General features: G+C 37.8%; 3 protein-coding genes across 5 annotated transcripts; 2 read left to right on the top strand and 1 right to left on the bottom strand.

The window, feature by feature from the left end:
* Positions 1-210: 210 nt before the first annotated feature.
* Ift74 (intraflagellar transport 74) lies at positions 211-85,812 on the bottom strand. Of its 2 annotated transcripts, none has more exons than XM_036177666.1 (20): positions 85,738-85,812; positions 73,674-73,808; positions 69,707-69,842; positions 66,981-67,029; positions 64,454-64,552; positions 64,222-64,282; positions 61,350-61,409; positions 59,778-59,839; positions 42,444-42,582; positions 40,989-41,051; positions 39,156-39,299; positions 37,139-37,179; positions 35,676-35,755; positions 19,477-19,530; positions 18,033-18,130; positions 17,237-17,363; positions 12,170-12,333; positions 10,468-10,593; positions 1,677-1,737; positions 211-480 (listed from the first exon to the last, which is right to left on the bottom strand). In XM_036177666.1, exons 2-20 carry the CDS (start codon positions 73,791-73,793, stop codon positions 362-364), a joined length of 1,803 nt encoding a protein of 600 aa, XP_036033559.1. In that variant the 5' UTR covers positions 73,794-73,808; positions 85,738-85,812; the 3' UTR covers positions 211-361. The 2 variants fall into 2 exon arrangements, with proteins under 2 accessions (XP_036033559.1, XP_036033558.1); XM_036177665.1 differs by lacking the exon at positions 85,738-85,812 and adding an exon at positions 76,235-76,395.
* Lrrc19 (leucine rich repeat containing 19) lies at positions 50,669-55,196 on the top strand. The gene is made up of 4 exons (XM_036177667.1): positions 50,669-50,749; positions 52,466-52,979; positions 54,003-54,191; positions 54,868-55,196. Exons 1-4 carry the CDS (start codon positions 50,669-50,671, stop codon positions 55,194-55,196), a joined length of 1,113 nt encoding a protein of 370 aa, XP_036033560.1.
* A 35-nt stretch (positions 85,813-85,847) lies between the features above and the next one.
* Positions 85,848-120,446, top strand: Plaa (phospholipase A2 activating protein). 2 transcript variants are annotated; one of them, XM_036177664.1, is made up of 14 exons: positions 85,848-86,216; positions 97,577-97,689; positions 100,903-101,003; positions 101,090-101,210; positions 101,930-102,097; positions 102,426-102,561; positions 105,275-105,444; positions 105,884-106,041; positions 106,804-107,023; positions 110,846-110,914; positions 114,093-114,164; positions 115,357-115,458; positions 117,811-117,975; positions 119,696-120,446. In XM_036177664.1, the coding sequence occupies exons 1-14, from the start codon at positions 86,068-86,070 to the stop codon at positions 120,259-120,261; spliced, it is 2,310 nt and encodes a 769-aa protein (XP_036033557.1). In that variant the 5' UTR covers positions 85,848-86,067; the 3' UTR covers positions 120,262-120,446. The 2 variants fall into 2 exon arrangements, with proteins under 2 accessions (XP_036033557.1, XP_036033556.1); XM_036177663.1 differs by having other exon boundaries at positions 97,496-97,689.
* The last annotated feature ends 1,450 nt before the right edge of the window (positions 120,447-121,896 follow it).

Below are 121,896 nucleotides of genomic sequence, written 5' to 3'. Positions count from 1 at the left end.
GCAGAGACATCAGGACACAGAGAAAGCAGCAAGGGCATTACAAGTAAAGGTAACTGAGCCACATAAAAGAATGTAGATTGGAAGAAATGGGTTAATTTAAGTTATAAGAGCTAGTTAGAAACAAGCCTAAGCTATTGGTCAAGCTTTCATAATAAGTCTCTGTGTCATGATTTGGGAGCTGGCTGGGAGGACAGAAAAACACTCAAAACAGCAAACCTTTTATTGAACTATTTACTATGCAAGGTGTCTCTCCTTCAAGGAGATTACAAAACCATGGCATTCACAAATCTGGGTCTAACTCTTCAAGGAGAAGCTAGTTTACTTTTAGCATGCTTGAGGACGCTTCTAGATGCAATCAGTCTCAGCTTCTGCTGGCATTGTGTAGAGCATCCATGATGGTTTTATTGTACTCTGCAATCTGCTTCATCACATTTTTAATAACTGGCTGGTAATCACTCTCTTGACTCTTGGTTGCTATGACTAATTACATAGTTAAGGAGGAACAATGTCAGTGAAAACAGTAGTCTGTGACTCAGAAAGGAACTGAAGCAGACTGGGTATTTGTCACAGTGAATGTAGACAGTACAGAAAAAGTAAAACTAGAATAATTTTAAGATATAATCTTATTTTAACAAAGCATAAATTGAAACAAAAAGGCCAAATAAAACTTGTTTCAAAAAAATTCACTTGCGGTATAAAAACTTCTGATTTTTTAATGTCAGGTTGCTCAATCTAATTCTACTCTTAGAATAATGAAGCATTTGGAAAAACTATTCTCTGTAATATTACACAGAATTTCAGACAAGTCTCTTAGACTTCACTGTTTTAGTCATATGGATTTATGTTGCATAAAACTGGAATGCTAGGCTTTTAAATATCCCAGAAATACCAAAGTCTGCCTTTTAAGCTGAGTTGTTTGAAATAGTATGAATAGTTTCTATGGCATCCTAACTGGAAGTAAGCTGAGGTGCTTGCTGTCCCTGAGGTAAAGTGCAGTAATTACCCTAAAAGAATGCCTATGGTACCACTGAGTCAGGATTTTGTTTTGAAGGCAGATGCTCTTGAATAAGTCAAAGGTAACAGGAAATACATTCTGGAGAGATGTTTGTTGTGATTTCACAATGCATGCCCTCAGCAATTGCTGCCTCTTAGAATGACATGAAAGATAGGAAAATATAAGTATCATCTTGGCAGAAATAAGACGCAGTTGAATCAAATATAACACGAATATACTCAGACATCAAATTTCTTATCCTGACTGGTTACCCTCTGCTGTTCATACAGCCAAGTTTTAAGCATTATAAACAACTAACACCTATAACTGTACCTAAATTCTATGAGTCCAAACGTTTTAAAGATGATAAATTTAAGGCTTAAAACAGATCAAGAAATCTGTCTAAAGACTGAAGCTTACTAATGACAGAATCAACATTCAAAATTTGATCAATTGACTCTATAATGTATGTCCTTAACCACTATCCTATATGATGACTTCATACTTCTCTTTGGGTAATCACCAAAATAAGTTTTCTCATAAATACTCTGAGTAAACACCTTCTAACTACTGTAGAGCAGAAAGTGATGCTAGTCTTTATGACCACCCCCCAAATAATTAGTTCAGAGTTTTGTACATATCAAGTATTTGTAAGGAGATATTAAACCAGTTTAAAGGATACACTCTTTCATCACGAAATTATTTTGCTCAAGATGCTGCCACTTCCTCTCCAAATTTGTAAGCTGGAAATACAAAAGGTGAATGTTAACTGATTCTCATATTCAAAATCATTACACATCCTTTTGAGAGGGTATGAAAAATAATACTTGATTTTAAATCATACCAATTCCTTCCATTCTATTAAATAAAGTGAGAGTTGCCAGAGAAGAAACTTAGATTAGATCATACAATAGCTATATTTAGGACAATGCTAAATCCTACAAAAGGTTTTGCTACATTTATTTCAATTAAAAACAGTAAAATGTTTATTATGCCAATAAACACTGAAAGTTAGTTTATGATTTTTTGTAAAATAACTTAGAAAAATGTGACATGATGGTAATCTCCTTAAATTCTGGAAGTCTATTGCTATGAAGGTAATATATATTCTAATATTGTCAAAGGTTTAGCCATATAGGAAAAACTTCCTTATTTCCAGAACTAAGTTTCCTGTCTCGTTTCACAGGCTCCGATAAGAGCAGAGCTGCAGTGAGAAGATTGTAAGTAAGTCTGTGAAAAGCTGGCACTGCTACAGTAATTTCTGCATCAACAGGAAACGAATGTGGATATTATATTGATGGTTGCTTCCTCAGAAGACAATTTCACTGTTATAGAATAAATTGTTTTTCTGATTTAATTAACCTTGTAACTTCTAGGTTATAGTTTTTCTTTTTTAGGATACACATCGTTTTCCCTAAGCAAAGGACTGCCTGAAAACTGAAACACTAAAATAATATTCTCCCTGGACATTTCAAAGAAGTAATGGACATTTCAAAGAATATGGTATTTGAAGAAACAAACAAAAAAAAGTTTCTTCTAATTCTCGTGTAAAAATTATTTTCAGGACACACATATCTATCCTATTATTTCCTCCAGAGAGATAAATTTAGATATCAGGACAAAATCATGGTTAACTGTGTAAAATATGTGGTCCTTGAGCTAGGACTTATTAAATCAGGTCTAGCTGTCATAAATAAGACCTGAAAATTAGGATGGCCCTTAAGGAAGCAGTCAGCACATTCTGGCAATAAATCTTTAATAACCTTTTAAAAAGTCAAGTACCAGACATGTTCCTTTTTGTTCTTACATGGCAAAAGACCTTCTAAGTGCTATACAAGTGATATAAAAGACCACACCATATCAAATTCCTTTTACCTCCACATTACTGACTTGCCTTGACACTTACCATTAAAGTAAATGCCAATCTTGTTTTCTCTCTATAACTTATTCAAATAATATATAATAAGAAATTACTTATAAATCTTAAAACACTTTTAAAAAAGTTATAAAAGATTTAGAGACAAGGATTGTATTTAATTAGTCAAGATTGCCAAAATACAAAACTATAGAGATATATTTAGAATTGTGGCTCATGTCATGATTTGGGAAAAAAGCAACTAACTAACTGTGTCTGCCCAGTGCCTTATATCATCTATGTAATGGAAGAGGAACACCAACAGTTTAAAAAAAAACAAAAAAAAAGAGGGCAGTCTTTTTCTCAATGAACCATTTCAGACAACATAATGTACTTACAAAACTTTTTCTCTAGCACTCATCCCCACTCAGCAAATTTTTATATAGTCAATTACAAATCCATCTTTAGGCTTTTTTATTATGAAGTAGAAACAGACTGACAGGGAAACCAGATACATAAATTAGTGATTTCTAAACTTTAATAGTTACTGCAAACTCTTATAAGATTTTATTTCTTTCAGTAGAAATGTAAAGTATCTATTTAAATAGTACATCCACATACTGTGATAGCTAAGAGAAACATTTTAAAAGAGGTTAAATTTTTAAAGAAAATGTTTAAATACTGTTTTTAATTATTTCATTTTTATAAGAATATGATGTGATGATTTGCCTGGCGGTGGTGGCACACGCCTTTAATCCCAGAACTCGGGAGGCAGAGGCAGGTGGATCTCTGTGAGTTTGAGGCCAGCCTGGGCTACCCAGTGAGTCCCAGGAAAGGCGCAAAGCTACACAGGGAAACCCTATCTTGAAAAACCAAAAAAAAAAAATTATGATGTGGTGATGAATTGATGCAAAAAGGAATATGTCTCCAAGCCTACATATACCAATGTGTCAGAAATGGTCATTTCTGGGTTAAAGGGAATAACATGACCTAATTTTGTCTTTTGTATCTTGATCATACTACTACATAAATCAGGAAATTTCAAGAATTTAGAATTGTAACTCACAGCCTGATTAGACAGAACTGTTGTTCTAATTTTCTTTAGGCTGACAACCAGCTTCCAAATAAACCCACAGAGACTTATTATTAATTATGAATGCTGAGCCTTAACTTAGGCTTCTCCCACTAGCTCTTTTAACTTAATTTAATCTGTTTCTATTCATCTATGTTTTGCCTCAGGAATTTTTATGTTTTTTCTCATTCTGTGTATCCTACTTTCCTGATTCCTCCTTGTCTGGCTGGCTGGCCCCTGGCATCTCCCAGGCATCTCTTTTCTTTCTCCCCGCCCCAGCCTAAATCCCTCCTCCTTACTCTCCCTGCCCTGAAGTCCCACCTATATGGCCATTCAGCTTTTTATTAGACCAATCAGGTACCTTAGGCAGGCAAGGTAAAACAGCAACACATCTTTACATAATTAAAAAATGCGGCTGGGCGGTGGTGGTGCACGCCTGTAATCCCAGCACTCGGGAGGCAGAGGCAGGCGGATCTCTGTGAGTTCGAGGCCAGCCTGGTCTACAAAATGAGTTCCAGGACAGCCTCCAAAGCTACAGAGAAACCCTGACTCGGAAAAAAAAAAAAAAAAAAAAAAAAAAAAAAAAAAAAAAGAAGCAACACATGTTTACATAGTGAAATATATATTCCACAATGCATGACCATAACCAATCCTTTCCTGACTGTAACTACTCAATTTGAATACATCACATAATGTTTCATTTGGTAATCAGAAAATACTTACTATATGCCTACCACATTCAAACTAGTAACATGGTGCCAGAGACAAAGTAAACTAGATGGATAGTGTACCCTCTGGGAATCCATAATCTTATAAGAGTTTAAAAAGTGTTCAGATATGGACCATGAGGATGAGTGATATTAAAAGTGTAGTTATATGGCTATAGGGATATGAATCAAGAGCTTCAAGAATAGGACTGCTCTTCATAGTATGTGGAGACCCAGATTACTCAGGGTCAGAGAATCTGAGCTTGCTTTATCCATAAGGGGATGCATAAGGGGATGACTTGACCACACGCATGGTTACCAGGTGTTTGAAATGGTCTACACTTGGCTGTACAGTGTGCTTTGATCTAGTAAGGGGGAGGTCTTTTGCCCTGCCCCTTGGCACTGTTATAAAAAGCCCTTTTGGGGCTGGAGAGATGGCTCAGAGGTTAAGGGCACTGACTGTTCTTCCAGAGGTCCTGAGTTTAATTCCCAGCAACCACATGGTGGCTTACAACCATCTATAATAAGGTCTGGTGCCCTCTTCTGGTCATACATGCTGTATACATAATAAATAAATAAATCTTAAAACAAACAAACCAAAAAAAAACCAAAAAACCAAAAACAAAACCTCGAGTTTATCTTTAACAACAACAACAAAAGCCCTTTTGAATAAATGGAAAAGGTCATTGGGTATTGACCCAGGTCCTTCTGAAGGTCCCACAGATGGTGCCAGAACTTGGGACTTGGGTACAGAGGAAATAAGAGAGAGTAGGGGGCACCATGGAAGCAGTTGGATATGTCCGGTTATTAATCAAGGTTAAGGCGATGGTGTTCTATTCTTCAGGAGTAAAACTGTAAATATAATGCAAGTAGTAAAAGGCTGAAGCAAGTATCTCGATCTGTATCTGTCTATGTTTCTCTGTTTCTCTATCTCTAAGTTGTATAAACATTTGGTGAAGTTTAGTTTGAGAAGTGTAGGCTTAGGTATATTAGGGTAGAATAAGCTTTAGATCTAGGGATATGGTGAAGGTTTAATAAGAAAGCCACTTAGGGTAAGAGTAGTCCCTTCTCCCCACCCCCAGCACAGCAGGACTTCGGGCACACAGGGCAGCCTCCAGGATCTAGCAGCCACTGCAAACTTAGCAGTCTGAGTTGCTTCAGAGGCTCTGAGATTGAAAAGCCACTTCAGAGACTGTCAGCTTCAAAAAGCAGAAGCAGCAGAATGTGAGCAACTGCCCAGCCAGGCACCAGCAGCTGAGATCTGAGGGGCATCACCACAGTGCAGGCAGCAGTCAGCCAGAGTGCTTGTAAGAGCCGGACTGACATAACTTGAGGCTATGCTCAGCTTTGACAAGCTGAGCAGCAGAAACGCTGTGCCACAAGAGAGGCAACCAGCAGGCAGAGGCAGAGGCTTGGAATGCAACATAAAGAGCAGACCCTGGAGGCCAGTGCCCAGCAGAGACACCATGGAAGAAGCAGCCAGATGCATAGCTGAGATGCACTGGAGCCCAAGGAGCTGTGGAGGTAAGGCAGAGCTATGTTCCAGGTTGAATGGTGGAGACATGCTGGAACCTAGGCCAGCCCAAGGCCCAGTGGCAGGCCTGTGGCAGACCAGAAAATAGGCACTCTGAGTCTGAGTGCATTCTGGGACACCAGGGAGCCTGAGGCAGTGTTTAGCCATGCAAGCAGGAGCAGGTAATGGAGCTGGAGGTGCAGTGGCCATAACTGGTTGCAGCTGGGTTTCCTCTTGGACTGGGAAGGGATGCTTGAGAGCCACAGCTAGTAGCAGCAGGGGTGGCCCCTTGAGCCCGGGGGAGTATGAAGCAATTGAGAGTCCTAGGGCAAGGTGGGCCGGTTGCAAGAGGCACAGACAGACCAGGACTGTGAAAGCTGTGAAAGCCAGCAGCCAAAGGTACAGTTTCTGTTTGCTGGCTGTAAGTCTCTTTTGAAAGGACTCTATACCACCCAGCTTTTATAGAGCTAACAGCTTTTCCCTAGGGCAGGGTTCCTAGGGGAAGACTATCATAAAATGCTGCTGTAACTGAGAACGAGTTTCAGAGACGCTTGTTTGAACTGAGTTGAGTTGTTGCATTCAGGGGAGCTGCAATAAATCTGGGTAATGGGACTCCCCATATATGGAACTGTTTGCCTAAGAGTTATTATGACTTGGACTATTATACAAAGACTTCAGGGCAGCTGACAAGCCAGGCCTTGATCTTGGGCTGTGAGCTGAACTTTAAGACTGTTATTAGAACTGACTTTTTGGACTTTTGCAAACCTCAGAAATGGGACAATTTTGATTTCACCTATATACTCTATCAATTATAATGACTTATGGATTGTTTTGTGTATGCATATATGCTTTATTAACTATGATGACTCATGAACTGTTTTGTGTTAAAAATGGAACTATTTAAATAAAGAAGTTTGGGTTTTTTTCTAACCAGGCTCGCAGCCTAAAAAATTATAAAGAAACTGGGCAGTGGTGGCACACACCTTTAATCCCAGCACTTGGGAGGCAGAGCCAGGTGGATCTCTGTGAGTTCAAGGCCAGCCTGGGCTACCAAGTGAGTTCCAGGAAAAAGGCACAAAGCTACACAGAGAAACCCTGTCTCGAAAGGAAAAAAAAAATTATAAAGAAAAGGGGGAGTCCTCAGTCTCTTTAATTTAAAACAAAAAATATTTTCTTGTCCTTTGAGTGGACTGATGTTAATTTGTGTTAATATACCCTATGTTTTATTAGCAAAAAGTATAAATAGTTCTATTCAGAGATTGCTTTTAGATGTTTGCTAAAGCTTGTAAAGTGTAAATAGTCTTATTGAGAGTTGGCTTTTGGATGTAAGTTTGTAAGAATTGTAAATGTGTATGGTAATATTCATGCTAGAATGATGTTACCCTGTTGATATTAATGAATTGTGGTTTGGTGAAGCTAAGGAGTCTTTAGGTTGGATGCAGTTGCATCAGGAATTACTGATTTATCTGATGCGGTTGCTTTAAAAAGGGGGCTTGAACAGCTAAGACTGCTATAGACATCTTAGTCCCATTCAAAAAAGCCATTCCATCTTTATCATCCTCTACTCCTTTAGTAGGAGGCATAGCAGCTATAAGAAGCAGGAGTATTGCTATAATTATTCCAGCTATTTGCAAGCTCTTAGTGGAAAAGCTGATTCAGAGCTGAATAGAATTAAGTTCTGTACTCCCAGTTGAGATTTATATTAAGAAGGGGGAATTTGTGGAGGCCCAAATTACTCAGGGTCAGAGAATCTGAGCTTGCTTTATCCAGCAGGGCTGCATAAGGGAATGATTTGACCATGGGCAAGGTTACCAGGTGTTTGGAAGGGTCTACACTTGGCTGTGCAGTGTGATTTGATCTAACAAGGAGGAGGTCTTTTGCCCCACCCCTTGGCATTTTTATAAAAAGCCCTTTTGAATACACGGAAAAGGCCATTGAGTATTGACCCAGGTCCTCACAAAGCTATCCAGTGTTTCTGTCTTTCTCCTCTTCACTATCTTCCTATCTAATATTTTCTTATCCCTCTCTCCTCCTCTAGGAACCCTTGAATAGGTAGGAGCTGGCCTCCCACAATTGTATTATTAGAACAGTTTAAGACTAGAAATTACCTAAATGTCCAATAAGAGACTGGTTCTGTAACCTATGCTTTATCATGTAGTAGTATATTATATACAATTTCCAAACACACATAGTGACATGCATATACACATACACATACAAAGTAGCTAGACAGATAGACAAACAGATGCCAGTTGCACTCTGAGTTTAGTGCTGTTTTCAGTTTTTATCAGAAAGGCTTCTTTTTGCACTGGGGCTGCAGTTAATGAAAGACTTACCAACGGACAAAGTAAGGAGCATAAGTGACCGGAGCATGCTCAGCCCTAAGAGGACACCTAATCACAAGCCTCAATCCATCCCCCTCAGGGCTCAGGGGATATTGTGGAAAGAGTGGAAAGAATGTTAATGTAGAGGCTGTGGATAAGTACTGAAAAACAATGTTTTCTGGAAATGACACAGCAATTGACTCATGGACTCACTACAGCTGTGTGCACAAAACTGGTCCCATCAACATGGGGTCACCAGGCCCCACCCCAGCTGAGGGAATACAGGCACAGTTAGTAGGTACTGCAGGAAGGAGTGTCATTTTCCTCAGTGGTGGAGCCACTAATAAGATGCCCAAGTCTCAGAGAGCTACAAGAGGAAGCATAAAGATTGTAAGAGCCAGTGGAAATGAAAGACACCAAAGCAACAGTACTTCCAGATATAACAGGACTGATGCTAATATGAACTCACAAAGACTGTGGCAGCATGTACAGGTCCAAAACAGACGAAGAAGTCTCAGCACAGAGAGAGAAAGTAGACTTGAGCCCCCATTCCTGACCCAGAAGCTATTTCCAAATGTCAACAGCTTGCCAAGAAAAATTAGTTTTTTTTCCAAAACAGTCTTGCTGGGTATACAAACCACACTTAATGGCAGGTCCAAAGTAGATGGCCCAAACCAAACAAACTCAGTATTTTTGGAGAGTTTTTGTCTCATAATGCTTTGTTTGGATATTTTCTATCTTACTGGTCTTTTGTTTATATGTAACAGTTTCCAATTTTGTGATTTATGGGTGTGCAGGCAAATATGTGTTTCCCATGCTTTTTCTTTGTTGTTTGGTTTTTTAAAACTCTGGTTTGTTTGTTTGTTTGTTTGACTTGCCTGCTTGTTTTCTAAACAGAAAGTGAGTGGGGATGTAGCAGGGATCTGGGAGGAGATGACAGGGGAAATCATAATCAGAATTTACTGTCTGAAAACAATTTATCTTCAATAAAAAAATAAGTTGCCCATGCTGAGTAAATAACACCCACAACACCCTGACACAAGCAATCTTAAGGTCAGTGTGTATAAAAAGGAACCATAGTAGGACAGGGATTGTTATGTTAGGGAGAAGGGTTTTAGCAGGGCAGGAGGAAGAGTGGATCTGTGTAAGCTCCAGACAGACATGCAGGAAAGCATCAAAAAACAAAAATAAATGGAAACAACAAACAGTCCCAGCTAAACACAGGCAATGTGTGTATATACATATATGTGTGTACACATAAAAGTGTGTATGGGGGTGCCTTGTATGTGTGTTTTACTCATTTCAAAATGACAAGAAAGTTGGACGTGGTGGTGCATGCCTTTAATCCCAGCACTTGGGAGGCAGAGGCAGGTGGATTTCTGTGAGTTCAAGGCCATCCTAGCCTACAGAGCAAGATTCAGGATAGCTAGAGAAACCCTATCTTGGAAAAAAAAAAGAGACCAAAAAAAAAAAAAAAAATCTGCCATTGGTCTTTATGTTGTTATTTGTAGTTTTTGTGGCATTTCAATAGCAATTTCTGTTTACTTTTGATAATTTTTTTTTTGGGGGGGGGGTTCGAGACAGGGTTTTCTTTGTGTAGCTTTGTGCCTTTCCTGGAACTCACTTGGTAGCCCAGGCTGGCCTCGAACTCACAGAGATCTGCCTGCCTCTGCCTCCCGAGTGCTGGGATTAAAGGTGTGCGCCACCACCGCCTGGCTCTTTTGATAAATTTTAAAGCACTCACCCAGAGTGATGAAATGGCCATGTTCTGGAGAGCACATGTTGTAAAACTGGCCTTTCATGTAGGCTTACAGAAGGAATAAGGCAGACATTAATTCATACTAAAGAGAGAATACTACAGAATCTCACTGTTTCAAAGTAAAAAAATCTGGAAGGTTTATCAGGCAAGTCTAAACCCAAAATGAAACAAGAACAGGAGCAAAGCAGTTTGGAATGAAAACACAGATTAAGAACGAGAAAGAACAGCTTGGAGTGTTCTCACCTGAGCGTGCGTCTCATTTTCCTGTAGCTGTGTTTTCAGTGTCTCATAATCTGTTGTCAGCTTCTCCATGGTCTTCTTAAAGGCATTTCTGTGGGTTGATAAGACTGTTCTTTCTTGATGCAGTTTCTAGAGAGACCCAAACAGTAACACATAGAAGCTATAGCAAATGTCTAGAAAGCCAACATAGAAATCACATTTGGAACTTGGCTGCGATGGTGCACACCTTTAATCCCAGCACTCAGGAGGCAGAGGCAGGCGGATCTCTGTGAGTTTGAGGCCAGCCTGGGCTACCAAGTGAGTTCCAGGACAGGCTCCAAAGCTACAGAGAGAAACTTTGTCTCAAAAAAAAAAAAAAAAAAAAAAAAAAAGACAAAACAAAACAAAAATACAACAACAACAACAAAAAATCACATTTGGGGGTTGGGGATTTAGCCTAGTGGTAGAGCGCTTGCCTAACAAGCACAAGGCCCTGGGCTCGATCCTCAGCTGAAAAAAAAAAAAAAAAAAAAATCACATTTGGCTTAGAAATGCAATAGTTTATTCTGTAAAATTCCACCAGTTATAATTACTTTAAGACTTATTTACAAAAATGCCTTTTGAATAATAAGCTATGTGAATAGTAACTGCATTAGTAACTCAATAAAGGCTTTCATATATATCCTGACCCCCAAAGATTTACTTTAAATTAAGGCAAATGGCAATGAAGAGACACTGATGAGTCTAAAGTGGAGACCTATAATCCAAATATAGTCTAAATCTGCACTCAGCAAAGGCCATAGGTTGGAATGCTCTGTAGTAGGGAGTAACTTATACTTTGTTTTTTAATTTTTACCTTCTTTTAAAATCTCTAGGTATCTTTAGATTATATAGCAAATTTTATTACTTCTTCTTAGTTTTATGTCAAATAATATACTAAAAGTAGTAAATCCTATAAAGCACATATGAATTAATGTCAATCAAGGAAAAACCGCTAGGGGCTGGGACTGAAGCTCACTTGGCAGAGGGCTTACCTAGCATGTGAAGCCCTGGTTTTTGTCCCAAATAAACCATGCATAGTTACAGTGATAATTTATTTGTATTGAAATGTGATTTTATTTGTATGTTAATAAAGTTGCCTTGAGGTCAGAGCAAGCCAGAGCAGAAGCTGGGTGGTGGTGGTGCACGCCTTTAATCCCAGCACTTGGGAGGCAGAGCTAGGTAGATCTCTGTGTGTTCAAGAACACAGCCAGCATGGCAGACACATGCCTTTAAGACCTGGAGGTCTGTACAGACAGGCAGTGACGAGGAGGCCATGTGGCTGGGTTTACAAACAATGAGAAAGCAGAACAGAAAGTCTATAAAAAAGACAGGACACACAGAAGTAGCTCTCTGGCGGAGAGGAAAGACAGCAGAAGCAGTGAAGGGTAAGGCTCTCAGCTATTGCTCTGACCTCCTGGTTTTTAACTCTGCAACTGGCTCTGTGTTTCCTTTTTAACAAGACGGTTACATCTACACATAGTAGCACACTCTTATAATCCTAGGATTTAGAGGAGGCAGAAAGATCAGAAAGTTCAAGGCCACATTACTACAGAGCACGTCTGAGGCCCACCTGAGATACTTGAGAGCCTGTCTTAAGAAAGAAAGAGAGGAGGGGGAGAAAGAAAGAAAAGAAGGAAAAGACATTATTGGATAATAATCTTCAAAGATTCTGTGGCACAGCTACCTTCTTCTTTTCTTCGGCTGACGATTTTAACGCTGCCAGGTCACTGTATGTCTCCAGGTCAGCAGTCATTTGCTTAATTTTACTTTTCAGAGACTGTTGCTCCTCTGTCATCTTACTTTCCAGAAGTTCCATTTTCTGTAGATCCAGCTGCAGGCGCTGACTGTCTAAAGCATAAGAATTTAAGGTAACAATTAAAATCTACTCCTTTTACATGACTACCCTTAGGATTCTAGAGCCTCTGCGCACATTTCAGTCACCTGACCAAAATACAATTTTACAGCATCGGTTTCTTTTTAAGGACATTTAATTTAATATATATTCATGAGTGTTAATAATTAACCCACAGCAAACAGCACTACACCTTATTTATGAATGGTTCATATTTAATGTACATTTTCTTCTTAAGATATGTAATAAACTTCTTGTCCTTAGGAACACACTAGACATCACATTAGCACTTTGAACGCAGAACATTTGAAGCAGCATGATTAGGGAGAGGGGACAGGGAAGGAACAGAAGGGATGGGGAGAGGGCATGGTACTAAATACCTAGAAAAATACTTATCTTTGCAATATAACTGAACAATTGAGAAGATCAGTGCTCCAAAGGAAGTAATGTATAACTTTAGAGACAAGAAGCCATGGCAGCCCAGAACAAGAACAGAAACTCAGTATAATGGATATTAAATTTTACTTGGTATTCATTTAAAATGATTATGAGTAAGAAAAAGAGTGCTTTAAAAAGTCACTGATTTTAAAAGGGGGTTGTGGGTTATGGAGACGCTCAGTGGGCAAAGTGCTTACAGCATAAGAATGGGGGCCAGAGTCTGGATCCCCCGACCCACAAAAATGGTGGGCAGGCAATGGCCGCTGCCTCTAACCCCAGCACTCAGGAGGCAGCGAGACAGGGAACCCCAAAACAAATTGGCTACCACAACTGGCAAGTTCAGGGTTTGTTGAGAGACTTTGTCTCAATAAAGTGGAAAGTGATTGAGGGAGATCCCTACCATCAGCTTTGGGCCTCTCTATGCACACACATGCACCCACACATACAAACACACAGCAGTCATTTTTAAAAAGTTTGTTACACAACCAAATATTTTGAAATTGGTATAATTAAGCTAGTATTCCTTGAATGTTTCATTTCTCCCCTTCAGAGTTTTAAACTTAACTATATTGAAATACATATATGTACAACAAGATTTAAATGTTATTATAGTTTCAATTTCAAGCTAGGCACATACTTGTTATCCTGGCATTCGGAAACTGAGGCAGGAGGACTCTGAGTTCAAGGCCAGCCTAGGCAACATAAGATTATCTCAGAAATCCCAAACCATAAAAGTCTTAATTTCGAGTCACATCTTGGCTAAGGTTACAAACAGTTATAATAAGAATAAAGTGCTGAACAAGTTACCAAGGCCTACTACAGGACTTTAGTAACATAGAGAAGAAATGTGCTAACTGAAGCAAGCGGGTGCACAAACTGAACTGAAGTACAGTTTGAATACATACTCAGGAGATACATTAGGAACTACACAAACTGAGAAAAGGAACAAATGTCTGGTTGGTATAGAGTAAAGTTTATCTCCTTTTTGCATCAGGTCCCTATGAAAAGCTGAAAGCTTCTGCAAGGGAAGAGACAGGAAGAGGAAGCAGTCTAGTTCCTTCTGATAATGCTATGAAGTTGCAGAGTTTACCAACCAGTGTGTACTGAGCAGCAAAATCTCAGGAGGAGCCACTTTGACCTGGGGAAATGTTTCTGAAATACTCTGCCATCAGCACATCTGTTTACTCCCCAGAGTTTCCTTTCTAAAAGTATAAATAAAAACTACTGCTAGCAAGATTCCTTGCCTCTACCCTGCAGTGTAAGTGCTTCTCAAGTTGTTTAAGTTGTTTGTATTAATAATCCCCATAAGAACCTTTTGTTGGCTTGTTTTTCCTTTTACTCAATCACAATCATCTCACTCGCCTGATAGGGTTTCTTTCGCCCTTTCTCTAAGAAGTGATGTTGCCCCTTGAGAGTAAGAGTACTCTATTAAGAGACATGGGGGAGGGGGGGCACATGGGTTCCAGTAATAATCTCAAGGACAGAAAGGGAGGCAATTCACAGAAGAGCACTATTAACATACATTATCTCAAAACAGTTAAGAAGATTATCATAAACCTGGTGATTTTCAGATAAAAGAAAATTCTTAAGTGTGGGCAATGATATAAAGAAAAGAAAGAAATAGTAGGTGAAATAAATTACAACATCAAAATTCAAATCTTACTAAAGAAAATTTTCAGAAAAAGGAAAACTTTACCATAGTGACAAACTGTATTTTTCATCTCTATTAAAGTCAGTTCTCATTCTTTTTCAACTGTACAACTGAAGAAAACACAGAGACTAGTTTTTCAAAGGAAATGTAAACACAAAGCATAAAGGTTTGTAAAAAATACAGTCCTAATCACTGACTTTGTTTCCTGGTATTTATATTTGCCTTTAAGAAATGTTTTTCACTGTCTGTTGCACTGAGATAACTTAAAGGAGGAAAAAGCTTGTTGAATTAATATCAACCTTAGATAAGTAAGTATACAGACAAATTAATATAATTTCTTAGTTTATAAAGAAGAATACAGGTTTTAAAATACTCAAGAACCTAAAAATAAGAGAGAAGCAATCTAAATATTGATGAGGGGATAAAGCATATATATGTGCAATGAAATATTACTCCGCAGCCATATAAAAAGGAAATTCTGTCCTATGATACAACATGGAGGACACTTGAGTCTACTATGCTAAACAAAACAAGCCAGTCACAACACAACATATGACTGTACTCATATGAGGCACTCTTAAGAGGCAAATTCAGAGAAACAGAAGTAGAACTGTGATTGCCATGAGTTAGAACAGAGGGAACAGGGGTTGTTCAATGATAAAATTTCAGTTTCACAAGATGAAAAAGTTCTGGAGCTCTGCTGTATAATCTTGTGCATATAGTAAACACTACAAGACTATACACATGTAAAACTGGTTCAGATGGATTGCTGGAGGGAATATAAACCATTGAAGATAGGACAGAAATCAGTGTGGAGGCTCCTCAAAAAACTAAAATGATACTAAAGGACTCTGAGTCAACAATCACAGAGGTATTTGCACATCCATGTTTATTGCTGTACCATTTCTAACAACAAAGCAATAGAACCAGCCTGGTGTCCATCAACAAGTGAAGAAATATGGAAAATGTGGTGCATATACACAATGGAATTGTAATTAGCCATTAAGAATGAGATCATACATCTGCAGGAAAATTGGTGCTACTAGAGTAATTATGTTGCATACAATAAGCCAGATTCATAGAGAGCCAAATACCATGTTTGCTCTCATGAATGCTAAACTTGAATTAGTGTGTGTGTATCTATGTCTTATTAGTATAAAGAGAACCATGGCAAGGGAGGAAGAGGTGAGAGGATGGGGAGGGAAGAGGGGAAAATGGAAGTGGTGTTGGAAGGAGGAAGGGAACCAACGAAGTGGGACAGAGGGCATGAGAGATTCGTAAAAACCAAGCACATTGACAAACATGCACACATGTATGAACACACCACTGTGACACTCATTTACTTTATATACAAACTTAAAAAATAAAGTGAACAGCAACTGAGATACTAAGTTTGGTGTATTTCTAACATGCCAAAAAAATAAAACGTATTTGCAGATGTAAGTCAACACTGGAATGTACCTCTTCTAGTTCTTTGGCATGTAATTCACCAGAACTAGTAATCCTATGGCAAACAAACTACACAAATCTAGGCACAAAATATTTTTTAAACATAGAATAACAGAAATTGTCTATTTTTAGTGTAACTCTTAATTAACTAGCATCTTATTATCATCATTAATAATTTTAAAAGTAGGAAAGGGTAACTGAGTCAGTATGCAATATAGGCCCAGAATTCCCTGTCAAACTCCTGGACAACCAAGCTGGATGTCAGAAGGCTAACATAATACATACACTAACTGTGTAACTCCCACAGCAAGATCTGAGATAGTACTGGGCTATCAAGTACAATGAATATTTCTACAATAAAAAGCATGAATAGTCAGTTCAAGTCAGAGTAAGTTTTATTGCCAACAACATTTTAGAATTTGGGAATCCCCATAAAGTATAGTCATTCCATTTCTAGTATACTTAAACATTGTGTGTGCACATGTGCATACGCACTGGGTATACATGTGTGTGCACATACATGTGGAGGCCAGATGTTGACCATGATTATCCTTCTCAGTCACTCTCCACCTTATTTTTGAGACAGGGTTTCTAACTGAACCCGGAGCTCAACATTTGGCAAGGCTAGCTGGCTTATCAATAACTCCAGAGAACTGCTTGTCTCCACCACCCAGCACTGAGATTACACACATGTTACCATACCCAGGTTCAGAGTGAACAGTAGGGATCCAAACTCAGGTTCCCCTTGCTTGTAAGCACTTTACTGACTTACCCATCTCCCCAGCTTGGACCCTTAAATACACAAATAAAAAAATACACAAATAAGCAAACATTAAGTCTTCATTTTCTCTAAACTCATTACCTGCCAGCATATATCCAAATAGACAAAAACAGCTAATTCAGTCACTACACCATAATAAACACTCAGAACCTGCCAGTACAGAAACTCAAGATTCCATATGAATTTTTAATAACTTTATTCTCTGTATCTGATCTCGACCTATGTCACTTGACACATAAAGTTTTTTGATCACTTAAAATAGGTTTAATCTAAATTCAAATATTGTAGGTCAGCAGGAGAGCAGATATCTAGCACCACACACACATACATACACAAATGGTACATCAAAGCCTTCGGAAGCTGGCAATAGTGTGTAATCAGCAAATACTCGTAAATGAACGAGATGATGCCATGTCCTACTAGTAAGTTCCTGAGTAATAGCACATAGAATTCTCAGAGTGCAAGTAGACCTTCCTTATGGGACTTCCAAAAGAACTCAAAAAGAATGAAGATGAGTTTTGAAGTTCCAATTTGCTACAGAAAAAAACAGAGACTATGGACTCTTAGCTACTATTCTTACCTGAGGTCAAATTCCTAGCTGTTGTCTGTGACTTCTGCATTTCGGTTGATTTAAAGCTGAGGTCATCCTGCATCATCTTGAGCTCTTGGTTAGTGATGGAGGATATTTGTTTCATACGATTTATGTTCTGTATGTGCAGAGAAATAAACAAAAGATTTAGCTTTCCTATAAAACTACCAAAACCACAGGGAGGAGATGCTTTGAATATTATTTTTAAATATATATTCAATTTTGATGTTTTATAGACTGCAGTAGGATTCGGTCATGTTTTCACATAAGTTCACTTGCTTTATTAAAAACAAAAAAATTTGCTACAGTATGAAGAACTAAATGCAGATTTGATACACTAAAAATATTAAAGAAGGGTCATATATTTTCCTCCTTTAGCATGATACATAAATCCTCAATAATTTCTGAACTTTGGTATTCATTGGGTATGTCTGTAAGAAAATACTTACAATACAAATTACAGTGTAAAACATATTAACATTTTCTAAAATAATGTCTAGGTTTTGGAATTTTCTTAGTAAATTCAGATAAATTAGCAATGGAAGGAAATTTTAAAATTTATTCTAATCACAGTTCATGTACTGCTTAACACCTATCATGTAATGTCATCACTTCCCACATTACGCTAATTAGCTAAGATTTTTGCTACAGAGATAAACATTAGTAGCCTGAAGAAACAAGAGAACTTAAAGGAAATGGTTTAGAGGACAAATGTAATCGAGAATCTTCCACGTTCTGTGTTGTTATTTAGAAAGTTAGAAGCCTGAGCTAGGCACCCAGCACTTACCCGACTGCAATGCTCTAAAAGTGCGACAATGCTGGCTTCTATCTGTGCCTTCCGTTCCTGTTCCTGATTCTTGGTTTCCTCAAAAGTCTCTATAAAAGCTGCAGATTGGAAACATAGTAATACAGACTACTGTTGACAGACTTAGTACTAAATAAACTCAGAGTTTTAGAACTTCAGACTATTTTCCAGAAATTCCAAGTAAATAGAAATTTTAAACTATTAACTACATACTTTCAAATATTTAAAGACTGTTGTGACTTTGATATAAGTAAACTAGAAAGTTATACTGGCTCAAAAGAAATAGCTGATACCTCAAAAATCAGAAAAACTTTATTTTTATATATGACTTCCTTCATACAGCTATAATTATTAACATTTACTGTTGGCTACTGGCTTTATTTCTGAAATTAATATTACTAAATACCTATTTCATCTGAAAGTAACTTTTCATTAAATTAATCAAATGCTGGTTTAATCACAAATACTATCATTTATTCAGATTACTAATAAAAATTTGAAGAAATTATTCATTTGTCAAATCTAGAACTCATACATAGTTTTGCTTTGCTCTAATTTGCATTTCTTCAATTATTCCAATGGAACTTCCAAAATTAAAAATAAGTAGTTAAAATTTTAACTATTAGAGCTGGGTGGTGGTGGTGCACGCCTTTAATCCCAGAACTTGGGTGGTAAAGGCAGGCAGATCTCTGAGTTCAAGGCCAGCCTGGTCTACAGAGTGAGTTCCAGGACAGCCATAGCTACACACAGAGAAACCTTGCCTTAAAAAGCAAAAAAAAAAAAAAAAAAAAATACTATTAGTAAGCTAATAACATCATTCTCTAATGCATTTCCATTATAATTTTTCTACTTATTTGTTTTGGGAGCTCAATGCTATAGTTTATATTTAAAATTTTTTAAAAGCCGTATTTTATGTATAGCAATCCAATTTGCATGTTAAATGACACTCTGGTATATAATTTGATGAAGTTTTAAATGGAAGAAAAAAAGAGAAAAATTCCAGGTTATAGAACTCATCCACTCAGAACCAACCTTTTTTTTTTTTTTTTTAAATAAATCTTTCCTTTTTTTTTTTTTTCCAGAGATTTTCTTTCTTTCTTTCTTTTTTTTTTTTTAACTCATGGTTGCACTCAAGGCCATATCCAAAGATTTTTATTTATTTATTATGCATACACCGTTTCTGCCTGCATGCCAGAAGAGGGCACCAGATCTCATTAAAATGGTTGTGAGCCACCATGTAGTTGCTGGGAATTGAACTCAGGACCTCTGGAAGAACATCCAGTGTTCTTAACTTCTGAGCCATCTCTCTAACACCAAATTTTTTTTCTAAAAAAAATCACTTTTTCTAAGTGGGTCAATGTGGCAAATGTCTTCAGTGTCTGGTACAAATAAATAGTAATCTGAATTATATAAGATCATCACTTACCATCCATATTTTCCTCCCTTTTTTTAAGCTCCTTGTATTTTTGATTCATTTCACCTATAAGAAACGCAAAACATTAATTTTTAAAATTCTAATCATTATATTCTAAATTTGAAGTAATTTTTGGGTTTTCTTTATGCCATTAATCACTGAATATTTGATAGTCAAAGTCTAATTGAATTTTAATTTGGAGGAAATTGGTTATATTGCTTATATTTTGTTAGAAAGTCTTTTAAAGCAGCTAATTGTGCCTTTACAATCAGAAAAAACACTCTCCTGACTGGAAGGAAGTTATAGGCTTTGCATTCCAAATTTGAAGGTGGTGACAGGAAAGAGACGTTCCTATGCCATCTCTGATTAGTTTGCATCAAGCATGAGAGCAGTATTTCTTACCTCACAGACTTAGCATCTAGAAATTTAACATGTTAAACACTGTCATATGAAAAAAGATACTACAGAAATTTATAACAACTAAGTTAATTCAGGTACTGCGGAAAATCCCTAAATAATATTCATGCTACACTATAAAGAATGAACAGGAGTTACTTGGTCAGATATGCGAAAGTCAATGTCAAGAAATGTGAGCAAGCAATACATAAATTTGATGTGATGGAAGTGATGATGACTATGGTAGTGTAACCAGAGGATCAGTGGCCAAACTTGGCTTCTTGGGATACAGACTGTGACCTCCAAAGTTTGGTAACAACAGCGCAAGGAATTGAGAGTGGCGTGGCTAAGGCAGAGATTATGAACTAGAAAAGTAACAAAGACGAGAGGCAGACTGCGAATACCTCTAAAAGCCTTGTCTCAGAATTTGGCCTTAGCTAAAGCACAACTGTTGAAAAACAATTTTAATTGTGTGTGTGTGTGTGTGTGTGTGTGTGTGTGTGTGTGTCCGTGAGTCCATGTGTGTCCCTGTGTGTCCGTGAGTCCGTGTGTGTCCGTGAGTGCAGATGCCCCCTAAAGTAGAAGGCCTGGAGCTGAATTTACAGGTGACTGTTAACCAACCACCCTGGGCACTGGGACTGGAAGTCAGGCCTTCTGCGAAGCAGTACACACTCTTAACCACTGAGCCATCTCTCCAGCCACTTGCTAAAGAATTTTAAGCAGGAGAGCAAAATGAAAACTACTAAGACATCTTTTAGCCCAGAGAACAAGAGACTGGAAGTTGTAAGGGCAGTTACGTCTTGGAAATCTGGGTAGACCAAAGCTGCTTGAAGTATGGTGGTAATTAGGACAGAAGTTAGTGACTTTTATTTCAGGTATCAAGAGCCAGAGTGAATGGATTATAAGAGAGAAACTGGAACCAAGGATGACTCTCAAGATTCCACTTAGGCAACTTGGAAAGATAGCTGCATTTACTGCAAAAGGGAACAGGTTGATGAAGAAGCTGCATACAGAAGCGTTGAACATACTGAGTCTAATAAATATGAAAGTCTAAAGGGGCAAAAATCCAATGCTAGAAAGGACATCTCTGACACAGTAGTCTCACAAAGGAACCATTAGTGAGTGTGTGTGTGTGTGGGGGGGGTGTATTTTAATAATAGAGTTTCAGTTTAACAAAGACTGAGCTATGGAAGTACAGATCTAGTCTCGGAGTAAGATGCTGCAACTCCATGCAGCTAGGACATCAAATAAAGAAAAGAGAAATGTGAGCTTGCTTCAAACCAGTTTCTTCATGCCAGTCAATCAGTCCCTAGCTTCCTGGGAAATAACTAAGGAAGCCCAGTGACACCAAAAAGGATGGAAAGAATAGCACGCTGTTACTAAGGGGATTCCTAGGTAAAAGCTGGCACTGGAAAGGACCTTCTGAGACCAGAGCTAAAGGGGTGGAAGCAGGAGAGGATGCCATTCCAGACACTAAAACTCCAGTAATCTATGTTCTGTATCTTCCTATCTGATACAGAAAATCTCACAGATCTGATTAAAGCATTTTTTCTTTGAAAAGATTATTGACTTCTTGTGGGCTTCTCCTCATTTAAACCTGAGTCTTTTCAATTGATTTTTTACATGTATATTTTGTGTATATGCACTCATATGTGCCACAAACACATGTGAAGGTCATTTTGAAAAAGATTTGTGGGAACTGGCTCTCTCCTTCTACCATGTGGGATCTAGGATCAATCTTAGGTTGCCATGCGTGGGGCAAGTGCCTTTATCTTCTGAGCCAACTCTCTAGCCTTGAACTGACTTCCGTAACTGTACTATATTGATGACAATTTCATTTAGTCCTGTGATTTTAACTGTTTCCCAATTATCAAATTCTTTAATCTAATTCCGTACTATATTAGTATTTAGATGTCTCCTGGGAACCTAAAACACAGTATATATATATTAAACTTATCAGCAGTTTCCCTCAAAATGTGTACCCCTTTATTTTTAATTATTTTGGCTGTCTTTCCATCTACGATTATGTAAGTCAGGAACCTAGGAGTCCTCTCTTCCATTCCACACAAACCCACCCTTCTTGTTGCCAATATACTCAATAGGAAGGCACATCTGGCCAACATCTTGATTTACACACCTGGCCAGTGGGATTAGATGACACGGAGCTTCTGCAAATCTCAGAAGATTCCCAAGCTTCAAAACAAAAATTCCTGATCACTCTTGAGACAGAGACAAGTCAGAACATTAGTGAACTGGTCTATGCTGTTTTCTCAGTAGAAAATCAGTATCTAGAGCTGGACAGATGTTTTGGTGGTTAAGATGCTGCTCTTCAGGAAGAACAGATTTCAGTTCCTAGTATTCATTACTGGATGGCTCACAACTACCTCTAACTCCAGCTCCAGGAGTTTCAGTGCTCTCTTCTGGACTCCAGAGGCACTTACACAGGTGTGTATACACACACACACACACACACACACACACACACTCATGCACATACAAAATCTTTTAAAAATTATATTAATGGGGTTGGAGAGATGGCTCAGTGATTAAAGAGCCCTGGCTGCTTTTCCAGAAGATGTGTTTGATTTCCAGCACCTACATGGCAGCTCACAACTGTCTTGTGACTCGAGTTCCAGGGAATCCAATGACCTCTTCTGGCCTCCACAAGCACTGCACCCAAATGGTGTACAGATACACATGCAGGGAGAACACAGTCCAGACTGTCATTTAGTGGCACTACCATTTGGGGAGGATTTGGGGTTTGAGAACTAACACAGTCTAGGCTTAGCTCAGCCTGGTCATTTCCCAGAAACCTGTGTTTCTGTCTTCCAGGAAGAACTATTTCCCTTATTTCCCCTTACCTCTAGTGAATAGGGCATCTGGTTCCCTACTGGCAAATACCTGTGGTATATATGAAAGCCCATGCTATCCTTCAGGCTACTTTTGGTCCCTATTAACATGTACTGGTGGTTCATATCCAAGCAACCCAGGCTCTTCTGGTCCCCTAGTTCCCAGGCTGTTCTGGCTTGCATACCTGCCTCCCTGCATCTTCTGTCCCTTTATAACATGCAAGGCTTCCCCTACCCTCTCACTTCTCTCTGCTCCCAAGAGGTAGCCATGGCAGCTTTGGACTCCCCCAAACACCTCTAGCTATGCTCTACCACCTGAGAAATAGCCATGAGGCAGTTCCATATTTACAATAAACCTTTCTTCTTTATACCCACACAGCAGTCTAGTTCAGTGGTTTCACTGCTCTCTCACTTACGATATCAGCAGCCAGATCAATTTCTTTCGGTACCTGGGTTCTCTGAGGCAAACTATCTCCTACTCATCTCACTTCTACTGTTCCTCCCGTGGAATAGCTTCTCTATTACCATTCTGATCTCCATGAATGAGTTCTTGTTCATTATCTTTCAAGAAGACTACTACTTCCTACAGTCTAAATAACCAATTTTTGTTAATGCAAACTATGATTTTAGCTGCTTGACACCACATTAATTAATACTGAGCTATTATTTCAGATCTCCTCTAACATTGTCACGCATTAGTGAGCCATGACAATTTCTCCTAGTTCAATTTCAGTTAGCCTGGATATCCTACTAAATTCCATATTTTTATATTTAATCTCCCCTTCACCTACTTCTTTCCTGTCAATGTAGCAGTAAGCAATAAATGCCTATTTCGAATATTTTTAAATTGCTATGTTAAAATGAGCACATAAAAATTGATGATTTATGGTGGCACATGCCTTTAATCCCAGCACTCAGGAGGCAGAGCCAGGCGGATCTTTGTGAGTTCAAGGCCAGCCTGGGCTACCAAGTGAGTTCCAGGAAAGGCACAAAGCTACACAGAGAAACCCTGTCTCGAAAAACCATAATAATAATAATGATGATGATGATGATGATGATGATGATTTAAACTAACTTTTCACTTTAGGCATCATCTAACCTGCAAAATAGTTTAGATTTTGCCAAAGATGTTTGTTTTCAGTTAGAGAAACAACAATACTCCTAAGCTACAAGTTACACTTTAAAATACACAGTAAGAATTGGCAGCTTCTGAGAGGTTAAGGCAGGGGGATTTTGCATATACTAATTACTTATCTTAGGGCTACAATATATATATTGCATTAGTGAGGGACAATGTCTACATACTGCTTGATGGTTTGCAGGAAGGGTACAGTCCATGAGGCAAAGAAGTCATGGCAACTGGTCTCATCAGGTTTACACTTTATAAGCAAACACAGGTGAATGCTAGTGTGTGGCTTGATTTCTCCTTTTTATTCAGTGTAGGCGACACCCCATGTAATGGCCCTGCCCTTAGGTAATGTGGGTTTTCCCACCTCAACCTAATCCCTCACAGCCATGCCTAGAAAGCTTGTTGGGTAGTTCTAGATAGTCAACCATTATATTAACCATCACAGTGAGTGTCAGACCACCATGGGTTTGGTGAGGCTACTTCAAATACAAACAAAACAAAACAAACAAGTCCAAATTCTCAAAATAGGGAAGTACGAAGTTACAGTTAAAAGCCTCTATCTCCAAGGAAAGCAAACAACTATGTAGAAGTTTGTTTCCACAGAGTAAGTATTTTAGATTCCATCTTAGTAGTGGCATGTACCAAGTACAACATGAGGGCCTCAATTATTTTCCAAAGCAGTGGTTATCAAACTTTAGTATGAATTCAAGTTATTAGGAGGGTGGCTCATACACAAAATATTGAGCCCTATCCTCATGGTTTCAAACTGAAGTCTCAGGTAGGGTCTTAGACTCTGCATTCCTAATCTGTTTCAGATGGTGTTAAGATAACACAACTCCAATGAAAACCAGATAGTGTTACTAAGCCGATGTCCATATTCAATGAGTTGTTCTTCCTTGAATATATACTGAGAATCCACAAGCTAGTAATGGTAGGTGCTATCTGAACAAATTACAAATAGGAAAATGCTTTTCTAAGATATGCTTGTGAAAATAACCAGACAAAGTACTCAAGTTTCAGTGTACAAGGTAATAGCATTCATGATAACAATGCTAACAACTAATATGTGAGAACTTTTTTTATTGCTACTCTTAGTCACACACACATTCATTTTTTTACCACAAAAATCTTAAGTGGTAAGCACTCATGTTATGCCCCCTCTCCACCTCATGCCTTTTAAATAAGGTTTTGCTTCTGTAACTCAGGCTGACCTGGAACTGGCCTTAAGCACTATGTAGAAATTGTACCTCATCGCTGTAGTTTTATATATATATGTATATGTCTTAGTTTTTGTTAGTTAAAGTGATATACCCATCCCTTGGCAGTTCCATGGTTGGCCTCGAACTCACAATCCTTCTGCCTCAGTCTTCTAAGTGCTGAGATTATAGGCATGTAGTCCCATGAACAACTCTTACTTCCCTTTTAAAGGTGAGGAAAGGAAAGTGGGCTAGGAGATGGCACTGAGGTCTTATAAAAGCATTTGTCTTGCAAGCTGGATAGTCTTAGTGAAATCCCTAAAACTCATGACAGAAGGAGAAAATCAACTCCTGAGAGTTGTCTTCTGATCTCCATACACACCTCATGGCATACACACACCTGAATTCACAACACTTCTCTCTCCACCCTCCCCCCAATTATGCACATACCAATAGCAACAATAAACTGAAAAAAATTTTAAAATGAAGAAAGTGAGGTTGGATTGGGTGCACCTAAAGAACATGTCCAAGATCAAACAGTTAAAAGTAGCACTGTGTGGACTCAAGTCAAGACATGTTTAGTTGTAGGATTTACAAATACTTTGCCTTAATTTTTTATTTTACCTGTATACCACTACTAATAAAAGACTCCTAAAACAAGCTTTATGAACAATCTATATAAGCAGTATCTTATGCAAGTTACAGGATAGACAGGGCTACACAGATACCTTATATAAAAAAAATGAGCTGGGCAGTGGTGGCGCACGCCTGTAATCCCAGCACTCGGGAGGCAGAGGCAGATGGATCTCTGTGAGTTCAAGGCCAGCATGGTCTACAAAGTGAGTTCAAGGACAGCCTCCAAAGCTACAGAGAAACCCTGTCTCAAAAAACAAAAAAACTAAAACAAACAAAAAAAAAAGTAGTATCCTACAGGCAAAGTAAGTATATTTTGATTATTCAAAGCTGCATATACATTATGGAATAAGTTATAAGTAATTATCTCATGTTAGGACAGTGATTTGGAGGCCCTACATACTTCATGTGTATGTCTATTGTATCTACCACACTGCCATATCAGATATTTATGTCTGTGATAGATTAATAATCAGGACATTTATCATGCTATCTATCCAAATTTGGGGTAATAGTGGATTCTACAAATGAAAGCATAAATTTTAGGAACAATGATCAAACATTCTTGCAAAAGTGTGTGAATGTGACTGTACCTTGTTAACAGTATGTTAAGTCTAATCTACATAAGCAGATTCTCAGAAAATTAGCCCCACCTTATGGATCTTGATAAAACTGCATATTGAGGCCCTTGGCAATAGTCACAGAAGTTTGGAATTGTCATGGAGTGGGTATATTACTTTAACTAACAAAACCTAGGACATTTATATAACTTGTATTGGTGAATAACAATGTCCACATAAAACTTCCTAGTTGTAGTAAATGGCTCAATTTTTGGAGAAATTAACAAAATTAAAATAACTCTATTTATTCTGGTTAAAATTTCACTTGTTGAAATTTATTCTGTAGAATACACATGCTAATAAACATGATGTACAAGAATATCTGTGGCATGACTATTTGTTCTGAGTTAGGGTCTGACTATATAGCCCTTGTACACAAACTCACTACATAGAACAGGCTGGCCTTGAACTTGAACTTACCTGTCTCTGCTTCCCAAATACTGAGATTAAGGGCATATGGCCATCATGCATTTTTTTTTTTTTTTTTGGTTTTTCGAGACAGGGTTTCTCTGTAGCTTTAGAGACTGTCCTGGAACTCGCTTTGTAGACCAGGCTGTCCTCGAACCACAGAGATCCACCTGCCTCTGCCTCCCGAGTGCTGGGATTACAGGCGTGCGCCACCACCGCCAGGCCCCATTGTGGTGGGTATTGTGTTCCCTGAAATATTGTGTGTTCCCTGAAATAAACACATCTGGGGTCAGAGACAGACAGCCACTAGAACAAAGCCAAAAATGGTGGCTAGAAAATAGGAAGAGTAAGCCTTAACAGAAGTTGGGCGGTGGTGGTGGTGCACTTTTAATCCCAGCACTTGGGAGGCAGAGCTAGCCGGATCTCTGAGTTCAAGGCCACTTTAGAAACAGCTAGGCATGGTGACCCACGCCTTTAATCCCAGAAACCCAACCTTTAATCCCAGGGAGTGGGGACAGAGAGAGAAAGGTATATAAGGCGTGAGGACCAGGAACTAAAGGAGTAAAGCATATAGTTAGTTAAGCATTTGGTTGGTTAAGCGTTCAGGCTTTGGAGCAACACAGTTCAGCTAAGATTCATGTGGAGGAGAACTCAGAAGCTTCCAACCTGAGGAAAAAGGATCACCTGAGGAAAAAGGATCACCTGAGGAACTGGCATGGTGAGGTAGCTGTGGCTTGTTCTGTGTTTCTGATCTTCCAGCAATCACCCCAATAACTGACCTCGGGTTTAAGTTTCATTAATAAGAACACTTAAGATTCATGCTACACCCTATCATGCATTTTTTATAATGAAAAATTAGAAATAGCTGTAATGTCAACGTTGAGACAGTAAATACTATACAACCACAAGTGTGATGGCAGCTAATGGTTGTCACAGTGCTTAATATGCAACAGCATCATTCTTGAGCCTTTAGTTCCTAAGGGTAAATGAAATATGCATCTTCATATGGAATGATGTACATTATATAGTTTTTGTGGTCTGAGTATGAAATATCCCCATAAGCTCATATTTTTGAACATTCGGTCCCCAGGTAGCAGCACTGTTTGGGAGTTGTGGAACCTTTGGAACGTAAAGCTGTGCTAGAGGGAAGTAAGAGCATTGGAGCAGGCTTTGGGGTTTTATAGCCTGGTCCTAGTTCATCATGGCTCTCAACTTCCCCTGTGAGGATGCAATGTGATTTCTCGGCTTCCTGACTGCTGGGCTAGCCCCATGTTCCTACTACCATGATGGACTCTATCTCCTCTCAAACTTAAAGCCACAATCAACCCTTTCTTCCTTAGGTTGCTCTTCTGGGGGTAATTTATCACAGCAACAGAAAGGAAACCAATGTAATAGTTAATAGGAAATACTCAAGCTTAAAAAACTACATAGTTATACTTCATTTTAAAATGTTTATAACTTTAGAATAAATCTAATTACAGACTAAACATAAACAATGATTACCTCTGAAGACTTAGATGAGTTTAAAGACAACTTTTTACCACATATGCTTTTTTATTGTTTGAATTCATTACATCAAATATATATCAGATAGATATATCAAGGTCTCACTACATTGCTCAGGTTCCCCTCTGACTCCTGGTCTCAAGTTACCCTCTAGCCTAGCCTCTTCTGACCTAGCCTTCTGAGACCACAGGAGCATACCCAGCTTGGGCACTGTTTTGTTTCTGGCAGGGTTTCACTTTGTAGCATGTCCTTTGAACCTGAAATCTTTTTTAATTGTATTTTTTTAATTTTATAATTTAATTTAATTTCACATATCAGCCATGGATTCCCCTGTCCTCCCTCCTTCACCCCCGCCCCTAGCCCATCCCCTATTCCCATCTCCTCCAGGACAAGGACTCCCCTGGGGATTCAGCTCAACCTGATAGATTCAGTAGAGGCAGGTCCAGTCCCCTCCTCCCAGGCTGAGCAAAGTGTCCCTGCATAGGCCCCAGCCAGCTCATGCACTAAGGACAGGTCCCAGTCCCACTGCCTGGGGGGGCTTCACAAACAGTTCAAGCTAATCAACTGTCTCACTTATCCAGAGGGCCTGATCCAGCTGGGGGCTCCTCAGCTATTGGTTCATAGTTGATGTGTTTCCACTAGTTTGGCTACTGTCCCTGTGCTTTTTCCAATCATGGTCTCAACATTTCTCACTCATACAATCCCTCCTCTCTCTCACCGATTGGACTTCTGGAGCTCCACCTGGGGCCTGGCTGAGGATCTCTGCATCCACTTCCATAAGTCATTGGATGAGAGTTCTAGCATGACAGTTAGGGTGTTTGGTCATCCAATCACCAGACGAGGTCAGTTCGGGCTTTCTCTCGACCACTGCCAGTAGTCTATTGTGGAGGTATCTTTGTGGATTTCTGGGGACCTCTCTAGCACTTTGCTTCTTCCTACTCCCATGGATCTTTATATATCATGATCTCTTTTTCCCTGTTCTCCCTCTCTGTTCAAAGGGGAACTCTCCTCCACTGTTGGTGGGAATGCAAGCTTGTATAGCCACTTTGGAAATCAATATGGTGCTTTCTTAGAAAATTAGGAATCAAACTCCTCCAAGACACAGCTATACCACTCTTGGGCATATACCCAAGGAATGCTCAATCATACCACAAGGGCACATGCTCAGCTATGTTCGTATCAGCATTGTTTGTAATAACCAGAACCTGGAAACAACTTAGGTGCCCTTCAACTGAAGAATGGATAAAGAAAACGTGGTACATATACACAATGGAGTACTACTCAGCAGAGAAAAATAATGACATCATGAGGATGGAAAGAGAAAAAGTCAACCTGAGTGAGGTAACCCAGACTCAGAAAGACAAACATGGTATATACTCACTCATAGGAAGATACTAGATGTAAAACAAAGGATGACTAAACTGCTACTCATAACTCCAGGGAGGCTACCTAGAAAATAGGACCCTAAGAAAGACACAGGGATCCCCCAACAACAGAGAAATGGATGAGATCTACATGAGCAAACTGGACATGGGGGTAGGGGGTAATGAAGGGCAAGGATAGAGGGAAAGAGAGCTTAGGGGAGCAGGAGATACCAGCTGGATCAAGAACCTGAAATCTTGATTCCCCCTCACAACTGTTATGATTACAGAAGTTTGCTACCATATTATGATTAAAAAATAGTAGTTTTAAGAGCAGGAAAGGATGACTGAGGCAAACTGAAAGTCAATGAAAGTGTATGAGAATGGTCATCTGCATTCAAACACACAAACACACACCCACAAAACACTAAAAACCAGAAAAATGAAGCACATTCAAGGTAATGAACTCTTAAAGATTCTAAGTTAATTTTCTAATTAGGGACTTCCAGTAAAGTCAGTAGCTTGCACACACACTTCTGTCCTGGAACTCACTATGTAAACCAGGCTGGCCTCCCACTCAAGAGATCTGCCTGCCTCCTGAGTGCTGGGGTTAAAAAAGTGCACCGCTACGGCCAACTGAACACCCACTTCCAATAAGCCCTCTTAAAGCTACAATAAAAAGCTGATTTTTTTTGTTGTTGTTGTTGGTTTGTTTGCTTTTTAAAATATAAACTCCCAAGAATGGGGAATAGAAAAGAAAGTAGAAATAAAAGTTTGGAAAATAGAAACAGATGAACAACTGATAACTAATTTAGCAGACCTGAAAAAGCTTCAGCCTAACCTAGCAATGGGTAAAGCTGAAAACCACATGATTTCAAAAACCCCAGCAATTCTGCACAGAAAGTTACTTACTTGTCTTCAGCACCTATCCCACAAAAGGTTTGGACATGCATGAATAATGGAAATACTGTTATTATCAGAATTTATTTAATGTAAAAGAGTAAAGAGAAAAACAAAGGTCTAGCTTGAGGTTAAATGGACCAAGCAATGTTACAGTGGGGGACTAAAGCATGAAATGTAAACTCTCAAGTATTAATTTAGAATGAAAATAAAATATTTCCTAGCAATTGTTTTCCCAAAAGCAAGTGGCTATCATACAAGAGGCCCTGGTTTCCTCCTTAGCTCCAGGTGAAGAAGAGGCGAGAAAGACTATGAGAAATAAGCCTTGAGAGAAAAGGTTCTAGAAATACCCTGTTTTGTCTATTTTATTATAGTCTTACTGATTGTCTTACTCGAGACAACAATGATTTTTCCATACTTTCCTTTGCTCATACAAAAGTAACACTTTAAAAAGTAATTTGGTTCACACCTGGGAGGCTGAGTCAGCAACATCACCAAGGTTTTGAGGCCAGTGTGTAGCAAGCACTTAATTAAAAGCAAAAAAGGAGCAATTAAAGATATATTTACTTGGTGGCTCAGGCTGCTGTAATCTTTTCAAGGGCCACACTTTCCTTGGTCCTAACTTTACATGCATTCTCAAGACAGGGCAAGTTTTCAGATCTTTCCACTCTGCTTTTTGCTCACAATTCTCACTGTCAATCTGGCAAAAAGCAGCTAGCATAAGCTATACAATCGCCGGAATGCTGAGTTCCCCTGAAATTTCCTCTCCCCAATTACCTAGTCGGTCCTTAAAATTTCAGCATAATCTCAGGACACAGACAAATCACAAACAAGTTCATTGCCAGAATAAAATATGCATGATCTAGTTCTTGTTCCCATTTAAAACCTCATGAGCATACTCTTTACTGTTTGTATTACTATTGGTATCCTGCTCTTCTTAATTCCTACCAGAATTAAAGTATTCCTGGTGTTCTTTAAATCATGTCTTCAAACTTTTCTAAATCCCTCCTATAAATCAATTCCAAAGACTCAAAGATCATATACCAAATTTAGTCATAGCCACAACACACTCCTATTTTAGAAATTTTCTTTTGTGAGAGGCGAGTAAAAAGGAACTTCAGATAGTATAGCCCAGGCCATCCTTCAACTCAGTATGTAGCCCAAGTTATCCTTGAACTTAAAGCAATCCTCCTTCCTCAGCTTTCTGGGCACTGGGGTTATCAAGTTGTATCAACACACCCAGCTGGGTGTGGGAGACCTGCTCCCACTTTTTCTCCCCCTAGGGTACTACTCTTGAGGTATGAGGGATAAGAGATTTAGAGAGAAATATAGAGGAGAAAGACAGAAACACAGGATAGCCTCAGGAGGGCCTGGGTCAAAACCCACCAGCCCCTTCTATCTCTGCTAAAGGACTATTTATAGAAATGGCAAGGGGTGGAGCAAAAGACCTCCCCCTAGCACAGCCAAGTGCAGACCCTTCCAAACACTTAGTAACTATACATGTGGTCAATCTATCCCCTTATGCAGCCCTGCTGGGTAAAGCAAGCTCAGATCTCACTAGAAAACCTCTGTGGACCCCAACAACTTGGTACCCATTTTCTATAATAGTTTTTCTTTTCATTTTTATTATTAATTTAAGAGAGAAAAAATTTGTTTTGGCTTATTTTCAGAGGTTTCAACCATTATGGCAAGGAGTGTATGGTGGAGTAGAACAAAACAAATCATGTAAGCTGAGAAGCAGAGAGAGAAAACGTCTATGCCATTTGGAGTCCCCATCCTATGCAATGGTACTGTCAACATTTCAGTTGATCTTACCCCCTAAGGTAGTCATCACAGAAAATACTCTCATAGATACACTAACTTAACTGCTTTTAATTAAATCAGGTTGACAATCAAATTAACCATCCCAGGTGGAAATGAAGATATAGACAAAAATCTATACTTCCCTGGAAAACATGAATTCAAATAGGGATCCTCTGGAAAAGTAATAAAATCTCTGTAGTCAAGCTTTCTATGGAGAGTGCAAAACTAAAATCTAAAATGAGAGGACCCAAAGAACACATCAGAGCTCAATTTTCACCTTTAGTCCATTGTACAGTTCCCTCTCTCTTAAATTCTGGATTGTTTAGGTTATTCCACAAGCATTTATTTACCAGATATAGTGCTGATGAACTAGATTACTGAAGAGAGTTAATAAGTGTCCCTGCCCTTGAGGGCTTACAATCTAAGAAGGAGGACAAACACATAAGTAAGCTACTGTGATACACTGTGGTCGAGTAACAAGGAGAAAAGTTACTCAGCTAAGCCTAGAAACTAGTTAGGGAAGGAAGTTCAGAGTAATGTTCAGTAAGAGGATGCCTGAGTTAAATCCTTTTTTTTTTTTTTAAAGATTTATTTATTATGTATAATACATAATTATTATACATAACAATTTATTTATTATGTATACAGTGCTCTGTCTGCATGTATGCCTGCTGGCCAGAAGAGGGTGCCAGATCTCATTACAGATGGTTGTGAGCCACCATGTGGGTGCTGGGAATTGAACTCAGGACCTTTGGAAGAGCAGCCAGTGCCCTTATCCACTGAGCCATCTCTCCGGCCTGCCCGAGTTAAATCTTATTGGATAAGAAGTTAGTCAGGTGAACAGAAAAACAATTAAAAAGAAAGCAATGAAAGTCAAAAGTTAGAGCATAATATAGTTGAATGAATGGTAATAAGGAGAAACATAATGGAACAGAAGTAGACTGTTATTAATAAATTGCTACAGAGTTGGGCCTGATGGTTCATATCTGTAATCCCTGCTTTGGGAAGCTGAGGCCAGCCTGCAGTATACTGTGAATTCTAGGCAAGCCTGAACTACACCTGGTTTAACAAGACCTGGTTTAAAAGAGGGACAGAGCAGAGATGACTATGGGATGATCAGGAGGCTGATAGATCAGACTACAGAAGAACTAATTTGACATACAAAAATTCTGTTACCTTATGCATCAAGGTGAACCACATTTAAACAAAACAATGACACTGAGCCACATTTTACATAAATCATTCTAGCAGAATTATATTGGAAAAACTGAGAAGGGGCAAGAATGTAGGTGGAGTAACCAGTTAGGAGGCTACTGCAATAGTTCAGGCAGAAAGTAAATAGGTCCTGAACTAACAAGTAACCTTCTAACAAGTCACCTTCTACAAACCCCTGAGTTGTTGCAATAACCAAGGAGGATCACAGCAGAGTAGTAGCAACAAAAATCCCTGATACATCAATTCACTTACCTGTGAATTTACACATGTACATCTGTTTCCATATTATACATTTACATATACTTATATGTGCTTTTATCACTATTACACAATTATGGATTGTTTTAGTCTACATTAATAAAAAAGACAAATGTTTTAAAGAAAAAAGGAAAACAAAGGAAAAAAGCAAAGCATTACATATTCTATTTATCTTACAAGTTCAATTAATAATATATTTTACTTCCCAAATGTATCATTTTAGTAGAAATAAAACTATAAATTATAGTTTAGGAAGAAAAACACTTAGGATGCAATCTGTAAAGTTTCTAAAATTGAAAACATTGAATTTCTCAGAATACATATATTCTGCATATATAAAAAACAACAGTAATGAAATAACATAGACAAAAGATACAAAAAGTTGTAAGATAAGAATCAATTGAAGAGATCCACTGTACAACAATAGTATGAATATATTCTTTTTTCCCCCTTGGTTCTTTTGAGACACGATTTCTCTGTTATGTAGACTTTGCTGTCCTAGAAACTCATTATGTAGACCAGGCTGACCTCAAACTCATAGAGACACACCTGCCTCTGCCTCCCAAGTGTTAGGATTTAAGGTGTGTACTGCCATGCGAGGCAACAATGTAGTATATTCTTAAAGATCATGAAGAGTGGATTTTGAATTGCTCTCATTACATAAATAATGTGTGAAGTAAATGAATATGCTAGCTGGACTGCGCAATTCTAATGTATCCATACTTCAGAACATGCTAGAAACAATAAATACACATAATCTTGTTAATGAAAACAATGAGTAAATACATTTTTAAGTTAACATGACCTTAGTATTAGTGTATTATAAGCCTATCTTTGTTACAAATGCCACCTAATACATAAACCTTAGTGAGACATTACCATTATACTCATTTCCCAGATCAGAACACTAAAGTACAGGCAACTTTACTTACCTAAACTAATGTCTTCCTGACCTTAGAAGCTTTATTAAGACCATTAGTAACCACAAGTGGATACAACTATGTGTTTCTAAGAACATTTTAATTTCACAAATGAAGTACTTTGAATAAGAAAATCAAACTTATGATTAGGCAATGGAATTAAGATTTAGAGTCAGTAAAACTCTGGTTTAAGTCTAGTCTACTCCTCACTAACTTGGAGAAGTTAGCAAATTACTAATTCTCAGAGCTTTCATAGGTTTAAAATGGATTAGCTAGGACTCAAAGGTTTCTTATAGAGTGCTCTGTCAGGTAAGCAATGGATCAGCAGAAACAAATATCCTTTACATAACAACAAAAAGGCATAAATACCATCTTTAAAATCAAAGTGAAAACAAAGTTTAAGAAAAGGAACTCTTTTCCCTACTGTGAATGTCTACTATCATTCAGTGGTAAACTATCCTGACTTCCCCCACTAACTGATAAGAATATATAGATATTCCTTGTTAATCCAGGAGCAAATTTACTAGTTTGCAGTTAAGACATTTACTCATTTGCAGTTAAGGGAACTGTTTAAAGCAAGGGTAAGCTGGTTAGGAATTACAGCACCCACACCTTTTCTCCCATACACACATACCCCACCACAGAACTTCTACTATTAAGGCCTCAGCTGGGGAAAATATGGACAATCAGAGCTTGTTCCCTCATAACTGAGCCCAACCAGAAAAATCAAGTCTCTCTGGGCTGCTTGTGGGATTTGTTACATGACTGTCACCCCCTCCATTTCCTTTAGAAAACTACTTACCTTACATAATCACCGGGTTACTTAAAATTTTAGTCATTCAAGTAGTTGTTTTAATACTACTTATAATATTGGTAGATATATTTCAGTACCTAAGGTTAGGAGTCTCACAGAGAAATAATAAATTCTAAAAAGCCTCTGAGATCATAATTAATATGTCTGTACAGATATATGTTAATTACATTTTTAAAAACTCAAAAATACACCACAAACATTACCTTGGTGTTCCTCTAAATCCATGTCAAGTTGTCTAATTTCTTCACTAAACTGATTAATTTTTTCCTTTATATCTGTTAACCTGTTAAAAAATATTAATGAACTTTAGAAGCAACAAAAGAAAATACATAAATGAGCATCATCAAGTTGAAAACTTTACTACTACCAGAACATCATCAAAGATTAAATACATCTGACAGAATGTGAGCATTTTTGTTATGTATCTGGTGAGTGAATTATATTTTGAATATATGCAAACTCATTTTACTCAATACTATCAAAAATAAATTCACATGAGAACGTTGCAAAGGACATTAATAAACACTTCTCCAAAGAAGATATATTTTCATGGCCAACAGCACGTGAAAAAAAAAATTCAACACCCGAAGCCATCAAGGAATTGCAAGTAAAAGCCATAGAAAGATAGTAATTCACATTCATTGGCGTGGCTATAATGAGATGACAGCTAATAAAAAAAGACAATACTAAGTGATAAATATGTATAGAAACCTGGACTCTCATATACTGCAGGCAGAAATGTAAAATGTCTATTTGTATAGGATTTACAATGCTTTTGATGTAGTCATTTGATCTAGACTGGACTCCAAATGCATAAAGTAACCAACCACATGAGCCAGCAATCCTATTCCTGAACATTTACATAAGAGAGGCAAAAAATAAATAAATAAATGCTCACACAGAACCAGCTCATAGGTGTTCATGTAAGTATGATTCCTAATAGCCTCAAAACAGAAATAAGTCAAAGCCTATCAACTGATGAATAAATAAAACATATCATATACATACAATAAACTATTAAATGGAATTAAGCCACAGACCATCCTTGAAAATGTTAGGCTAAATGAAAGCATGTAGCCACAGAGGACCAAAAGCTGTGTGATTACACATATGAAACATCCAGAACAGGCAAATACACAGGGACACAGAGTAGGGAGGGTAAGGACAGCAATGGCTAAAAACTATGGGATTTTGTTAGGAAGACTCAGTTGCAGTGCTTGTTGTTTAACTGTAAATATAACAAAAAGCTCCGAATTGTATGCTTTAAATATATAATGTACATAAGCCATTTCCTTCGTAAAGCTATTTTTTCAAAGCAATATTAGGCAATGACTCAGAATTAAAAGCTGGAGACTGGCCGGGCGGTGGTGGTGCACGCCTTTAATCCCAGCACTCGGGAGGCAGAGGCAGGCGGATCTCTGTGAGTTCGAGGCCAGCCTGGGCTACCAAGTGAATTCCAGGAAAAAGGTGCAAAGCTACACAGAGAAACTTTGTCTAGAAAAACAAAACAAAACAAACAAAACAAAAAAAAAAAAAGCTGGAGACTGAAAGTTCAATAAATCATTAATGTGAACTATAGGAAAAATGCCTATAAAGCATATTAAAACTTTAGGATGTAATATCAAAGATGAATGAATATGAAATTTCCTGTTTCAAAGGTACTTACTGTCTCTCCATGCTGGCTATTTCCTGATTATCTTCTTTAACCTATATAGACATAAAAAGAAAACAGTGGGCAGAGAAAAACTCACTATTAGACTATCTGAAAGAGAACATCACTAAGAAACTATTCACAGATTCCTTCCTTCTTCCTCAAATATACTTTTACTTACTGTCCTGGATAGTTTCATGACAGCTGGACACAAGCTAGAGTCATCTCAGAGGAGGGAGCCTAAATTAGGAAAATGTCTTCACAAGATCAGGATGTAAAGACAGGTGTGACCATACACACCTTTAATACCAGCTATCAGAAGGCAGAGGCAAGTGGATATCTGTGAGTTCAAAACCAACCTGGTCTACATAGTGAGTTCCAGGACAGTAAAGGTTACAGAGAGACCAGTCTCTAAATTAATAAATGAATGAATACTTTTTTAAAAATCAGGCTGTAGGCAAGCCTATTTGACATTTTCTTAATTTGTGATTGATATAGAATGTGTTCCTCAAAATACTGTGCACCCTAATAAACTTATCTGGGGTCAGAGAACAGAACAGCCACTAGATACAAAGGCTAGAAAATGGTGGCACTCACACCTTTAATCCTAGCATTCCAGAGAGAGAAATCCCTCGGGATCTCTCTGAGTTAAAGGCCACATTGGAAACAGCCAGGCATAGTGACACATGCCTTTAATCTCAAGAAGTGAGTCTTTAATCCCAGGGAGTGATGGCAGAAAACAGAAAGATATATAAGGCATGAAGACCAGAAACTAGAAGCTTTTGGCTAGTTAAGCATTCAGGCTTTCGAGCATCAGTTCAGCTGAGAGCCATTGGGGTGAGGACACAGAAGCTTCCAGTCTGAGGAAACAGATCAGCTGAGGAACTGTCGAAAAGTGAGGAAGCTGTGGCTTGTTCTGCTTCTCTGATCTTCCAGCGTTCACCCCAATACCTGGTTCAGGTTTGATTTTATTAATAAGAACTGTTAAGATTTCTGCTACAATAGAAGGGTTCAGCTCATTGTGGTAGGCACATTCATGGTTCTGGGTTCTATAAGAATGCACACTGAGCAAGCCATGGGGAACAAGCCAGTAAGCAGCAACTGTTCATGACCTCTGCATCAGCTCCTGCCTCCAGATTTCCTGCCCTGTTCATCATAGCTATATAAACTCTAACTTGGACACTTACCTACCATGCACTGTCAAGTTACCATATTTTCCAACGTGAGTCAGTTAACAGTAAGAATCCTGAATTCCTCAGACTCTCCCACATATGTAATTTCATATGATGGTAAAATTCTGTTGTCTTCATGAAGGCATTGATACTAACCACCAAAGTCATCAGACTTGGAATACTTTTTGTAGAGATAAATATAAATAATAGAACTTATTTTCTGTGAGATTATCTAACCACTTAAATTATCAATTAACAAGTATCCATGAAATAATGACTAAAATATTCACCAAAAAATTAGTATTTACTCCAAAACCAAGTTATTTAAGAAAGTTAAGATTTTTCCTTTTTTTTTTTCTTTATTTTTTTTGGTGGAGCTGAGGATCGAACCCAGAGCCTTGCACTTGCTAGGCAAGCACTCTACCACTGAGTTAAATCCCCAACCCCGAAAGTTAAGATTTTTCTACATTTTCTTGGCTCTGTATTTCATATTGAGGTGAAGCTAACTATTGTCTTTGGATAACAATCACACTGGTTTTCTTCTTAATTCAAAGTTCTTAAAACAAATGAATGGCTGGGAAGTGGGGTACATGCCCAGCACTCAGGAGGCAGAAACAGATGGATCTCTGAGTTTGAGGCCAGCATGGTCTACGAACAAGTTTCAGGGAAGCCAGGACTAACTACACAGAGAAACCCTGTCTCAAAAGCAAAAACAAAAACAAACAAAAAACCAAAAGAGCAAAAAAAAAAAAAAAAAAAAAAAAAAAACACCCAAAAACAAAAAAAGCAAACAAAAATTAAAAAACAAACAAAAAAACACAACAACAAAACAAACAAAAAAGAAGACTTTCTTGCCCTACCTGCTTAAGCAACCTTTCCCTCTCCTCCATCGGTGACCCCATGCTTTTGTCTTCTGCAATCATTTGATCTCGATGGGACTCTAACTCATAAAGCTTTTCATGTAGCAATACAGCCTCTTGTTTTACCTGGGAGTGTGCTATTTCCTGAGGACAAAAAAGAAAACTGTAGTTGGTCTTTTGTAGAGACAGAAAATTAGGAGAAAGCCACGAGGCTGTCTAATCTACCCTGACTGATGTCCTCAGACAGACAGGGAGCCCACCCGGAGAGTTCTAACTGAGCACAGGTAGCAGCTGCAGGAAGAAGCTGCCTTAGGGAATACTGTCAGTGAACGGTGACCAGGAAGAAACTAGGACCTTGCAGAGGCTCAGAGAGAGCAAACCGTGCTGACACACGTGTCTTCGAACCTCCACAAGCCCGAGAAAGTAAGTGTTTACTGCTTTACTAGCCCAGGTTATGACCGTTTGTTTCAGGAACACTGGGAACTAATGCAGGGAGAGCAATTGTGTATTTACCACAGCTCCACTTTCACAAAAATAATCTCAAAAATGGAACAGATGTGATCAAATTCTTGTAGATAAAAAGAGCTAGAAGTGACTGCAGTGATAACAATGAACATATTGACATCTGACCCAGTTGTTGATTGTACAATTGATCTGTGGAACTATATACTCCTTTCCTGGCCTCTGTAGGCACCAGGCATGCACGTTGTACACATACATGCAGGCAGACAAAACACTCGTAGACATAAACTAAAACTAAATCTTTCTTAAAAATGTACATTTTCAATGGAGATTATTAATAACCCCAGTAAACAACTAGCCTCTCCATTTGCAAGGATGTTATAATCATAAACATTTCACAATGCACTAATTTAAAGTATTGAAGGGTAGCTCAAAGACAGTCAAAAAGATGGTATTAATACATGTGTAGGAGGGAAGGAAGCCAGGGGTGTGCTACAGGTGCCATATCACAATTCCAAACATGAATCTCATTTCTACTATTTTAACAACAAGACAGGAGTACAGGATTGCTATGGAGATTAAATGAACATACCAGTGACACGTACAAACAGCTCATGAAACTGGGTAAGGAAGAAGTAAATGTCAAATTAGTTCTATCCAAAAGGGGTAAAAAACAAACATTTTATGCCTTTTTTTTTTTTTTTTTTTTTTAGTTTTAAAACCATATGCATGCCTTTATTTTGTGAACTAAAACTGTTTTTAAAAAAATGATGAAGGGGCTGGAGAGATGGTTCAAAGGTTAAGAGCACTGTTTGCTTTTCCAAAGGTCCTGAGTTCAATTCCCAGCAACCACATGGTGGCTCACAACCACCTGTAATGAGATCTGGTGCCCTCTTCTGGACTGTAGGGATATGTGCAGACAGAACACTGTATATGTAATAAATAAATCTTTTTTAAAAAAATGTGGAAACAGGAAGATAAGTGGGATCAGAATGCATATATGACTTGAAATCCACAAAGAATCAATAAAAGTTTAAAAAAAAGTAAAGAAAAACACAAGTGTTATACCCTCAAATCCACCTGCCCCCCTCTGTTTTTAGTCTTCTTTAGTGTATCTAAACCGCTGTTACAGTTTTGCACAGCACTGTGGGGCAATGATTTGCTTTGTATGCAGTAGTTACTAAAGAAAAAAATAAAACAACAACAATAAAAACCCAATATACTTCTTACCCATCTGAGACCTTCGTGGTTCAGAATGGGAAGAAAATGCACTGAACTCCGGCAAGTAAACTCCTGAGCGCATGAGTCAATGTTCCCCAAATTATCTCTCAGAGCTTAGTGACAGCAAAGCAATCCATGACTTGTACTCACAGTTTCTAGGCTCTCCTTTTTTATGTTTAATGAATCTAGTTGTTGCTGAAGTGTATCTAATTCCTAAAGGAGAGAAAGGCAAATGTAAAGTAATAATGTTTTCTTCATTTTTTTAATATCTCACCTCTGAGTGTAATACACTTTGCAAATATCAATTTCTGTCTTTTCATATCGACTACAACTTACCAAGGTTTTATTCTATTTGGGATAGTTCCTTCCATTAGTTCTAAACTCCTTCCCACATACCATCAAAAACTTCAGATTTTGTTACAATTATCCTACCAATGTCCTGATCATAGTAATTATCAGAAACCTTCAAACTAATGATGTCATTGTTCAAAATCAAGATTTAAAATTCTAATCTTCAGCCACATTTTCACAGCTTTTGCCTAATTGTTTTTAGGGCCAAGACTTATATATACATGGGAGGAGGACAAAGGGAGGAAGATGGATGGAGGGAGAGAGGGAGGGAGGGAGGGAAGGAAGGAAAGAGGGAGGCACAGACAACTGACAGAGGGAAAAGGGAAGAGGAGGCGGAAGGAGGAGAGAAGAGGGATAAATGAAAGAGAAAGAACCATTAATTAGTCGTTCATAACCCCTGTATAAAATTTAATATACTTTGGTAGTAGTTGGGCATTTCTACAATATTTCTTCAATGACTCATTTTATACAATAAATTTTGTCTAAGAGAAAAAAGTTCTACTAAAATTAAATGAAGGAGTATCTGGGAAATAAACAATATTCATTATTAGTTGGTTATTGGCCCAATATTTTGCTAATCCTTCAGGGAAGTGTCATCTGGGGTTGAATAAGCATGGTGATGGTTAACTCCTACAGGATTATCAGTAGGCGCATAAACTGTTCCTTTAAAAAAATCAGGGGCCTAAGAGGTAAAAAGGTTTGTTGCTTACCAAACAGGGAGAAAAATGAAAGAAAACTAATGTCCTTGTGCCTCTGGCCTATGAGTCCCTTTAAGGTTTCCATTAAAAGGCCATAAAAATCCAAGATTTTAGGCCATGTGTGGTGGTGCATTACTTTAAACCCAACACTTGGAAACAGAGGCAGAGGCAGGTGGATCTCTGTAAGTTCAATACCAGCCTGGTCTAAAGAACAAGTTTTCAAGGCAGCCATGGCTAAATAGTGAGACCTTGTCTTAAATAAGTTCATCCAAGTGTTTTCATATACCTTTATGACATATAAAGCTGAAAGATGCAGAAAACTAAATTATTATGTATGTTTTAAAAGCTAGAAGAACATCATGCAACATAAAAAATCCTATATCAGTGCTTCTTACGATTCTAAGATCATGGGAATTAGCTGAGGACGTTGTTACAATGAGATTCTGATGAGTGGTCTAGTTCAGCTCTCAGGCACACTGATGTTGATTTGCAAACTGACTTGGAGTACATGTAGCATTGTGCTACATGCCTAGCACAGAGTCTAAGGTAATATTACCTGCAACAGTTTCTCATTTGTGGTTTTCATTTCTATGTACTTGACTTGTTTTTCAGGAGACATATTTTTGATAATACCATCTGCTGCTTGCTTTTCTTGTTCAACTTCTTCTTCTACATTTCTGATCTGTTTCTCCTTCCTGAAATCAAAAGCATGCAATGTTCTTGTTAGTATACTGAGGGAAGAAATCAAATAATTTTATTTAAAGGTACTTAAAAGAGAAAGATTATCTCAGGCCTTGTACATATGAGGGTTCATTTTATCTTTTGGTGATCATACTCCAAAAATAAGTTTTAGTTTTAAAACAGTGATTTTCAAACATCATTTAGTCACATCATTCTTTGATCAAATTAAACTCTGTATAGAAAGTTACAATGTAAATCATTTAAGGCAAGGCAGCTCTGACTGAACTGGCTAAGAAGGAGAGCTACATTGCAATATGAATACTTTCTTAGGATTTATTTATCCTATGTAAATGAGTGTTTTGATGCATGTATGTATGTGCTCCATGCATGTGCCTGGTGCCCATGGAAGTCAGAAGAGGTTCTCAGACCCCTGGAACTAGAGCTACAGAGGGTTGTGAATCACCATGTGGGTGCTGAAACCAAACCCTGGTCCTCTACAAGAACAAGTGCTCTTAAGCACTGAGCCACTGTGCCAGCCCCAGTTTGATTTTTTTAAAAAGAAAATCATAGGTTGGGTGAGATGGCTCAGTGAGTCAAAGTGCTTGCTGCACATGCCTGATAATCTTTTAATCCGTGGAACCCAAAGCAGGACAAACCAAACCCACACACTTAGCATGTGTGCTCATGTGCTCATATGCACATAGCTTTTACCTACAGCTTTAAATACAATAGTGTAGTAGTTTGAAAGAAAATGGCTCCTGAAGGGAGTGGCCCAATTAGGAGGTGTGGCCATGTTGGAGGAAGTGTGCCACTGTGGGGGTAGCTTTTGAGGTCTCTTTTGCTCAAGTTTCCCTCAGTGTAACAGTCAATCGACTTCCTATTGCCTGCAAGATGTAGCACTCTCAGCTTCCAGTGCCACATCTGCCTGCATGCTACCATGCTCCCCACCATGATGACAGTGGACTGAACTTCTGAAACTGTAAGTGAGCCACCCATTAAATGTTTTCTTTATAAGAGTTGCCATGGTCATAGTGTCTCTTCACAGCAATAAAAACCCTAACTAAGACAAATGGGTATTTACCAAACATATTTTAGCACCATAATACATTAATTTCCTAATAATAGTAATGATTATCCTAATCATTCAATCACAATATAATCACAAGAAATACCACTAAGTGTGCCCTGTATTTTATTTTCTACACAGTCAATTACTGATAGGGTACAGAAACTTTCTTTTTAAAAATAATATTTTTATTAATTATTTGAGAATCATATAATTTTGATCCCTACCCTATTCCTCCATATCTGCCCTATCTGCCCTCACATAGCTCCCTCTCCTCAACTTGTGAGTTCTCTCTCCTGCCCCAGTCCAGTGCAGTTTGTGTTATGCAATTATCTTGGGAGTGGAGCCTGTCCTGGAGTATGGTTGACCTACCAGGGGTCATTTCATTAAAGAAAGCAGAGAGAATTTATTTGCTAGGTATGGTGGATCACGCCTTTATGCAGTACTAGAGCAGCAGAGGCAGCAGATCTCTATGAGTTCCGGACCAGCCTGGTCTACACAGAGAGTTCTGGGCTAGCCAGGACTGCATAGTGAGAGCCTGTTACAAAAAGAAGGAAGAAAAATGGAAAGAGTGAGTTTGATTAACATAGATTTTTAGTATCCAGATCATGAATTTCGCACTGCTTTTCAAAGTCTGATTAACCTACCATTATTCACTCATAGATAACAATTTCTACTGTCCTCAATCAATTAGTAGGTAAGTCCATTAGATCCACATACCTTCTATACATTCATATCCTACAACTAGCAAAAGGAACCTAAACTTAGAACATTTCCTACAAACATCTCAGAATAACCAAATAAAATGTGAAGGTAATATAACAGACATCTGGGAATTTTGATGTATGTTTTTGGCTCACAATGATATTTTCCCTCTGACCATCAACAATTACAATGGAACAATGTGCTCTCTACTGCCAAAATTTAGGTGAGTACACAGACATATGAAGCACAAAATGCACTTATTTCAATCTTAGTTTTGTCAAGTTTACTAACAAACCAAGGAACTATTTTTTGGAGAAAAAAATCATTCTACATTTCATTATTCAACAAACACTGTTTCTTCCTATGTCCATTGTAATTAGATGGGAACTAATATTATATAATACTACATTTACAGAAGATTAAGATTACATCACAAGGAAGGCATCTTATTTTCTGAAGGCATATAATGGCTGTCAGGTCTTTAGATGACTTGAGCACTTTGCCCCTGTTATAACCTGGCAGTAAAGTGACTAATAAAAGCAAGGTACCATAAAAATGAGCAAACAACAATGTTGAAAGGCAGTGGAATATAAAACTTGGTAGTATACTTTTAATTTGAATCTAACAAAATACAAAATAGCTTTACAGTTAACCCACATTACTTTAGAAACATCTTTCAAAAATACTCTCAATATTATATACTTTAAGCCATGAAATTAAATTGTTAAAATTTGATGAACTTTTGAAACAAAACACAAAAACTAAACAAACTGCTATTTGTTACACTAAAAAGTCACGATGTCTTTAAGAAATTAGGCTTGTAGTCAATCTTTTGCTAAGAAGCCCAGCTTCTTCTCAATCACTTGTTCACTGGGTACAAAGGTTGAGACAAAGTGAAGTGCAGTCATCTGACACAGGCCTTTCCAATGCAGTAGAAGAACCAGAATAAACGTCGTGAGCACACCCGTCCGTCTCAGATACAAAAAGGACAAAGCAAAGAAAGGTAAGAACTTATACACTTAAGGGCTGGTAGCTGTTACTAAGTTCAAACATGAAGTTTGTTAAATCTGTAGAACAATCCGTGCCTTAGTGACAAAGAGCAGCAAGCATGAGCGTATTTTCATGCTGTCTACTGCAGAAATAATATAAACCTAGAAAACGGCCAATGGCTCTTTACAAATAAAGTTCCAGTGGAATACAAAGTTCTCATCTAGCTAATCAAACTTTAAAGAACTTATGTTTAATTTTTAAATGTTAATCAGAGAAATCTGAAGCAGCTTTTAACCTTAAAACAAATTTACAAGATTAAAAGAATCCCTAGTTAAAACTATTGAAGTTGGGTGATAACTACTATTATTAAACAGTTTTCAAAAATCATTTCCAATATAAGTTAGTTATTATTTAAGTTTTAAAATTCAAAAATCACATAATAGTAAAGGAAAGAAGTAAAAGATAACTTAATCATTAACGTCTCACTCCAAATGTACTGTTTTATGGTATAAATACCTAAAATACTGAAGGACAAAATTACTTCTGGACTTTATGTAACAAAATCAAAATAAGTACAGCATCTTTTTATCTCACTGCATACAGTAAGTCACAGAAAAATAAACCCAAATTCCTACACTTAAACTGAAACTTCCTAAGAAGAACATGCTTTCTGTATTAGCATCATTCCTTTGGGTATAGATTTGGTTTTCCCATAAACCAGCTAACAGAAACTTATGCTCTATTTCTTACTGGTTTTATTAATTCTTTTAAAACACAAAAATCATTTCAAAATAACTTACAAACTGAGAAAAACCTCAAAAGAAATGGCCTTATTTAACTGTCTTTTTTTTTTTTTTTTTTTTTTTGGTTTTTCGAGACAGGGTTTCCCTGTGTAGCTTTGCACCTTTCCTGGAACTCACTTGGTAGCCCAGGCTGGCCTCGAACTCACATAGGTTCCACCTGGCTCTGACTCCCAAGTGCTGGGATTAAAGGCGTGCGCCACCACCACCCAGCTACTGACTTCTTTTTAAATCAACTTTTGAAGAAATATTTTTGTCTGAGGATGATGTAGCATCACAATTGTTAACATTCACTCTCTGTTGATCTCTCCCTGAGCAAAAAATACAAGCATGTGTGACAAAGCCTGTAGATAGTGTAGGTTAAAACTTTAAACATAGTGATACTGCAGGTATGTTGACAGTAGAACATTGACTATATGCTGCTTTTAACTCTAAAATGTTTCTAATCTTCATAATTTTATTTTTTCCTTTTTTTTTTCGAGACAGGGTTTCTCTGTGTAGCTTTGCGCCTCATAATTTTCTTTTAGTAATCTATAGAAAACAATTACTAGATGAAAAACATAACATGATCTTCTAGCTTCTTCTTGCCACAGGCTTACAGCCCTACCTTGACTCCACTCACTCTTCATGCGTTTACTGTTTATTGAACAGGGTCTTTCTATGTACTCTTTGCTGTTCTGGAACACATATGAACATGGGGTGGGGGAGCTCAAACTCATAGAGATCCTTCTGTTTCTGCCTCCCTGGAGTTGAGATTAAAGGCATGAAGTACCATGCATGGCCCTCATTTGCTTCTGTTCCACACCAACTCTTCACTTAAATCAGTTAATTTTTTCATAGCCTATTTGCTTTCTTTAACCATATCTTATATGCCTGAAAAACTAGCACTTCTCTGTTACTTACCTCTCCTCACTCATGTCTGCATATCACCGGGGACATCAGTACTAAGTTTGCCATACCACTGTGCAAGCCATCAAAGAAGCTGTACAACTATTCCTATTCAGTACAGGTAAGCTAGCTTTCATAAAAGACCTAGGTATCTTCTTTTTATGACCAATGGTGTGGAGTAAGTAAGCTAGATCCCACTTCTGGCTCTAAAAGAGTGACAGAGTGTTTACCATATAAAACTTACATTGTATAAAATCTAGGAGATGGGCTGGAGAGATGGCTCAGCTGTTAAAGGCTAGGCTCACAACCAAAAATATAAAATCTAGGAGACAAAGTAGCTTTTTCTAGCAAACTTGAAAAGACAAAAAGAAGATGGGAAATAAAACTAAACAGATCAACAAATTGAAAGCAATGAACAAGTGGACAAGAACAGTCCAGCATTGAAAAATAATAAATTCTTACCACCTATGAGCAAACAGGCTTCAGTAACTTGAAAAGAATCTTCTTACTTTACTTGGTTTTTCTACTTCGGCTCAGATGCAATAATCTTCTTAAAATCCTTAAGTATGTATAACAAGTGCTTTTAAAAAGGTGTAAGTTATTAAATTTTAGAAGACCCCTAAAGATGACAGGAAATAATTATATCTTTTCAAACATATGATGACTTTGAGAAAACAGGTAGACAGAGAATGTGAAACATCATCATAAAAAAAAAGATGAAATAAAAAATAAAAACTAAGAATATTATTTTTCAATAAGGGGCATTTTCTACTTTGAGCAGCATATTAAATACCCCTATTAACTTTGGCTTCGATTCAAAACTTGACTACAATAAATGTTCAAGGTAGAGGTTAGGAATTTAGCTCAGTGGCAAAGCGCTTGCCTAGCAAGCACAAGGCCCTGGGTTCGGTCCTCAGCTCCAAAAACAGTTCAAGGTAAAGAGGAGTATAAACTCTCAAGAAAAGAGAGAATGGACTAGAAAGTAACAGTAATAAAATTTATAAGTCTGAAAGTTAATAGAAGGTAATTGCAAAAGCAAACTTTTTTCCATGTTAACAATAGAAAAAAAACAGAAAAACCACTTGATTTCTATTACAGGAACTTAAATTGTTCGTAATTACCATTATCATGTATTCTGGAAAGAGGAGGAGGCAGGAAGTCCTCCATACCTCTACTCTGACACATGATACTTCTCCTTTATGGAAGGGAAGAGCTTTCTTCTCCTGTGGAAGAATTTGGATACTAGGCCCAAATGAATAGAGGAACACCATTGAGATGAAGTTATAGCTGATACACCAAAAATCAGCCACCTTTTTAGCACTCTGTTCTTGAAATGATAGCTACAGAGCCTTGTGGCATAGGAAGTAATTTAGAAAAATTGTTCTGTGGACTACAACTAGCCTGAAAGAAAGGTAACAACAGTGAGAATTTCCTCCAAAGTCCAGCACGTTCATTCTACAGGAATGTCTATAGTCAGTGATGCATATACAAACACACAGCTTCCTAGGAATCAGCCACTTAGTTTCCCATTTAACCCCAAGCAAAATATTAACATTCATGAAGAAAGCTTCCATAGCTGGAAAAAATAAAACCTGGGGACACAAAAGCTATTCATAAGAAAAAGAGGAGGAGAAGGAGGAGGAGGAGGAGGAGGAGAAGAAGAAGAAGAAGAAGAAAACAAAAAAGCACAAAGGGTGGGAAAAGGAAGGAAGGGAGGGAGGAGGAAGAGAGGAAGAAGAAAATGTATCTATGCAGCAGGACCTACTGAAGAAAAAAAATATTAAGAGAATGAAAAGAGGTCTAGAGTTTAAAGGATGTAGGGGAAAAGATAAAGTTGAGATTGTCTTCAAAAAGTAGAGCAAAACAACAAGATATTTAGGAAAAAAAGGATTTTGGGGAAAAAAAGTTATTCCAGATAGTACAATCCTCAAATTTAGGCAGTTCTACAAATAGTATTATTAATCAATGTAATAATTCAGAAAATAATTTTCTCAGAACTGAGTGATATAACTTCCAGATTGGAAGGGACAACCAGGTACCCAATTTGACTGAGGAAAGCAAACTTTAAAGGCACAGGATCATGAAGTTGAACACACTGACTTTTGGTGTCTTGAGAGTTAGGGACAGGCAAGTTAGACAAGATGAAGAAGAGTAAGAAAAACGTTAAGTACTGAAACTTAAAGTCAGTAGGACAATGGCCATCAGTATTTTGAGGGAAAATTATTTCCTACCTCGAATTCAATTTCTAGACAAAAATCACTCAAGATTTTACACCAAAACAGTCCTTCTGGAAAGTTATGATGCCCCACCAAAAAAAACCCAAACAATAAAACAAGACAAAGAATTCTAAAACACAGGAGTCTGTAACAAAGACTACAAAGAATCTGTACATGAAAGTCAGACATGACCAGCTGTGGAAATGCCATCCACTGGTCAGCACGTCTAGACCAAGCACAGCCACACGCTCCAGGAAAGGCTTTCCATGTAGCTGACAATGAGGAAATACTTACTATGCACTTACTGAGAAGTCTGCTATGGGACAACATGAGAATAAATTCATGACCAAAAAAAAAAACCATGAAAAACTAAAAAAAAAAACTCAGTTTAGCAGAAAAAAGTCTAAAATGAAAAAAAAAAAAAAAGTGGTCATGCTACATGGTTCTGAAGTAGAATATTTTCAGGTGTATTACTTTTGTTTATGTTGTATTTGTTGAACTCTGTGAAGCTGTGTTACTGTGCCTGTCTAAAACACCTGATGGTCTAATAAAGAACTGCCAATAGCAAGCCAGGAGAAAGGATAGGTAGGCATGGCTAGCAGGCAGAGAGAATAAATAGAAGGAGAAATTTGGAAAAGAGAGCTAGAGCCACCCAGCTACATAGCAAGTCACAGAGTAAGAGTACGATTTTCAGAAGTAAGAGAACGGGAAAAGTCCAGAGGCAAAAGATAGTGGTTGAATTTAAGTTACGAAAAGCTGGCTAGAAATAAGTCAAGCTAAGGCCAGACATTCATAATTAAGTATAAGCCTCTATGTTTGATTTCTTGGGGAGCTGGGTGACGGGCCCTCCAAAAAAAGAGCAAAAAGAGTAAAAATCCAGCAACATGGTTCAGTAACCAATAATTTACATGTGATCATGATATTATAAACCCTGAATATTCACTTGGCAAAACTCATTAAATATGTTAGAAAGTGAGCAGCCAATGTACTAGAAGTTATGGTAGAGAAAAGTAGTAATTTTTATCTTCCACCACTACAATTATAATATCAATACACACTCAAAGTTGAAATATCAAGAAGCATCAATTTAATTATATTCTTTAAGTATGCACATAATTGTAAATACACATTCCTCTGGGCTTTTTTTTAAAAATCTACATATATGCTGAAAGTTGTTAACACAAGTATTTAAATTTTTTTGTTTTGTTTTTTATTAGCTTTGAAGCTAAGAAGACACACTAGAAAAATACTGAATCTCAGTATTTTTGAATAGTCACAGGGGCTCTTTGGTTTAAGGTTAGTATACAGGGTAATGAAAGGCAATGTAAATGCTTCATGTTTTATGTATTTTAAAAGAATACTACATGGCAAGGGAAAAGGAAATCAGAATGCCCTCAGCCTCTAAAGTTTACCTCTTTTCTCTCAGGCCTTCAATATGAAAGTCACAGGCTTCATGACCTTGTTCTGGCCATTCTCTATACTACTACTGTTGGACAAAAGCCAGGCCTCTGAAACAGTAAGTTTTTACAACCAATAGTTTAAAAAAAATGCAGTAAAATGTGTAAAAGAAAAAGACCAACAAAAGAAAAATAAAGACAACCAATGAACTACTAAAAATTAACTCTTGAGAACCAGTGAGGTGTCTTCACAGCTAATGAACAGTGCTTACCACTAAGGGTAGCAACCTGAGTTCCAACTCCACTATGAAAAGTGAGAACTGACTCCTAAAAACTATCCTCTGCTTCCACATGTGCTATGACATGCATGTGCATGAACCCCCACACACACACCGTACACACATACAAATATAAATAAAATTTAATATAAAATTAAATATTTACTTATCTATATACTAAAATTCTGTAACCTCTGAACAAAAGCATGCTTTGTTCTATAAAATGAATCTTCTCAGAAGCTAACCAAATGGGAATAAAAAGATGGTTCAGCAGTTAAGAGCACTCTCTGCTCCTACAGAAGACCCAGGTTCAGTTCCCAGAACCCACATGTTGACTCATATGTATGTATAACTCCAGATCAAGGAGATCTGAAGCACTTTTCTAGCCTCCACAAATACCAAGCAGATACATGATGCAATACTTACATGCAGGAACTCATACAAACACAAAAATAAAAAAAATAACAAAAAACTTAAAAGCTGAATAAAGTAGAACTCTGCATATTTTTCACTATAAAATTAGAGATTAGTTTTAAGACAAAAAAATTAGTTCAAAACATAGGATGGGGGCAAGAGAGCTGAGGAAATGGTTTAGTGTAAGCAACAGTATCTGAATTACATTCAACATTGACCTTTCCTTCTCCTGACACACAGGTAAGCACATACTATACATATACAAAATAATAATAATGTAAATGAATGGGATAAATAAAGCCTGGGGATAAAGCTCAATAGGAGAGCTTTAGTCTAATGCCTGGGTTCAATTCCCAGTTCTGCCTAAAATAGACATTTTAAGCAACTAAGCCAGTTGTGTTGACATATACCTGTAATCCAGAATGTATTAGCATGAGGCAGGATCATCAGAAGTTGGCCAGATCATGCAATATACTATGGGACCCTACTGCAAATAAAATCAACACCAACACACACACACACACACACCATGTCAATCAATAAAAATCATAAAATATAAGAAAAACTCACTGATGTAACTTACTACCATGTGTCTGCATTATTTCAACTGCAGATCCATCAAGAACCATTTATTTGGTGTATAGTTGCATATGGGAATAATTACTTGTATTCTAGCCCATTAACAATCATGATTTAATTTGATATTGTTTTGAGACAATTATATAAATCAGGCTGTCCTTGAACTTACAGAGATCCATTTGCCTCTACCTGGGATTAAAAGTGTGTATCATCATCCAGCATGGTTCTATATTTGATAGAAAGCAATTATTTACTTTTCAAATACCAAAGTTTTGAGCTGTTAAACCAACAGAGATTGTTGGGCAATATTCTTTCTGTAATGCTTATATAGTAATAGGTAGAAGTTATCTATGGAACAAAGTACTCTCCTTGAGTGGTTGTATCAGAATTTCCTTAATCTTTAGTATTTCATCTCCATAAAGAAACAATTTGCTTTTGCTTTTTCACATTAAAGTATAATTTTTTCCAGAATTATTTTTATCCAACATCTCGTCTTAGATATGTAATTTTAATTACTCATTGGAATTTTTCCTGATTAAAGCATTTCCATTTTTTCTTTTCTAGGAAGTCAAATGTAATTTCACCAAAAGGAATTATTCCTTAATTCCAGGGGATATCAGTAACAATGTTATCATCCTTGATCTCAGTTATAATCAGATCACTCTGAATGCTTCAGACATCAGGGTGCTACAGATGTTTTCTTTACTCACTGAGCTCTACTTGATGGAGAATAACATTACTGTCATATATAATAATAGTTTCAGTAATCTCTCCAACCTAGAAATTTTAAATCTCTGTGGAAATTCCATCAGTGTAATTGAACAGGACTCATTTGTTGGCTTAAATGAAGTAAAACAGTTATATCTCTGCCGAAACAAAATATTACAACTGAATCCCAGTACATTTGTGCCTCTAAACAACCTGAAAGTTCTCAATCTTCAAGGCAACTTGATAAGCCATTTTGAAGTACCACAACTACTTCATCTGGAGTTACTAACTTTGGATGGAAATCCATGGAACTGCACCTGTAGTCTACTCGAGTTGCAGAACTGGCTGAACAAGTCTGATGTGACATTAGGTAAGCGAGAAGACAATGTGACTGAGCTTTGATGGCTTATGTCAGAATTAGAACAGATGAAAAAAAAAAAAAAAACAGCTGGGCTGGAAGTATTGCTCGATGGTAGACTGGGGCCTTGAACTTCATCTCTAGCACTGTTAAAAATAAACCAAAACCAAACCAAGCAAAAAAACCACCTGGAAGAAACTGCAGAATAGACACATTCTCACCCCACCTGGTTGGGGGGAGGAGTTGTAATTTCAGCACTGATATCTGCAAGAAGATAGTATTAAACATTCAGAGACGTTATAAAATATTAATTTTACAAGTCAGGTAAGGAGGCAGAGGCAGACAGAGTTCTGTGAATTCTAGACCAGCCAGGATTACACACTGAGATCCTAGCTTAAAGGAAAGATTAATTTTCCTTCAAGTACTTCCTATATATTCTTTGGGGTATTGTACCACAAAATACACAAAAAGAGTTAGTTTTGTCTGGTTGGTTATCTGTTTTTCAGCACTGGGTCTTGACTCAATGTTAACTGCATAGCATGCTCTGCTTAGGATCCAGATTATAACAATAATCTTAATCATAAAATTTTCTAACATACAAACTAAACAAAACATACTGCAATTAACCTGAATAACAAGAATATGCATCAACACTCATGTTGACATGCAAATTCATCAAGAGTTCTTTTCTTACAATAAAAAATTTTTGGTTCATTTATTTTATAGTATATGTTGAAGTGTTTTGCCTGCATGTATATATATGTACCATGTGTCTACCTCGTCTTGGCAAAGGTCAGAAGAGGGCACTGGATCCCCCAGAACTAGAGTTAAGCATGCTCAAGAGCCACCATGTAGAAGCTGGAAATTAAACAGAGACTGTCTGCAAGAGTAGCAAGTGCTTTAAACACTGAGACATCTTTCCAGTCCTTCTTATTGTCTCTTTAATGAGACTGAATTATCAAAAATTCTAGATCAACATTATGTTATGAACCACTTCTATTGTCTATAATACATCTCAATTTATTTCTTTTCTAGAAAATGAGAGCATCACCATGTGTAACTACCCAGATGACTTAAAGCACTACAGCATCAAGTCAGCACCCTTTACAACTGAATGCCACTCTAAATTTATTTCCACTATAACTGAAGATCTTTATATTGATTTTCAGTCCATGAGGAATTCAACTTCCAATAGCTCTTTAAACAACTTAACACGGAACTCAGGTAATATACTAGTTTTGAATATTACTATTGCTCAGACAGTCGGACTAACCACACAGTTCTCCTTGTCTTTTACTATTTTGAGTTTCTATGAACAATGTAAAAGAACAATCCATCTCAATGAAGATTTACAAAATACTAGGATTCCAACTGAGGCTATATTAGATATTATGCACTTGGAATTATGTATTAGTTAGCCAACTATTTTACTAGCCAAACCAACACACTTCACAAGTATAAGTTAATGGTTTTATGTGAGCTAATAACAATACCTGGTTTTATTTTATGGACTACTGCATATATATGAGAGGAGATCCAAGTCTATATACAAAATTCACTTAGGTGTCAAAAATACCACATGTATGTAGTCTAAAGATAATTTTGTACACCATTTTGTAGGGCATTTGTGTTTTTACTATGGCTTGTCCCTTGAGGACTGCTATGGAATTTCCACTTGTGAAATTACGTTAGTGCTCAAAGAGTTAGTTCAGATTTTGGAGCATCTTGGGTTTTTTAATTAGGATTGCTCAACCTTTAGTCATTTGGAAAACGATGTTCTTTGACCAAATTATTCCTTAGTATATTAGTAACTTTAATTCAAAGAAAACTGTAAAGTATGTTCCTTTGCAACACTGCTTGACTTCTGTCAACTTAATGACATCTCTCTCTTCTATTTCAGAACATGAACCTCTTGGGAGAAGCTGGGCTCTCCTTGTTGGTGTTGTCCTCACTGTTCTGCTAACCTCGCTCCTCATCTTTATTGCTATCAAGTGTCCAGTGTGGTATAATCTTCTGCTCAGTTACAATCATCACCGCTTGGAAGAGCATGAAGTAGAACCCTATGAAAATGGTCTTCCTAGAAACCCAAGTTCTCTTTCACAAATAACAGATACAAACTCTGAAGACACCACAATAATATTTGAACAGTTGCATTCATTTGTGGTAGATGATGATGGGTTTATCGAAGACAGATATATAGATGTCAATGAGGTTCATGAAGAAAAATAATTTTATTATGTTGAAATTATGAAAAATATTATCAGTCTACTTATAGCTTAGACAAAAAGATTTTTATTTGACAAACAAAACTATAACCAGCAGACCTTCATATTATTTAGTACCTTATGTAAATATCATACAATTATTTTTTTACTGCATTGCACAAGCAAGTCCAAATGCAGTAACTCATACTTTGGTTGGCTACAAGTTGGATAATTTATCTACACTACCAGCATCTACTAGTGTCAACAGTACTGGGGAAACCACAAACTGGAGAAAAAGAACACCTATGAATGACTGTTTACTAACTAAAATGAACAGATTCTGCTATTAACAAATACATGTGCTGCAATGTCTGAAATTATACTAAAATTTTACTCAATAAAGAAATATAAAATTGAGATTTATATCAACAAAGTGAGGAACAGTGAGTGAGCTTGGACTATATAAATTGGTCTTATACTCACAAATGAATTCACAGAACTGAATATTTTTTAACGCCGCCTGAACCTAAAAAACAAAATTTCCTTAAAAATTGGTAGTAATTTAAAGCATAGGTAGAATGTCCAGGAATAATCCCTAATAATCACTACTGATTTTGACAGTGATTATAAGGAAAGGTTCCACATACAATTGCCATATCCAATACTGCAATGGCTTCTAAACTGAATATCACAATTACTTATGATTCCTTCTCTCTCTCTCTCTCTCTCTCTCTCTCTCTCTCTCTCTCTCTCTCTCTCTCGGTTTTTCAAGACAGGGTTTCTTTGTGTAGCTTTGGAGCCTGTCTTGAAACTCGCTTTGTAGCCCAGGCTGGCCTCAAACTCACAGAGATCCACCTGGTTCTGCCTCCTGAGTACTGGGTTGAATTTTCTTTTAAAACACACATTTCTGGATCTCTTTTTGGAGATTATCTTTCAATTCATTCTGAGCTAGAAATAGTTAGGTAATCCACACATATCTGTTTATGTTTCAATAAATAAAACAGTATTTCCCAAACTGTTTTCTAGAACACTGACTTTCCACAATGACACTGACAAGCATTTACAGAAAAAGAAAACGGTACCTGGACAAATTACCAAAGAATCTGAATTTAAACAAGGCAAGCTAAGATTCTTTCCTTTAGTACTTACATAGATTTTACTAAGCTGAGGTGTTCTCTGATACTCAAGAGTAAAATACTGAGTTTTGAAGAGCATTTATATAGCATGAATTAGACCCTGCCAGGGTTTTCATCCACCCCACCCCCAGCCTCACACACACACACAAAGGAACTTTAAAATTTGCTTGATAACCAAACCTTTTCTGGGAAATACAGCTAATAGCTCGCAGCACATTAACAGACCAAAGGACATGTTCTGGAAACATTAGCCCTAAATAGAAAGGGTCTACCTAAAGTGAAATGTTTACCAGTTCTCTTATAATGGCTTAGCTGCAAATATAATCTGAACCACTTACCAGTTTCAAGAGTGGAATTAGAAATTAGTAAAATCTGTGTTTTACCATTCTATATGTGGGAAAACTAAGTGTATTTATGTGAATATTTTAGAGCTAAGGCTATTTGTAAAACACTGAACTTCACTTATGGAGGAAATATGTAACATATTTTCTATGATTTTCTTCATACACACACACAGAAAGGGACAGTGACTAGAGCTGAAGATGGAGCATACTGGGAATGTGCTGACAGAACTTGGAAATGGATACATGGGTATACAATGCTCCAATTCTGATGTTCTGATTTCTATTTAATAAAGATATTCAAAGGAATGTGCATGATAACGTCTTACAAAAAGACTAATAATGTAGATCTTGCCATATCCCCAAAATAAACTTTTGAAAAGTTATATAAGCAGTGCTGACAAGATAGTTCAGCAGTTAAAAGGCCATGCACCATGCCTGACAACCTGAGGTTCAATCCCTAGACCCACAGGGTGGGAGGAGAGACTCAAGTTGTCCTCTGACCTCCACTTGTACACTATGGTACATGGATGCCAACACACATACATACATGCACACACACAATAAATGAATTTAAATTTTTTTTTTTTTTTTTTTTTTAGTTTTTCGAGACAGGGTTTCTCTGTGTAGCTTTGCACCTTTCCTGGGACTCACTTGGTAGACCAGGCTGGCCTCAAACTCACAGAGATCCACCTGCCTCTGCCTCCAGAGTGCTGGGATTAAAGGCGTGCATCACCACAGCCCAGCTAAAAATTTTTAAAGTTATGTAAATAGTATATTCATTTGGAATGTCCACAGATGAAAAATAGAATATATCCCTTGAACCAAAAGAATATAAATATATCTAATCTTATGAATTAGTTTTAAGTATCAATTTTAAAACATAATTATGATATCTTTTTCTAAATAATCTATCATTCTGCTAAAATATCATTTCCTGCCTAGAATATCTAAAAATTAATCTTCGAGAAATACTATAAAAGAAAATTATAAATAAGTAAAGATTGCACCTGATCTCTTATATCCAACAGTTTATTATGGAGTGTTTAGTAAATATCTGACTGAGGAGAAATACATGAATATAAAATTGTAACTAATATGCTTTTAAAGGACAACTGATCTTGACCAATGCCAAACTAGCATGATAACTCAATTAAAATCATACATTTAATATGTAAACATTGTTGCAATCATATGCTGAGGCTATATCTACAACCATCTTATACTAGACAGGTTTTTTTTCCATAATAAACCAGAGAATCAAGCCACACTAAGCGATGGCAAAAATGGAAGCTTTTTCCATATGCTGTCTATATGTATGACCTTTCTTAGTTGCTCTAAATACACAGAGTCAAGATTAAGCCTAATGACCAAATACTTTTCAAAATTTTTACTTTTTTTCTTTTTGGTTTTTCGAGACAGGGTTTCTCTGTAGCTTTGGAGCCTGTCCTGGACTATCTCTGTAGACCAGGCTGGCCTTGAACTCACAGAGATCCACCTGCCTCTGCCTCCCCAGTGCTGGGATTACAGGCGTGCACCACCACCACCCAGCTACTTTTTATTTCTAACATATATACTGTTAAAACATGTAACTGTAAAATTTATATATAAAACTTCGGTAGCATAAATTCTGAGATAATGGAATAGGGACACATAAGTCTTAAATTCTTTGAAGCATTCAAAGTTATAGCTTACATGTTTGCATATGTAATTTTTCTAGTACTTAGAAGAATATCTTGCATACAGTAAGTAAATGGTATATGTTTGCTCAATGGTTTCAAAGTAGGAAGGAAAAGAGAGGAAAGGAAGCAAGAAAACCTTTCAAGAAAGAGCTTAGTGTTCTTTGTATAAGGAAGAGGCTGCCAGCTTTTCCATACTTAAGAAGACTATGTATAGCAGTATTCATGATTGCTGGGGAAAGATACTCCTTTGTTTCTAATCAACAGATGAATTCTATTTCTCTTCCAAATATTTCATCTTTATATTTAACAGCCTATTCTTCATCAAGTTATTTACTATAGAACTAACATGGGAGTATATTTGATGTTAATAAAGTTCAGTAATTTTGGTTAATAATTATCCTTGCTCTCAAACAGATTAACAGTAGTAAGCTTCTGGAACAGAATACTATACATATGTTTATACACCACAACTCAACTTTTACATTTACCTTACCATATGCTGCTGTATCTAATGTGGGTCAAAACTAATTTTAAAAATTATTTTAATTCACATTTACTATCTTTGTAGGGATTATTGTTACATTTTATTATTGAAATCAAAGCTAGTTCATATTTAGTCTTTAAAAATAAGCTATGTATAAACACACATAATCTATAGACAGCATAGAGAATGCTAATATAATTATCATCAATGCCAATTAATATACAAAGCCTATTGACTAATAATTTCTTCATTAAAGTAGAACTAAAATGCCATAATTCAAACTTGCTAAAAGCCTATGATAAGTTCTAAGAGTAAACATAAAGATATAATTCATCTTAGAGTTTAAGTTCTTAGAAGCAGAAATCATATTCATAGAATTGGGTAGTCCTTTCTTGTGAATAAAATTTAGTTCCTTGGGAGTAAATGAAGATAGCACTTATTTGACATTAAGATAAATTTTGTATTGAGATGTTATGGTAAATTAAGAAAAAAAATACATTTTTCCACTACAAATAAATACTTTAACTGCAAGAGGTTACTAAGATGCCAATTGTGGTTTGTTTGTTTGATTCATTTGTTTGTTTTGTTTTGTTTTACGGAGACAGGATTTCTCTGTGAAACAGCTCTGCCTATCCTGAAACTCACTTTGGAGACCAGGCTGGCCTCAAATTCACAGAGATCTGCCTGCCTCTACCTCCCAAGTGCTAGGATTAAAGGCATGCACTAACACGCCCAGCCAGGTGTGGTTCTTATCTGTAGTCCCAGCACTTAGGAGGCTAAGGCAGGAAGTTCCTTGTGAGTTTAAGGTAGTCTATACTACAAAGATATTGCCTCATAAGAATCTAACAATTAGTTAATTAATTTAAAAAAGCAAAATAAGGGAAAAAGTTTAAATTTTATAAGGAAATAAATGACTCACAAGTTACACCATGTATCAAAACTCATTTATGAATCTGAACTTACGCTTGTCTTTCGGTAAATATGACATCCATACTCTGTGTTTCTCTGTCATTCTGAGCTTTAAGCTGTGCAAACAGTTAACATAAAAGTTAGTCATTAAAAAAGGTAACCATCAAACCAAACTCTCTCTGTAAAGGTTACTCTGGCTTTGAACTAAATGAGATTATTGTAATAATGTCAAATGTAAAAATTAGAAAAAATACAACTTCCATCTAACAAGGAACACTGTCAGATAAATTAGTCCTTTATATTGACATTATAGGTTCACACCAAAATAATTCATTTTTCTTTAGTGATCTGTCTAATAATTAATTTAAACTTAATTTATGTAAAAAACATTTCAAAAACATACTGTATGTTCAATAAATAATTGACTAGCCATTGCTGAATTTAGAATCAACGCAATTTTGTTCTTAAACTTTTCATGATTTCCTAAGTACTCCTAGTTGACTGTATATACACAGATCTAAATCTGGACCTACCCCAAATAAATGATCAAATATTTTTTAAAGATTTTGATATTTATTTCTAGCAATAAAATTCGTTTCCAAGTTTGTGAAACTAAAAATAATTTACTAAATTATTTTAGAATCCCAAATTTAGAACTCATTTTAAAAATTCTGGGTTTCTTAGCCAGGCTGATTGTGAAGCATGCTTTTAATTCCAGCACTCAAGAGGCAGAGGTAGGCAGATCTCTGAGTTTGAGGTTAGCCTGGTGTACCAAGGAGTTCCAGGACAGATAAGGGCTACACAGGGAAACCCTGTTTGAGAAAAATAAATAAATAAATAAAAAAAAATGCTGTTTTCACAAAATTCTTTGATCATGTAAATAAATTATAACCTATAGAATTTTGTTATATTTTATCCAAACATTTAAAATGAAAATAAGTTAGATATTAACATGAATACTGAAGACAACTTCTCCTTTATACCAAAATTAGTATTATTAGCTATGCCTGGTATCGTATCTATTCCTTTTTCTCCTTGTTAGAAAAACTATGTGGAGGCACTGGAAAGATAGCTCAGCAGTTAAGAACACTTGCTGCTCTTCCAGAAGACCTGGAAGAGCATTTTCCAGCACCTATGTGAAAGCTCATAACTGTCTGTTACTCTAGTACTAGGCAAGCTGATGCCTTCTTCTGGCTTCTTCTTCAGGGCATAGACATATAGGCAGACAAAACATCCACGTACTTTAAATAATTAACTAAAAAACTAAGATTTTTTTAAAAGATATTATTTCTATTGAGTTTTAATTCCATTTGTTAAAAAAATTAAAACTTAAAAAAAGTTATAAACCAAAATATTGTGAGGTAATATATATCCAAGATGGTTCTTCCCTAGTATAAGATCAAGTGAAGCACAGCTTTATTGACAAATATTAAAACATTTACTCCAACAGCAACAGGGATATAAAGAAGAATGAAAGGTACTTAATCATAATTGTGATATTTATGATCAAAGTCATAACCACCTCTAATGTCCATAAAGTTTTATCATACTGCTTCTAGACAAACGCTTTCTTTTAGAGAATATGATCTATATACAATTAGTACTTATATTTATATATTTTCTTACCATGTTGTAATCATTCATTACTTCTTCCATTTCAGTATTGGTATTGAGTTTATCTACCAACTAAAAGCAAAAATATAACAAAACACCATTTTGTTAGCCTTAATGTTTTAGATAAGTCTTAATACATACACATACTTATTTTTTATAAATAGCTAGTCATTTCAGTGTTAATACTACCAAGTGTCTTACTTTCTAGGAAAAAATATTGAGTCACAGTGAAAAACAGTATTAAAAAACTAAACATACTCTTCATTTGGCCAGTAAGTAAACTAACTTTTGATGTGGAAAAGTGAGAAGTGATGAAATATTTTTCCTTTAAGAACACTGAAGAGCTATCTATCCCTGCTTGGAAAAGATCAAGTTTATAAAGAAAGGTCTGAAATACAAAAAAGCAGCATTAAAAACTATCTGCCACTTGTATTTTTCCCCTCTTGGAAATATTAACTGTTTTAGAAATTTATGCTAATGAAAACGTAAAACCGCTTTCCTTCCCTAAATGTTTTTATGAGCAGTGGAGCAAAGAATGGACAGTACTCCAGTAAGTCTAATCCTTAAGTCGGCCACGGCATCCACAGCTAACAACACGGCTGTCCCTTGTCCCAGACGGCGATGAGGGCCTGGTGTCCGCAGTAACTTAGTTTTTACAACACTCTCAGCAAGTATAAATTATACGCCACACTTTAAGGAAATTTAGGAAGTAGCAGAGCCAGAATTTTGTCTTAGTTTGAGACAGTGTCTCACTGAAACTTACTATGCAGACCAGACTGACCATGAACTCAGAGATTTGAGTTCCTCTGCCTCCAGAGTGCTGGGATTAAAGCACTCTGGCAGAATTTTGTTGTTTTTAGGAATGTTTTTAACTGTGTGAGGATTTTTTTTTTTTTTAATAAAAGGTCAAACTAGTAAAAAAAAAAAAAACTAATCAAAATAGTCAAAAACTATATAGGTGTAGTTGATGATAAAAGACTAAGCTTTATTTTGTTACATTTATAACATTATAATCTCTATTTTATATTTTAAAATGTAATACTTTTTTGTATTTGTAATACAAATTAGTGGTAGTAAGACCGAAAATACCTGAATGCTAGTTATATATCAGGTCACTAATTAACTTCTTTTCATTCAACTAATATTAGCTCATTAAACCCAAAATACCATGTTTTACATGGCATTAATATTTTTAATCATTTTAGTTTATTCTTTGACATTTTATATTTTTTACCTAATATATTACAGCATAAGTAAAAATATTTAATACTTAAATATTTTACAAAAGTAACTTTTCTCTTTTGAGCTAAGGATCGAACCCAGGGCCTTGTGCTTGCTAGCTACCACTGAGCTAAATCCCCAACCCACACACACACCTTTAATCCCAGGAAGTAATATGGCAGGGCAGAGAAGGGTGTATAAGGTGTGAGGAAACAGGAACTCACTCTCTTTGCTGAGGATTTCGTAGAGGTAAGGACTAGTGGCTGGCTGTTCTGCTTCTCTGATCTTTCAGCTTTCACCCTGATATCTTGCTCTGGGTTTTTATTAAAAGGCCATCTAAGACTCGAACAACATCTTTTAAATAAAATCTCTGATTTTTTCATATTTAAAATAGAACATCAGGTGCTAGAAAGATGGCACAGCAGGTAAGAGCATGTACTGCTCTTATAGAGGATGTGAGCTCAGTTACTACCAACCACATCAGGCAGTTTTAATTGCCTATAACTCCATCTCCAGGGATTCAACACTATCACCCTCTTTTGGCCTCTGAGGGTAATAGCACTCATGTGCACACACACATATACACATAATTAAAACAAAAATCTTTAAAACAATAAATAATATAAAACAACACTTAGTAAAAAAATACTAATTAATATTGGGTCTCAAGGTATTTTTTATAGACTATGGTGTTAGAAATTTAAGAACTACAATATACTCTAGTTAGCAAAATTTCACTGATAAGTATTAACAATATTAACTAGTTATATCACAATTTGCCTAATCAACAGCAGAGACAAAAGCTAGTCACCTCATCAAATCAATACACCATAACTGCTTAATGTGCCTAAGGAATTAAACAGAAGAAAATTCTGATGCTAGAAACTTCCTGGACAGGGGTTAACAGCATTACCGAAATGATAGTCCACAGTGGGTAACTTCCTTGATGGAACTACTTTTATGAGCATACTCTACTTTGACAGAATGCACATAAAATTAAACATACAAATGTCAGTAATCTGTATGCTAAGTATTTAAATTTCATGACAGCTTTCCATACCAAGGTAAAGGTGTTTTTAAAGCAATGGAATCATTTATATCTAATAAATTGTAGTGCTTTAAAAAAATGACTATTCAAACATTTGTAAGGGAAAAAAAAGCTTTTGTATGATTTATGAGTGTCTTTATTAAAAAAAGATGGGACCACCAAGATGGCTCAGCAGGTAAAGCTCCTTTCTACCAAGGCTGGTGAGTTGTATTTGATTCTTGGTAGCCATATGGCAGAAAAGAAGTGACTTACACAAGCTGTCATCTGACCTCCATGAATGTGCCTGTACACACACACACACACACACACACACACACACACACACAAAATAATAATATATAAACAGTAGGTAAAATAAGTATTTTTTAAAATAGTTTTTTAAGATGCAAGCAAAATTAGAAGAATTCCTATCAATCTGTTAAGCCAAGTTACTTCTGGGGAAGAAAATGAAGGAGAAATAAAAAAGGCAATTTAATTTCTGTATTTTTATACTTGTAATTTTTTCACAAGAAATATATATACAATTGTATATTATTTGGTATTTAAAGTATATTTTTAAGTAGCAGGAGCACAAAAACAAAGCATCAAGGGAAATTCTGAGAAAAGAGGCAATACCATGTTGTAGTCTGCTAGTTGTCCTTGACAGTCTTTAATTTCAACAGCTAGTGTCTCTGCCCTATAAAAAAAGGCAAATGCACTCATAAATAAACAAGCAGATCAATATTCAGAACCTTATAGATGGTGTCATATTTAATAAATTATGTTCACAATACTGAACGAATCCTGATTTGACATTCAGTGATACGATTCCTAATATCTTGCATGTTTTAACTATAAAATTACTCACCTCTTTTCATATGACAAATACACTGAATTTTCTTGGTTGTACATTTCTATTTCTTTCTGAAGTTTACTAATTTCAGTTGTAAGTTCACTTATTTTGCTCCTAAGTGAAAAGAAAGAAGAAATTTAGGAATGCTTCTAACTCAGAAAAGACTACTAGTTAAAATAAAGTTTTCATAAATGTGTGTAGTGGGTAGCTGTTCCAGCTTTGACCTGGAAGTACTACACCCCGTGAAGCTTCCAGTAACTGTCACACCTCTGAGGTGGGCCAAGATGGGAGCCCTTAAGACCCAAGATCTAGAAGTGCTGGTTCTCTCTTGGTTCCTGGTGATCCTGGATGCTGGATGGTAGAGCAAGCAGAGTTCTCCAGAGAACCCAGCTGGACTGCACTTCATCTCTCCTGGATCCTCTAACCAATCCCTTTACTAGCTGTAAGTTACCCCCCAAAGAAATATTTTAACTACATGGAGTTGCCTTAATAAATCCTCCAATAAATGTGTAACAATATGTATGGTTTTATCAAATTCATTTAAAAAGAACAGTTTCAGGGCTTTGTTTGTGTGATTAAGAATGATGACTATCTATCTTATTACACTGAACAAATGAGAAAAATTAACTGACATAAGAGTCTCTAATCATCAAGGAAGATGACAGGCTAGGCCCTTTAGTATATACTTTTGATCCCAACATACAGGGGAGGTGGAGGCAGGAAGATCAATACAAGTTTGAGGACAGCCTAGTCTGTCTGTACAATGACTTCCAAATCAGCAAGTATTATAGAGTAGGGCACTGTCTCAAAAACCAGAAGCAAAACCAAAAACCAAACAAACTGGAGATACATCACTAGGACATCTGAGGACAGAAAGTTATTAGGTGGAGAATAATTAATACAACCTAGTAGGCAAGACCAGAGTTCAGTTCCTGGCATCCACATGGCAACTCATAACCATCCTAACTCCAGTTCCAGGGGATCCAATGCCCTCTTCTGGACTTCCACAGGCAAAGAGCACACATGTGCTACAATACACATATACACGTATAACATTCATATACAGAAAAATAAAATAAGGTATTTCTTTTAAAATTCTTCATTTAAAGACCTTATTAAAAGGCCTGAAGCCAGATATGGTGGTGCACACCTTTAAACCCAACACTCAAAAGGCAGAGGCAGGTTGATCTCTGTGAGTTGAGTCTAGCCTGGTCTACATAATGAATTCCAGTTCAGCCAAGGCTATACAGTGACTCCTCAACTCAAAATAATTACAAAAAGGGGGAGGGGCTTATGAATTAATTAAAATTAGGGCAAGCATTTTTCAAATAACCAAATATATACTTACATAAAGCTCTGTGGATGATTAAAGTATTAAGAAATAAATAAATAATAAATAAACCCTTTCTTATTAGTACAATCAGTGATATTTCAATATATGAATAATATGTTCAGAATAATACTAAAAAGCATAAAAGATTATTATCATTTCATGAAAAAAGTGAACTTCATGATATGATTTGAATGTCTATGTTCCCTAAAACTCGCATTGAAACTTGCCAGCCAGTGGTGGTGCATGCCTTTAATCCCAGCACTCAGGAGGCAGAGGCAGACAGATCTCTGTGAGTTAGAGACCAGCCTGGTCTACGTGAGTTCCACAACAGCAGAGCTATGTAGAGAGACCTTGTCTCAACCCACCTACTCCACCCACCTCCCCCCAAAAAGGGTATTGGGCCTTTCAGTTTGTAATTAGGCTATGAAGGCTAGTTCAAGGATGTTGGTGCCTTCTAAAAGGGCTGGAGGGAGCTATGTTGGTCTTGCTTTGCTCTTCCATGATATAAAGATAAAATGGTGCCATCTGTAAGGAAAGGGCCCTAACCAGACACCAAAGCTCCTAGTGCCTTGATCACAAGACTTCCCAACTTCTGTAATTATGAGAAATAAAGTCTTGTAATTTATAACTAAACCAGTCTCTGGTTCTTTAATTCAACAGCATAAACAGACTAAGACAAAATATACAGCTTACATACACAAAACTATATAAAACATAAATTCTCAGCCTAGGGTTGGGAAGATAGTTTAGTTGTCGATAAAGTATTTGCCTTGCAAGCACAAAAACCTGCATCCAATCCCCAGAACCCATGTAAAACAGCTGGGTTTGGTGGTCCATGCTTAATCCCAGCCCCGGGTGGCATGAACAGGAGGCTCACCGAGGTTCAACAGTTAGCAGCCTCGCCTACTTAGCAAGCTCCGGGGCAGCAAAGAGATCCTGTCTCAAAAACAGGTGGACTATGTCTGAAAAAAATGACACCCAAGGTCATGCTCCAGCATCCACATGCACCCACACAACTGTATCAATATTAACCCACATGTGGGCACCGGAATGTACCTCCCTTTACCGAATTTCAGTCTAATTGTATTAGTATGCAGAAATTATGTTCAAATATAAAATTATTCTTAAAACTCAAAAAATAACTAATTACTCAAATAACTACAACTAAAGCTCCGAGGTCATGCATGAAAAAACATTTATTTTACATACCTAAGAAGTCCAAGATAGTAAGATTTGTCTAAAATTTGCCTCTGGGGACCTAAAAAATGTTTTTAATGTGAGTATTAATGTTCTGTTATAAAATGACCAAAATAACAAATCCAAAGCACAATCACTATTACATGCCTCAGTTCTCAGACATTCCTCATGAATGCCTCAACACATTACGAAGAACCGCTAAAACAAGAACCTAGAATCATGACATAGAGGAGGCTGAATTTAGATCCCAAGGCTGGGACTAAGAGTGAGGTTGTTAAGAACCAAGAGTCTGGGCTGGAGAGATGGCTCAGTGGTTAAGAGCACACACTGCTCTTCTAGAGGACCCAGGTTCAATTAGCAGCACCCACAGTGGGCAGCTCACAACTGCCAGTAACTTCAACTCCAAAGAATTTGAGAGCCTCTTCTTATGTGCACAGACCCACACATAGATACACACACATACATATGTAATTTAAAAATAATAATACAGTATTTTAAAAAAGAAACTAAACATTACAGGATAGACTAACTAGATAGAAACTAGACCTATGGAAGCCTAGAACAGAGCAGTACAAAAGGATTTTTCAAAAATGCTATTTCATTATCATTACCTTGTATGATGGGGGGCATGCATGTGCCATAGCATACATGTGAAGATCAGAGACATAATGTTTTTGACTCAATTTTTTGTATTCTTAATAATTAAGCAAAAATTTCTAAATTATCAATGGCTTTTCTACTTAGTAAGCAATATGGTATATAAAATTAAGTCTCCTGAAAGGAATCCCATACTACTACAGTACAGTGGTTAGAATTGGCAAGATGGCTCAACGGGTAAATGCGCTTGCCACACAAGCCTGACAACCTGAGTTTGATCCTAGGAGCTTACAGTAGGGGAGAACCAATTCCAGAAAGTTATCATCTGACTTTCCTACATGCACTCAGGCACATGTGTCTCTTCAACCCCGTAAACACACCACACACACACACACACACACACACACACACACACACACACAAATAATAATAATAATAATAATAATAATAATAATAATAATAAATCAAATAATAAAAATACAGTTCTCCCTTGGTATCCAAAGGGAATTAGTTTCAAGACTACAATAAAAACTGAAATTCAGGGATGTTCAAGTCTCCAATAAAGCTCTGCAGTATTTTCACATAATGTATGTACACTATCGCACATAATGTATGTACTACTTAAAACCATCCAGATGACTTAGGCTGTGGAACACTCTGTGTACATTGTGAATGTGTATTGCTCTCATTGATTATTAGGAAGCTGATGGGCCTACAGCTAGGCAGGAAGAGACTGGACAGAAGGGCCAGACTAGGAGGACATTGGGAAGAAGGGCAGAGTATGAGGAGTCTCCAGCCAGATGCTGAGAAAGCAGAACACGTAGAAAATGAGGTAACAAGCCATGTGGTATTACTTAGAAAAGAAATATGGGTTAATTTTAGTTGTAAGAGCTAGAAAGCAACAAGCCAAGCTATAGGCCAAGCATTTATAATTAATATTAAGTCTGTGTTTATTTGGGAGCAGGCTGGAGGGACAGAGCTGACTGGTGGTCCCAACAACAACTGCCCACAACTTATAATGTCTTATCAATGTTATATAGTTATATCATCATTATTATATTTATATTGTAATTTATTTTAAAATTAACTTTGTACCTCAGGAGTATCTTTAGCCCTCAGAAATCATTAGTGTCACACACTCACACACACACACACACACACACACACACACACACACACACACAAACCTAAAAATTTCAATCATGGTTTGGCTTCATACAAAACACTGATCAAATTTCTGAAACAAGTATAGTGTAATAGTGCTAGGAATATGACTTAAAGGTAGAGCATTTGCCCAGCATACACAAGGTCCTAGGTTCAGTCTCTGGTGTCATACCAAAAAGAACTTATGTAAGTCAAATGTGGTAATATCTACACTTGAGAGAGGTGAAGAAAGAAGAAAGGAGTTCAAGAATCCTCAGTTACATAGTGAATGTAAGACCACTATTTTTGAGACTGTCTCAAAAATAATAAAAAATAAAATATATTATTATGCCTTAAAGAGAAGTATGTCAGTCGCATTTCTTTCTTAGTCATTATACTGCAGGGGAAAAAAGGGAATTTTTAACTCACAATAAATGTTTTAAATAATATAATTGAAATTAGTCATTACACTAAAATTTTAAAATTGTATGTGTATGGGTGTGTGCCATGGCATGTGTGGAGGTGAGAGTACAGTTTGTGAGAGTTGGTTCTCTCCTTTCATCATGTCATCCTGGAAATCAAACTCGGATACTCAAGCCTGGCATCAGGAGCCTTTATCGGATGAGCCATCCCACTGGCCCAGTAAGTGCCATTCTAAGATGAAGGCTTTGAAAAAGAATTTCAAAATACTTTTATGTAGTAATAAAAATCTAATTCCTGATCATAAACTTTTCTTTAAATTCCTTTCAGTTGAAGCAAAACTCTATGGTCGGAAAAATGAAGCTCAAAGTAGGTCATATGTGTATATATATATACATACATACATACATATACATGCATATAGCTTTCTAGTTCATAATATATTTCACATGTATTCTATTATTTCACAACAATTTTATAAGTCAAAGAAAAAGAACTACATTCTTCATTTCTCATTTATTAAGATGTGCTGTTATAGTTTTGGAACAAAATATATTCATCTTCAAAAAATAAAATACCTTTCATCCCAGTTTTCATTCCACTCAAACCTTGTTGGGTTACAGGACGATCAGCAACTTTGATTTGAGATGATAAAACTCCACCAGTCCCTAAGGGACCACCACGAGAACCTGGTCTTGCTGTTGTGGGTGGCATCTAAATGACAAGTAAGATTTCACTTTTGTTAAACCAGGAAAAAAAAAAAAAACAGTACATATCTACTAGCATATAAAGATTATAAAGAGAATTTTTCTAAAAATTACTACACAATTTATAAGTTCAAGGCCAGCTTGGACTACATACCAAAAATAAAAAACTTACCTAAAAAACAAAAAGTAGAGCCCATTGATGAGGGTGCTTACTAACAAACCTTACGATCTAAGTTTGACTCCTGGCCCCCACACAGTGGAAGAGAGCTGCCTCCCACAGGTGTTCTTCTGACCTCACCACGGCATGTGTTCCCCACTCTTCCACCCAGACAAATAAATAAATGTAAGAAAAAAGTTTACATGATGATGTTACAGTTTATTTTCTCCTTTAGAGAATCTGGTGTTTAAAGCATTTATTATAATGAGTATATATTTTCTTTAAAACTAGGAAAAAGAAATTTTTCATTTAAAAAAAAAGAGTACTAAACATACATATCCTGAGAACAGCCACAACTCTCTTCTTGTCAACTATACAGCAGCACATAAGTCATGGGAAATTCTAAAGGCAATGTGAAACTGTTCCAAAGGCCCTCTATGTCTTCTATCTTTTTATCCTTTTCTTTTATCTCTTTCTGCCAAAGACAAATGGACAGAAGATTAAATATGGGGTAGAAATTTTAGATTTTTAAATTTTTGCTATTTACTTTGTTGACTTTATTTCTGCTACCTGGTAGCCTATAACACTATCAAACAACCCAGTTCTTAAGTGACTCAGAGAATTACTTGGAAGCTATTTAGCTTCATTGCCAACACTAGTACACATTTCAGAGACTACTGAATACAAAAACAACTGCAATTAAAACAAAGAGCTATGGGTTGCCCACAGGGTTTCGAGGAAAGACTGAGAAGTCTTTGGAAGCTCTCTAAACAATTCCTTCTTCTGCTTTATGCAAGTAGACTTAGGAGAACTACTTAAATCACCTGTCTTTCTCATTTACCAGATGAAGTACAGAGGATAAGGAAATGGAATAAAGTGTGAGTACGTGTATTCACTTGGAAGCATATCCAAAAATATATTACTGAAAGGGACAAAAAACAAAACAAACAAACAACAACAAAACAAAAAAAACCCTGTGGGAGCCCTAAAAGGTTTCCTAGTGAGCTCGGGGCTTGCTATACACAGCAGGAGTGAATTAGGGGATGGCTTGACCACGTGCATGGTCACCAGGTGTCTGGAATGGTCTGCACTTGGCTGTGCTGGGGGGAGGCCTTTTGCTCCACCCCTTGGCATTCCTTTAAAAGTCCTTCAGTAGACATAGAAGGGACCAGTGGATAAGGATCCAGGCCCTCTGGAGCTATCCTGTGTTCTTGTCTGTCTCTCTCCTCTACACTTCTATCTACATATTTCTCACTTCTCCCTCCTTAAGAGTACCCTAGGGGAAAAAGAGGAAGCAGGTCTCCCTCAAAACCCAACAAAGTATTACCCTGATTTTGAATCAAGACCATAAGCTACATATGCACTTGTGGTTTTGTGTCTGTAAATGCACAGAATAGTCTTATAACACATATACCAAACAGCTGACAATGCCTGGGATAGGAAGAAGCTCTCAAAGTCAGCCACTATTCCAAAGAACATCACTCACTTCAAATCCGCAGCTATCACACAGGTATGTAAAGCTCATGGCAATTTGGAGTCGGCTAATAATGTCAGATTAGTTTTGCAAGTATTTAATTTACAAGCATCAAAAGAATCAATTATTACTAGAACCAGAGAAAAATAGCATATATATGAAGACTTCAGAAAAAATATTTTCATCTTAGGTTATAATGATATAATACTATTATCTGAAACTCTAGAAAAAAATCATAAAAGTTTAAGAAAACCTGACTATTATTTATTCCCTAAAAAAAGAACAGTGCTGTCCTTTAAACACAGGACTCAGTATTGTACCTCTTCTACAATTAGCCTATTGTTGGAGCTTGAATACCACATACTTTCTCAGTTACTCAAAACCCTACGTACGAATAACAGAAAATACTATATCAAAGAAAAGGGTTTTGTTATTGTTTGGTTTTGAGACACCTATTGCTATTGTCTCAACCTGGCCTGGATAGGATCTTGCTATTATCTCAGGGTAACTTGGAACTATGTAGCCCAGTCTGGCTTTGAATTCATGGTTCTCCTGCTGCAGCTTCTAGAGTGCTGGGATTATAGGCACGCCACCATTCCTAGCCTACCATTTCATTTCTATCAACATTTAAATGTATATTACTTTGTTAAATTGATATTACATTGCTTTTTAAATTATGTATTACAAAGAACAGTTTTCCCAAGTATAATTAAAAATAATTTTAATAATAGCCAGACATATTTTTAATAACAGACATAATTTATTTAAGATTTGCTTGTGGAGCTGGAAAGATGGTTCAGTGGTTAAGAGCAATTACTGCTCTTCCAGAAGACTGCCAATTCATTACCCAGCACTATGTCCAGAGGCTCACAACTGCCTATAACTATCGCTGGAAGAAATTGGACACCTTCTTCTGGATTCCACTGGTACTTATATTTACATGCACATGCCCACAGACACAAGTGCACATATACATATAAATAAAAATAAACCTTTAGTTGGGCAGTGGTGGCGCACACCTTTAATCCCAGCACTCAGGAGGCAGAGGCAGGTGGATCTCTGTGAGTTCAAGGCCAGCCTGGGCTACAGAGCTAGTCCAGGACAGGTTCCAAAGCTACAGAGAAACCCTGTCTCGAGGCCAGCCTGGTCTCCAGGACAGCCAGGACTACACAGAGAAACCCTCTCAAAATATCAAAACAACAACAACAAAAAACAAAAAAGTTTCTGAATACTGATGTGTGTGTGTGTACAGTCTGTAATCCTAGCCAGCCCTAAGGATACTGAGGCAAGATTCTGAGTTCAAGGCTAACCCAAGCTATATTAGGAAGACTCTGTCTCAATTTCTTAAATGTTATGAACAATATATAGAAAAAGTTACCAGTTTATTATTTCTTTTCATTTTTATGGTATTTTCAATTTTTGTAAATTCAAATACAAAAATTAAAAATATTTTGGCCTGGCGGTGGTGGCGCACGCCTGTAATCCCAGTACTCGGGAGGCAGAGGCAGGTGGATCTCTGTGAGTTCGAGGCCAGCCTGGACTACAGAGCTAGTCCAGGACAGGCTCCAAAGCTACAGAGAAACCCTGTCTTGAAAAATAAATAAATAAATAAATAAATAAATAAATAAATAAATAAATATGTTTTTTTTGAAGTACTTGGTTTTTCTATCATTATTAGAAAGTCCTCTGACTTCATCAAGTTTATATTAAGTAATTATGTATATTTTCCTCTACCAGTTATATAAACTCTTTAAAATATCAAGTTTCTACACTTTTTATAAGTCTCATAAATGATAAAAGAAGGGACAAAAATTACTTTAAGAAGTAATTCATTAAGTTCAGGGCAAGGTTTCAAGAATATTCTATTGATTTTTCAACTAATTTGAAAGCCACATTACTAATAAAATTCTTACAAATGCTTGATTCTGTGTTTAGTACATTTTATCTCTTGTGTCTGACTCTAAATCACTGTACAATTTTAATTATGATAGCTTTACCTTTGCCTAATATGTACAAGGCTCTGTTAAAAAAAGTAAACTATTAAACTATTATAGCTTTAAAATATATTGATGGGTATCACTAAACAAAGTCCTTTATAGTGGTCTTATTCTTCCACACTGTATCAAACCACTGTATACAATGACTACTGTTTACAGACTGGAGGAACTACAAAGTAAGCTCTGTTACTGCGCAGGTTCTCCACTTACCGCAGTTGCCACCCGCGCGTTCCCAGATGGGGGTCTTATTCCAGAAGGAGGCCTTCCTGTTAACCCTAGTCCGCCCCGAGAAATAGGGCGAGGGGCTGAAGATTTGTGGTTACTGGCCATTGTTCACTTTAACCACTGTTTGGAAACAAGAAAATAATTCCATTTTTCTTTGAGGTCTCAGACAGCAAATACTCATAGCTCATTACAGCCTTCCTTCAAATACTTACCTCATGACCATTTTTTTTCTTGAAAGCTGCCATTCCAAGATACTGCCACAAGGCTTAATTGGCTTTAATTTTATTTTAATTTTACTTTAATATTCTATTTAGAATATGGGATTGGGACTCATTGGGTAAAAGCACTTGTCATGCAAGCCTGAAGACACGAGTTCAATCCCTGGAGCCCCATAGAGTGGAAGAGGAGACCTGACCCTACAAACTTGTCCTGACCTCCCGCCATGTACACTGCAGTATGAACATCCACCACACACATCACACTTACACATACAATGATAGCAAACAATTAAAGCATGAAAGGAAATGAAAAATAAGTCAGATTATTTATTACAATATTCCTTCCTCAATACCCCATCTCAGCAAAGGCAAAGCACTCTAATTCTTTCTTCTTGATGTATACAATCCTTAATCACATTTCCATCTGTTCCTATCACTCTCAGAAAGTAACTTGATTTCCTACTTACCTGAGAAATTAGGACATAAATTCATCACGTTTACAGCATACAAACCAAGCTAGCACATCCTGCTCTCCAGAATCAATAGCCATCCCTCTCTCATTCAAGATTCAACTCTATTCTGACGTGCCCTTTTTAACCCACCGTGTGTTACACTCCACATCTCCCTTCAGGTATTATCCCCACTGCTGCAGCAATCCTCACAATTTACTCCTTTCACTCTATTGTCAAGTTGTTCATTTTTTTCCTAACCACAGAAACTAATTTATTTGTCCTGCAAACCCCTCTAACCTGTGCAGAAAGTCTTCTTATGTAATCAGGCTTTATTTCCACTACCTCCTAGATTTCTACTCCATTTAAATGCCCTCTGTCAATATTACAGGGAAATGAGTGTCATCCTTGACTGGTGTGTACTCTATGAAATCCGCACGACACCAGCCTACTCTAGCTCTCTTTTCAGGGTCCTTCATCCTCTGCTTGCTGTATATGGCAACATTCCACACAATGCCATCCACAGTCTCATTTTCTTATATCCACATTCAGGGTTTTAGCAAATAACAAGCTAAAGATTCACAACTCCTTATCTCCCTGACACACTAAACATCAGGTTTTTATATACAAAATTTAACTTCTCCACTCAGTATACTGTTTTCAAGACAAACATGTATAAAGTCAATGAAAATCTCTCATTTCCCCCAAATCTGTTCTTCCTCTTGGTATTATCTCCTACTCACAGAAGTCAGAAACTTGGTCCTTGATTTCTCCTTTCTCTTACTTCCAATAGCCTATTAATTTAATTCCTTCAAATGCTAAACACATACTTTCCTTTCTATATATACAGTACTGGCAGCAAGTTTAGGGAATCACTTATTCAGGTATTTATCACATCAGCCTCTTAACCAATCTCCTTGCCTAACACTTACCTTGCATGCTGGCTTTTCTAGGAATTCTTCGATAACTACTCTAAACCACCTCCACCTTCTTAGGGCCAATTGGGCTGTTGCATAAGCCCATATATCCTGCACATTACTGTCCCAGTGCCTATCACAGTAACTGAAAGAATTTGTTTAAGAGTTCCTTTCCTTTGAGAACAAGAACTGGCTCCTATCTTTAAATCCTCAGCGTCTGCCCAGTGGTGGGCAGAAACTATGTTTTTGTATCTCTTAATCTCCTCCGATACAAAGGCATCCCAGTTACAAACATTTACTAAATTTGAAAGTAGTTCAGTGGTAGAGAAAATAAAAATACTATCATATCAACCAACCTCCAGCACCACTAAGGAAAATGAAACTAACTTGCTTTTAAAAAAGAATAGGGTTGGGGATTTAGCTCAGTGGTAGAGCACTTGCCTAGCAAGCGCAAGGCCCTGGGTTCAGTCCTCAGCCCTGGGGGGGAGAAAAGAAAAGAAAATTCCCATTTGGGCATCTATACAATTATCTCTTCGTGTCCAAAACAAACAAAAGAAAATTCCCATTTGGGCATCTATACAATTATCTCTTCTTGTCCAAAACAAACAAACAAAAGCACACCAGCTTTAGATTCTTTCTATTCCAAGCAGCACCCTGCCCCTAGTTCCCTGTGGCTTTGAACTGCACAGAGACATCAACGGCATTATTTCAAATGATATCAGAAGTTAAATGAAGTACTTTTTTCAGAGACAGGTCCCATAGCTAAAACACTTTCTCAAAAGAAGTAAAAACACCCAGTAATTCCAGCACAATTGGTCACTGTTACTCTAGCTTTCCTGTTGCCCCAAATTATAAACAGCCAAGAGCCCACGGATTCGAATTTGTTTCGTTTGGAGCGAGTCGGAGACGCCACAGAACGATAACCCGCGCAGGGAGAAGGCGCGGGGGCTGAGATTCCTCACCTTCCCCGGTGCGAATCGGGGGCGGGGGGTCCCCGCAACAAGATTCTCTCTCGGAGGAGCCGGAGCGAGCCCCACGGCCACCTAAGCAAAGCCTAGGCGCCAGGCCTCAAAGCCCAGCGCGACGCCGCGTATCCCAGCAACGGCCTCCGCGAGGAAAATTCCCCTCCTGATTGGCCGGCGCTACGGCTCTGCCTGGACCTAAAACTGGACTGGGGCGGCGGTCTCGCGAGATTTGAGGTCAGCCTTTCCTCCCTCTTTTTCACCCTTTTTCTTCTCGCTCCATACTTCCCTCAAGGAAGTGGTATGTTTAGTGTTTCCTTCACCGGAGCACCTTTTTTATGAGGACGGGAGTGTCCTTAAGAGTCTCGCTTTTAGGGCGGCTGGCCTCTAAATCACTTGCAGCCCAGGGGGGACAAGTATCTCTTTAGATATTTGTAGCGGGAATTTGTTTTTTGTTTGTTTGGGGAACTCCAAGCCGCTCCCCTGTAAGAAATGAGAGTGACTGCATTGGCTGGGCCAGTCTTCCTTGATAGCAAGATCTGAATTGATTGCTTACTAGCTAGCTCCAATCTAACCCCTTGTGCACACCCCAAATAGGAATGTAAACCGAAAGTAATATTTCAGGGGTCTATTAGGATGCCGGCACCAGCATATCCTGACTTTAAGACTGATTCTTTTTTGTTTGTTTTGTTTTTAATTTTAGGTAGGGTCTCTCTATGTGACCCTCCCTGTCTGTCTTGGGAACTCCTTGTGTAGACCAGGCTGGATGTATAGATCCTCCTGCCTCTCCCAAGTGCTGGTGTTAAAGACTTGCACCACCATACCCAGCTTCTTAATAAACTGTAATAAATTCGTACTTTGATTTTAGTTTAAACATAGTTTTTGTGCCTTCCACTTAAGAACTCTGACTGATGTTAACAGTTGAAATTGACAGGGTGGGTGTTCCTGACACAATTTTAAAGAGATTAATATGTTTTAAATCATTTTGGGAATCAGCAGTGTTCCATGTCCCCATATTGTTTATTGATGACAATTCAGAACAGGAGTGCATCTCACTGGCCCCTCAGCTTTCCTTGGAACCTACTTTATTTGACTTTAGTCATTTTCATTCTGTTTTTGATTGCTTTGGTGTGGTACTAGGGGTCGAATATGGAGCCTCCTGGATGCTAGGCAAGCTCTGTACCATTGGGTTATATCTTCAATCCAAGATCTTGTTTCTTTATAGGGACTTACTTAAGCTACATCAAGTAACTGAATACTTTAAGTGTGCATGTTTGTCAAGTTGTCTGTCTGAGGACCTCAGCTTATTAAACGGTAAATCATGAACTCTCATGGGGTTTAATTTACAATAGTAAAATAATTCTGAACATGCAATGAACAAAAGTTAAACAGCAAATGGTAATGGGTCTGATTGTTTCTGGCAACACTCATCTGTGTTGCATCTCGTGACTTCACTAAGGCCTTGGTCCTGAAACACACACGCACTCTGCACTTCTAATTCTTACCACACCAACTAGTGCACCTGATACACCTTGGCTCAGACTCAAGACTATCCTATGCTACGAACTGCAGTGTTTTTACTACATAGTTTTCTACTCTTATAAAAGCATAATTAAACTTTTTGGGTATTCAAGTAGCAAGGAACATCTTTACATTCCTAGGGAATCCAATATATATTATTTCCTTGAGCAGTGATTTTTGAAAGTTAGGATTTCATTTAATTCCATTCATCACTAGTATAATAGGAATTAGAAATGACTACTCACTAAATCTATTTGCACATTGACTAATTTCACAAAGTTTTTGTTTGCTTGTTTCAGGGGAGAGGATTTTGGAATCTGAATTTTTTTTCCATTTTCTTCTATTTAAAATTGTATCAGATCATTTCAATATAAGGCTATTTAATATGTAAACTGGATTGCCATACATATGGTATGATTGTTTTTTGAAAAATTAAGTCAAAGAGTAAAAACATAATGTCTTAATTACTTGTTGATGACTTGAGTTTTAAAAAAATTTTCGAAATGAACTTTGGCTTGAATTAAGACAGAATTTCTAGGAGGTCCCTGAACATATTTCTATCATTTTGTATAACGTGTTTATGCAAAGTGTTATTCTCAGCATTGGTGATAATAAAATCAAAATACTGATACATTCTGAAAAACAGAAATTGGAGAAGCTGTAAATCCTGAGTTTGGGTCCCAGCACCCTTATCCAGTGGCTCACAACCACCCAGAACTCTCCTCCAAAGAGATACAACTCCCTCTTCTGAATTCCACTGGCACTGCACTCATGTGCACATAACCCCCCCCCCCACACACACACACACTTAAAAAGAAAGCAAAGTTTACAGTTATTCTCATGAGCAGCATTTGTTATAAGAAAATAAGTAATGCTGGGGTCCCTGCGAGCTCTGCTGCTGAAAGGGAAACAATCTGCATGAAGTAAGGAGGAAAACTCAGTTCAGCTTGACTTAGTCAGGCTGGATCGCATTGCTCGAGTCTGCTGCCAGGCAGTATGTTGTAATGGAGGCATATTGTAATGTCAGCATATTTAAACATAGTACACTTTGGAAAAAAGCTTCCAGGCAACAATCATTTCCAATCCCAGGTGCACAATAAAGCTTAATGTGTGACTACATAGAAACTCTTATATAATACATGTCACCATGAAGACAGATTCTATAGCTTAAAGGCCTAGGATCTGATGTGGTCTCTGACAGAGATAGCAGGCTATAAGGTACATGGGACATCTCCCCTAAGGATAGGTTCTATTAACTGAGAGCTAAAGATAAAGGTCTAGGGAGGGAGAGTCTGGGATAAACATTCTGGTGGCTTTGGGTAAGATCTGGCTCTACAGACAGCACAGGTCACCAGGTTCTTAACAATAGCCACTTCTTGCCTTCTAGGTGGAAAGCAGGTATTTCCTCCTTTGAGGAGACAACCCTGCCTAATTAACATTCTTTCCCTAGTGATCTGTGTCCCCAACAAGGCCTTATCATAAAGTATATACAATTTGACCATTAAAATGATTATCCCTGAGCTGTGAATATACCCTTGAGTATTGATGTTGTGGGGATAAACTTAGAAGCTTGGAGTTAGCAGAGATGAAATTAGGCCGCAGACATGGGAGATTCACCAGATGAAAGGGGAATGGACTTTTTAGAGCTTCCCTACATGAAAACATCACAGTGAAAACGAGAAGAAATGAGGCCTCCTAGGTCCTTGAATTGTTACCTTGAAGAAACTACGAAGGCACACTTCTGTAGGGGAACGCTAGCACACTTTCTAATCTGTTCTCCACAATACCCACTTGTATTTTATAAAGAATCAATATGTGTGTTACTCATTGGTAAAAAAATATTAACATCACACACCTATTTTTCTTTACTAAGTTGGACCTACAAGCTTTTAATCATTTGATGAAACAGCTGTTTCTTTTTTTTCATTTTTATTTATTTATTTATTCATTTAATCATTTCTATTATCAACTTGGTACAGTACAAATTCTTATCATATAGTGAAATGTTTCACTGAGGCTCGCCCACTGATTGAGTAAAACCAAAACTTATTATAAGCCACAGTCATCCTAGGGTTGCCCTTGCTATGTAGCCTCCCTGGTTCTCTGGGTTGCAATCTGATTGCTCTTTGCTTTATATCTAGTATCCACTTATGAGTGAGTACATACCATGTTTGTCCTTTGCTGTTTATTTTATTAGCTCAATTTGTATAAAAACTGACATCTTTTTCTCATATTTTTTATCTGTATTTTGTTAGTTATTTCATTTCTGTAACATGATGGGGTACATGAAAAGTCCTTCCCTGACAATATGAAAAATTATTCAGGATATATGGTTAAACCAAGGTGAAGAAGTATTCACAGCTAACACATTCTAACATCTACATAAACAATCTTTGGGAAGTTCATAAGAAAGCAATGATAATTGTTGCCTCCAGAGAAAAAAACTGCATGGCTAAGACTAAAAATTTGTACACTATCTTTTCAAAGTTTTCTAATTTTAGTTCAAACAATGTATTATTATTACATTTTAATGTCAAAGAAAATAAAGACCATGATTAATTTTCATATTTGTTAAATGAATTAAGCAATTATCTGAACAATGTTTCCAAAGCATCTGAAAAGATATGAGTTGCTCAATGTTTAGAAAGGAAAAAAAAGCTGTCAGCTTCCAGAGAGTATCTTTGTTCTGAACACCAAAGGCTTGAAAACAGCTATTGTCTAATGTAACACTATGTAACAAAATACATTGAATTGTATTTGCTGTGAAAGTTCTTTAATAGTCTACGTTGCTGGTAAGTACAACACAATTTATAAGCTGTATAGAGTTCAGGATGTACCCGGCTTATGTTACTCCACATCATACAAAACAGCAGTTTTCAGGCCGGATTCTGTGCTAAGTGACTCCATTTTATAAGTCAGCAGTTTGTCCTTCCAGCTTTCCCTCTCTCCCGATGCAGGGAGAAACTTTCAGCAAGGTTACCTTTCCACCTGATCAGAACAGCCAAGAGAAACACAAAGCCAGAGTCTTTGGACTGAAAATATCATTAACCAGAGACCAAATGCACACAGCAGAAATGAAACCTGAAGTCTGCCAACTCAGCTAGATAGTCTTGTGTCACATACCACTGTCCCTTAGAGAATCATTCACAAACTAATGTTTGTTCTTTGAGTCAGACAGACTTTGTCCCAGACATTGTAGTTTTCCAAACTTATTGACTTTTTTTTTTTTTTTTTGAGCTGAGGATCGAACCCAGGGCCTTGCGCTTGCTAGGCAAGTATTCTAAGCATTCTACCACTGAGCTAAATCCCCAACCCCAAAATGATATCTTTTTTTGTTTTGTTTTGTTTTTTTGAGACAGGGTTTGTCTGTGTAGCTTTGCGTCTTTCCTGGAACTCGCTTTGGAGACCAGGCTGTCCTCAAACTCACAGAGATCCACCTGGCTCTGCCTCCCAAGTGCTGGGATTACAGGCATGTGCCATCACTGCCCGGCTAACTTACTGACTTTTTATAAAAAACTGCATATAGTCACTTACTATTTTCCATAACTCCTAATTTCCTTTCCCTTTATACATGAAAGAGGCTGGGAATATAGTTTAGTATGTGCTTAACATGCTCATGTGAACCCTAGATTCCTAGAATAATAAAAAACTCAATATACCTATCTACATGAGGTATATCAACATCTATCATGCATGACCAACATGTGTCCACAGGCTACAGGATAACTATGAATGTGTTCCAATACATTTGAAGATGACAATGTCATACAGCAATGTCAAAACATCAGACACTCGTGAATCATTTAGGGGTCATGAGATTTACACTATGTGATTGTTTTTTATGTATGCAACCCACATACTTCTCATATTTAATGTTTTTGTCAGTTTATGGCAGCAAAGAGAGCAGAGCCATAGTTCCCTACATACTTACATTCCATTACCACAATCTTATACATATATACAGACACACTAAATGCCATTAGTAATTGTTAAGATTCCTTTGTTTTCAGATTGGCAAAATTTTTTCCCAAGGTACCAACCTTGGGCCATCCTAACCCCAACTTTATTTCCTTATTTTTGACATTAGTTTTTCTATAATGGATTTAGGCTTTTGTTGGTTTTGAGACAAGATCTCTCTTATGTAGCTCTGGCTGTCCTGGAACTTCCAATCTGGCCTTAAACTCAGAAATTCACCTGCCTCTGCCTCCTGAGTCCTAAGATTAAAGGTGTACACCATCATGTCCAGCTGAATTTAGACTTTAAAAACAAACAAACAAACAAACAAACAAGCAAAACAAGTCATACTGAAAGCATCACATTGAGGAAAAAACTATAATATGTAATTTTATGTCTATTTTTATTTATTTAGGGTGTTTTGGTTTGTTTTGTTTGTTTTTAAACAAGGTTTCTCTGTGCAGTCCTGGCTGTCCTGGATTTTCTCTGTAGACCATGCTGATCTCAATCTCAGAGATCCACCTGTATCTGCCTCCTAAGTACTAGGACTACAAATATATACCACCAAGCCAGGTGTAGTGACACATTAAAGTGGCCTTTAATCCCAGAACTCAGGAGGCAGAGGCAGGCAAATCTCTGTATGAGGCCAGCCTGTTCTACAAAATGAGTTCCAGGACAGTTAGGGGTACACAGAGAAACCCTGCCTCTGGGGGAAAAGAAAAAAAGTGTATGTCCCTAAGCCTGGATCTCTGTTTTTATTTTTTAAGACTAGGTCTCACTATGTAGACCAGACTGGTCTCAAACTCAAAGAGATTCACCTGCCTCTGCCTCCTGAGTGGTGGGATAAAGGTCTGTGACACTAAGCCTTCCCGGTCTTGTTCTGTTCATTCCCTGGCTTCCTTTATTGCCATATCTGAAGATCAGACTCGAGGTCTTATAAATCTGATGAAAACACTCTACTACCGAGCTATGCCACTAGCCCAGTTTGTACAATTTAAATGGCTCTTCTGCGTGTTCAACTGTCTCATCTATTGTCTTTGAAAGAGCTACTGGTATCATGGATATTTCTTCTACATGCCTTCTGGCATGAGAGAAAGAGGGTTTATGAAAGTGGACAGTAAGAAGAAATCACTAGTTTTTAAACCTTTGAGTCCTTAACATAAAATGTTATAATTAGAAAAAAAAAAAAGCCCAAGAATTCATTCTTACAGTTCACAGGATTTAAGTTCAGTCAACTGCTATGTTCTCAATATGTGACTTTAAAATATTTCAATTGTTAATTAAATAATTAAATCAATGAAAACTGCTTCACACTCCCATGCTACGGAAACCTAAGTAATAGTGCAATTTTGAGCCCGGGAGTTCCAGTAGTTTGGGCTCTATCTAGGAACCATGAGAGGAAAACTTTCATCGTCTGTTCTGGGAGCAAGTCTAAGAACATGCTTTTGACTCTTTAAAGTACAAAGTCCCAGAGGAAGGTTTGGCCACTTTTTATGTTCTTTAAAGTCCTATTTATTGGGGTTGGAGAGATGGCTTGGCTCTTGTGCTGGCTTTTTCAGATGACCCAGATTCGACTCCCAGAACCGCATGGTGGCTCACAACTACCTATAACTCCAGGTCCAGGTTATCTGACATCCTCCTTTGTCCTCCACAGGTACCAATCTTGCAAGCAGTGCACATACATGCAGGCAAAACATTCATATAAAAATATAAAAATAATTTAAAACTTAAAAGATTCATTTATTTTTATGTGTATGAGTACCTACATGTATTTATATGTATCATTTATCTTATTTGTATGTATCATGGAGAGGGCAGAAGAGGGTATTGGATCTCCAGACCTGGAGTTATAGATGCTTGTGAGCCATGATGTGAATGCTCAGACCTGAACCCAGGTCCTCTGGAAGCCAGTGCTCTTAACCACTAAGTCATCTATCCAGACCCCCATTTCTGACTTTGATTAGTTAAATTTCTGGGTACTGTTGAGTTGGGCTCCAGAGCTAGAGCCATCTTAGCCTAATGGACACTTTGAGGTTTTATTCTTTGGGGTTTTTTTTGTTTGTTTGTTTGTTTTTGTTTTTTGTTTTCAGCCAATACAAATTCTTTATCTGTGAGATGGAGATTATATTTCCTACTTTGTAGGCTTACTGTGAGGACTAAATGAAAAAATATATAAAATTTGTTTTTAGGTGATATACTATAGTGGGGAGATTTCCACTGAGAACTGATTTGTGCCAGGCGGTTGTGGTGGTGGTGGTGGTGGTGGTGGTGGTGGTGGTGGTAGTAGTGCACACCTTTAATCCCAGCCCTCAGGAGGCAGAGGCAGGCGAATCTCTGTGAGTCCGAGGCCAGGTCTACTAAGTGAGATCCAGGAAAGGTGTAAAGCTACACAGAGAAACCCTGTCTCAGAAAATAAAAATAAAAGCAAAAGAACCGATTTGTTGTGGGATATTTGATCACACTGTGAAATTCCAAGACTGTGTTAATAAAATTAATCTTGATTTGGGGGCAGAGCCAGCGACTAGTTGACAAGAATTAGGCCGAGTATGGAGGACTCAGAAATATGGAAGGAAAGATGCACAGGAAGGAGTAGGGAGGGGCTTACAGATTTGCAGTCTTTTTGGTTTGGGATGAGTGGAGATACGATTCTCTTGCTGAGTCTCCAGCAAAAAAGCAAGGTCAGCTGGCTGCTTCTCAGCTTCTCTGATCTAGCAGGTTTTCACACCAACATCTGACTCCTTAGTCTTTATTGGTAAGCAGAACAATAGAGACTTAGTTAAAACTGGCATTTGGTGACAGCGGCTGAGCCAGTAGGACCAGAAATATCAACTTCAACATTGTGGTTTGTTCAGGAAAGCTGAGAAATCCAACATGGCTGAGGCAGACACATCCCTAAGGGAAATGACTTCAGTAAATAAGTTAGAGAAATATAAAAGGCCTTGTATAACATTGTACTCTTAAGAATGGAAAGCTACTGGGGTTACTGAACAAAGGGAATAATACTTAGATCTAGAGTTTAGAAAAAGAATCTTACTTTGATGTGTATAACTGGCTGGAGAGAAGAGGTAGAAAACTAGAGAATGTTAAAATAATTTAAGCCACTAGGCAGAAATTTCTAATAGACAGCTAGAAATATTCAAAGATTGAGAATATAATTTGAGGAAAGATTATCCAGTGGGAATAGCAGAAGAGGTTTTAAAATGTCAACATTTCAGAGCTTAAATCTGAGAAACACAAAGGAATAGTGATTTCAAGCCTAGAATTAGAGTTTTAAGAAGAGCGAGTAAAGAAAAATGCACTTAACAAAAGTTTGTGGTATGGTCGATGCCAGATAATACTACAGAAGGCAAACTTTACAATGTAGACTGACACTCTGGATGCAACGCAGAGACACCCAGCTGCACCACGGAGGTTTGGCTATTTACTTGTAATTTCAGCACTCAGATTGGAGCAGGATAACCAAGAGTTTGAGGTTAGACAGGGCTACTGTGAGACCTTATAAATTATTAATTAAAGGAATTCTCTGCCCTATCTTAGATTTACTGAGCCAAAGCTCAGACAAACAGTGGTCACGTTTGGGAATAATGGATTTGAACCATCATATTTATTTGCGAAATCTGATAGTATGGGTATGAACATAAGGGTGGCTTGAAGTGAAGGCAAGTGATTAAAGTTCTCATTGATTCTGTCATTTTAAATGAAAAACAATTAATTTATGTAAATCCCGAGACACCCCCCCCCCCCGGAGGCATGCAGAAACTGGGTAATTAAATCGTGACGCAAGGTAAAGAAGCGATTTCACTCTACCATTCAAGAGTGTGGCAGAGCACCTAGATTTAAAACGTCTCAGTTCAGCGCGCCGGCCAGGCGCCCAGGACGCGCGGCACTGTGGGATTTGTAGTTCCGGCTTGTCCCCCCCCCCCACCGCCCCCCTTCTACTACTACAAATCTTCGGTTCTTCTCTGAAATGGACCAGGTTCTGACAGGACCTGGACCTTCGGCGCCTAGGCAGAATGTCCGAGTCTCACCGTTCCTTCCTCGGCCTGCGATCCAGGGCGCAGAAGGAGACAAGAGCCTCCGCGCGCGCCGCCTCAGCCTCACGACGCACACACTCTGCGTCACCGCGGGCTGCGGCGGATGATGAATTCCGGCGTGCTTGTTAGGGTTGCTGTGTCACTCAGTCCGATCGGCGCGCCCCTTCCCCCGCAGTCCTTCCGCACCGGCTGACGGGTTCTTCCGGTCTCCGGCGCCCCTCACCTGCAGGCGGGTCTCGGGCCGCAGCCTGGCGCACGCCGGCTCGGGCCTGTGGACTAGTCTCGCGCTGTGCCCGGGAGCCGGGCTCCGGACCTACGCTGGCCATGGCGAGCGGCGCAGCTAGATACCGGCTGAGCTGCTCGCTCCCGGGCCACGAACTGGACGTGAGGGGCCTGGTGTGCTGTCTCTACCCGCCGGGGGCCTTTGTGTCTGTGTCCCGGGATCGCACCACCCGCCTCTGGGCCCCAGACAGGTGAGCGCTTGCAAGTCCTGCCGCCCGCCGTGGATCTCAGGCTTCCAGACACGTGGGAGGGATGACCCTCCTTCCCTGCAGCCTACCTCTCCTTCTTCCTGGTGTCTGCACTGCTCCCGCCTCCCTGCCGATTCCTGAGCTTTGCACTCCCGGCGCACAGTCTGCGAAACCGACCCGATTTCGGGGAATGGGTGTGGGATTGGAGGACCTGGCTGCCTATCCTAACTTGACCATTAACGGGTGGCTTGACCTTGGACGAGCATCTTAAAACACCTTTAGGGGCTTCAGCTTTGGCCGATGGTCTCTCAGGTTTCTCTTAGACTTTGGTATTTTTTTGCTTCTGTGCGCCCTCCCAGTTTCGGTAATTTGAAAGCATCTGGCTTGCCTCTCGCTCCGCTCTCAGGAATTGCTCTGTAGTCTTCTCTCACTTTTAATATTTGCAGACCGTAGTTCTCAACAATTGCCTTGCAGAGAGTTACGCGTGGATTCCTCTCCTGGCTGTCCAGGTTATAGGAGAGGAGAGGATGAAGCCCCTCAAATGTTAATTGTTGTGTGCTACTTCTTGAGGAGGAAAACAATTATCATTGCCTTAACAAGTTCTATCTGCAACCCCCGCCCCCAAATCAACCAAAAGTTAAAATCCAGGCCAAGTCAGTATCAAAGGTTACTTTAAGCACTGATTAGTCAAGAAATTTAAGACTGAGTAAACGGATTTCAGTTTTCAGAAAGAAAAAAATTGAGCTTAAGTGATGAGTATTGTATATTTTCTATCCTGGGGAGAATTGACATCACTGACAGGCTGACAGGTTCTGTTTACTGAACTTTCTTTTTTGTTTTTGTTTTTGTTTTTGTTTTTTTGAGACATGGTTTCTCTGTAGCTTTGGAGCCTGTCCTGGACTATCTCTGTAGACCAGGATGGCCTCGAACTCACAGAGATCCACCTGCCTCTGCCTCCAGAGTGCTGGGATTATAGGCGTGTGCTGAACTTTCTTATAATCTCCTGGGAGACTGTGGGTCAAGAATCAAGCTAATGCACATATCCAGAGTTAGGCGGGAGAGACATTAAAAAGGGAAGGGTTTTTTTTAGATGTTCTCTGTGTGTGTGTGTGTGTGTGTGTGTACATCTCTTAGGAGATTGATTGAGCTAATCCTTGGAAGGTAGAATGAGCCGACTTGGAAGTGGTAAAGCTGAGGTTGGAAGGGCACTATATAGGCTAGGCAACTAGCATAACAAAAACCTGAGGTCCTGGATTGAGAAAGGAAGGATCCAGGGTGGCAGGAGATAAACTGATGTGAAGGCAGGTCTTAAAGGCTAACAGGGAACCTTGTGGGGTTTATGTGTAAGAACGTTCAGTTTGATGTGATTGTTAAGTTTCTGCTTGCCACAGATAGAGAATAATCTAAAGGCAAAGTGTGGAAGTAGCTCTGTTTGGCTTTTGCAGCGCAGCCAATGGGTGATGGTACAATAGAGTAGGAATATTATAGGGCAGACTGCTGTGTTGAATTGGATAAGATGAACTCTGATCATCTCTTCCAACTATTAAGAGTGTATGACACTCCAAACCACTCGGTAAAACTAATTAGGCAACCTCTGATGTATTTGAGTATAATTATTGATGAAATTTGTACCTTTAAAATGGTGTTCTCAAACAAGCTCATTTAATAAACTTCATAAATATTGGGATATGGTGTAGCTTCCTGCTTAACCTATCTAAGACCCTGAATTCAATGCCCAACAAATAAGTAAGATTAAATTCAGTAGAAGCATATGTCTAGAAGGACAAAAACATTGCAGTAAGGAGTATCTATTCTAAAGGACACTTGTTTTAGTAGTTGAATCCTGTCATTAAACTGTACCTGCAGTAAGGCTGTTGTATTGACAGCAGTGGAGTAACTGGAGTAATTGCTTTTTATCTGGAATCTTTAGACTGAAATGATCTTCTATTTGAAAATTGGTTCTTCTCATTTGTTTTTGTTCTTCAAATTTTGTTTACATATTATTCAACTAACAGTGATCAAAAGCTTACATTTTGCAGCTAAGACTGTTTTCATTCCTGGCTGTTCAGGTCAGTGTTTTAGTCACTCAGTGACTACTAGCCTCTGCATCTGAGCAAGTTTTCACGATCTAAAAGGAGTCTGTACCTGGCATCCTGAAAGTTTTTTTTTTTTTTTTAAAGATTTATTTATTTATTATGTATACAGAAGAGGGCGCCAGATCTCATTACAGATGGTTGTGAGCCACCATATGGTTGCTGGGAATTGAACTCAGGACCTCTGGAAGAACAGTCGGTGCTCTTAACCTCTGAGCCATCTCTCCAGCCCCCATCCTGAAAGTTTTTACTTTATGGTGTATTAATTGAGTTAATGAAGGTCTAGCTATACCATATTGGGAGTCATGTAGTAAATGAAATTGTTTTTCCATGTCCGTTGTCGATGTGATCCAGGGTCATAGTAGTAAGTGAAGCGATGAACTGAGAATGATGGGAGAATTTAAGAGGTAGAAATAGCTGATCGTAGGGTGGATTAAACATCCAGGTTTTAGCCAAAGTCCATTGAAAACCCAGAAAGTCTAGGCTCAGCAGAAGAAATATTGTCTTATGGTTGTGGACTCACCTGGGCCAGCTAGCATGCTGTGGTTCCACACTGCTGCAGACCTCTTTAAGCATCACGCTAAGTTGGATTCCACAAGTCTGTCACAAACTTCTGGAGTGGGAGAGATGAGGTACGCTTCAGCATCCTTGTCTTCATATTGACTGGCCTTTTGAGATCTACCCATACTTAAAGATATAATTTAAAATATAAGACCTTGGATTTTATTTTTCTTGACCATGCTAGGACAAAGGTGACTTCTCCGTCTGGTCCCTGAGCACCTTGGATCCTAAGACAAGACAGTTGTGTGGGGTTAGTAAAGCCCGTTGCATTTCCATGCCAACCCAGATTTTCTTTCCTCAGAAGCAACATTTTTATCTAACTGCTCATTTTGTGTTTTCTTTCTATGTCAATGGAAAAAAATGCAGTGTTGCAATATTTGTATTTTTTTAAAGGTATTATCTATTAGTTTCTGCTAGGGAGGGGACATTTGGATTTAGTACTCCCTGTTTTCTGCCTCCCCCATTTCATCTGAGTTTTCTGCGCTGACTTTTGTTTAGCTTGACTAAAGCAGTGTTTTGTGACTATATAAATTTAGTTTACTTCTGAGTTGTAAACTGGTTTCCTCAACAAGTTTATGATCTTTATTACTTTTTAAAATTTGCTGAGTTTTCTATGTATTTATCATAATTCCACTTCAAATTCCTTAAATCGGTATTTTATAATCATTGGATAATTTAGGATTTCCTCTTCTAACTGAAAGCTTTCTCTCCTGTCACTGGTACACAGGTAATCCTGGGTAACTTTACCGTCACCCTTTTTTAGACTGCTCGTGTTGGATTTCTGCTATTTCACTAGCTTTCAATTTCTTAGTTTTCTTCATCTTCCCTTACTGGAGCACATGCTTCCAGAATGTTTGTTGATAACAAAGGTATTTCAGACTTGCAAGTTTGGAAACAATTTTATGTCTTGCTACTGTGGTGACACTTGGAGGGTTGTATGATTCTGATCCTGAAGTAATTTTCCTTCCAGATTTTACGACATTGCTCTGTTATGTTTTTATTGATGGTGTTAGGCTGTTGAGAAGTCTGAAACCATCCTAATATATATATCTCCTATTTACCCCCCTGTCCCCACCCCACCCAATCTAAAAGGAGCCTGTTTCATCCATATCCCTGGACCATTAGTTGGCTCTTTAACTGTGATAACCTCTGCCTAGAACTTCTCAAATTAGTCTGTTGGTGTCTTTCTCCATTTCTTTTCTGTCTTCTTTCTTTTTTTTTGTTTTTCAAGACAGGGTTTCTCTGTAGCTTTAGAGCCTGGCCTGGAACTCGCCTTGTAGACCAGGCTGGCCTGAAACTCACAGAGATCCACGTGCCCGTGCCTCCTGAGTGCTGGGATTACAGGCGTGCACCACCACCGCCCGGCTTCTGTCTTCTTTCTTAGCAACTTCTTATTCAGATGTCGAGCTTGTTTTCTGCATCTCTTTTCTCTCAGGCTGCTTGTGGTTGATCAGAGGAACTTCTGTCCTGATTGCAGTACCTTCCCATGTCTCTATGGATGGAATGATGATTGCTTTTTAATTTTTAAGTTATGTTCTCCTTGGTGGTTTTCTTCCTCTAGATTGTTTTGTTTTCCCACTTCACTGCTCGATTTGGTCGTTGTGGAGGTTTTCCCTGGATATCTGTTATTTCTCATGTGCTCAGGTCTAAAAAGCTTCTGGGAGGCTATGCTCCTGGGTGGGGCTTGCTGGCTGGAACCTTTACCAAAGTAGCACTGTTTGGGGAGCTGTTTTATTTTGCTCATCTGCCAACAGGATACGGGCCTGGCCTCTGGTATTTTGTTTTTTTGTGATCTTGGGCTGTGATAGGATTGTACGTGTTCCTTACACTCCAAGGCTCAATGGCTCTTGTGTATCTGTGCTGCTTTGTGTCCTCCCCTCCCCAAGACTTTTTTCTACAGCAAAAGTTTCAGATTTTCTAGGACACAAGAGGGCCACTGTCTCCCTGCTCTGCCTCTCTCTTCCCCACTAATGCTTTCATGTATTTGTTGCATTGATTTAAGAAGTGCTTAATGCAGTGGTTCTCAACCTTCCTGATGCTGTGACCCCTTAATACAGTTCCTCATGTTGTGGTGACCCCCACAACCATAAAATTATTTTATTGCTACTCGTAGCTTTAATTTTGCATACAATATGCAGGATCCCTGTGGGGCCACAACCCACAGGTTGAGAATCACTGATTTGATGTTTAACCATGTAAAATATTATGGTAGGAATTAGGGGAAATAGAAAGAAGAAAATGAGACCAAATTCTGGAACTAAGATCCTCCTAGATCACTATAAATGACTCAAACAAATATCTATGTTGGGCTGCTAAGGTATATACATAGTTTTACATAATGTAGATTTTATGCTGAGCGTAATGTTGAATGGCCACAGAGAATCATGAGTTTGAGCTAAGCTTGTACTGTTACAAGACTGTTTCAAAAACAAACATAGATTCTTAGTTGTTTTTTGAGCTCTGCCACCTCAGAGACATTTAAAAACATGTATAATCTTTTAGTTTTCTCCAAGCTTATTAATAAAATTACTTAAAATCACACTTTCAAAAACCCATTAAAGTAGATAAACTAAAATTAGCTACTACCAAATAGCCTTGGAAGAATTTTTTTCTATGGTGCAGTTTCTGACTGATTCTAAAGACTGACAACTAATCTTTCTTACAAAGGTCTGGCTTTTTTGTTGCTATTTTGAGAGATACACTGAACAGATAACTCCCTTGGCCCTCTCTTTTTATTGCTCTATAGCCCAGGCTGGCCTTAAACCCTTGATCCTACTGCCTTAGCCTCCACACATCCTACATACCCTGCTCTAAATTTTAAAAAGGTGGGGGAGGGGTATGTGTTTTAGTTACTGCTTTATTGCTGTGATCAGAGCAACTTACAAAATAAAGCATTTAGTTAGGAGGCTTGCTTACAGTTTCAGAGGGCCAGTCCATGAACATTATGGTAGGGAACACAGCACAGCACAGCTGCAGGCAGGTAGGTATGGCACTGGAGCAGTAGCTCAGAGCTCAAGTCTGATCTGCAAGTTGTAGGCAGAGAGAGCAAGACTGGGCCAGGCTTGGGCTTTTGAAACCTCCAATCCCACCCTCAGTGACATAGCTCCTCCAACAAGATCACACCTATTCCAACAAGGCCACACCTCTTAATCCTTCCCAAACAGTTCTACTAACTGGGGACCAAACATTAAACTATATGAGCCTGAGGAAGCCATTCTTACTCAAACATCACTGTATGTTTGCTCACATGCTTGTACAAGACACTCAAGGAGGACAAGAATGTACTGTTCTATGGCTCTCTGCCTTATTTCGTGAGATAAGTTATCTTTCTGAACTTGGAGCATACCTTTTTTTTAATCAACTAGGCTGGCTGGCAGTCAAGCTCCAGGGACCCTCTTGTCTGTGCCCCCTTCCTTCTGGGCAGCGCTGGTGTTTCTGTTTTTAAATTGGTCTTGCTGGTGATTGAATGGGGTCTTACCCTAGCAGGTAAAGGCTCTGCTGCTGACCTGGGCCCCCAGGCCCCTGGCTTGTTTTCTGTGTTGTCGGTATTGAGTGGGATATTGAAGTCTTTTTGGTTTTCTCTGTGTAGCCCTGGCTGTACTGGAACTAGCTCCGTAGACCAGGCTGGCCTCGAACTCAGAGATCTACCTGCCTTTGCCTCCTGAGTGCTGGCCGCTGGGGGATATTGAAGTCTGTCTTAACTGTGATAGTAGAGCTGTGCTTTCAATTCTGTCAGTTTTCACTTTCTATATTTTGATGATTGTACTAGGCATATAACTTCATAATTATTAAATATTATTGCTATATTCCTCTTTGGTTTTAATTTCTTGGGACAAGGTTTTGCCATGTAACCTATGCCTAGCCTCCAATTTGCTGGAATCACAGGCATGTGTCATCATACCTGCCATGAAGTTGTTTTTTTTTTTTTTTTTTTTTAATTTTCTTATTTATTTATTTATTTATTTATTCATTCATTCATTCATCTGTATTCAGTTATTCAGTGTTCTGCCTGCATGTGTCCCTGCAGGCCAGAAGAGGGCACCAGATTTCATTACGGGTGGTTTGAGCCACTATGTGGGTGCTGGGAATTGAACTGAGGACCTCTGGAAGAGCAGTCAGTACTCTTAACTGATGAGCCATCTCTCCAGCCCCCGAAGTTTTATTAATATGTAATAATATATTTGACTTAGTGCCTGTTTTTAACTAAAGACAATTGGTCTAATATTCATACAGCTTCCCTTTGCTTTTTTTTAAAACTATTTATGTGGAGTAACTTTCTCCGGTGTATTTGTGTTTGGAGCTAAAGTGAGACTCTTGTAGATAGCACATACTTAGATAATGTTGATCATGTTTTGGGGCATTCTGCCAATCTGTCTTTTGATTGAGGATTTAGTCCATTGACACTTAAAGTGAGTACATTTTACAATTATTTTCTATATTCCATAGAGTTTTGGTTTTTTTTTCCCCCAATCCTACAGCACTGTCTTCTGTTTAGTTGATTTGGGGGAGTAACTGAAACCTCTAAAATTAATTGTGTGTGTGTGTGTGTGTGTGTGTGTGTGTGTGTGTAGACAGCTTGTAGGAGTTGGTTCCCTCCCACATGCTATGTGGGTCTGGGGCATTGAACTCAGGTCAATCAGGCTTGTGCACAAGTCCCTTTACCCACTGAACCATATGACTGGCCCTTTTTTCTTTATTGATATTGTTGGCTTCTTCAGTCACTGTTTATTTATTTATTTATTTATTTAAAACCAACAACAAAAGACCAAAGGTGTAGCAGGAGATGGCTCAGCCATTAAGAGCACTGGCTGTTCTTCCAGAGGTCCAGAGTTCAATTCCCAGAAGCACACGGTGGCTCACAACCATCTATAATGTGATCTGATGCCTTCTTCTGGCAGGCATACATGCAGATAGAGCACTCATACACATAAAGTAAATAAAAAAAGGCAACCAAAAGGAAAAAAAAGTTTTAAAAAGAAGATGCTAAGGTTGCTCTCAAGCTGCAATTTCTTTTGCCACGGTCTCCCAAGTGCAAAAATTATAGGCACTTACCACTAGCCCAGTTGAAGACCTTTTTTCTTCATATGACTCTGAATTCATTTCATCTGGAAAACATATTCTGGGAGGACAAGTTTGGTAGTTTGAAATTTACTTGCTTTTGTCATCTGGAAATGTCTTCATTAACCTCCTATCTTCTCTGTGTGTTTTATACTGGCTCAGAGCCACCTGCCTCTAGAGGTATTTGTACATGTGCATGGTGGAAATTGAGCCCAGAGCCTCATGCATGTTAAATACTTACTCTGTCACTGAATTATGGCTCCAAAGGTTTTTGTTTTGTTTGTTTCAGTTTGTTGTTTGTTTGTTTGAAATGGACAATTTACCTAGTATCATACTTTGTGAGTAAGGTGTGTGTGTGTGTGTGTGTGTGTGTGTGTGTGTGTGTGTGTGTGTGTGTTGATGTTGATATTGTTGGCTTCTTCAGTCACTATCCATATATTTGGAGGCACTGTCTCTCAGTGAATCTGGAGCTCATCTGTTTAGCTTGACTGGCCAATGAGCACTAGGGATCTCCCTGTTTTTGCTTCTCTCTCTCTTGCTGAGGTTACAGACATGGGCACTACCTGGCTTTTCATGAATGCTGAGGATCCAAACTCAGTTCTTCCTGATTGCACAGCAGGCATTTTATCAACTGAGCCACCTCTCCATTCCTAAGCCTTTTGTTTTTTTCAAGACAGGGTTTCTCTGTAGCTTTTTTGGAGCCTGTGCTGGACTAGCTCTGTAGACCAGGCTGGCCTCAAACTCACAGAGATCCACCTGCCTCTGCTTCCCAAGTGCTGGGATTACAAGCATGCACCACCACCACCTGACAAGCCTGGTATCTTATAACTTGTACATTTTATTTATTATGTATATATGGGAAGATACACTTTGCACAGCACCATGTGGAGGTCAGGGGACAACTTGCAGCAGTCATTTCTCTCTACCACGTGGGCCTGAGGGATTGAACCCAGGTCATCAAGCACCTTTTCTTACTAAACTGTCTTAAGGCCCAAGCTTAGCATCTTACTGTTTTTGTACTGTGTCTCAGTGCACTTTGCCTTATTTTGAAATTTTTGTAGATGAATACATTCATATCTTCATCAAATTTGAGTTTGTTTTTAGCCATTGTTTGATTAAGTATTGTCTATCCTCTTTCCTCACTCTGTTCTAGGACTGCTGCAGTATGCATATAGTTCATTTCATGATTCCCATGGGACTCTTACGTTTGGTTTACTTTAGTATTCTTCCTTTCTTACTCAGACTTGATCACTCCTATTCCTGTCTTCAAACTTATCAGCCTGTGTTATGCTTTTGAAATTGTCTGGTACTTTTCATTGGTTCCTGTAATCAGCAGCTATGGTCTTTCTTTTGGACTTACTTATTGACATTTCTCTTGTACTCCTCCAGTATTTCCTTTTTTCTCTACTTCTTCCTTTAGTTCTTACAGCATCTGTAAGACAAATTGTTTTAAGCCAGGTATGGCACATACACCCTTATAATTCTAGCACTTGGTATGCTGAAGCAGGGGGATTGCAAGTCCAGGTTCAATGAGGCCCTGTCTTTTGTTTGTTTGTTATCCTTTCTCTTAAGATGGTCGTTTTAGATTCTTTGACTAGTAGGTATGCCATTTGACCTTCTGGCTTTTTCAGGAACCACCTGTAGGGATCTGTTTGCTGTTTTGAGTGGCCAGAGCTTTGCTGATGGTTTGTTCAGTGTCTGTCGAATCCCAGCCCAAGGTTTATCCTTGAGGGCTTAGGTCTTTTCTCACCTGTATTTTCCCTGAGCATGCACATTCACTTTAAGTTCCCTGGATATGCAGTTGCTTTTGAGTAACCCTGTTTTAAGGTTGTTCCTTTGCAGTTTGAGACAGGATCTACCTTGTGTAGCCAAGGCTGGCTTTGAACTAAATCCTCTGGCCTCAAGCTTCCTGAGTGCTGGGATTGCAAACATGTACCATCATACCTGACTACTAATATCCTGGATTTTATTGTCTGGCTCTCAAAAGTAGAAAAAGAGAATGCTGAAGGGGCAAAGTGAGTGTTGGTCCTTTAAATTCTTCATAAGTCACTTCAGTTGGAGAGGCAATTGTTTGCATCAGCAGGGAAGACAGGAAGTTTCAACAATGGCCACACAATTTTTAATAGCAAACCACAATCAGAGAAGTGATCTCTGCTATGTGGAGGACAGGATATTTATGCACCCTTTGGCTTCTGCTTTTGTGTGCAGTCTGCTACAGGAATATGTGGAGGATCACCCACCTTGGAGTTAGAGGGTAACAGCTTGGTAGCTGCAACTGTTCCAATTCCAAAATAGATTACAATTAACTTCAATAGGCCGGATGTGTAGTGTACATGGGCTCTGGATTTGATCCCAGCAAAATTAAAATCCAGTTTCTAATCTATGCCTCTCCCTGGAAGTTGGAAGCCTTCAGTTGACACCATAGTTCTCAAGTATTACTACCAGACAAATTCTGCCAGTGTTTACTAAGTGGGGAGAAAGGTTCCTGGTTCTTTCAACCTCAGCTAGCATCTTCACAGAGTTCCCTGCAGTTCTTAGCCTTTTGGGAAGGGGACTGATTGATTGGTCCATTGATTCCTCTTAACCTGCTGTCAGTGTAGAAGTCAGTCATTTTCCACAGGTCTCCTAAGCTTTTACTACTTTTTAAATAGCTATTTTTACACTATTGAAAGTTATATTCATAGTTTTTTTTTTCTTAATCCTCACTGTAATGCCTTTATTGACTATGAACTGCAGTTTGTAGTTAAATGACTAGTTAGTGGACTTGAGGAAAGAAACAAAAATAGACGAGTGTGTTGGAATGTTCAGTTTTTGTTGGAGTGTGTTCGGTTTTTCTCCAGGAGTTTGATCTCATTATGTGCAGTTGCCTTAGCTGCTTCAACTAGATTGTGAACTTTTTGATTGCTAGAGATATAATTGTATATGTCTTAGTTACTAGCTTATGGTTTTCTACCCAGTATATCATACCATTGCTTTAATTATTTAAGTCATTGATGTATGTAACAAATGGGCAATCATTGTAATCTAAGGAAGGCACTTACTACTGTGCTATGCTCCCAAACAGTACATTAGTTCCCCCTTTTTTTAATTGCACACTGAAAATGATTGATATTCTAGTTGTTTAGCTCCATCTACTATATTATACTAATGGGTCATAAGTTTATACTTCACTGAGCAAATTTAGTTTACTAACAATAGATTTTATTATCTTAATTTCAAGTGTTTCAGTTCCCCAGAGATGTCTTAGAGTAACAGTGACTGATGAGAATGGTGTTGGAGAATGAGAAAAGTCCACTTAGACTATTCATATCCTGCCTTTTCTTCTCTTGCTTTTCCTCTTAACTAGTATACTCTAACTGAGAAAACACAATTTTTCCCAATCTGATATAATCCTCTAGTTACGCAACAAAGCTGTTTAATGTTTGATTAGAAACAATAGGTTCTTTGAATGGTATGTATTCTTAAAGTTCAGCCTGTACACTGAGTGGTAATGAATATTTTTATGTGTTATTTGTTAAGGTAAGCCAGGAGGGAGCAAATGCATATCTATTAACGATCCTGTCTTTCTAGTCCTAACAGGGGCTTTACGGAAATGCATTGTATGAGCGGCCATTCTAATTTTGTGTCTTGTGTGTGCATCATACCCTCAAGTGACATATATCCTCATGGACTAATTGCCACTGGAGGAAATGACCACAATATATGCATTTTCTCGCTGGATAGTCCGATGCCACTTTATATTTTAAAGGGTCACAAAGACACTGGTAAGCATAGCATGATGTATTTGTGTATTTGAACACTTGGAATTACAACCCACCTGCCTTCTTTCCTCATGTTTTTGTCTGTGTTTGTTGCTGGACCATCTTAGCTATGTAAATGTTCTGTTATAAATTTACTTGCAGATTTAAAGATTATATTCAAGTATTTTTCCTTTTGGTACTAGGGATCAGACAGTTTTCATGCATACTAGAAAGCCTCTACCACTGAGCTATACCTCAAGCCTATATAAATATGAAAAGTAAAGTATTGAGTTATAAAAGAAACTGTGATATTAATATACCTTATAATTTTTGTTTTCTACTATTTTGTATAAAGAAGTTATTTACTTAACAACTTTTTTTTGTTTATTTGTTTGTTTTTGTTTTTTCTGTCTGGTTGACTGTCTATTAACACAGCAAAACAAAGACTGGGAACAATGTATTTAGGGATCTGGTATAATTTTTAAAAGGAAAATACTTTGAAATATCACAGCTCTTTGTTATAAAACGATGTGCAAAACCAGTGTGGTTATGTGTACTTATTTTTATTTTATTTTATTTTTTTGGTTTTTCGAGATAGGGTTTCTCTGTGTAGCTTTGCGCCTTTTCCTGGAACTTACTTGGTAGTCCAGGTTGGCCTCGAATTCACAGAGATCCGCCTGGCTCTGCCTCCGCCTCCCCAGTGCTGGGATTAAAGGCATGTGCCACCACCGCCCGGCCTCATTTTTTAAAATTTGTTTTTATAGCCAGACATGGTGGCACATGCTTTATTTCCAGCACTCAGGAGGCAGAGGAAGGCAGGTCTGTAGTGGGTAGCCATGTCTCTCTTAAGTTTGAGACTAGCCTAGTCTACAGAGTGAGTTCCAGGATAGCCAAGACTACACAGAGAAACCCTGTTTTGAAAAACCAAACCAAAACAAAAAAATTCTTTTTATTATTTGTAATTATGTGTGTGTGTTTGTTCACAGACATCTGGGTGCTGGGGCTATAGGTGATTGTGAGCCACCAGATAGGTGTTGGGAGCTGAACTCAGGACCCCTGCAAGAGCCTGTGCACTAATAACAAGCTGTCTTTCCAGCCCCTTTATTTATTTTATACAGTGTGTATTGAAATTTGGGACACGATGTGTAAACACTTAGTTCCTGTAAAGAATGTGAAGATGTTTGTGCATATTTTAAATGCAGAATGATACAGATTTTAAAGTTGTTTTTGTTATGGAAAATTTTAAATGTTTACACATTATAGAATTGGTATTTTATCATGAGTTATTAAATACGTGTACCTAGGAATATAAAAAATCCCCCCATGAGTTCCCATAGCTTTAAGGATTATCATTGGCTTACATTATTTAATTTTCTTTTTCTATCATGGTATTATTTTAAAATGAAAGTCTTGATTTCTTTTTTCCTATAAGTATTTCAGTATGTAACTTCACAAAATTTTTCTGTAAAGGGTTAGTTTTAAAATGTTTTTAGCTTTTCAGGCTCTATGGCTATTATAACTCAACTCATACAAAAGCATGAATCAGAATGTCTGTTTTTCAATAAAACTTGAGGGCCATCTTCCTGCATTAGCCTCCTGGATAGCTGGATTTATAGGCTTATGCCACCAAGTCCAATGAAAAATCTTTATTTATGGACACTTGAAATGTATATGTAATTTCAATTCCCGTCACTTCAAAAGATAAAACAAGTAGTTAATATGCATTACTTTGCTGATTTCCCTCCCCCTCCCCCCCAAACAGTGATTCCTTGTATGAGTGTCTGTGGGGGTGGGGAGACAATGACAAGGAACGACCTTAGATGTCATTCCAAGTGCTGTCCACCTTCTCCCCCCCACCCCCTTTAAAAAAAAATTACTGTCATACATCCTTTAATCCCAGCACTGGGAAGGTGGAGGCAGGTGGATCTCTGAGTTTGAGGCTACCCAGGGCTACATCAAGTTATTTTAGTAGTATTTTTGTAGATGCATGCTACAACACATGTAAGGAGTTCAGAGATAACACTTGGGAGTCAGTTCTCTTCTGCCATCTTGTGGGATCCATTGATGGAACTAAGATTATCAGGCCTATAAGTATCTCCTCTCAGAGCTATCTACCCTCACCTTTTTAGTTTTGAGAAAAGGACTCTCAATAGCCTGAGGTTTGCCAAGTCTACTAAGCTGCCTGGCCAGTGCCGTTTTTCACCTCCCCAGCACTAGAATTCTAAGCACATACCACTGTCCTACCTTGGCATTTTGTTGTTGTTTTGCTTTGTTTTTGAGACAGAGTTTCTCTGTGTAACAGTTCTGGTTGTCCTGGAATTCACTTCTAGACCAGCCTGGCCTTGAACTCACAGAGATCCACCTGGCTCTACCTCCTGAGTGCTGAGATTAAAAGTGTGCACCACCACCAGCCGGCAGTAGCCTTTGGCTTTTTTTTTTTTTTTTTTTTTTTCCGAGACAGGGTTTCCCTGTGTAGCTTTGCGCCGTTCGTAGCCCAGGTTGGCCTCGAACTCACAGAGATCCACCTGGCTCTGCCTCCCGAGTGCTGGGATTACAGGCGTGAGCCACCACCACCCGGCAGCCCTTGGCATTTTTAATGGGCTTTGCAGTTTGAACTTGGGTCCTTGTGCTTATAGGGCAAACCCTTTACCAACAGAGCCTTCTCCCCAGCCTCAACTTTTTTCCCCTAAAAGGAAGAAATAACATATGGAAAACAAACAAACAAAAATTCTGTCAACTATCTAATGAATATTTACAGTTGCCTAGTTGACTCAATATCTTTTTCTTGCTTTGAATTCTGACCCTGACAAGGTCCATTTGCCAGTTCCTACCTAATACCCATGAAGGTTGGGTAGCTCACGACAGCCTATAACTCCATTTCCCAAGGTATTCAGTACCCTCTTCTGGTCACACATGGCATATACTCATTCAGGCGTATACACATAAGCATAAATGGAAATAAGAATTAAAACAAGCAAACAAACCCTAGGACTCTCTGTATTGCCCTTATGTCCACAGAGCTTAAATGGCTCAGTGGCCCCTTGTCCCTAGACATGCTGGCACCAAAGCTTTTAATCTTGATCATTGTGTTCCCTCACAGCTCCACTGAATAGAATTTTATTGACTAAGAAACTGTCACTTCACAAATGTACTTAAAAATTATAATAGTTTCAAAGCTTGCCAGGTTGAGCATTTGTTCACATGAGAATATACTAACTAATCACTTTCTCCTCTTAGTTTGTAGTCTTTCATCTGGAAAATTTGGGACATTGCTTAGTGGCTCATGGGACACCACTGCAAAAGTCTGGCTGAATGACAAATGCATGATGACATTACAGGTATCGCTTCTATGTGAATATTTTAGATAATAAATGAATATTGAAGATTCTGTGGCATGTTAAGTTGATACCTGTTTTACTCATAGGGTCATACAGCTGCAGTATGGGCAGTAAAGATTTTACCTGAACAGGGATTGATGTTAACTGGATCAGCAGACAAGACTATTAAACTGTGGAAGGCTGGAAGGTGTGAGAGGACTTTTTCAGGTAATGTCAGTGTTAGCAACTTTTATAATACATAATGTATTTCTTACGTGCTCAATTGTTTTATTGTTTTTCCTCTAAAGTTTAGAAGCTAAAAAATGGTAATTTAAAAAACTCAGTATAATTAGGGCCATTTGGGTGAGTGTGATTTTGTGTATGTATCTTCGGTATGGAGTTAAACTCTAGCTCTTTGATACATCCATTGTCTGATTATTTGCTTATTTATGGACTTTGGGGATTTGAACCCAATCCCGTGCACTTTAACTACATGCTCCTACTGAACAACATCATCACCTTCTCTGCTGTCTAATAGGAGTGTCACAGTTTATTTATTTACCATAGGCCATTAATATTTAGGTGTGAGTTTTTACTGTTTTTCCTCTTTATTCCTGAAAGGTTAAAGTTGTGGTGGTACATGCCTTTAATCACAGCACTTGTGAGTCAGAGTCATGTAGATCTCTCTGGTCAAGCCTGGTCTACAATATCTTTCAGAAATCATTTGGAGAAGATAGAAAAAATTTAAAATAACTTCCTAAGACTGGAGCTAAACAATGCTAAATGGCCTGATTACCGGACCACTTTCTACAGGAGAAAATAAAGTTTTTGTAGCTTGAAAAGTTAGATTTTACTACTCCTTTATAAGTTTTATGGTGCTAATAAACTGCGCAGTGTTTCTAACCAAACAGTGCATTTTATTGGTTTGTATTCTTTTTCAAATCTAGGGCACGAAGACTGTGTAAGAGGTTTGGCAATTTTGAGTGAAACAGAGTTTCTTTCCTGTGCAAATGATGCTAGTATTAGAAGGTGGCAGATTACTGGAGAGTGTCTTGAAGTATTCTATGGACATACAAATTATATTTATAGCATATCTGTCTTTCCAAATTGTAGAGGTAAGATTATGTTATGCTGTGTATTTAAATTTTTGCTATTACATTCCATTTTTGAGAAATTTCTGTAACTACCTTCATATTAATTCAGAGTAGATGACTGTATTATAAAAAGGCCTTTGAGTGCCTGAGGAGACTTTGTATAACTGATTGGTCCAAAGAATAGAGTGTAAAATATGAAACAAATAGAAACATGATTTTGAGATTTTAACAAGTTGCAAAATCTAAAATTAATTTCAAATTAGTCATTACGCATACATAGAAAAATGTTGTTTATAAATATACTCAGTTTTATCCAAACATATTTTTTCTTCTGTTTCATTAATGTTAGATTTTGTGACAACGGCAGAAGATAGATCTCTGAGAATATGGAAGCATGGTGGATGTGCCCAAACAATTCGACTTCCGGCCCAGTCTGTATGGTGCTGCTGTGTTCTGGATAATGGTGACATTGTGGTTGGTGCGAGGTATTTATATTCTAGTCAGTCAATACATTTTTTGTGTCTAGGTGGTTGGTAGGTACTTGAGTGTGCAGAGGTAAACCATAGACACTTCAGGTGAACTGGAAGGATTGTTTGTACATTTTGTTACTAAGTAAACATCAATAATAATAACTTTTCAAGAACTGGTACTTACTTTGTGGTATGGTATTACATTATAAATTGTATGCGGAAACACCAAATGTCAAAGAAGTTAGAGAAACTAGAGATCTGTATGGGAAAACTTTTCTGAGAAGTTTAATTGGATTTTGAAAGTTGAGTAAGAAAAGAAATTAGAATTTTTGACAAGGGAGATAACACAACTTCCATTTATAGAGTGAATGTTGTATGTTTAGAAGATGAGGGAAATACTGAAGGATTAAGGTTCCGGGTATAGCGACTGGTAGGTGTGATGGGGCTTGCCTGTGGCTGAGATTCAAACTAGGTCCTTTTGATGCTTAGGGTTAAAGGATTGTAGCTCTTGAACAAGACATGATCAGATTCAAGTGAAATTTATGACTTACACAGATTGAGTTCAACTAGAGGTAACATTGGAAAGGAAAGAAAACTAGAAGTCAATTGTACTAGGAGTATGTGATTATAAACTGACCTCAATACTAATGAATACATGAATGAGAAAATTCAGAGGAAAAGGATAAAGCTTCAAACTATAGTTTATGGTAATCCCCATTAATAAAAATAGGCAAGTAGGAGAATTAATTTGGTTCATAAAGAAGGTAATACTTTGGCTTAAGACTTGTTGAATCTGAGTTGTGTCTTGCCACACTGCCAGTGGGTCCCAAGTAGTCAGACAGAGTTCTAGTATAAGAACTGAGCTGAGGGTTGGGGATTGAGCTCAGTGGTAGAGTGCTTGCCTACCAAGCACAAGGCCCTGGGTTCAATCCTCAACTAACAAAAAGAACTGAGCCGAAAAGTGGACACAACTTTCCTTAGGTGAGGAAATAGAGAAGAGGGACAGGAGATGAACAATGAATCCTATGAAATAATCTGGATGTAGAAAGGTCAGTAGGTTCAAAAACCCACAGGAGCCAGGCGGTGGTGGCGCATGCCTTTAATCCCAGCACTCGGGAGGCAGGGCCAGGCGGATCTCTGTGAGTTTGAGGAAAGACACAAAGCTACACAGACAAACCCTGTCTCAAAAAAACAGAAACAAAAAACAAAAAGCCCACAGGAGTCCAGATGTCAGAATTCAGGGAGATAGAAAAGGTTTTGGAGGGAGCTTAGTATCAGTGTCCTAAGTGCTTGAGAAGTTGAAGAATGGAAAGGTAGAAGAGCATTTGGATTCATTCTGAAACATGGCGCTACACTGTTGTTGCTGTTACATTTTAGTAGAAAATTATAGGGCAAAAACTAAAGGAAATGAAGGAGTTCTTGATACAGGAAAAGACTAAGGACATTGAGAGCAAGAGGAAAAAGGTGACAGCTCTGAGTGCAGAGGATTTAGCAGACCTCCTTTATTTTTGGTTGGGCAGGGATTCATTGGTTGGCGTAGATAGGATATTTCTCAAAGCTTGCTGACAGTCAAAGGAAAATGACCAACCAAGAAGTGAAACTGACATTAGGAGAAAGTTAAGAAATAAAGTATTCTATAGAATTCAATAAAATTAATACAACTTAAACTAGGTAGTGTGACTCCCCCACTTTATTAAAATTGACAAAATGTAGTCTTAAGACTAAAATATGTTCTTGAGACTATAGGTTGAGTCAATATAGCCAATCTTGAAGCTGTATTTTTCTATTTTATTTTATTTTTCTGAGACAAGGTTTCTCTGTAGTATTGGTGCCTGTCCTGGATCTTGCTCTGTAGACCAGGTTGGCCTCGAACTCACAGAGATCCACCTGGCTCTGCCTCCCGAGTGCTGGGATTAAAGGCATGTGCCATCACCACCCAACCAGAAGCTGTATTTTTCTTTGAGGTTATTTGAGCATATCGAGTACCTGCTATATGATAAGCCTAGGTTGGGTCTTTGATTGTTTTATAAAGTAAACTGACCCAGTAACCCTTTTTTGTTTGGAGGGATTTTTATTTGTTTGTTTGGATTTTGGTTTGTTTGTTTGGTGTATGTATGTGTGTGGTGTTGTTTTGATTACTTGTTTTTGTTTTGTTTGCTTTTAAGACAGGGTCTTGCTGTGAAACCTAGGCTGTAATTACATATGTCACAATGCCCAGCCAACCCTTTTTGATGTATATGTTGCCTGTGTAATAGTGACTTTTAAAAGCAATTACTGTATTTCTAAATTATCGCAGTAAATATTTAGCATAGAATTGAATATTGTACTGGCCATAGTGACACTTACCTGTAATCCCAGCATTTGAGAGGCTAAGGTGAGAAAATCATACATTTAAGGATGGCTTTGGCTATGTATGACCTGTCTCACAAAAGCCAGATGCTGGGATATAACTCAGTGGTAGAGCACCATTGTAATGGAATCAAGGTTCTGATGGGTTCAGTCACTGACATTTTTTTAAAAATTGAAAATTATACTTAAGTGTATTTCTCTGTCCTTTGCCAGCAACTTCTTTAAATAGCTGAAATAATAATGTATGTTATAGTCAGCATACTTCTTGACAATACACTGATATTTTTCATATTCATGCATACAGATAATTTTCGCTTTATTCAGATGAGAGAATGTTCATAAATTGTCAGTGACTTAAATTAGTTTGCTTTTCTTGTAGTGATGGTATTATTAGAGTGTTTACAGAGTCAGAGGATCGCACAGCAAGTGCTGAGGAGATCAAGGCTTTTGAGAGAGAGCTCTCTCAGGCAACTATTGATTCCAAAACTGGGGACTTAGGAGACATTAATGCAGAGCAGCTTCCTGGAAGGGAACATCTGAATGAACCAGGTAACTATTAGAGAGTAATTGTAGTTCAGACAATGGTGGTGCATACCTTTAATCCCAGCAATTGGGAGGCAGAGGCAGGTGGATCTCTGTGAGTTCAAGCCCGGCTGGCCTACATAGTGAGTCCAGGACAGCCAAGGTGAAACAGAGAAACTCTGGGGGTGGGCGGGGGTGGGAGGTGGGGAGACATCACTTGACTTTTGGAATACCAGTAGTAATAAGGGAACATGTTTTGTTAATGTTTCTTTTGTTCTCAATGCCAGATACTGATACTTGAGGATTTTTACTATCACACCTAACTGATAAGAGAAGCCATGTTCTTCTTGCTTGTTTTACTGTTTGAACTTGGAAGCATCCATAAAAAACATGTTAAAATTTGTCTAAGTGTTTTTGGATTTCACTCTGCCAATCAGCCTTTGATTCTTAATATATTTGTTTTAAGGTACTAGAGAAGGACAGACTCGTCTAATCAGAGATGGAGAGAGAGTTGAAGCCTATCAGTGGAGTGTTAGTGACGGGAGGTGGATAAAAATTGGTGATGTTGTTGGCTCATCTGGTGCTAATCAGCAAACATCTGGAAAAGTTTTATATGAAGGGAAAGTATGTCTACTTCTGCTTTCTAATTATTTAACCTACACAGAATATTAGAAGTTTTCTCTGCTAATAGATTTTTCTTTGCTATTTTGACATTTAAAAAGTACATTATTGTAAGAAAATTATCTTCTGTCTTAAAGTAGATTTAATATATACATTAAGATATATATAATTAAAATATTTTATTTTAAATATATATCTATTTAAAATCTTTCCATGTAGAGGAAGCTACATATGACAAATTATCTATCTTTTAGAATTTCCCATACAAAACTGTTTTCAGTCAGTCTGTATTAGGAGTTTCTTTCTCTCATGCTTAATGCCTATCTCTGTTAAACTTGGCAGGACATGAGGAATAGTTGGGCTGTGCTTATATGCCAATATGCCTTGGTGAATAGGGCACCCTAACAGCTAAACATTTTGACATTGAGATCAACCATTTGGGAACCCCCCTTTTGGACCTAGAACTAATAAGTAGCTATAATTTGTTTCCCATCTCAGCCATCACCTGCCCCACTCCTAATGAAATACTAATTTTGTAACACATGCACACTTTGGCTCTTTATCTGCCAGATAGAAAGTTTTACCATTACATTTTTGAGAAAGTTTTAAAGTCTAAATGAATAAACACACACACACACACGCACGCACGCACGCACGCACGCACAAAACAAAAACCAAAAACACACATAACATCTGTATTATGTTATGTATGTCTTTAACTATTTGAACAAGTAAATTATCTTTTGTTATCTGTTTTCGTTATAGGAATTTGATTATGTTTTTTCAATCGATGTCAATGAAGGTGGACCATCATATAAATTGCCATATAATGTCAGCGAGGATCCCTGGCTAGCTGCATACAACTTCTTGCAGAAGAATGATTTGAATCCCATGTTTTTGGATCAGGTGGCTAAATTTATAATTGATAACACAAAAGGTCAAATGTTGGGACTTGGAAATACCGGTTTTTCAGACCCGTTTACAGGTGAGTTTGGACTCGTATTTATTCTTGTGTACTAACATTAGTATTAGGGTTGGGTGGTGTGTGTGCCTGGGGTTATTTGTTTTGTTTAGTGGAAATATTAGCCAGTGTCTTATGCATGTGCAAGTACATAGTCTTACCACTGAGTATAACCCAGCCCTCGTTAGTTTTTCTTGTCTTATAATGATTATATTTAGCTCTTTTAAAATAAAAACTAAGATAGGTTTTTACTTCACATTCTAATCGATAAGCCTCAAAGTGTACACCAGGTTTATATTTTACAGAAACATTTATAAAACTACTGTCTTTCAAAATACTGCTTTGTGGGGCTGGAAAGTTGGCTCAGAGGTTAGGAATGCCTACTGCTCTTGCAGAGGACTCAGGTTTGATTTCTAGCACTTACACGAGAAAGTTCACAACTGCCTATAACTCCAGCTCCAGAGAAACTAACACCCTCTTCCAGACTCTTCAGGCACAGTACACATGCACATAGCCCCATTATACACAGGTCTGCACATTAACAATACATTAAAAAGGTGTGTGTGTGTGTGTGTGTGTGTGTGTGTGTGTGTGTGTGTGTGTGTACACGCACGCGCGCATGCGCAGATGTTTTTTGCACATGCATGTACTATAACACTTGGAGGTCAGAGAACAACTTACAGAAGTTGGTTCTCTCCCCCCAGGTGGTTCCCAGGGATCAAACTCAGATTATCAGGCTTGCCAGCAGGCGCCATTACTCTCTGAACCACTTCACCAGAGCTGGATACTTTGGTTGGTTTTTGTTATTGTTTTGTTTTGAGATGGGGTTTCTTTGTATAGCCCTAGCTCTCCTGGAACTCACTCTGTAGAAGAGGCTAGCATTGAACTCAGAGATCTGTCTACCTCTGCATTGAAAATGCTGGGATTAAAGGGCACGCGCCACCATGCCTGGCTGCTCTGGTTTGTTTGTTTGTTTGTTTGTTTTAATGTATATTATGGCTGTCTCAGTTACTTTCCTATTACTGTGATAAACCCCATGACCAAGGCAACTTAGAAGAGAAAGTGTTTTTTTGGACTTACAGTTTCATGATTAAAATCTATGACCACCATGGTGGAGAGTAATGGCAGCAGGCAGATGCTGTAGCGGTATCTGAGAGTTCACATCTTGAGACACAACCACAAGGCAGAGAATTAACTGGAAACTTCGTGGCTTTTTGAAACTTTAGAGCCTGTCCCAGGTGACACACCTTAAAATGGCCATAACCCCCCCCCCCCAATCCTTCCCAGGCAGTTCCACCTACTGGGGACCAAGTATTCAAATGTGTGAGCCTATGGGGGCTATTCTCTTTCAAACCACCACAATGGTAAAGTAAACAGAAATTTTGTTTTCATATGAGGCTAAATTAGATAGATATATATGAACTCTAGAGCAGAGTTTGATCATGTGATTTGTATTCCATTACCTGTAATTTAATATGTTGTCTGTAATAAAAATGACATTAATGGGATTAGAGTTATTGCTGGCATATAAATTATAATCCAGGAAGTATTACTATAAATACTGACCCAGAAAATTGAGGTATAGAGGAAACAGAATGTCTTGTCTCCTCTTTGGACAAGGCTTCTTCTAAGTAAAATTTTAAAATAGATATTTACAATTAATGTCTTCCTTTTGGTATACATGTATGTATGTGTATGCCTGCATGTGTTGTAGTGGAGATTAACTCAGGGAAGGCCTTGCACATTCTAGCTAGGCATTTTTCTGAGGTCTCCTGTTCTCATTTCTTACCCTTGTTTCTGATGTGCTAGTGCCTGTTGTTTTGAAAAAATCCCGTGTCCCCTTCTTTCAAATTCTTATGGTAGATCTGCCCTTCTTTCCTCACAAGCACTACATGTTCTTTACATTCTCTTCTCCATCCTAGTGTAAGATTCCATTGCCTGTTTACATAGTTGAACTAAGATAATCAAAATTTTCATAACAATTTTTAGTATAAATGGCTTAACTCTCCAAATCCTAGCATTTAGCACAAAGAGAAAGGTGGGGGAGACTGCATACTTAGTGCCTGGATATTTTTGTTGTTTCAGACTGCAGGACACAACAGTGAACACATTGTAGTCCTATAAAACTAAGCACCTGGCTCTGTCTGGAATATTAACAGCTACTCAGCTTGTTTTGTTTTTCTAAGATTACAACTTTATCAGTTTGGATGTGTATGTGTGCCTGGAGGTGTATGTGTGTACTAAAAAAACATTTTACATAACCACACTTGTACACATCAGTGAAAATGTTTCCTTTGTAGTTCTCATCCCCTGTAGCATTTTTTTCTCTTTCAGCTAGGAGTGTCAGAAATCACAGTTCTGTTTCCTGCTAGATTCTCAGCACTGAGTGCACTGTGTGACGTGGGAGCTAAGGAACCTAGGACTTTCCCAAGAGATTAACATTTCATGCCTATGGTTTTTATGCGATAGCAACCACAGGAATCCTAGTAAATCTGTACTGGAACAAGGATAGGACTTCCATGTGTATATTGTTTGGTCAGATACCACCTACAATTTATTATTATATCAGTTATCTCCACATTAATGTTCTGGGGCTAAAACTTCTTGGTTTGTTTTTTCAAGACAGGGTTTCTTTGTGTAGTTTTGGTGCCTGTCCTGGATCGTGTTATGTAGACCAGGCTGGCCTCAAATTCAGAGATCTGCCTGGCTCTGCCTCCCTGCGCTGGGATTAAAGGCCTGCATCACCACCATCTGGCTGGGGCTAAAATTTCAAAAAGGCATAGTTAGGAGCTGGAGAGACAGCTCAGTGGTAAAGAGCAGTTACTGCTCTTGTAGAAGACACAGGTTCTGGTATTAGCACCCACATGACAGCTTACAACTGTTGTAACTCCAGTTCCAGGGGTTCTGATGCCTTCCTCTGATGCGCCAGAGGACCTAGGCACACACACATGGTCCACAGACATACATGCAGGCAAAAAAACAAAAACAAAATAAAAACAAAACAAAAAAACCCATACACAAAATTTTTTTCATGTAATATATTCTGATCAGGTTTTTCTCTTCCCCCAACTCCACCCAAATCCTCCCTGCCTCCCTACTCAACACAACTCCATGTCTTTTCTTTCTGTCTTTAGAATACAAATAGGCAAATAAAACACACAAGAATTCACACACACACACACACACACACACACACACACACACACACACACACACACCAAAACCCATAAAAACACAAAATCAGGAGCCATAAGACCTAAGACCAAAAAAAAAGTCCTTGCCTGGCAGTGGTGGCGTATGCCTTTAATCCCAGCACTCAGGAGGCAGAGGTAGGAGGATCTCTGTGAGTTTGAGGCTAGCCTGGTCTACAAAGAGAGTTTCAGGAAAGGTGCAAAAGCTACACAGAGAAACCCTGTCTTGAAAAACAAAACAAAACAAAACAACAACAACAAAAAAATCCAAAGCAATATAAGATAAAAAAGTCTGCAAAAATACATAAGTACGATTGAGTTTGTTTTGTGTTGACCATTTACTACTAGGCATGGGGCCTGCCCTGAAGCATAGTTAATATCCCCAGTGAGACTACATTGGAGAAAATTAGTTTTTCCTTTGCATTTGACATATACATAAAATTTTAAAAGGAAAGGAACTGTACTTGGAGAACCACTGAAATTTTAATTCCTGTATAGCAGTAAGATATTTGACCATAATGTCTATCATTTTGTCGTATGACAGCTTTGATCCTTTTCTTTTTTCCAAGCTTGGGTTCTTTTAACATAAATACCATGCTGTTTATGAATCACAGTTTCCATGTTCTTAAGCTTCTTCATTGTTTTGCATGAATAGGTGGTGGTCGCTATGTTCCAGGCACTTCAGGACCTTCCAACACAGGGCAGACAGCAGATCCTTTCACAGGTGGGATGCAGTTTTCATTACTTGGCTCGATATGTATAGCATTTTGTATTATATATGGTTTTACATTTTGGAGATATGATCCAATAATAGTTAGTTCCCTTACCTGTATTTTCAATTTTGATGATCTTTAACTTCTAACTTTTGCTTTTTCCTGCAGAATGTAGATTTTAAAGAACATGTTACCAGAACATTGTTTTCCCCAGTGGTTCTCCTACCAGGAGAGTAAAGTAGTTAGAAATAGAGGGTGTAATGTAAGGTGACCTTAGTTTCAACGCTAGCTCAACCATATACTTCTGTGAGAAATTGGCAAGTTACTTAATCTGTGAAATTAGATAGTAGGAGAATCCACTGACCAAGTACAGCGCCAGTGTTATTATTGGCAAGACAGTATCATAAGTCGTGGGCAAAGGAGTCATGTGAGTCCCTTGGTATTGGATGGAACAGTGCAATCAAGATCTCTCATGCATGTTTTAACTAGTCCTGGAAGGAGTCCTGCCCAGCTATCCAGGATTAATGTTCCTGATCTAAGTTATTAATGGTCTCCTTGAAGTGTCATTAGAGGTGTTCAGGATGCATTTACTTCCTGAGATAGGTAAGCTTCAGTTGAGTCAACACTACTGGAAAAACATTGACAGAGCTAGACTTTAATGCTATTGAGGAAAGTATTAGTTTCAGAGTGCATCAATGTATTTTTTAAACACTATTGTTAGATCTTGAGGTAGAGTTCATGGACAATAGACCCAGTTTGGAGGAGATTCATGACCTTTAATGGAATCCAGTAACCTTCCAAACTCAGCACTCCGAGCTACGGAAATGTAAACCTACGACCCTTTTTTAGCTACAGATTGTTTCACTATAACTGTAGGTCAGCATCATGAAACTCTGAATTTCTCTCAATGAAATTCCTTTCTCTAATGAATAGAGGGATCACCCAGATGCAAATGGTTGCACCTTGTGTACTGACAGCCAACTCCCAAGCTATATGCTTTGGCAGTATGTTGTCTGTTAAGGAATTTTTGAGTACATGAATTTGATTTTAAATGGTAATAAGGACCCAAAGAATGTATAAATGATGACTTTTTCTTTACCAGTAGTTTTAAGAACACTGATACCCTGAAACTTACTCAATAGAATTCCATAATATTTTTCATGGCTTTTTTTTTTTTTCCTGAAATGGAATAAACATACCAAGCTTAAAGAAATACTAAGAAAATCAAGAGTACTTATGGGACCATCATAACCAGGAGATGTCACACTGGAGCATGGTGTCAGTGACCAAGATGCATCAAGCGTGTAGACATATAAAGTAGCCTATTAAATATCTAAGAGAATTAAGCTATCATTGGGATCACTGAACTCCACACATTATAAGAAATAGATAACAAAATCATGCATGATGGTACACATTTCCTAGCACTCAGGACATTGAGGTAGGCATTGATAGTTGAGGACAACCTGAGCATCACAGTAAAAAGACCCTACCTTAAGAAACAAAAACAAGAACAAAATGGCAACCCCTATCATATGGAGATGTGAAAATGAAGTGACATATTATATAGAAACTATCAGGAGTGCATTTAGGCCATCAGTATATATTAGCTAGTATTGCTGTTGCTCTTCCAACCTTACCAATAGTGCTGAGGCCAAAAGAGTTCTTCATGTGGCTTACAATTTAGGGTTCACCTTAATTCTTGTCCTTATTAATTTATGCAATAGTTGAACTTTTAATATTTATTAGAATGATCTGGGGAGCTTGTTTAAATTATTTACTTCAGTCTCTACCCCCAGCAATTATAACTCACTATAGTGGGGAGATTATGCCATGATTTCTTACCAAAGACTTCCTATTGGTGTTGGGGAATGGTGTGCTCTGGGGGTGGTTTTCATTGTTGTTTGTAAGATTTCCTATTTGTAAAGTGGAATAAATTTAGAGTAGGACTGGGTTATATTAAATAGGTATGCACAGAGCTCATTTAGACAGTATCGGCCTTGAACAAGCTAGTCAACATCCCTTTTAAAATATTGGGTGTTATAATGGCATTTAAAACCTTACTGAGTCTGTACTTATGTGCTTAGTATGCTGGTCAGTATTCAATTAAAATCACTGTGTCATCATTATTCTTATGTACACTTTTGCTTTGCCTTTTCTGTCTATGATGCTTTCCTTGTACCATCTAGATGATATGTAAATTTAGGAGAGAAGATTACCTACCTTCCTTCTTCCCTCCGGCTGATAGAGGGCCCTGAACATCTCAAAATCCTGTTGACGCTCTACATTTATTTTTCATCTTTCTGTCTTTAGTAACACTGTCAAAAGTACAACCTGAAATGGACTGTTTTCAGAGCATTTCAGACTCTTGTTTAAGTCTTTCTGATTGATTCATGTGCCAGCAGCTAATCCTGTTCTTTGTCCTTAGAATAAGGGGTTCATATATCATTCCAAAAGCTACTTTTTCTCTTTAATCTACTTATGCTTTGTAATTCACTAAACTTCTATAATTATAATGCAGAAGGCATTTAATGTTTATTTTCACTTATTATTTTGTGGGGGCTAGAGAGATGGCTCAGAGGTTAAGAGCACTGGCTGTGCTTTCAGAGTTTCTGAGTTCAATTCCCAGCAACCACATGATAGCTCACAACCATCTATAATTAGATCTGGTACCCTTTTCTGGCATGTAGACAGAACACTGTCTACGTAATCAACCAACCAATCAATCAATAAGTCTTTTAAGAAAAGAATTATTATTTTTAAAACTTCGTAATTATTTTGTTTTATATGTATGGGTGTTTTGTCTACATATATGTTGATGCATTATGTGCCTGCAGTGTACTCAGAAACCAGAGAGGGTATCAGATACCCTGGAAGTGAAGTTCGAGATGGTTGTGAACCACCATGTGGGTGCTGGTAATGAACCATCATATTGAACCCAGGTCCTCTAGAAGAGCACCCAGTGTTCTTAACCATTCAACTACCTCTCAAGATAAATTCCAAGAATTATTTTTTAGTGAAAATGTAGTGGACACTTCCTAATCAGCAACATACTTATAAGTATTTTTCTGTATAAGCATATATATGCTGTTTTGAGTGTGACTAATGGTGACATCATTAGTATAAGGAAGCAGTGACTTAGGCTTTATGATATGTACTTTGCTCACTAGGAGTGTTACTGCGTTGTAGGTGCTGGTCGTTACATGCCGGGTTCTTCTGCAGGTATGGGCACTTCCACATCTGGAGTTGATCCATTTACAGGTAGCTACTTTAAATTTCCTTTTCTTTTAGATTTAAACAATTTCATTGAAACTTTTTAGGCCTTTGCTTGGTTGTTAAGTTCTTGCATAGAATACATGCAGCCTTGCCTTTGATTCTCCAATGCTGAAAAGGATTTTGGTTTTGGTTTTGTTAATTTGAGACAGGGTCCGCTGTGGTGCCCATAAGTATATGTAATAACAAAAGACAGTTTTAATTGAAGAAATTTTAATTTGAAGTCATTTTATTCTACTAGATATTATTTGAAATTTCAATTTGTGCTAAGTTTGTTTGTCCCAGGATCTCTATGTAACCCTGGCTGTTCGGGAACTTTCTGTGTAGTCAAGGCTAGCCTAGAACTAAAGAACTCTGCCAGCCTCTGCCTCTTTAGTGCTAGGATTAAACATGTGCACTACCACATCTGGCTATGTTGGACCATTTTTATTAGTCATCAAATAACTGAGTTTTAATTAAGATGTTATAAAAAATGATGACTACACTGTCATTTGGGATAAGCAATGAAGGACATGAGAAAAGAGTTAGCAGAATACTAATTAAGATGAGAATAGCCGGGCAGTGGTGGCGCACGCCTGTAATCCCAGCACTCGGGAGGCAGAGGCAGGAGGATCTCTGTGAGTTTCACGACAGCCTCCAAAGCTACAGAGAAGCCCTGTCTCGGGGGAAAAAAATTAAATTAAAAAAAAGATGAGAATGAGGTTTCATACTTGTCTTGTTCTTTAACCTTTTAAAGATAGATTAGGTTGAATCTTAAGAACAAAATTAGGAAATACCGAGCGTGTGGTGGCGCACACCTTTAATCCCAGCACTCGGGAGGCAGAGCCAGGCGGATCTCTGTGAGTTCGAGGCCAGCCTGGTCTACAGAGCGAGATCTAGAAAAGGTGCAAAGCTACACAGAGAAACCCTGTCTTGAAAAACAAAAACAAAAAAACAAAAATTAAGAAATATGAGGTAGGGAGGCCCTTTTCTAAATCTTTGCTTCCATTTCTTGAGCCAGAAATGATTACAGTGATAAGTCCAAGTGGTATTCAAAAGTTTGAATGGTTTGGAGGTGAGTTGCTGTTGTTATTGCATGCCTTGAGTAATAACATATCTTAGTAATTGTGAGAACATAGTCATATGATTAGAAAAATCGCATTTTAGTATGTCTTATAATGTTCATGATCTCTGTAAATAGGAAGTAGTGCCTACCGATCAGCTGCATCTAAAACAGTGAATATTTATTTCCCCAAGAAGGAAGCTCTTACCTTTGATCAAGCAAACCCTACACAAATATTAGGTAAGTCTATAGTAATGTTTTTTCTTACATACTCAGTGGCCATTAGAGATGCTCTCAAGACTTGATCTTCCTCCACCTGACATGTGCCAGGATTTGGCTACCTAAATGAATAGAGACTTCTAATGAGGTGGCTGTTAATTCACCTGTGTTGACAGCAGTCTGGTAATTCAGCCTTAATGGATTGTAAGAAGTTGTGTGCAAATATAAAATGGCTTCTCATGACTTTAATAGAAAACACCTGTTTGGGGAAAATGTAAGTCCCACCCTCAAGCTCTTGGGGTTTTTTTGGGGGGGATAAAGCATTTGAAAAATAAAAATAATATATTTTTTTTTCTGTTACTTTAAAGCACTTTTTTGCTTTGTAGCCCAGACTTGTCCCCAACTCCTGGTCTTCCTGCTGCAGCCTTCTGAGTGTTAGCATTGTACTACCACACCCCACTTTAGTGGTTGAGTCTTTAAAAATAAATAAATGTCCTACATAAAGTGAACTCGGTATTTTTGGAGTTGCTTTGTTTCATAATGCTTTTTCGGGGCATTTATTTATCTGTCTATCTATCTATTTATTTATTTTTACCTTACAAGTTCTTTGCATATGCATTATGGTTTCCGAATTTGTGTTTTTATGTGTTTGTGTTGGTGAATGTGTATATCTCTGTTCTTATGTATGTTTCCTGAGCTTTTTCTTTTTTTTTAAAGATTTATTTATTTATTATGTATACAGAAGAGGGTGCCAGATCTCATTACAGATGGTTGTGAGCCACCATGTGGGTGCTGGGAATTGAACTCAGGACCTCTGGAAGAGCAGTCGGTGCTCTTAACCTCTGAGCCATCCCTCCAGCCCCCTGAGCTTTTTCTTTTCTTTCTCTTCTTTTTGCTTGCTTTGTCCTGTTGTGTTTGTTGTTGTTGTTGTTGTTGTTGTTATTATTATTATTATTATTATTATTATTATTATTATAGATGCTTGTTTGTATCCTAATGAGAGAGAAAGGGTGTGGATTTGGGTGGATAGAAAGTAGGAAGGATCTGGGAGGGGTTGGGTGCGAGGAAACTATAATAATATATTGAAAAAATTCTATTTTTCAATTAACAAAAAAAGTGTCCTGTAGACAGAGTCAGTGTAAGGTGCTTATTGCCACTCCTGAGACCCAGAGTTCAATTCTTGGAACCCACATGGAGGAAAGAAAATGGACTGCATGTCATCTGACTTCCATACCTTTCCAAAGTTAAGAGTTTATTGTCCACTGTTTAATTGTGAACCTTGCATCTTGTGTATGGAAATCCTAACGTTTTTTAAATGATGAATGAAAATAAATAGTACAGGTGTTTGTAACATATACGAGAGGGAAGCAGGAGGAGGACAAATTCAGGGCTATCCTGAATTATATATTGAGACTATCTGGGGAAGGGGCGTGGGCCAGGGAGCAGAAAGGATGAGAAAGAAAAAAATATGCTGTTTACTTGAATTGCTTTTCTGTTAGTTTTTCTCAAATTGAAGTGAAAAAGGAAAATTTTGGACTATAAAATACTTTCTCCCTTTGCTGCAGAGCTAATGGTGATAATTAATTGAGATAACACTTGTACCAAGACATAAGGCAGATACTTTTTTTCATTATTATTCTTTATTATTATTATGACAAATGGCATTGATAGATAATATTTTGAACTAAAAAGTATATACACACTTAAACATTTGTTAATTGTTATACAGATCTGATTTCTTGTTTTCTGTATTCCTTAAATCTTGTTTTCAATAATTTGTCAGTGTTAAAAACTAGTACCAAATACAAGTGAGATAGGTCCAATGTCCGTTTGTGATTGTTAAAGGTTTACAAATTTGGAGGCTGGAGAGATGGCTTAGTAGTTAAGATGCTCTTCCAGAGGACCCAGGTTCAGTTCTCAGCACCCCCATGGCAGCTCACAAGTGTCTGTGACTCCAGTTCCAGGGGATCTGACACCCTCACACAGGCACACATGCAGGCAACACACCAATACACACAAAATTAAAAAACTTTTTTTTAAAGATTTATTTATTTATTATATATACAGTGTTCTGCCTACATGCATGCTTGCAGGCCAGAAGAGGGCACCAGATCTCATTACGGATGGTTGTGAGCCACCATGTTGTTGCTGGGAATTGAACTCAGGACCTCTGGAAGAGCAGCCAGTGCTTTTAACCTCTGAGCCATTTCTCCAGCCCTAAAAAACTTCTTTTAATTGCAAAAGAAGATTTGTAAATTTGAAACTGGTGAGAAGAGTGTTGCTGTACAGGAGAGTCTTCTGGAAAATGTCTTTTCTATATTGTTTGACTAAGTTCAGTTAGAGAATTTTTGAAAGACTGGTTTTGAATTCTAGGAAAACTGAAGGAACTTAATGGAACCGCACCTGAAGACAAGAAGCTAACTGAAGATGATTTGGTGCTTCTTGAAAAGATACTGTCTCTAGTTTGTAATAATTCTTCAGAAAAGCCAACAGCACAGCAACTTCAGATTTTGTGGAAAGCTATCAACTGGCCTGAAGGTAAATAACCAGAAACTTTTTTTTTTTTTTTTTTTTTTTCTCAAGACAGGGTTTCTCTGTAGCTTTGGAGGCTGCCCTGGAACTCACTTTGTAGACCAGGCTGGCCTCAAACTCACAGAGATCCACCACCTGCCTCTGCCTCCCGAGTGCTGGGATTACAGGTGTGCACTACCTCTGTCCGGCCAGAAACTTTTTTTTAAAAGATTTATTTATCATGTATACAATGTTCTGCCTGTGTGCATGCCTGCAGGCCAGAAGAGGACACCAGATCTCACCACAGATGGTTGTGAGCCACCATGTGGTTGCTGGGAATTGAACTCAGGACCTCTAGAAGAACAGCCAGTGCTTTTAACCTCTAAGCCATCTCTCCAGCCCCTTAACCAGAAACTTTTATTTCTGCCAATAGTACTGATATTTCTAGATTAACTAAAAGTTTAACTAGCAAGAGCTCTACCACTGAGCTAAATCCCCAACCCCATTAGAAATTCTTATAGGTACTTAGTGCTAAAATGTTTGAGATTTTAGATTTTAGTATTTTAAATTCTCAGCCTATACTACAACGATCTTTATACAAACAGCAATCTGTAAGCTGTGTCATAGTGTCTCATATCCTCTTCAGAAATTCTTTGTGGCCTCTTAACTCCAGGCTAAAAGCATCTACTATTATTCTCCCTTTTGTGTCATTATCATAGTTTTTGAAAACCAAAAGATCCTCTCACGATTTTTAAAAAACTTTGGAAGTGTGCTTAACTTTATATGAATGGAAGTTGTGCCTGCACAAATGTATGTGCACCACATGTATACCTGGTGAGTGTGGAGGTCAGAAGAGGGCAACAGATCCCCAGACACAGGAGTTAGGATGGTTATGAGTCACCATGTGGGTCCTGGAAGTTGAACCTGAGTCCTCTGCAAGATTAACAAGTGCTCTAAAGCCCATGATTTATTGTTCCTGACAATTTATGAGGAGGGGAAGGTTTTGCTTTCCTACAAAATAACCATGTTAAATATTTAACTGTGTTTTGACTGCTTATTGTGTTCTGTCACTGTATTTCCTTTGTGTGCCATAATTAGACTTTAGTTTATTAGAGTTGTTTTATTCTAGTGTGTGTGAAGGTCTTTTATACATGATTGGCCTTTATTATGGCGCATATACTGTCAGATTTCCTTACATTCACAGTAAGATTGTTCAGTAAATGTTCACATGGCATCTACACTGCCCTCAGTTTCAAAGCTCCTACCAAAATTCTTTAAATAATTGCCCTTTTTAGCCTAATTACCGAATATTTAAAGCTAGGCTCCCTACTGCATTCATTCATCTCATTATTGAGTATTTAGCTGTGTGACTATTAGTCTAAGAGTTACCTCAGTTTTGAAGCATATAGCAATAAATCTAGTCTATGGAGGCTTGGTGATTTAGCTCAGTGGTAGAGCGCTTGCTAGGCCCTGGGTTCGATCCTCAGCTAAAGAAAAAAAGAATCTAGTCTATGTAAATATAAAAAACATTTTTTGTAGTTGGGGATTTAGCTCAGTGGTAGAGCGCTTGCCTAGCAAGCACAAGGCCCTGGGTTCAGTCTTCAGCTCTGGCAAAAAACAAACAAACATTTTTCATATTTCCTAAAAGTGATTGTTTTGTAGTGGGAAAATAAAGTAAATTTGAATAATAACCATAAGGAATTTTCTAGATTTTTCATATGCATTAATGAGTATTTCTTTTTAATAGACATTGTTTTTCCTGCACTTGACATTCTTCGGCTATCAATTAAACATCCCAGTGTGAATGAGAATTTCTGCAATGAAAAAGAAGGAGATCAGTTCAGCAGCCATCTTATCAACCTTCTGAACCCTAAAGGAAAGCCAGCAAACCAGCTGCTTGCTCTTAGGACTTTTTGCAATTGCTTTGTTAGTCAGGCAGGACAAAAGCTCATGATGTCCCAGAGGGAGTCACTGATGTCACATGCAATAGAACTGAAATCAGGGAGCAATAAGAACATTCATATTGCTCTGGCTACATTGACCTTGAACTATTCTGTTTGTTTCCATAAAGACCATAACATTGAAGGGAAAGCTCAATGCTTGTCAGTAATTAGCACAATTTTGGAAGTTGTACAAGACCTAGAGGCCACTTTTAGACTGCTTGTGGCTCTTGGGACACTTATCAGTGATGATTCAAATGCTATTCAATTAGCCAAGTCCTTAGGTGTTGACTCTCAAATAAAAAAATATGCCTCCGTATCAGAGCCAGCTAAAGTAAGTGAATGCTGTAGACTTATCTTAAATTTGCTGTAACAATGGGCAAGGGAAGCTGAGATTTTAAATTGATTAATGGGGGTATTTTTTTTCACATTTTACATGACCAATTGCAGATGTTTAAAAAATAGAAAAGAGAGAAAAGAAAACAACTGTGCATTAAGTTCAGATCTTGTAAAGTTGTGTTGAGGAGAAACAAATTATAAATAAAGTTTTTGCACTGATGGTTGTGCGGTTTTCCTGTGTAATGGGGTAGATTTTCAAGGGTATAGAAACATTAAAACTATAACCAATAACAGCACAATTACAATGGCATTTTCTTCCTTAATTACTCAGGAGAACACAGAGGCTTTCTATATAAGCTGCTTCTGTTTCTATATGACAGCTTGTTCAGTTGACTGTTTCCTTTTTGTACGTTAGCTTCTCCACTTACTTTTACTGTTCGATTCCCGCCCCCCTCCAGCTAAGAACCAAACCCAGGGCCTTGTGCTTGCTAGGCAAGCACTCTACCACTGAGCTAAATCACCAACCCCTGTTAGATTCTTTCAATAGCGTATTTCAAGGTATTTTAGGATTTACTTGAAAAATAATTTGTTAGGTTTGTTATAAGTTGTAAATTGAAAAAATATACAATAATTTCTTGAGCCATTTGTAAATAGAAAGTATCATCTTTCATGGTTCATTTTTAGATGAAGCAAGCAAATTGGTACGCTGTAATTACATAACAGTTCAGACAACTGAGGCCTTAAATGATTATGGATTAGGATCACTAATTTTCTTTCACTATATGAAATAATTTCATTTTCATTCAACTTTTTTTTTTTTTTTTTTTTTTTTTTTTTTGCCAGAGCTGAGGACCGAACCCAGGGCCTTGCACTTGCTAGGCAAGCATACTACCATTGAGCTGAATCCCCAACCCCTCATTCAAGTTTTGATATCTGATTATTTGGTCATTCTTCTTTACAAGTTAGATCATTTCTTTTACGCTGCACCAAAATGCCCTTCGTCATTTTTCATTTCAGTTTTGATATAATTGTATACTTGTTGGTCATCTTCATTACTTCAAAAATAGTTTGGAATGTGTTGTCTTTTACTAGGCAGTTGTGCAAACAATATATATCAGACTTTAAAGTCAAGAATCTGTCCTGTGAAATTAGTGTATTTAGCTCCTAGAATGGTCCAGACACTACATTATATACATTGCCACTTAATTCTCAAGCCAGCTTTCTTTAAAAGGTAGTTATGCTCTGTCTTCCAAAGGAAAGGTAATAGAACAAGTTATACTGGGAGGGAGAAGAAGGTCAGGGCAAGAGTACTCCATGCTGCCTGCACAATGCACTTGCCGTGGAGCAGCTTTCTAGACAGGAAGTCACAGACTTGTTTCTGAATATCTTAGCAACTGAAACAGGGAAATAATGTCCTTTCTTTTTCCCTTTGGGTTTCTCAAGACAGGGTTTCTTTGTAGCCCTGGCTTTCCTAGAACTTTCTGTAACCAGGCTTACCTTAAACTCAGAAACCTGCCTGCTTCTGCCTCCTGAGTACTAGGATTAAAGCCACCACACCCAGCTCAATCCCTTTTCTTAAGTATATTTATGTTGGTGTATGTGTGTGTGTGTGTCTTGGTTTTGTTTGTTTTGTGGTGCTAGCTGTCAAACCCAGGTGCATGCTGGGGAA

This window comes from Onychomys torridus, chromosome 2, assembly GCF_903995425.1.
Source record: "Onychomys torridus chromosome 2, mOncTor1.1, whole genome shotgun sequence".
NCBI lineage: Eukaryota > Metazoa > Chordata > Mammalia > Rodentia > Cricetidae > Onychomys > Onychomys torridus.
Note: the sequence above shows the minus strand (reverse complement) of the source record. Positions and strands in the feature narration are given on the sequence as shown.

Excerpts from the sequence above, each read along its gene's own strand:
- Lrrc19 (XM_036177667.1), top strand. The coding sequence starts at position 50,669 with ATGAAAGTCACAGGCTTCATGACCTTGTTCTGGCCATTCTCTATACTA. Across the intron at positions 50,750-52,465 it reads AAAGCCAGGCCTCTGAAACA|GAAGTCAAATGTAATTTCAC; the intron begins GTAAGTTTTTAC and ends TTTCTTTTCTAG. Across the intron at positions 52,980-54,002 it reads CAAGTCTGATGTGACATTAG|AAAATGAGAGCATCACCATG; the intron begins GTAAGCGAGAAG and ends TTTCTTTTCTAG.
- Ift74 (XM_036177666.1), bottom strand. The coding sequence starts at position 73,793 with ATGGCCAGTAACCACAAATCTTCAGCCCCTCGCCCTATTTCTCGGGGC. Across the intron at positions 19,531-35,675 it reads GGATTTAGAGGAACACCAAG|GTGAAATGAATCAAAAATAC; the intron begins GTAATGTTTGTG and ends CGTTTCTTATAG. Across the intron at positions 10,594-12,169 it reads CAGCCGAAGAAAAGAAGAAG|AAACTGCATCAAGAAAGAAC; the intron begins GTAGCTGTGCCA and ends GGGTCTCTCTAG.
- Plaa (XM_036177663.1), top strand. The coding sequence starts at position 86,068 with ATGGCGAGCGGCGCAGCTAGATACCGGCTGAGCTGCTCGCTCCCGGGC. Across the intron at positions 102,562-105,274 it reads GACATTGTGGTTGGTGCGAG|TGATGGTATTATTAGAGTGT; the intron begins GTATTTATATTC and ends CTTTTCTTGTAG. Across the intron at positions 110,915-114,092 it reads GACAGCAGATCCTTTCACAG|GTGCTGGTCGTTACATGCCG; the intron begins GTGGGATGCAGT and ends ACTGCGTTGTAG.